The sequence below is a fragment of the Meriones unguiculatus genome, chromosome 8 (assembly GCF_030254825.1).
Source record: "Meriones unguiculatus strain TT.TT164.6M chromosome 8, Bangor_MerUng_6.1, whole genome shotgun sequence".
NCBI lineage: Eukaryota > Metazoa > Chordata > Mammalia > Rodentia > Muridae > Meriones > Meriones unguiculatus.
Window position 1 is genome coordinate 13,396,366 of NC_083356.1, and position 136,057 is coordinate 13,532,422.

At 49.6% G+C, this 136,057-nt stretch overlaps 3 protein-coding genes and 2 long non-coding RNA genes across 8 annotated transcripts; 2 read left to right on the forward strand and 3 right to left on the reverse strand.

Annotated features, from left to right (window-relative positions):
* Positions 1 to 471: 471 nt before the first annotated feature.
* On the forward strand, positions 472 to 22,098 carry Mlc1 (modulator of VRAC current 1). 3 transcript variants are annotated; one of them, XM_021638958.2, is made up of 12 exons: positions 501 to 658; positions 1,170 to 1,388; positions 2,379 to 2,468; positions 4,790 to 4,843; positions 5,165 to 5,266; positions 11,041 to 11,145; positions 11,501 to 11,572; positions 12,023 to 12,139; positions 15,406 to 15,462; positions 16,053 to 16,175; positions 19,652 to 19,813; positions 20,962 to 22,098. In XM_021638958.2, exons 2-12 carry the CDS (start codon positions 1,194 to 1,196, stop codon positions 21,034 to 21,036), a joined length of 1,152 nt encoding a protein of 383 aa, XP_021494633.1. In that variant the 5' UTR covers positions 501 to 658; positions 1,170 to 1,193; the 3' UTR covers positions 21,037 to 22,098. The 3 variants fall into 3 exon arrangements, with proteins under 3 accessions (XP_060244837.1, XP_021494633.1, XP_060244838.1); XM_060388855.1 differs by having other exon boundaries at positions 576 to 658; positions 1,175 to 1,388; XM_060388854.1 differs by lacking the exons at positions 15,406 to 15,462; positions 16,053 to 16,175; positions 19,652 to 19,813; positions 20,962 to 22,098 and adding exons at positions 12,728 to 12,751; positions 12,843 to 13,110 and having other exon boundaries at positions 472 to 658.
* A 107-nt stretch (positions 22,099 to 22,205) lies between these two features.
* Positions 22,206 to 80,719, forward strand: Ttll8 (tubulin tyrosine ligase like 8). Of its 2 annotated transcripts, XM_021638922.2 has the most exons (14): positions 22,206 to 23,487; positions 24,085 to 24,180; positions 37,500 to 37,591; positions 39,875 to 39,998; positions 40,543 to 40,616; positions 41,581 to 41,709; positions 41,974 to 42,088; positions 42,751 to 42,879; positions 45,983 to 46,163; positions 50,856 to 51,004; positions 53,446 to 53,689; positions 54,946 to 55,381; positions 56,076 to 56,294; positions 79,680 to 80,719. In XM_021638922.2, the coding sequence occupies exons 1-14, from the start codon at positions 23,088 to 23,090 to the stop codon at positions 79,824 to 79,826; spliced, it is 2,535 nt and encodes an 844-aa protein (XP_021494597.2). In that variant the 5' UTR covers positions 22,206 to 23,087; the 3' UTR covers positions 79,827 to 80,719. The 2 variants fall into 2 exon arrangements, with proteins under 2 accessions (XP_021494597.2, XP_060244836.1); XM_060388853.1 differs by lacking the exons at positions 22,206 to 23,487; positions 24,085 to 24,180; positions 37,500 to 37,591; positions 79,680 to 80,719 and having other exon boundaries at positions 39,949 to 39,998; positions 41,586 to 41,709; positions 56,076 to 59,295.
* LOC132655773 (uncharacterized) lies at positions 75,300 to 82,316 on the reverse strand. The gene is made up of 6 exons (XR_009593600.1): positions 82,054 to 82,316; positions 81,543 to 81,655; positions 79,685 to 79,775; positions 78,456 to 78,565; positions 78,255 to 78,348; positions 75,300 to 77,104 (listed from the first exon to the last, which is right to left on the reverse strand). It is a non-coding gene; the product is annotated as an uncharacterized LOC132655773 (long non-coding RNA).
* An 8,296-nt stretch (positions 82,317 to 90,612) lies between these two features.
* Positions 90,613 to 101,357, reverse strand: LOC132655774 (uncharacterized). Its single transcript, XR_009593601.1, has 4 exons — positions 100,897 to 101,357; positions 97,787 to 97,900; positions 92,113 to 92,160; positions 90,613 to 91,381 (listed from the first exon to the last, which is right to left on the reverse strand). It is a non-coding gene; the product is annotated as an uncharacterized LOC132655774 (long non-coding RNA).
* Positions 101,358 to 103,478: 2,121 nt separating this feature from the next.
* On the reverse strand, positions 103,479 to 107,028 carry Pim3 (Pim-3 proto-oncogene, serine/threonine kinase). Its single transcript, XM_021638981.2, has 6 exons — positions 106,471 to 107,028; positions 106,274 to 106,383; positions 106,131 to 106,181; positions 105,685 to 106,054; positions 104,737 to 104,913; positions 103,479 to 104,639 (listed from the first exon to the last, which is right to left on the reverse strand). The coding sequence occupies exons 1-6, from the start codon at positions 106,553 to 106,555 to the stop codon at positions 104,452 to 104,454; spliced, it is 981 nt and encodes a 326-aa protein (XP_021494656.1). The 5' UTR covers positions 106,556 to 107,028; the 3' UTR covers positions 103,479 to 104,451.
* Between the last annotated feature and the right edge of the window lie 29,029 nt (positions 107,029 to 136,057).

A 136,057-nucleotide genomic window follows, 5' to 3' on the forward strand; every position in this document is an offset into this window, starting at 1 on the left:
TGGGCCTTTTGCAACGTGCACAAAGAAATTGTTGCTGTAATTGCCAGGGCGCCAATGTCTTCAGGCAAATGAAGCACATTTATGTCCCTTTTCTCTGCCTAGTGAGCAGAAATAAAGAGTTCAGCGGGACTGTTCTTGCCAATCCTTGGGGCTGCCATGGGAACCTGTGGTGGAATTTCCAGCAGTTCAGGGGCCAGCCTTGCCAAATCGAGAACATAAAGGTTTATACGGCCTGATGAAGGAGAGTCCCATCGTGTGATAATGGGAGACAAAGAAAGACTGCTTCAAAAGATGTAGACCTTGGAGCAGTTTTCTGTTCCAGGCCCAAGGCTGGTCAGGATCTGAACCCAGGGCCGGGCTCTGTTCTCAGCAGTACTTTCTTCTCTTTCCAAGACACCCACCTGGCTAGTGTGCAGTGAATGGGACCACAGGCACTCCCTTTCCTCCTTGTATTGGGAAAGCTCCAAGCCAACCGTTATGCAACCAAGGCGATCATTTCTAGGATCCACTCCCTTCATCTCATTGAAATTCAGGAAGTTATGTGCCTGCCCCTGGCTGAAGTGCAGTTTGGCTGAGCTTTTGTTCCACTTATGAATAGTTCTTGCTGGAAGTCCATCACCCAGAGGCCAGCTCTCCCAACAGCCGGACAACAGCGGAGGTAAGCATGAAAACATTAAACTGCAAAGTAGGTGCGTCTCTTGTAATCTCGTTACCACTTTTGTTGAATGGGTGGAGTCCCCTTCTGTTTGAGACTCAAAGTTGCTGGTGGAGGTTGAAACGTACTATAGCTGAAGACTCAGATGAAGTCTAAATGCGCTGAATCCAGATGGGTTTGGGGTGGTTTTATTTACTTTGAGAATTAAACACTTACTCCTTTTTAAATTCATGGCCCTAGAGTATGTGCATATGACTTGTTTGAGAAAGTGTCTGCTTAAACCAGACACGACAGTGTTTACCCATGCAGAAGTTTAAGGACAGCCAGGACCACGCAGTGATATTTTGTTTCAAAACAAAAATTTCAAAAGCAATTTCTTGAAAAAGGACTTACTGCGGATCAGAGGGTTTTCCGGCTGTCAAAGCCCATGATGATGTCATTGCATAGGAGGGAATGGTGGTCCAAGTCCAACCGTCCGTCTGTGAGCCTCAGCTTGGCTGTATTTCACCCTCAGGATAGCAGGCCTGTTTCCATCGCCATGACACGGGAGGGGCAGTTCAGGGAGGAGCTGGGCTATGACCGGATGCCCACGCTGGAAAGGGGTCGGCAGGATGCAGGACGGCAGGACACAGGCAGCTACACGCCTGACTCAAAGCCCAAGGACCTGCAGCTGCCCAAGAGCTTGCGGCCATGCTTCAGCTACAAGACATGGGTATTCTCCGTGTTGATGGGGGTAAGTACCTTAATACCATTTCAGAGGTCAGCCAATGCCTTGTTCCTTCGGTGCCCGTCATGTCCTAGGGCGTGGAGAGCCCCATAGTCTGGGAATGACTGTGCCCCAGGTAGGTCAGGCAGGAATAGCTCCCATGTTGGTGGGATACCTCTTGAGTGCTGACATGTTTTTGTTTTGTTTTCCTTTTATGTACATGAATGGTCTGTGAAGGCTGGTGGCCATGTCATGCTTCAGGGTGGCTCTGTAGAGTGAATGACAAGAGTTGTGGCCACGCCTAGTGTCAGGACCATGGAGCAGGGAGGGCGACAGAAGCCATAGGAATATGGGAGCTTTGGGGACCATGGAAAGGGCTAAGCTGGGTGTAGCTAGGGAGCAGATTCATGCTAGCCCAGGGTGGGACAGTGCCATATGGACCTCCAGGACACTTGTACATAGTCTTACATAGAACCGGGATGCTTAAAGCATCATTTGGTGCTGAGTGTGCACAGTAGCTGAGGACCAAGTTGCTGCATGCGTTTCTCCATGGCAGGAGCTGGGTTTTGTGCAGCCCCAGTCTGAGAATGTTCAGACACGGACCTCTTCCTTTCCACATCTCCAGACCTTTTCCAGATCCATTTTGGATCAGTTTCCACAGAGGCAGGAGGTCTGGCACTTTTTTTTTTTTTTACAGGCTCTGAGCTTGGACCTGGGGTAGGACCCTGAATCCCCTGATACTACTTCCCCCCCACACACACACACTCCAAAAGTGTGGTAGTTTCTGTTCTGGCACCAGAGGTGGGAAAGGGAAGGTCCATTGCTTGGGTTGTGCTGGTCCTGCCAAGAAGAGCTGCAATCGCACAGGACCCACACACAGGCAAAATAAGTAACGGGGAAACTACTGGTTAGTATGGGAAACATTACATTGCAGTCAAAGGCTGGGTGTTGCCTTCTCAAGTGTCTTATCCTCAGACAGAGCCGGTTATAACCTGAATCTATGTCTCTGTTTTGCAGAGCTGCCTTCTTGTGACCTCTGGGTTTTCGCTCTACTTGGGGAACGTGTTCCCTTCCGAGATGGATTATTTGCGCTGTGCAGCAGGCTCTGTAAGCACACACCTCAACAGCACCCCAATTCTCCCATTGTGAGCTCAAGCTTCTGTGATCTGGGGTTTACAGGTGTCTGTTAACTACTCACAGCACTGGTTTCAACAGTGTTGAAATTTACCAGGTCTGACTCGTGTGTGGGAAACAGCACTTTTGAGCCCGGTATGTTGAGTCTTTGTGCTCTGTCTTGGCTGCCATGAAGCACTCTGCCCTTGGTAGTCAGGCGACCCCTGCATCTCTCAAACCTTGATATCCTGGAATCTCATCCATTGCCAAAGAAAACTGTCCTCATGGGAGGGAAGAAGAGATGGTCACTAAAGTGTTTGGGCTCTGTGGCTCCTGCCTTCCCAATGACTGGCCAGCTCAAGCACAAAGCACTCTGTGTCATGTGTAGTAGCTAGGCTATAGGGACCTCCTCAAGACCACCCAATGGCCCTTTGAGGTTCTGGATCCCCAGGTTCACTTCCTATGCCTTTCCCTATTCATCTGGAGACTGTCTACCACAAGCCAAGGTTCCCGAGAGTCTTTTCTTCCCCAACCCCCTGCCAGGATCCCCTACCCCTCCCACAGGACAGCACTTTTATCAGTGGCCAGAGTTGTCTTAAAAGACAGAGGACACAGGGGGCTAGAGAGATGTCTCAGCAGTTAAGAGCACTTTCTGCTCTTGAAGAATCCAGGGCTTAGCTCCCAGCACCCATGATGGCTCACAGTCATCTGTAATTCCCATTCTAGGGGACCCAGTGCCCTTTGCTGACCTCTGTGAGCATCATACACACACGTGGTACACAAATACACATGCAGGCAGAACACTCATACACATAATATACTGTCAATAGGACCTTTTAAAAAAGAAGAAAACACAAAGGACACCAGTTTCTTTTAGCCCCATCCCCCAGCCATGTACACATGCTACCGTGAACTTCTCTGCTCCTTTAGAATAATGCTCTTTGAAAGAATGGGAACCCCTCCATGCCACTTCCTGCCTGGATGTGTCTACTGTGTCCTCATCATAGTCATTCTGACCCAGATTTCTCCAGAGTGGCAATGACCCTTCAGTCCTAAAGGTAGGGAACACTCATTCCCGCCTTGTTCCACCCCTGGCAGCTGTCTTCCCAGGTGCTAGTGTTTGGCCTTTGGGGCACCTGGGTAGTTCCCAAGGCCTACCTCGGGCTTCAACACAGGTTCATCTTGCCTCCCACACCTACTATATGTCCTATATAGACAATTCCACTGGTCTTTGTTCCATGAGCCCACTATCTTTTTAGGTCCCACCTGCTGTTCTTCTAGGGGACTGTGGTCCCATTGCCCACAGGATTGACACCATTTAGCCAACCAACCCCAGGCCGACCGACCTCCAGCTCCCCTGACACCCTCATTACCCTCTTCCCCTAGTCTTTGCTCTCCCCCAGCTTTGGAGTCACAGAAGAGTCAGACATGGCTTGGATGACAACCAGTGAGCTAGAGGGACCCCTAAGTACAAGGGGACACTTCTGTTTTGGCCACACAGATACTTTTTCTTTCTATTCTCATCCAAATAAATACTGTTTTCTTTTTTTTTATTTATTTTTCTTCTTTTTTAATTTCTTTTTCTTCTTCATTTTTTGTTTTTGTTTTATTTTTTTATTTTTTTTGAGACAGAGTTTCTTTGTGTAGCCTTGGCTGATCTGGACTTACTTTGTAGACCAGGCTGGCCTCAAACTCACACCAATCCACCTGCCTCTACCTCTTTGAGTCCCGGGATTAAAAGCATGTGCCACCATGCCCAGCTAAACTATAGTATGAAAAATATAACATTTTAATACATTTTTGAGACTTTCATACATACATACAATGTATTTGGACCATATACTCTCCTCACCCCTTCCCTTAGCCTCTCAGATCTACCTCTGACCTTCCTACTCTCCTCTCATAACTTCACTTCTTTTTAATAACACACTGAGTCCAAATTGGCCTGAGTCAACCTGCCAAGGAGCCACATCATAAAAGAACACTGACTTTCCCTCTCCCAGCAGCCATCAGCCATCAATAGCTTCTGAGCTATGGATGGGGACTGGTGAGCCCCTTTCTCCTAAATACTGTTCTTAAATTTAAATTAAGTTAACTTTGAAATATCAAAGGACTTTCAGGGTAACACATTAAGCATTGTAGAGGCTTAAACATTGTCACATGACTGTTTTATGTCACGCTGGAGTTTGTAAAACCCAAGGTCTTCAGATCAGTAGGCAAGAGCTCTGGGCTACCCCTGGCCTGCAATGCACAGCTGAAGGGATGACAAGACTCAGGAGAACTCTTGGCTCACCCGGGTTCCTGTTTCTTTTCAGTGCATCCCCTCAGCAATTGTGAGCTTCGCTGTTGGAAGGAGAAACGTCAGTGCGGTAAGTTAAGCCTTCAGAGAGGCCTCTGTAGACCTGGTGACCCCATAGTACTGAGCTGGGGAAAACGATGCTGTCTTTAGCTTTAAATTATTTGTTTTGTTTTATGTGCATTGATGTTTTGACTGCATGTATGTCTGTGTGAGGGTGTTGGGTTCCTGGACAGAAATTAAAGACAGCTGTGAGCTGCCATGTGGGTGCTAGGAATTGAACCCCAGTCCTCTAGAAGTTGGTGCTCATAACCACTGAGCCATCTCTCCAGCCCTTTCTTTAGTTTTTTGTTTTTTTTTTTAAGAGGAAAATGCCTCCTGCTTTGTTTTTCAGATTCCCAACTTTCAGATACTGTTTGTTTCCACATTCGCTGTTACCACTACCTGTTTAATCTGGTTTGGATGTAAACTGATCCTGAATCCATCAGCAATAAACGTGAGTCACTGGAAGGGGATGTGGGTCAGGATGGCTTTCCTGTTTCTACCTGAGTCCTGTGTTCCCACTGAGCAGCGGTCAACCCTGGTTAGAGTCACAGAAAATGCATTACCCTTATTGATGAATGTTGAGGATTTTGCCCATGCTTCTGAAGGAGAGAATCGTCTCCACTGAATTCTGAATCTATTCCATTGGACAAATCTATTTATAGATGGCATATTAGTGTCTATTTTCCAACAGTGACAGACCTGGGATACAGCTCAGGGACACAGCACATGCTTCTAGCATATGCAATGCTCTGGATTTTAGCCTATTACTACATATGTTTAAAAAACAACAACAACAACATAATAGCAACATAATACTGTATTTCATCAACTTTATGATGCTGTTGTCTGTAAGGCATTCTATCATTTTATGTGTTACTGAGAAAAGTGGAGGAAATTACTTAAATTGTTATACTCAATGAGAAAAAATTCTCACCAGAAATAAGCATACCTTATCCAGTCTTGTGAGAACAAGAATTCAAGGAACATCCAGGCTTTTATGTGCAGATGGACCCTGGGATTATTGTGTGCATATGGTAAGTTGCTGGATATGAAAAATAAATATAAGACTTTAAGCCCACGACAAAACTTGAAAATATCCTCTAAACACAGATGCTTTATAGAACTAAATGTGTAGAGCTAGGTATAATTAGCACAAGCCTGTTATCCCAACACTTAGGCGATAGAGGGAAGAAGATCAGGAGTTCAAGGTCAACCTTGGCTATCTAGTTAAATTTGAGAACAGTCTGGGGTATATGAGACCATGTCTCAAGAAACAAACAAAACAAAGTTCCTACTGAACAAAACAAAACATATAAAGTTACTGGGAATATGTCTATGAAGAGATTGAAACTATGACGCGTATCTTTTTCAAATTATTTTATGTGTATGGTGTTTACCTGCATTTATGTCTGTGCACTATTGTGTGTGCCTGGTGCCAGTGAAGGCCAGGAGAGGGTGAATGACACATATCTTAAAAAAGACATCCATAATGAATAGAGCGTAAGACCATGAGGCAATGCAGGTCCCAGTGAGAGGCTCCTCCTGCAGGCCTGCAAAGGGCTTGGTTCAGGGGAGCACAAAGAAGAAGGATCCCTCAAGGACAGGTGGGGACATGTCCTCCTGCAGCCAGAAGTACTAGAACGCAATCCTAATAAAAGGGCAGGCTGGGCCTGAGGTTACAGGAACCGTCATAGATCCAGTCAGCCCAGAGCCACATCGTATTGGGGACTTCCGGCTCTGACCTGCTACAGCAAGTGCGGAGTCATCCACTAACCTGCCACAGAGATGAAGACCTGAGCCCTGGGGTTGCAGCCAGGAGGAACTGCTGTTTCACAAGCACAGGGACACCCCGAGAAGAGGAGTAGTAGATGCAAAAGTGACAGAGAATGCCTTCAACACACTAGGATCCCTAAGAGAAATTGGTGCCCGGGGAGGAGGAAGCCACGGAGCAAGGCAGCTCAGCGCATGCCCGGAGAGACTGGGATGACAGCCACAGGCCCTTTGTTAAACTATTTGGAACCGGTGTGGATCTTCCCAAGATGGAGACACTGCCTTACCTCAAAGGCAAACCTTGGAGAAACACTGGCACACCTGTGGCTAAGAAGCACGCCTGAGGGGCTGGAGCGATGGCTGCGCTTCCAAGATCCTGGGCTCAACTCCCAGCACCCGCATGCACAGCTCACAATTGTTTATAACTGTAGGCCCACGGGATCTGATGCCCCCTCCTTGGGAGTGCAGACAAAATACCCACACACATAAAGTGAACAAATAAATCTTTAGCGTGCGCATGAAAGGTCAGAGCCATAGCATTTACAGACCAGAGAAACAAGCCCAGTCTGGTGAACCAATGAGTTCATTGGTGTTACTTATGGGAGTGGGGGTGGGGTTGTGTGTGACCTCATATAATCTTGGGGCTGAGAAGGCTCAGAGGGAATGTTGATAAGGCAGATCTCATGAGGGTCTCCTGCGTGTCTGCATCAAGGTGGTGATGCTCATGTGCAACCCTAGGGAAAACAGCTACACTTTAACCTGCTTTGGGATGGTGAGGTAGCTTGTTCCTGGTCTCTCTGCATTATATGAAATACTCACTTTGAGGCCATGCCTATCCCTTGGACTATTCCCATTTGACAAAGCAACAGCCTTGACCCGAGTTACTCCATTTTGAGCAGAAGTGCCAGGAAAGAATGGTTCAGTCTACATCTTGTTTACACAAATTTAAAAAAAAACACACACACACAAACTGCCATTTGCCAAGATGTACAAATTGTTGAATGAATGTTTGAGCTGGTAAATGACACCTCTAATAGATGAAAAACACCAGGCACGTGAGCTTTTCAGTCACACCAGATGGGACCTCTCGCTGGGACTATGAAAGGAGGACCCCAAGACCACAGTACGGCAGGCACCCTGACCAGTCCCTTAATCCAGACTCATTCACAAAAACTGCCACAGAGAAGAACTCCTGCCACATCCCTCTACTCCAGCCTCTGCCAGCCTTTTCTGCTAATCACACCAGCCGACTCCAAACTGACCCTTGAAATGGCCCGACACCCAGACCTGCCTTTGACATCTTTTTGCCTGAATAGCCCTGCAGTTGGTAAGATTTCTTATACAGTTCCTTATAGACTTCTTACGCCTGTGCCAACTCTGCCTCTGACTTCAGGAATCCCAGTTTCTCTAGCTTCACCTACCGCTGTGTCTGGCAGCGCACTTGGTTCCAGCTTTTACCTCAGCTCCGGTGTCGTCTGTCTTCCGTTCTGATGAAAAATTCTCATTTCTATTGCTATTCGGTTCTCCTTGCCCCCGAAGATCCCCCCGTTACTTTGTGCTGCTCAGTCTGTGCTGGGTGCATGTGTGTGGCGGGGTAACCTGTATGTCTACCAGCACTCTGTAGCCTGGCCCCAGGGATGACTGGACCTTAGAGACAGGCTGAAATACTTTTCTTTGGCTCTGTCCTCATTGGTCTGGCTAAGGCTGTTATACAAAGCAGGTGGCCTCCAGTTGCAGCCTGTCTGCTTAGAGGTCTCTGGAGAGGCTACACTCCTTGAGACAGTCTACTTTTGACCATCACAGGCTCCTCTTGTCCAAGAATACACTTTTGTGAATTATCTGTCACTTAATTGCCGCTCTCTTCTGAGTGTCCCAACTGTTTATTGTCAGAATCCCAATGAAGCAGGCACAGGGATTTATTTTTTAAAATATCATCCACAAATTGTTGATGTCTGATATCACTGTTATGACATGAATAACATAGTCTGAGTGCATTGATTCTTTGGCATTTACCAAGGCTCGCTGTGTGACAAAATTGTGTGTGTGTGTGTGTGTGTGTGTGTGTATGTGTCCCATGGTAATTTTCAAAGAATGAATGATCTGTTTTATTTACATAGACAATTGTGTTTGCTTTTAAATGTTAGCTTTATTACTGTCTAGGGATGATGAAGACAGAAGATCAAGAGACAGCTGCTATTGAAAAGACAGTTATTGCTCACAGATTTCAGAGAGGGGAACATCCCAGCAACAAAGCCACCAGGGGAGGACAAGGGCAATGTGCAAACAGAGATAGCAAGGGGGGACAGGCAAGCACCTCCACTGTGGCCGCCACGGGAGAGACAGGCAGCCACGGGAGAGACAGGCAACCCTCCCGCTTGAATAGCAGCCAAAGGCGGGAACCTTGGGGTTCTCCCTAGTTGCCTGGATTCTGTCCTGGATCCAGGCAGATAGACAGAGACCCAGTTAGAGGTATATGGGGTTAGAGGGGTTGTATGCAGTGTTATTTGCCAACTCTAGTCATTGGGCATCCCTAGGAAGATCAGGGCTATCTAGGGTCAGCATGGCCACCTGCCAAGCGTCAGAACATCACACACACACAAATGAAGTATGTGGTTACTGTAGCACATTTCTGAGTGTTAAGAGAGTTCCTGTGTGTGTGTGGGGCGTGCGTGTGTTGCTTGTTTTGTTTTTGGTAAGACAGGGTTTCACTATGTAGCCCTGGTTGACCTGGAACTTGATATGTAGCCAAGGCTAGCTTTGAATGCACAGAGCTCTGCCTGCCTCTGTCTCCTGAGTGCCGGAATTAGGTGTATATCACCATGCCCTGCTGGATAAGAGTTTTTAATGTGTCTGTGCTTTTGATCAGGCAGCTTCTGAGAAAAGTAGGTTAAATTCTTTATCTGTAGTTGTTGGTTTACCTATTTCTTCAAGCAAGCCTGTCATTACTTTGTATACTTTGATACGTTTGTATATGTTTTGTATATATCGTATAGACTTTGTATATATGGTTCTGTTAGTCAAATATTACTGTTTAGTCTTCCCCTTACAAATTTGTTTTTAAAACGACCCTTACAATCCCCACAACTCTGGAGGTTGAGACAAGAGGACTGTAAGTTCGAGATTTGCCTGGGCTAGTGAATTCAAGCCCAACCTGGACAACTTAGTAAGACTGCTTCAAAAGAGGGCTGTGGGCATAGCTCGGTGGTAGAGTACTTATTGAACATGCAGGGGACCTCAAGTCCGGTCCCTGGTACTACACAGTGAGTGTGTCTGCATCAGTTACATTTTCATTTATTCATTTCTCATGGCCAAGGAGCAAATTCCACGCCTTGTACATGCTAGGTTTGTGCTCTGCAAGTGTGAACATTTATGTAACCACTGACATAGCAGGCATCAGGGTGGTTCTGTCACCCTCCCAGCCTTGTGTTTGCGGTTTCTGAGGATGACTCATGGAGGTGAACATGCTATGAACACTGTGTTCATGTTTTGCATGTGCTTGGTTTGCGGAGGGAGACACAGCTCAAAGGCTTCATTTAAGATGCAGTTTTGCTCCAAAAGGAATAAAAAGTAGTTTATCATGAGGAAAATAGAAGTGACCAGAACCGGGGAACGCAAACTCAGGTTACCCTGAGTGGTGTGTTCCACAGCAGAAGAGGTTATATGAACCTTTGTAGACCAGGATAAAGGAAAGTCCTAAGTAGATGCATTTACCAGATACACCGGTGTGGGCATCAGGTAGGCAGGCAAGCGATGGACGAGTGAGAAAGTCACTTTTATACCTTGCAGATGTCATAACATATTTGCCTTTATGGTATTGGAAACTAGAGGTATTTTAAGTACACATTCCAAATGATCTCTCCAGGCGTCACAAATGATCACTCTAGGAGTTAGGCCAGATAGAAATGTTGATAGTGAGTGGCTGTTTGGGGGCTAAAGACAGGCTCAGATGATTTGGGCTCTTTTTCTGGCTCATTCCAGTTCTCCACAATCATAAAGGTCTAGTTATTCAGTCAGTCTCCCCAGCTCATGTACTGAGATAAAAGCAAGCCCCCCCCCAGGGCCAGTGGTATGGCTTAACAGATACAGGTGCTTGCAGCCAACACTGACGGCCTGAGTTCAAGCCCCAGGACCCACAGGTGGAAGACGATAACCAGCTCCTGCAAGTTGCCCTCTGACCTCCACATGCATGCTATGACTGATACTACCCCCATCTCCAATGAATAAATTTAATTAAGAAATTTAAACATCAAAAAGTTTAACAGTGTACACAGATAGAGAGAGACAAAGAGAGAACAACCAAACTAAAAACAAGACCAAACAAGAGAGAGGCAGTATGTTGCCCAGAGCTTACTTGGGCTTGTGACAAGGAGAGCAGAGCTGGATTGGCCAGCTGAAGGTAGATGGTAGCTTTCTGGGTGAAAGGGCGAGTGTGGCAGAGGCACGTTTCCTTTGCAGATTAATTTCAACCTCATCCTGCTTCTGCTGTTGGAGCTCCTCATGGCAGCCACAGTGATCATCTCAGCACGGTCCAGTGAGGAGCCCTGCAAGAAGAAGAAGAAGGTGTGTCTCCCACAACTCCCTCCTCAGGTCCCCCGAGCTGGGCCTGGCTGTGGAAGGCCATTAGTGGGAGTTACCGGTATGGGTTGAGGGGCTGCTGGCAAGCCTAGGGAGGTGATGGTTCCCATCCGGCACTATCCTCAGGAGTGTCAGAAGACCAATTCTGCTAAAAATGTTGGAAAGCTCCAGTGGCCCTGACTGGACATGTCCACCTGTGGGGAAATGCCTGTACTCGAATTGTTCCTCCAGGCTGAAGAGCTGTGGTACTGAGGCCTTTAGAAGTACAACTCCTGCCCATGGCAACCAGCCCAGTATTCTATGGCTCCACAAGGATTTCCTTTTTTTTTTTTTTCCCTAGGGTTCTATCCCGGATGGCACTAACATTCTGGATGAAGTGACTTTTCCTGCTCGGGTCCTAAAATCCTACTCTGTAAGAAACGCCTCCCTCTTCGTTCTCCTATTTCGTTTTGACACAGGGTCTGGCTATGTAGCCCAGGTTTGCACTGAACTGCAAATCCTCCCGGCTCAGCCTCCCACGCGCTGGGTTGCAGGGAGGGCACCCACGTCACTGTATTGCGCTGGTGCTGCCAATGTGTGGGACAATTCCATTCTCATCCCACTCGGGCAGGCCCAGTCCTTCCATGAACCTCACTGTGGGTCTAGTGAGGCTCCCACCGCCATCTGCCTTCTTGGCCTCACCTAGTGATTGATTTCTCCATGGTCAACTTGAACAGACCAAAGAAAGGCACCTACTGAGTGGATGGCCTGCCTTGGGGAGGGCTGTATCTATTCTGGGACTCCAGTGTATCTTCCCTCACTGTGGGAGCAGACCAATGGTGTGGTGGCCTAGCAAGGTGACAGTGTCATTTCCCTTCCCTAGGTGGTAGAAGTGATCGCTGGTGTCTCCGCTGTCCTTGGTGGGGTGATTGCTCTAAATGTAGACGAAGCTGTCTCGGGCCCACATCTCTCAGTGACGTTCTTTTGGATTTTAGTGGCTGTGAGTACTTCCTGGATGGTCACCTTGTCTGTGTCTAGCCAGCAAGACAGGTCACAGCTACAGTTTTGAGCTCCCCCTGCCCCTTAGATGCTACGTGGCTGTTTTGTTTGTTTGTGTTTGTTTTCAGCACAATGTTGGAACACATTCAGACAAGAAACCACAGGAGAGCCCCTCCCCCAAGGAATCTGGAAACTGAAGATTAAATATATTTGTATGAAATCTTATCTTAATTGCTAGTATTATATTACATTCATTCTAAGCAACCCAATTATTTTACATTAAATGCTGCTATGATAAACATTTAGCACAGCTTTAACGCGCAGGATATGTGTGACACTTGGTCACTCGTTTAGACATGATCCTTTGCCATTTTAAAGCATCACAAGTTCACCCATGTGATTTAGTACTGCTCAGTGTCTTAGTGAGTTCATCCTTCGGTTGGCTGCTTGCCTTCTGCTCCAGTTTGCTTTCTATTGCTGTGATCAAACAATATAACCAAAAGCACCTTGAGAAAGAGAGGGCTTATTGGTGTACTTAAAAAAACTTATTTACATTTTTTTATATCTTTCTCTCCCTGCTTCACCCCAGTCCCTTCCAACACCCCAACACCAGGTAGGAGAGAAAAAAGGTTAGTGGGAGAGGGGGCACGGTTCTCTTAGCTGTTTAGGGTTGTTCGTTGGAGCCAGTCCAATCTTCGTTTCAGGAGCTCTCCAATTTCTTGTCTCACTGCACCAACAGCAACCAGGAGCTGCAGAGGAAGCAGCAGCCTTATTCCTTCTCAGAGACCCCTCAGCACTCTCTGGCCTCTGGCCTTATTCCCTCTCCAGAGTCCTCAGATTTAAACGATCTGCAGCTGTCAAAGAGCGCCTCTCAGAGCCCACGTGAGGCAAATCGTTTGCTGCTGTGAACAATCTGAATCAGTCCCCCACCCCACACCTGGGATTTAAAAAATAAACATGTTTATACCCACAGCAAGGGTTTATTTGGCTTACCTTTCTGTGTCACAGTCCATCATTGAGGGAATTAAAGGCAGGAACTTCAAGTAGGAACCAGGAGGCAGGAACTGACGCAGAGGCCCTGGAGAGGTGCTGCTTACCGACTCATATCCCATGGCTTGCTCAGCCTGCTTTCTTTTACAGCCCACAACCACCAGTCCAAGGGTAGCATCATGACGTCCTGGGCCCTCCTACATGAACTATTCATCAAGAAAATACCTCCTGGTTTGTCTACATGCCAATACTATGGAGAAATTTTCTCAGCTGAAGTTTCTTCTCAGAAGACCCGAGCTTGTGTCAAGCTGACCAGAGATCTAAACAGCACCCACCTTAATCTTTTTGTTCAGCCACATGGGGCAAACACCCACCGAGGCTGTGGTTCATTTCCCTGCCAGGGGCCCACGGCACCTGTGATCACCTTAGTGAGCTTCATTCTTAGGTATTTGTTCCTTCTAGGAGAGCCCAGAGACAGGTGACACCCGAGGAACACAGCTGTTCCCCTGGAAGAGACAGGAGTGGGCCACTACAGAGGCAGAACTCTCTAACAGGCTCAGGGTGTGACCTGAGTTTGATAGCCTCAGAGAGAAAAAAACTAAGGAACAGTCTCATCCTGTGGTCTGCAGTGCAAAGATGGATATAGCATTGTATGCTGAGCTTCTTGGGGACTGAAACCAAGTAGAAACAGAAGACACGTGCTTTCTTCCCGTCCCTATTTCCAGAGTTAATCCAATGAACATAACCACCCCTACCTCTTCCTCCAGGGCCTAGCTGCTAAACTTCTCCTTTGCCCTACCTGGCAAGATACCCTTGGGGCCTACCCAGTGATGACCCTTTCTCCTGAGCAGCCATCCCTCTATGGAACATGATGCCATTCCCAAGGACATAAACAGCTTGGAAACAAGTATAGAGACCCAAGGAGAAGGGGCTAGGATATGAAGGGAGGGAGAATTCCTGGGGTGGTAGGGAGCCAGTGCCATTTATCTGAGTATTGGCCAGAGGATGGTCAGAGAGACCAAAGCTATAGACTCCTAAAAGCCAGACAAGGGTCTAGGGATGAAACTGAAGTCTGTTCTTGGGGTCCACATAGGCTAAATACCTGCTGGCTTGTTGGGGCCACTCCAGTTGCCTCTCAGCTGGTTATTTGATGTCCGCTGTCCTCACGTCTGCACTTGCTTCTGCAGTAGCCAGAGGGCACTTCTGGAAAGATCAGTTTTGGAATAGACTCCTGTGTTGACATTTCAGGTTGCTTCAGGCTCTGCCCATACAAATGCACCTCTGCAGCTTCTCCTTCATCCCAGGCCCTTTTCACATGCAGCCACCTCAGTCTCCCTTGTCAGGCCTGCTCCCGTCTTCACTCATATTCTCACTAGGGCCCTTGACAAGTGCAGGCCCCATCTTGGTGTTAGGTAGGGCCAGGTCTCCTGGGCCAGTGCTGATGTCATACGGCATGGGCACTTCCTTTGTATTTGTTCATACGGATAAGAACTTTCAGGCTGGGAGGCAGGTCAGGGACTCCTCAGGCTGTTTAGGGTCTTTGGAACCCATGGAGCAATGGCCCAGAAAGATGACCAAAGCTAAGCTCTTTGGCATCTCCACTGTCCTTGTTTGCCCTCTCATATGGAATTAGGAACAGACATGGTATCCAAAGCTTTCAGGGGTCCTGTCTCTTCCCCAGCCCAAGATTGGCAGACCTTGCTCTCTCATCTCAAAGAGGTACCAGCCTAACCCTAGCAACTCAGGGTTCATGTCTCAGGAAAGTCGATGAAGATGCTGGAGGTCAAGGGACATCCCTATGAATAGAGATTAGCAAGGAGGCATAAAGAAACCCCAGTTTGGGTCTCAGATCATGAAGCAGAGATTTCTCTTCATATTGCCCTTGGGACAACTAAACGGGTATCGCAGATAGATCCACATTTGACTGTGTCGCCCTATGTACCAAAGCACAGTCAAGTGACCTGGCAGAAAGCAGAGAGCAGGGAGCAAAGACATGACCGATGGCAGCAATGTCATTCCAAGAGGACATGGAGACTTGGACTGTCACTCTGCCACTCTTGCAGCCTTTTTACAAAAAACATAAATGTTTAAACACATAGTCAAGGAACAAGCGGCTACCAAACCTGTGAAAAGGTCATGAGCCACTTGTATATCTTGAGGCAGCCCTGGCTTCCCTTCTACTACCTAGAAGTGTGAAAGCTTGGCCAGGGCAGGAGTACAAGGTTAGGATTTGGCTTCTTGAACATCTGCCTCCAAGTTTTTCTCTTCTCTTCCCAGTGTTTTCCAAGTGCCATTGCCAGCCATGTGACAGCCGAGTGTCCCAGCAAGTGTCTGGTAGGTGAGATCCGGCCCTTCCATTGTGTCATGGGTCACACCTCGGGTGTAGCTTAACAGGGGCTGAGAAGGAGAGGCCAACAGGGGAACAGGCCAACAGTGGGAAGGGCCAGAGCATGCCCCACTGCCCAGGAGAGGATCCACAACTGTCCTGCCTCTGAAAACAAGCAGTGAGCAGGTTTGGAAGCCCCAGATTCCTGTAGTTAAGCAAGGAACAAAGGAAGAGCCCAGTCCTTTAGCTCCATCCCACCTCTTACGGGGCTGGTTAGCTGTTAGCAACTGTTGGTCTTTGGGTTGGGCCTAACTGTTCTGCAAATGAGTTGTCTGTGCTGGGTTGAATGACCCTGGCACAGGGGGGAGATCAGAAGAACAGATCTTAGAAGAGTAGGAGAAGTGAATAGTACATAAGAGCTGACTTTTTTTTTTTTTACATCAGATTAGAGGGTTGCATATGAAATTCAAAACTCACACGTTACACCTGGCACTGAGTGAATGAGCAGAGTTTATCTGAGGTGGTCCTCCCTCACAAACTCCCAGGCAGGGCCCTGCTGGCCATACCTACTATCTGACCTCATCTGCTTCCTTGCCAGGTGGAGGTGCTGCTCGCCATCAGCAGCCTGACGTCCCCACTGCTATTCACCGCCTCTGGGTATTTGTCCTTCAGTGTCATGAGAATCGTGGAGATTTTCAAGGATTACCCACCAGCCATCAAAGTATGTATCCGTTCTGTTTTGAGACTCTTTAGAAACGGAGCCACTCACTGATAGGATCCTGAGGAGATGGCCAGGGGCACCTGCTGTATTCCTGGCAGTGGCCAGAACACGTGGGCCCCCATCTGAACAAAGCAGCTTCGCCCAGGTTGCCCTGGGTGGGCTGGAGCTCGTGTGCGGAGTGAGGTGGATCTGATTGGCTTTCCCCATGTTGGCTCTGTCCCCATTGGCTGCGAGGCATCTCTCTTCTGGTTTCTGTTCATTGCCTCCATTCTCCTTGCTTATTTTCTTTTCTACTTGTCTTAGCTCAGCCCTGTAATGCCCCTCTTCCACTTCCTTCAGAAGGAAGGAAGTGGTTTTCCTCTATCTTCTGAGCACCCATGTGCCTCTCAGGTCCAGCCATCACATTACCAGAGAACCATTGGAGTCTCAGCCTTGCATTAAGTTCACGGGTAGCTCTGAGGACTGGACGTGTGCTGACTTAGTGTCTGTCACATTGGATATCACCCAAGGGGACTCCCCTGGGGCCTCTCAGCTCACATCGGGACTTCCTTCAGGACCGAACACATGCCACTGGATTCACATCTAGGATGCTTAGCAGTTGTTTCCAGGATAAGTGATTTCCCTCCACGAATGTATTATGAGGAACCTGGTGTGGGATTGAAAGGGCAGTGCAGCTACACCAAGATGCTGCCATTGCATTCACACGTACTTTGAGAGATGGTGGCATACATGTCACGCTCATTTGGAAAGAGTATCAAACTCTGATTCCTCAACCCTTCACCCTTTCACAGTTAGATGGTTCTAGATTAGGAAGAGTCCTCTACAAATTAAAGTCCCATTGTCAAGTCTAAGATGGTCAGCATTATTGCCTGTCATTGTTTAATATTCAGCCCATAAAGATTGTCATGGCTGTTTTAGAGCAGGCTGTCTTGCGCTTTGGTCTGTTTAGTTCAGGGAAACCTTATCCCCTGTCTGGAGTGTGGCCCCATCTATGTGTCTGTTCCTAATGGTCCCCCAAGGAGCATTAAGGGCCCTGGCAAGGTGTACATCACTGTGGTGTCAGCCTCTGGCTCTGTCCCCAGCACCTCTCCTCTGAGCTGATGCTAACAGCTGATCTTTTCCTGGGGCATGAAGAAAAGGTGAGGACCAGGTTTCTCATGCCTCTGCTAATCCTGAGCGGGCGTATTGCAAGCTTCCGTTTTGGTTGAATACCACCGAGGACTCTCAAGGCCTCTGGTATTTTTAGAGCATTGTTGGCATTCTTCTTTCTATGCTGAACTTGAACCAGATTCTCGTAGAGGGCACCTGCCAGGTGAGTGCTCCTGTGACAATCTATCATCAGTCTTTCCAGGTGGGCACTGAAGACAGCCTTGGCTCATCTTTTATGACCTTAACCCAGATAAGAGCAGGGCACAGAGTTCAGAATCTGTCTCTTCTGCTCTCCCCTTCTGGTAACTTCTGAGCCCCTTCAGTGAACAGAGCTGGAAAGCACTGTATGTTTATAGATATGCATTTGTATTGTTTCCAATTCGAGTTGAACATTCTCAGGCTTCCCTGGCACCCCTTAAGTTCTTTTAATATTTTTCATCTCTTTGCTCCTACTCCAAACACAATATCTCCTTTCTACCTAATTTTGTCTTATAGTAGATACATAAAATGACCCACAATTACAAAAGCAACATTGCTAACAATAGCACACCTATCGAGCTAGTCTTTATGTGTGTGTGTTTAACATTAATCCCGCTAAAGAGTGGCCCTCATATACTGTGTGACAAAAATCCCTTTTCTGTGTATGATTTTGCTGTTGATTTGGTAAGTGGTTAAGTCCAGTGAATTCTGGATGCAGTCAACATTAGGGCTTGTTTCATTTTACATCTTGATGATATTTTAGAATATAATATAGTTACATTGTTCAAAAGACAAAGCTGTACAAAAGGTAAGCTCAGAGGGGCAGGGGTGCCAGCTTGCACACTCGCTAGCTATCACATCGCTGTAACCTTCTCTCTTCCCTACAAAGAAGGTTGGGCATTCTAATCTATTCTGTGTTGGGGGTCATTTTTTAGCCCAATAATTTAGCCTGGTGTTTTGCAAACACCCAGAGGGATCAGAACTCCTCTGCACTCTTCCATTATTGTGCTCAAGTGTCACCCCACTGACCTGAGGTGTCCCTGGCGACGGGAAGTGGGCAGTTTCCAGCCATCTGCTGTTATGAATAGCTCCTGGTGACCAGCCTTTATGCACGTTTCATATCAAGTTGAGGATGAACACCTGGGAGAGAGACTATGCAGAGAACAGATGTATCTGGATCCTTAAGTCTTCACCAGAAAGGCTGGAAATGGCAAAACCGTGGACCGAATTTGATCTTCCTCAAGCCGCTTCATTGTTGAAGCCCCGTGTATGCACACATCCATGTTTCCCTCAGTCCCTTGACACACTTTCACACAGGCCTTGCTCCTGCTTGCAGGTCCTCTCCTCAGATCCCACTGGCTGCTCCAGCCTGTCAACATGGACTGTGTCACCATGGACTGCCTTGTGCTGGTGGTAGAGGCTGAACACCTGCCTCCTTCCCTTCTGACAGAATGAGGCATCTACGTACAGAAGCGCCTCTCTATGGGACACACATAGCTTCTGCTCTGATGCATGAATTTCATATCTGTAGTCCTGCCTCCATATCCATGACATTAACACTACACACACACACGTATTCAAAATTTTTGAAGCAGGGTCTTGTTGTATAGTCCAGGCTAGCCTTGAACTTGAGATCCTCCTGTCTGGGCCTCCTGAGCGCTGGGATCATGGGTCTACATCACTATGCCAATCACCTCGATGGCCTTTATGTGTTAACATCTAGTTGCCCTGTATTTCTGTGGGCTGATGCTGAAAGGCATCCATCTATCTGGTTGCCTTGTGGGTATTTCTGAAACACTCCTTGATGTATGAAGTGCAGTCCATTGCCGCTGGCCCCTGGGATGTCAGGACAAGAACTTTTGCCCTGTCTTCTTACCCTCCCTTGTTGCCTCTTCCTCACCAGCATCTGTGCTCAGATTGCTTTGCTGGTAGGTCTGGGCTCATGACTTTTCCTTCAGCCAAGGGCCCTTGGGAGCCAATTGTACCCATTTCAGGACTGTTTCCTGCAGATACATAACAGAAAATGTTGGTCTTTCCTGCTCCCCTGCACACCCTCAGCACGAGCCCCAGGAGTCTTGCATGCTCTTTCTCCTCCTCACATTTGTTGGATTGAAGGGGTAGAAGAAACCTAACCTGGGTCTTCTTATGCTTATTTGTCACGTTCAAGCTACCAGAATCAGTTGAACTGGAGCGTTATAGGATTCAGACTACTGAACCAAGAAAACCTGATTGAATTTCTAGGGCTTGGCGGTCAAGGGGGTTTTCTGGCTCCGTGGAAGCCTTAGGCGAGGGAAGAATTTGCAGGACTCTGCCTGTGGGCCTGCTCACATCTTGGTCTTTCCTCATAGTCCTATGATGTGCTCCTGCTGCTGCTCCTGCTGCTGCTGCTGCTTCAGGGGGGCCTCAACACTGGCACAGCCATCCAGTGTGTGAGCTTCAAGGTCAGCGCCCGGCTGCAGGCCGCATCCTGGGACACCCAGACCTGTCCACAGGAGCGCCCAGCAGGGGAGGTGAGTGGCCTTCCTTCCTAGGATGCCCCACTCCTCAGAGGGCCCTTGTGAGGTAGTGGACCCCTCCACAGATGTACTTCAATATTTGTTGTGTGTGTTTTGTGGGTGTTTTTCTTTATTTGCAGGTTTTTTTTTTAATTAGAAAAAGTCCAATTTATTGCCAAAATGAAATTTTACACCTACTCTAAATCAATGATTATTTCAAAAACTCATCCTTAACAAAAGTCAAAAATTTTTTTCTGAAAAAAAAAAAAGGGAAAGTCTTGGTAAATTAACATTTAAATTTATTTGCAGTTTTAAAAGTAAAGTGTGGACTAGGCTATTCTTTAAAGGACTAAATGAGTACAAACCCATTCATGAAAAATACCATGCCATAAGGTTTTCAGTTCCACTTTCAGAGATACAGAGAAAGCCTTTCAGAGAGTCCCACAGAAGATGTCGTGCTCTGTAGGGAGCCCCCTGCCTTGCATGTGGGGCTCCCTGTAACTAGACATTCCTGTTCTACAACCCATGGCCAGTCCACGGTTTCCTGCATGGTCCTCTCCCTGCCTGCCCCATCCTAAGTTCTGATACCTCCACAACTGAGGCTGGGCCTGATAACTTCTCTCTGAGCCATCTGTCCCTGCAGCGTCTTCCAGGACAAACTTGCCCATTGCCATCAAGGAGGTGACCCAGTTGTTTTGTGCCCAAGGTGATGTCCAGGCCCTATCTCTGTCCTGGGCTAAATGAAATCTACGTGGCTCTGTGTCCTGACCAGAAAGCCACAGAGTCAGATAAATAAAGCTGTTCTTACCAGATATTGGATACCAGAACTGTCCATCTTAGGAGCTCAGAGCTAAGTGTGCAAGTAGCACTTACTCTACCTCATATCTGGAGGTGTGTGTCTGTCTGTTGTCCACTTCCTTTGCTGCCAGTTGCACACCCATCTTAAAGCCTGCCCCATTCCACACCTACAGACACTGTGGGGAGGGATGTGGGGATTGCTAAGATGGTTTGTCCCAATTCTAGTGTCCTCTCCCCTCCATCCCTTCACGTGTAAAGAAGCTTCCATACAAGAGCACATCAGCTGGTGCACGGACTCCGCTGAATCCGCCTTCCATCCAGGTGTGACCCCGAAGAGGTGACACTGTCCTTGTCTTTTATCACAGGTGGCCCGAAGCCCCCTCAAGGAGTTTGACAAAGAGAAAGCCTGGAGAGCTGTGGTGGTGCAAATGGCCCAGTGACTACAGGACAAAGAAACCGAGTCGTGGTGTCTACCTGGCCCCCAGCGTGTCCAACAGTGTAGACTCTAACTGTCATGCAGCTACCGCTTTCTAACATACTCTTTTCCTCCCATGAGGGCAGCCCAGGCTGCAAGGTGGCTTTTCATTTCCTGTACTAGTTTAACTTTGAAACAGGCAAATATCGACTGTTACATCCTGTCAGGTGGATCAGTTCTGTAGTTCTCAGGTGACCCTGATGGCCTGGATAATCCTTGTTTTCCAGCCCTTATCACTTCCTGATTTGATCCTCATTCGTGAAACTGGGAGTCATTTTAGGAATTCCTTTCTGGCTTATGATTTCACTGCATCTGTACATCACAGCAATTTTGTTCCTCCTGTGGGAGGTGAGCCCCAGTGCTCAGGAAAACAGTGTTCCTTTACTGAACTGGGGTGCCAATGGGTTCTCCTTCAGGGAGGTTAATGGAAAGAACAGAGGTACATTTTGTGCCCCAAAAGAACTGCCATGGCAGAGAGATATTGAAAAATCCTTCAAGGCTTCTCACTTTTAGATGTGTGAGACTCTACCAGGACTCGTGAAGACCGCAGTCATTATTTGGAGCCAAACAGAGGTGTACCAGTAAGGGTACCCAGAAGGTAGGAGCTACCAAGCAGTGTAGTTCCGCCTCCAGCGTTGGGGAGTTCCTGTCCTGTCTTCATCTTCTGCAGCTCTAGAGGGCTGGACCTGCCTCAGATAAGTACCACGAGAGGTCAAATTCTTGCCTGCTAACGTGCAGAGCTCTATGGGCTCTGGGCCTACCGCAGCTCTGCCCCATGCTGTTGGGTGGGGAGAGAGCCATGGGCACACCGGGCAGGCAAGGCATCTACTGGGAGACCAGAGACTTGAACTTTCAGGACCAGAATGAGGCGGTAAAAGGATGGCTGTGGGCTTGGGCTTTCTAATTACAGAGAGAGAGAGAGAAAAAAAAAAACTCGTATAAACAGGGTCTAAAAAATTGTCTCTTGTACACTTTTGTTTGGTATAGATTAATATGCTTGAGAAATAAATCCTAACATGCAAATGTGGTCATAGCCTGTTAAATGCTTCTGGGGGGAAAAAAGTGTGTGTGGGGGGGGGAGGGTGAAAGATAGAACCTTAGAGTGGAAAGCCATTTTTAAAAATTTATTCTTTGATTTGTATCATCCCTGAAAGTGGTGAGTAATGACTACATCACCAGTCAGGGAAAAGACTCCTTCAACACCTGCAGAGCAAAACCTGTGAAATAAAGACGCCTCTAAATCGGCGCTTCTCAGCCTTCCTAATGCCGCGACCCTCTAACACAGTTCCTCACGCTGTGGTAACCACCAACCATAAAATTATTTCATTGCTACTTCACAACTGCGGTTTTGCTACTGTTAAAAATCATAATGTACATCTCTGACATGCAGGCTATAGGATACACGACGCCCTCGTATGGGGTCGCGGCTCACAGCTTGAGAACCGCTGCCTCAGAGCACCTTAGGGTGCCCTGAGGTCTGGGCTTTGAACCAGGCATGATTCTGACAGGTGATGGATCCTCAACACAGTCCGAGGTGCCACACTGGGACCGGGACAAACACAGGAATTAACCTGGTAAGGCCTAGGTGACGAGCTACACTGGCTATAGGGATTGAACAGCCTGGGAACAGCAAGGGGACAGACAGCACAGGTTCTCCACTGGTGAACCGAGGTACCAAGGCCACTCTATGTTCCTCTGGGCAGAGGACTTACTCTGGCCACCCTGATCTCAGTAGCCGCTCAGCTGGCAAGAGGACTCATGGGGAGAACACCGCCCTGGAAGGGCCCAGGGATTCCATCCCCGCCTCAGGCCTAGGTGAAGGCATCCTGGGGACCGCAGGGGAGCCGGAAGGGAGGAAGTAGAGGGTGGGGCAGGGTGTGACCCCTGGTCTTTGTGACTTGGTGTAGTCTGAGTGCCAGGGTTGTCTGTGTGACCCTGACAGGTGCGTGGGAGATGTGGAGCAGGAGCGCAAGACCCCGGTGGGGGTCGCAGACATTTAAGGACTAACCCTGACGCATGGCCCGTGAGGTCCGGGGCCTTAGTCCCCGCCCTCGTCCCCGCCCAGGCCCTGGCTTCTTCTTGGATCGCAGCACCGGACTGGATCCAGAACTCAAGCTCAGTGTGAGTGTCAACAACTGCATCCGGACTGATCCGGTATCTCGAGTGACCTCTGTGCGCCGTCGCCGACACCGAATTTCTCTTCCGCGCAGCCCTCAGCTGCCCCCGCCTACGCGTCCAAGAAGCCCTACACCGCGAGCCGGGCGCCGCTCAGCAAGCCGCAAGCCGGGCCACCAGCGCCAGGGGTCTGCACAATGCGCCGCGCAGGCAGTGCCCGTTGCCAAGGGCGACTGCAAGACGCTCAGCCGCTCAACTCGCTGCAAGAGCGCAGCCCCGCGCGCTTCTGGGCGGATCCCAGGTGAGCGCGGTCGGTGGGCAGACAACGACGGACTTGTACTTGCTATGGACCAGGTCCCGCCCCCTCGCCCTGCCCCCTGCGCTCCGAACCCGCCCCACCCCCCTCCGAATGGAACCCCAGTCCTCGCTCCTTTAGAACCACAGAACTTTCCCAGCCTTACCCTCTCCACTTCCCCCCGTCCACTTTCACCCCACCCTGCCTGTTCAACCATCTTCCCCTCACCTTCCCACCTCCCTTCAAACTCCGTAGTTGCCTCCCCTTCCTGACCCTAAACTTGTGCCCCAATTTGTGACCTGTCTCCCTGCTTGACCTCCCTTTCTTGGCTCCACACCCGTATTCTGCTCTTGACTGGTTCCCCCTAACTCTGCCCCGAATCTGTCTCTTCAACCCCAGCCTTATTTCCTTACCTGTGAGCTGTCCCCCTACTCTAACTTAGCCTTCTCACCCAGACCTGTCCCCTTCCCATCTCACTTCTCACTTCCAGATCATGACGTGTCCCCTTAACCCAGACCTCCCTTCCAGACCTGCCTCCCAAACCCCGGGTCTCTGAACCCTTGCTCCAATGGGTATGTCTGACTTCGCCGCTCTTCTCGGCAGGGTCTGGGTGTGAGATACGTGAAGGGAGCATGGAGAACGGCGAGAGGAAGAAGCTGTCTTCCACTTCGTCCGATGGAGATAACAAAGAAGAAAATAGTCTGTACCTTTGTGTTCCGCCTTTGCCTTACTCGAAGGACCAGGCATGGGGGTTGGCGGTAGTGGAAGGAGGTCCATATTCTGCTGCCTCTTGGGCGCCTGAGGCTCCCGGGGATTGTGTTGGTCCTGACAGACTGTTCTGGTAGTACAGTGAAAAAGTCCTTTATTCTAGTGGGTTCCTGCACTTGCCCTTCAGATATGGTTCACACTCATCGACTAAAACCTAAATATCTATAAGTAAAATCACATGTCATAGATGGGTGCACATTTAGTTTTAGAAGATAAAGTTCAGGCTTACCGGCCAAGGCCCTCCCCATCTGCCACCCGGCTGGCATTGGCCTTGCAGCTTTGGACTATTCTGGTGGGTGCTACTAGTATCATTCTGCAGCCTTTATTTGCATTTCTCTTACATCCATGATGGTGGAATGTCTACTCTAGATCTAGGCCATTATTAATAGTGAGTCTAAGTAGTTTGCAGGTATTTCTTGTACATTCTGATCAATGTATCCGATCAATGTGTTGCAAATACTCATGAGCATCTGTGGCTGGGCCATCACAGTCTTAATGATTGCTTCCATAATCTTAACTTCTAAAGTTTTGATTGGTTGCTTGGTTTTGTTTTTCTTTATGTATCATCTATCTATCTACCTACCTACCTATCTGTCTATCATCTATTTGTTTTTTCAAGACAGGGTTTCTCTATAGAGGTCTGGCTGTCTTGCAACATGCTCTGTAGACCAGCCTGGCCCCAAACTCAGGGAGCCACTGCCTCTACCTCCCAAGTGCTAGGATTAAAGGTGTGTGCCACGACCACCTGGCTGGCCCCTTTTCTTTTTGGAGACAAGATCTCACCATGTAGAGTGTACTGGCTATCCTGGAATTTATTATGTAGACCAGGCTGATCTAGAACTCACAAATATCCAACCAACCTCTGTCTCCCCAATGCTAGGATTAAAGGTATGCACTATATATTCTGGCTGGCCTGGAACTCATTATGTAGACCAGACTGGCTTTGAACTCATATAGATCCACCTGCCTCTGCCTCTCAAGTGCTGGGATTAAAGAATGCATTATAACGCCCAGCCATGACTTTCTGGTTTTAGTGAGACCTACTTGTTGATTTTTTTTTTCATATATAATGAGAGCCCTTGTATCTTAATGAGCCTACCCACTTTCTTCCAGAAGATAAACCCTTTTGTTTTTCTTTTCTTTTCCAAGCTTTGCCGTTCCACTTTTTACATTTCGGGTCTGCCACCTAGTGGGATTGAAGCTAGGACTGAGAAAGACATGGTACTCTCATCCCAAATTTGAGTATTCAGTGACTCAGCTTCTGAATGGCAGTGTCTCTTGGGGTCAAAGAGACGAAGGTGATCTTTGGGGCTATCCCTTCCGCTGTCCTAGTCCTTCTGCTCAATCTTTTCCTCTGCCAGTGTTTTCACTGCAGATACTTTATAATAAAGTACTCTGAGCTTGTCTTTCAAGGTTGCTTAGGTTGTCTTGGACTTTTAAACTACTGGGTAAATTTTAGGACAAGATTACCTTATATACATACACATAGCCTTCTGGGGCTGTAGTTGTTATGTTGAATTTATGGGTCAGTTTGGGGGTGAATTAACATCTTAATATTAAATGTTTGAAACTGGAACATCCAGTTATCTAATTCTTCTCGGCAGTGGCTTATAGATTTTGTTGTGCCGATGTACAGTAATTCTTTTGCTGGATTTACTCCTATATACTTGGTGTTTTTAAGTGCTGCTATAGATGACATTTTAATTTCACTTGTGTGTTGTGTGTCTGCCTCTCGCGTACTGGGACTAAAGGCATGTGCTACAAGAAGGATATCTGTGAATTCAAGTCCAACCTGGTCTACGGAGGGAGTTTTAGGACAGCCAAGAGCTGCACAGAAAAACTTTGTCTCAGGAAAAAAAGTTTTTAAATGTGTGTGTGTGCGTGTGTGTGTGTGTGTGTGTGTGTGTGTGTGTACACAGAAGGCAGAAGAAGGCTTCCGATCCCTCGGAGCTCAGATTACAGGCATTTGTGAGATGCCTTATAACATGGGCACTGGGATATGAACTCTGGTCCTCATGACTGAGCAGCAAACACTCTGAGCCACCTCTCCAGCCTATTGGTAAACAATTACCAACTATTATGGGATGTTTCCTTCTGCATCTGTTAGATCATAGTGTTAATTTTATATATTAATATGGTGGATAGTGCTAAGAGCTTTTCAAACACTAAACCAACTTTGCATTCTTGGAATAAACTCCATTTGGTACTGTTCTGGTTTTTCTTTCTTCCTGTCACTGGATTTAATTTACAAATGTATTAGTTAGGGCTTGTGCCTGTTATTATGAGAGAGATCAGTGTGAAGTATTCTGTCCTTGTAATGTCCTTGCCAGGTTTTGGTGTTAAACATATAGCTTCATGGTTTATATAATTTTTTTAATATTTGGGTAGACTAACTTATGCTGTCTACACCTTGAGTTTTTATTTGGAATAATATTTAATTTTGGAATTAATATCTTGAATGTAAATAAGATGATCTGGATTTTCTATTTCTTTTATGTTAGTTTTTAATATGTATTTTAAAGAAAATGTCCATTTCATATGAGTGTGGGCATGTAGATGCTAATAAAGTCTTATTAATATCTTAATATTCAGTCATTGGCAATGCCTCCTTTTTCATTCTTGATGTTGCTAATTTATGTTTTATGTATCTCTTCTTAATCTGCCTAAATAAAAATTCATCATTTTAAAATTTCCTTTTCTTTTTCTTTCTTTCTTCATTCCTTTCCTTTTTATTCTCCTCAGCATTGGGCTCTAACTCAGAGCAAGTGTCTGATGACTGAGCTACAGCCCCAGTGCCCCCCAAAATATTCCATATATCCAACTCTTGCTTGTGTTAATTTTTTCTAGAATATTTTTCACTTGATTAATTTTGCTCTTAACCTATTATTTCCTTTCCTCCAGCTGCCTTGCGTGGAATTGTCTTCTTTCTACCCTCTTGGGCTGGCATAAAGATAACTTTCAAATGTTTCCTTTTCTGAAATGTGCACAGATTTTCCTCTTATTACTATATTAACTGCATTGTTATGCTTTGATATATCATATTTTATTATAACTTAGTTCATGCTATTTCCAAATTTACATTTGATTTGTCCTGAACGTGCTACTAATTCTGGCGCATTTAGAGGGTCCATATCCCCCACTGCTAGGAGTTTTGGCTAAGATCATCCTCATAGATGCCTGGGAGTTTCCATTGTCCTAGGTTTCTAGCTCATCACAGAGGTGCACCCCAATTCTCTCCAAGTACTAGCTCCGTAAGTCTTCCCCCTGCTTGATTCCTCTTGTTCCCACCCAGCCTCCTCGCCTGTCCATTCCCTCCACCCCTCATCTACCCATAAGGTCTATTCACCCGTCCTCCATTGAACCCTCTTTGTTAGCTTTTTTTGCATCTGTGGTTATCCTTTCCTTTATGACTAATATCCACGTATCACATACTATATAATAAGTACATACCATGTTTGTTTTTCTGGGCCTGTTATCTCACTCAGGATGATCTTTTCTAGTCCCACCTATTTGCCTGCAAATTTCTTGATGTCCTTATTTTTAACACCTGAGTAATACTCTGTTGTGTAAATGTACCACATGTTCTTTCATCCATTCTTCAGTTGAGGGACATCTGGGTTGTTTCCACTTTCTGGCTATTACAAATAGGGCTGCTATGAACATAGTTGAGCAAGTGTCCTGTGGTATGGTGAAGCATCCTTTGGGTATATGCTTAAGAATGGCATAGCTGGGTCTTGAGGTAGATCCAATTTTCTGAGAAACCTCTATATTGATTTCCAAAGTGGTCACATAAGTTTGCACTCCCACCAGCAATGGAGGAGTGTTCCCCTTGTTCCACATCCCTTGCCAGCATGAACTATCACTTAAGTTTTTTATCTTAGCCATTCTGACAGGTGTAAGATGGAATCTCAAATCGTTTTGTATTTTCCTGAGGGCTAAAAATGTTGAACATATCTTTAAGTGCTTCTTGGCCATTAGAGATTCTTCTATCAAAAATTCCCTCTTTAGCTTGTACCCCATTTTTTAATTGGATTATATTTATTCTGGCTATTAGCCGTCTATCGGATGTAGAGTTGATGAAGATCTTTTCCCATTCTGTAGGCTGTTGTTTTGTTCTGTTGACAGTGTCCTTTGCTTTACAGATGATTTTCCACCTCATGAGGTCTCATTTATTAATTGTAGATCTTAGCGCCTGAGCTGCTGGTGTTCTGTTCAGGAAGTTGTCTCCTGTGTCAATATGTTCAAGTCTATTCTCTGTTTTCTCTTCTGTCAGGTTTAATGTCTCTGGTTTTACTTTGAGGTCTTTGCTCCACTTCAACAGCTGATAAACATCTTCAATGAAGCGACTGGATACAAAATTAACTAAAAATAATCCTATATACTAATAGTAAACAGTCTGGGAAGGAAATCAAGGAAACAACACCCTTCACAATAGCCACAAATAATATAAAATATCTTGGTGTAACTAACCAAACAAATGAATGACCTGTATGGCAAGAACTTCAAGTCTTTGGAGAAAGAAATTAAAGAAAATATCAGAAAATAGATTTCCCATGCTAACGAATCAGTAAGATTAACAATAAAAATGAACATCTTACTAAAAGCAACCTAAAGATTCAACGTAATTCCCATAAAATTCCAACACAATTCTTTATAGAACTTGAAAGAACAATACTCAACTTTTTATGGAAAAACAAAACAACAACAAAAAACAGGATAGCTAAAACAATCCTTTACAATAAAATATCTTCTGGAGGTATCACCATCCCTGATTTAAAGCTATACTACAGAGCAATAGTAATAAAAACTATATGGTATTGCATAAAAACAGAAAACATCTTTAACAAATAGAGCTGGTCTAACTGGATTTCTGCATGTAGAAGAATGCAAATGACCCTGAACAAAACTTAAGAAACCAGATTCTAAAATATAATATATGTATAAATATATTATAAATTTATTACAATTTATTCACTTTGTATCCCAGCTGTGTATCCCTTGTCTCCTCCCAATCCCACCTTCCTCCCTCTTCTCCTCCTCTGCCCCTCCCCTAGTCCACTGATAGGGGAAGACCTCCTCCCCTTCTATCTGACACTAGCATATCAGGTCTCATCAGGACTGGCTGCATTGTTTTCCTCTGTGGCCTGGCAAGGCTGCTCCTCCCCCTCCCCAAGGGGAGGTTATCAGAGAGCCTGCCACTGAGTTCATGCCAGAGACAGCCCCTGTTCCCCTTATTAGGGAACCCACTTGGAGGCTGAGTCTGTGGGCTACGTCTGAGCAGGGGTTTTAGGTTGTTCCCATGCATGGTCATGGTCCGTGGTTGGGGTATCAGTCTCTGCAGGGACCCCAGGGCCAAGTTTTTTGGCTCTGTTGGCTCCTGTCCCCTCCAGGTCTTTCTGTCTTCCCCTTCTTTCATACAGTTCCATGCATTCTGCCCAAAGTTTGGCTATGAGTCTCAGCCTCTGCTTCTTTACCTCCATCAGTAGAGTCTTTCGGAAGCTGTCTGTGTAGGCTCCTCTCCTGTTCCCTGTCTTCTTCTGCTTCTGATGTTTATTGCGTTTGCCTTTTTGAATGAGGACTGAGCATCTTCCCTAGGGTTTTCCTTGTTGTTTAGCTTCTTTAGAAGGTTTATTATATATTAGAATGGCTACTCCAGCTTGTTTTCTGGGTCCAAAGAAACAAGATTCTTAATTTAAAATATTTTTAGTTAGCTGAGTTAGGTGTTGGCAGCACATGCTTTAATCTCAGCTCTTGGGAGGCAGAGGCAAAAATACCTCTGTGAGTTTAAGGTTAGTCTGGTCTACATAGTGAGTTCCACTATGCAGAGAAATCTAGTCTCCAACAAACTAGAGGCAGGAGCTGAAGCAGAGACCGTGGAGAGAGTCTGCTTACTGACTTGCTTTCCATGGCATGGTTAGCTTGCTTTCTTATACAGCCCAGGACCACCTAACCAGGGTTGGTGGTGTAAATAGGCTATTAATACCTAGTATTTATTGATAAGTAATTCAGTGGTTATTATTTAACCTGCTATTGCAGAAATAAAAGACACAAACACCTGTTAGATTTTTAATAAGCCTTAATGCACTTGGGGCTGGAAAGACCTTAAACCCCTAAGCTACCTTGTTATCTCCCAGCCACACATCCTATCCAAAATTCCCTTAAACATCTGTACATGCTCCATTTGGGCTGCTTCTTTCCATCATGCCAACGCTCAGAGCAAGCTCCTCCCAGGCACATGCTTCTTGTTCATGCTAACCCATGGTGACCTGATCCTGTCTCCTTTCTTCCTTCTCTCCTGCAACTCTGTTCAATGATCCTCTGCCCTTCCAATCCCACCAACCTTGGCTCCACCTACCTCTCTTTTGCCCAGCCCTCCTTAAGAGAATGTGACCTCATTCTCTTATGTTGTTTCTTGCTGATTTGGGGACATAGAATGCCTTTTGATGGGCCCAAAGGAAATTGGAAAAACAAGTAAGCTAGTAATATTTGTTGTGCAGTCTCTAAATGTTGAGAAATTGTAGGCTTAATCGAAGTCCTGTTTGGAATAGTCTGAAAGGCTGGACCAGTTGGGATCAACAGCTTTATTTGAAGCCATTCTGGAAGCAAGCTTTGCCAGAGCAGCAACTGAAGCGGTCTGAGGCATTAGGATGCTGGAATATCTGGTGTCATTGGCTCAGCATCCTCCTGAGTGAATATTGCCAGGTCTGACCCAGCTTTACTGGTGTTTGGTTCTTTTGCTCTAAAAACATATAGTTTCTCACAAGTAATATACAGTTCTAAAATTATATCTGTATTGTTGATGGTTATACTAGTTACTATTGACATATCTTTTTAGTTAGGCAGCAGTTATTCCTAAACCGGCTGTATACCCAAATCACCACACAGAGTCTGGGATTTATTTAATTAACCTAGAGCACAATGCTGGACAATGATTACTCCATCCTAAACCTCCAAACTTGCATAGTTTCCTATCATTTAGATTTTACCCATCATACTTGCTTTTAGTCATATCTAAGGTCCGGTCCATCTCTCCATGTGGTTCCAAGACCTCTCCCCCAGATTCTTCTCCTCTTCCCATTCGCCTCCTTCTCCTCCCCTCTCTGGACCAGGATGTCCCACCCTATCCTCTCCATTGCTCAGCATTGTGGCTGGTTGTTTTAATTGACAATGTAGAGAACAAATGGTGGCATGTTTACATAAACTTGAGACAATTCACAATTCAATGTCTGGATTGAAACCAGATAGTGGGGTAGAGGGAATCAGCATTTGAATGAACAAGGGTAAATTGTATACATTCCAAAAGAACATTATACCAACAATGTATGATATGCAGGATGCACGATTAAGGATGGTTTTCTTCTGCCCTTTGTTTAAGCATGTCTTTCTTATAAGCTAGTTTGGATCGTGATCAAATTGTAAGATAATTTTTATTTATGCCGTATAAAGGATGGCATGATGAATCCTGAGAAATTTGTAGCCAAGGATTTAATGGTCCTGTATACTTGAAATTCTGACTGTTTTTTTTTAAAGATTTATTTATTTTACAAATGAGTGCTCTATTTGCATGACAGAAGAGTGCACCAGAACTTTTTATAGATGGTTGTAAGCCACCATATGGTTGCTGGGAATTGAACTCAGGACCTCTGGAAGAACAGACAGTCCTCTTAACCTCTGAGCCAGCTCTTCAGCCCCTGTCCCAGTCAGTTTTACAGATGTTCCAATATGGAGGCATCGGGGATCAGCATATATAATACCTGTTTAGACTTTTTGATTTTTCTTTTCTTTCTGTCAATAGCCAAGATCTTCAGGAGGGCTCCCTCTGTCAAATCTGATCCTTATCACTTTGGATAAAAATCCAAAGCCTCTTCTTTTTTCCTGTTAATACAAACAGAAAGCCTCTCTCCCAAAATAACATAGCCTCTGTCCTCCAGTTTGAAGTCATCATAAGTATAAATTGGATTTAATTTAGCAGCCCAATTTTTGTCTAGGTCTGCTATATTTTGACTTCCCTCAAAGGGGATGAGTACTATTACTATTGGATATGTAAACATTTTTATAAATTAGAATAAGATTGTATGGAGTTTAAATATACTCTTACAGAGATATAATCATTAATTTTACTGAGACAGGTTTTTCTGTGTAGCCTGGGCTGTCCTAGATTTGTTTTGTAGATTAGGCTGGCCTCGAGCTCACAACCTATAGTCTGGGTCTCCCAAGTACTCGGATCCAAGTCATGTATTTGATCAATTAGATTATTTTAATTAAATTGCAAAATTAATTAATTCACAGTACTCTGAGTTTATGTTCTCCTGTGAGATCCCCAAACCTAAGGAGACTGTTTGACTACTCAGAGCATAAATTATTTATTTTGTTATCTACCAATAATTGTCAGAGGCATGCAGACTGTTCCCCCTGCCCTTTCCATCCCACCGCTGTCTGTCCTGAGTGGGGATTGGTGGAGGTTAACCTTTTAGCTGCCATTGTGGGTCTTTATATTTTAAAAGACAGTGACTTTCTGACCTACCTCGGTTCTTCACAGCTTGAGGCTTAACTGTGGGGTGTCAGGAGCCAGTCTCATCCACACCAGCTCACACTGCTGCTCTGTGAGAATCAAGCCCAAGGGCAGTAGCCGCGGCTTCTGTGAGGCCGTGGAGGCATGTGTGCCAAGCTAGTATGCATACATGCATTCCAAAGTGCACAAGGTTTGGGGGAAAAATACCATTCATAAGGAACTGTGGGCCTCCCTCCCCCCATTTTAGCAACAGTACTTTCAAAGGAGGCCTGTGTCTGTCTCAGCAGCCACCAATAGTTAGGTGGGTCCCAAGAATTGTCTAAGAACAGAGAGCAAAGGGCTAACGCAGGGGAGCCGGGAGCCATCAAGACTGTGACTCTTTATTCCCCTCACCAAACAATACTGAAATATAATTTTTAAGGGTGTGGATAGAATGAAATACGGTTGGGCGCCATTTGTTGTAGATTTACCATTAGTATTGATTTCATATGATTATTAAATGCACCTGAAACCTCTCTCTCCCATGATCCTTCTGCCCTTCCAAGCCAGCAGACCTTAGCCATGTCTACCCCTCTTCTGCCTAGCCTAGGTATAGGCAGTTTTATTGGCCAATTAGGGATAATTTGGGAGGCAAGGTATCACTTGGTGTACTTGACCCTAGGGTTAAGTTTATTGATCCTGTGTACAGAAAGCTCTTGGATTAAAGGTGTACGCTAGGGTTAGGAGAACCACACCATCATCACCTGTTTACAGAATGTTCTTGGATTAAAGGCTCAACCACACCAAACAAGAAACAGGGTTTTACAGTTCACCATTCTGGGGTTCACCATGGGATCAAATATCCTGCAACAGCTGGTTTTCAGAGGACCCAAGTTCTATACCTAGCACCTCCCTAGCAGCTAACAACCATTTTTAATTCCAGTTTCAGGGAAGCCATACTCTGGCCTCTGTTGCCACTGCAAACATACACACTCCATGATGTATACAGATGTACACAAAAACAAAACATTTGTGCACCTAATTTTTTTAAAAGCACTTAAAAGAAAATGCTCCCACAGACTTGACTCCAGGCCAATCTGATGAAATGGAGGTTCGCTCTTCCTTGATAGAGCTTCTCTGTGTAGTGCTGTTTTTCCTGTTTTATCTAAATTTTGAGTTTATTGCGGTGAAGTCCGTAGTCACCTCTGTCAGTAGGGAAACACAGCCCTCACCTCAGAGGGACAAGAGATGGTTTATTCTGGAGCCAAATGTGAGTGACCATGGATTGAGATACACATTTACGTTAACTCACATTCCATGTTCCGCTTGTGGAAACAGTTGCATGAAATATTACTAGTTACAAAACAAAGTTAAAAACTGAGGTGTTTGGAAAATACATTGGCTGGGCCATGGGTAGGCAGGTGACAGCAAAACAGGGAAAACTCTGCTACAGGTTTCAAATGACACCTGATGATATTTTTAGATTTAGATTGTTGGAGGCTAGTGGTCTGCTAAGAACACATTTTAAAGTTTTGATTATCTCAAGGATGTTGGGTCAGACACATGTGAGCAACAAATGGCATTCATAGAAGTAAAAAGTAGCCCCAAAATAATTAGGTTTCGGTCTGTAACGTTTTAACTCTCCGAATCTCTAGTCATTTGGCCTTGTGGAGTCTTTAAGACAGATACAGTTTCTCTCTTTCCTCTGCCTTCTGGGAACTTTAGTTCACGCCTCTCAGTTTTTAAATCCTGGAACTCCTGTAGCCAAGGAAGCATTTCAACTTCATATTTTCCAGCAGTTCCAACTCCCAAGTATGTTGAGACTGGTATGTGACACCGCTCCCAGCTTTGAATCAATGTAGCCTTTTCTCTTTTTGTTTTTTCAAGACAGGTTTCTCTGTGTAGTCCTGGCTGTCCTGAAACTCACTTTGCAGACTAGGTTGGTCTCAAACTCAGAGATCTGCCTGCCTCTGTCTCCTGAGTACTGGAATTAAAAGTGTGTGCCACCATGCCTGGATCAGTCTTTATTATTTTCTGATAGGTGTTTTTATAACTGGGAATTTCTTTATAGACACAGCTTTAACTATATCACACCAAATTTGAAATTTGTTGTTTTAGATGTCTTTGGTTAAACAGATAAGGAACTTTACATCTTGGATTTTTTTTCTGACCCATAGATTATTTAAATGAACATTTGCTAATCTGTACATATTCGGCCTTTAATGACTGTTCTAGAACAATAATGAATGTATCGGCATTGAGCAAAGTGTGAGGTTCTGCTGGTCATGTCTGTTCCCACTGGCCTTTGTGTTCATTCCATCCATTACTGAAAGCCAAGCCCTAACTCTGTGACTACAGACTTTTAATGATTTCTCCTTGTTTGATAACCGCTGCTCCGTGCATTTCGAGCCATTATTATTATTATTATTATTATTATTATTATTATTATTATTCAATCATCCCTACTGACTTGCTTTTCTTGCACCCCTTCCTGTGCGCTCCTGTGCCCTATTCTGGTCTCCATCTTCGTAGAGGACTTTTGCCACCTCTGGCTAGGGCTTCTCTAAATGGAGCCCATCACTCTACACCTTTCCATGTCCAAGTGGTGCATTTGTAAATATGGTTCCCAGTCTATGGTTTGCGTTTTCGTTTTCTCAATAAAATAGAAAAATTTAAATGCTGTGCATGCTGTGTACATTTTTGTACACATGTGTGTGCACGAATATACATACGAAGGCCGGAGGTCACCCTTGGGTATCATTCCTCAGGAGCCATCCACCTTGTTTTGAGACAGGGTCTCTCCCCGGGGTTTGGGGCTTACTGATGGGCCAGACAGGCTGGCCAGCAAGCCCCAGGGGGTCCACTTGTCTCTACCTTCCCAGACCTGGAATTACAAATGCACAGGCACTAAGCATGGTTTTATATGCCAGTGCTGGTATGTGTTCTCATGCTTGGAAGGAAAGCACTCATCTTAGGGTTTCAGTTTCTGTGAAGAGACATCATGACCACAGCAACTCTTCTAAAGGAAAGCATTAGGCCTGGCTTATAGTTCAGAGCTTTAGTCCATTGTCATTGTGGAGGGAAGCATGGCAGTGTGTAGGCGGACATGGTGCTGGAGAGGTAGCTGAGAGTTCTCCATCTGGATTGGCAAGCAGCAGGAAAAGAGTGAGACCTCCAAGCCCACCTCTGGTTACACACTTCCTCCAACAAAGCCACACTGACTCCAGCAAGGCCGCATCTCCCGACAGTGCCACTCCCTGTGAGCCGATGGGGACCATTTTCATCCAAACCACCACACACTTTACCCAACTGAGCTATAGCTCCAGCCCCAATGCATCTGAATTTTGACAGTTGCAAATTTGTCAGTGTCAACTTTTTACTTTGTGTGTGTGCCATCTCAGAATTTGTGCCAAGGTGAAGTCAAGATGTTTTCCTCCTGTGTGTTCTTCTAGAAGCTTTGTGTGGCTTTTACATCCTTCAGAATAAATTGTAAGCGTCTTGTCATTTAGGATCTAGCCCTTTCTACCTGGATGTGCAATGCTTATGCCCCTGAGTTCTCTTTGTGCTTTACTTTAAGTCTGTGTATCTGGTGCCTGTGGATTTAGGGTGAAGAGAGCCACTGGGGAAGCAGGTGGGCAGGGTTGGATTGATGCTTCAATCAAATAGCATCAATGGGGATCAAAGTAGCCTGGGTAGATCTGTGTAGCACTCGTTCTTCAAACTCTACTTTTGGGGGAGTATTCAGCGTCATGCAAGCTGCTACATGCCCCACACGAGACAATCAACAGCTGTGGACAAACTACAGCCCAGCTAAAATCCCACGCTTGGGATTAAAACAAAAACATAACTGAGTTTACAAAGAAACCAAAACTTCCATTACAGATCTGTATGTTTCAGGGAAGCAGTCGCTGTGAAGACTCCACGTTAGGGCCTGGAGAGAGAAGGGGAAGCTGTGAGGGATGTGAGGAGGGGAATGCTGGTCAGCTAAAGGCCCATGCTGCCTGGAGAAAAGACTCAGTGTATACTACAGGCATGGCCTGTGAGAACCCAGCAGATATTGGGGGGCAAGGGATAGGGAGACATGGGACACTCAGTGTGCCTATGGAAATGACTGGCATCGAAAGATTGCCGAGAGAAGCTGGTGTCAGGGAGGGCATCCAGAGGAGAGGAGACCCTGGGGAACATCCTCCAGGCAGGAGAGAAGATGGCCACTGAATACATGCCGTGGACTCGGGTGGAGATAATGGGGATCTGAACATTCTCTCACCACACATTAGAGACATAGGGAGAGAATCAAGACTCTCCAATGCAGGCCAGACACGCAACCTTTCGATACACCTACCTCTGCCTCCCACGTGCTGGGACTATGGGATCAAGACTACCCAGTGCAGAGGCAGGTGCATCTCTGTGAGTTCAAGGCTAGCTTGGTCTACATAGTGAGTTCCAGGATGGCCGGTGCTATGTAGAGAGACCCTGTCTCAAAAAACAAACAAACAAACAAACAAACAAACAAACACTACCCAATGCCAGAGTGGCTTGGGGCAGGCAGGGAGAACAAGAGCATTTGTGGAGTGAGGTGTTGAAGACTGGAGAAAAGAAACAAGAGAAAAGAAGGCCGAGAACTACAGGGGTTGGGGAGCTGAGTGGGCAGAGGCAGGTGGTGATGAGGCCTCCAGATGTGTCTGCTGTCAGGGTTGGGGTGACTGTTCTGAGCCACTTGCCCTTTCCTTTGCCTTGATGTCTGTTTCTCTTTTTGCAGAATTAAAACAAGGAATTCCCCAAGATTTGTCTTCTTCCCCCAAATTAGACAGATACAAAATAGCAAGACAATTAACAGAAAAAGCCATCAAGGTAAATGTGTTTTGGGACACATGGGTGGGGGTGCTATTTGTTTTTAATGGGAAATTATTTTGTAATTTCATTTGGGTATTGGCCTGACTGGATGACTTCCTCTCGTGTGGATATGATGCCAGTGTCGCTTTTGACTTTGTCTCCTGTATATGTGCCCTGTGAACTTTGTTGGTGGTGGACATTCAGATGACTTCAGAAGACATATCTTCTGTGGCTCAAATATCTCCTGTGGGTACCAGAACTTAGCTCCAGGCATCTTCTGAGTATTCTCCTGGGTAGGGTCAGATCTTCCACTGGGTCAAGGTTAGGATCTCTGTTGCCTTGCAACACAAATGTATCTATAGAAAACAGCACTACTGTGTCTCTGTGTTGGGAACTGGGCTCAGTTCATCTCTGTTCACATCTCTTTGGTGGGATCTGGGCTTAGTTCATGTTTCTATCTTGGGTCTCTGTGATGAGGTCTGAGTTCAGATTATCTGTGTGTCTCAGTGACAGAGTCTGGGCTATAGTGGTGGCTTGGTTTGCTGAGGAAGATCTCACTCATGTCTGGTGTCAGGCTAGCTGTGCTCATTCCCAAGTGCCCCTGTTTCCAGCTGTTCAGGAGTCAGAGGAGTCCCTCCCATGTGGTGTCTCTACAGCCATTAGTGGGGGTATTCTGAGCTCCAAGACTCTGTCATGGATGCCCTGATGAGGTTAGGCCCCTTAGGAGACAGATTGACTGTTTATTTATCAGAGTCTACTGATTTCTGGCCTCAGTGACATCTCCTTCCCACCACCCCCTTTGTCACATTTGCGGGATGATGACAGTGGTTGTGGTAGGATGTCCTGTCGCTTTGCTGGTTAGAGTCCAGCGAGGGTGACCCGTCAGGTCTGTATGTCTGCAGCAGGACTCCAATGGCTCTGAGCCACTCCTCCGACCTGGCCCCCCGCTTACCCTGCCCATCCCTGATCCTGCTAGTGACTAAGTATAAGTCACGTCATTGCCTTCACCTAGCGGGTGGCTTGGGGTGCCCACATGTATATCAGCTTCCCTCCCACCCACCTACCCCTGTGGCTACATGAAACACTTGAAGCGTCACGCTTCATTAAGAAAAGTTTGGTGTCCACCCAGTTTTAAAGGCTGAAAGCCAAAGCTTGAGCGGCCCTGGCTGTTTGGCTGTGTCGCACAGTGGCAGATGGTACTGTGGGCATGCGTGTGGGAGGGAAAATAGACCTGACGGAGGAGACCAGAGGGAGACAGGGTCCTGGCTTGCTGTCTCGTAACTGCTCACCATGTGAGAGCTAGCTCACACGTACCCTTCCTAGGGCATGTCCCCGCTCCACACCCGTGCTGGTGACCCTGCCACAAGCATATGAGGCCATTGGAGACATGTAATGCTCCAGTCCTATAAATGACCATTCCTTCCCTGAACTTTGCCTCGGCTGGGAAGGCTGAGGTGGTATAGTTTCCTTCTCCCACCGGCTGCCACCTGCCTGCTCATCCACACACACAGCTAACCATCTCCAAGTGATGACTCAGGATTCCAGCAGCAGCTGGGCTAGCCCTGCCCCTTTCCTCTGTTCCCCATTAACTTGAAGAAGAAAGGGTTTATTTTATGTTACAGGCTTGCAGTCCCCCATCTAGGTCAGTCAAGGCAGGGACTTGAGGACAGAGGCTTATTCCTCACTGGCTTGCTCCTATAGTTGGCTCAGCCTGCTTTCTTATGCAACTCAGGATAGCCTGGCCCAGGGGTGGCACTGCCCATAAGGCTGGACCCTTCCACATCTATTGTCAATCAAGGAAATGCCCCCATGGGCTTGCCCACAGGCCAATCTGATGGGGGTATTTTCAAAATTGAGGTTCCTGTTCACAAATGACTCTAGCTTGTGTCAAGTTGACATAAAACTAGCAGAGACACTCACTGGCCACACTGGGAATGTGTTATTCTCTAGAGCCACAGGCATCGCATAGCTGTGTGTCCCACCTATATTCTAAGTCCAGAAATCCTGAGTGGGGGCCACTGTGACAGCTGCCCAGGAAGTTCCGGCTTTCTAGGTCGTGTTGTGTCTGAGTGTGTGAATGGGTTTGTGACTGCCTCTGTAATCCCAACGATGAACATACACAGCACCGCAACTGTGGGGATTATGTCATTGAGACACATGTGAGCCCTCACACACACACCCTTCTACAAGCTGAAGACAGGTGTTGTTGTCCCACGGTGCAGCCTGGCCCATCCTGCTTCGGAAACTCACCTCAACCCCCTTTGCTGCTGAGTCGTTCAGTTAAAACACTGCTGTTTTCAGGAAAAGAAGATTTTCTCCATCTATGGACACTACCCTGTCATCCGGGACACACTTCGAAGAAAGGGCTGGGTGGAGAAGAAGTTCCATTTCCTGCCCAAAATTCTTCAGAGTGCTGAAGGCGAAGGTAAAGGTCACAGGGGCAGAGTATCAGGATCACCTTGTCTCACAGAGGATTTTTGGTGTATGGCCAAAATGTCAGCCATCCTAGGCATGGTGACTCTACATGCCCACTGGCATCTACCTGCAAATATCCACCACCCTCCCCACCTTCCACCTTCCAGGCAGCCATACTCCCACCATGGTACCACTCACTTTTTGGTATCCCTATGTCCACACCCAGCCCTAGCCATTCTTCCTCCAGCTCCATCCTCCATTCCTTCAGGCTTGTCCTCCCTAGACTCATGCCCCAGCCTCTACTGTCTCCCACCTTGAGGGTCATCTGTCCTTCAGCACCCCCTCAGCCCTGGCCTAGCACAGCCCACGTGGAATGTTGCACGGGAGGTTGGGGAGCGTGGGCACATGTGGCTCCCAGCCATAGCCCTCAGAGAATACCTGCTGCCCCAGGGGAAGCCTCACTTGGCGCTTTTATTAGACTCCAACCCTACAAGGAGTCTGATGAGGGACCTGGATGCAGTGGCGGCAATGTCTTTCTCATATTTTCTTTGCAGATAATAAAAGTGCTGAGACCAAAGAAAACCAAGAATTACCCTTGGAGAAAATAGATGACATCCACGATGTGATGGTAGGCCCTGTGGCCTGGTGTTAGGGTATACCAGGGCCTTTCTAAGGCAGAGCACACGGGACAGAAGTGAGACTCCTGTATGGGAGCATGGGCCTTGGGGCAGCTGGCTTCCCTGTATGCTTCTAGCTCCTGCATCCCATACTGACTAGCTCAGATAAAGGCTTATGTGATGGTGGGCCAGGACGGGCTGAGTGGTGGGGTCGGAGGCCCATGCATTACAGGATGGAGGCAGGAGACTGGCCAGTGACCAGATGGGGTCCCCAGTAATGCAGCAGTTGTACTCCCCAGTCATCACTAGCCTGGCTCTTCCAAAACCCTCCTGTCTTCTATACAGAAGGTGAGGAGAAAGGTTAGTCCCAGGGTGGAAGTTTTGCCCTACATACAGTTTAAAAGATCAGATATACAGAATGCCTGTGTGTGAATCACATCATAAATCAGTGCAAATAAATAAATAAAATGGAAAGAGAATTAGGAGCAGGTGGTCTTAAGAGACATTAGGTTAATGGGGTTAATTCCATTTTTATAGCCAGCTATGTACTTAGTCTAGTTTACTCTTCTGTGAGTACCAGTGGGGAAAAGCTGCCTCCTACGGGTTCTGGGAGAAAGTATCCTCTGGACCACACTCCTGGGTCTCAGAACACCACAGTCATCTCCAGTCAGCAGCTAGCCCATCTCTAAGTCCCACATAGATACCGGGGGGGGGGGGGGTGGATTTCAAATTCACCTTCAGCCCCAAGTTGAGGAAAGCAGCTGGCTTCTGGGCAGCAGACACCCCGTGTGATTGGGGTTGTCCCCATTCCACCATATGCAGCCGTCAGGAGTCACGTATCCTCAGCTAAGATGGAACGTTTGGCAGCACAGTCTAGCTTCCGTCCCACCCCCAACTCTCAGCTGTGTCCCAGCATCTCAAAGGAGCAGAGCCTTCCCTGAATGCTGGATGTTGATAGACGGCTCTTCTTGCCAGTCCAGGTTGGTAAAGAACGAGATGCCATACCTCCTCTGGACTATCAAGAGAGACGTTGTGGACTATCACAGCCTGTCCTACGACCAGATGCTCAACCACTATGGAAAGACAGCTTCATTCACAACCAAGGTGGGTGGGAGGGCCTGGGGCCCAGGCTGAGTGGGTGGGCCATCTACACCCAGGAGAACCAGTGGGCCGGGTTGGGATATGGGACACCCACCACCTCCTGTCGCAGCATGCCTACCTACACTCCTGCTCTTCCCACTCTGTCTCTGGGTGCTGTCAGAGCCATGGAAAGCCCTCTTTCTCAGGGGACATGGGCCAAGTCAAACATGGGTCCCCAGTGAGCTTCACTTTGTGTGAGGTCCCTAATGCACTGCTCTCTCTCTTGAGATTGGACTGTGTCTAAACATGAGGAGTCTGCCTTGGTACGTCCAGGCCAACCCCAACACCTTCTTCCCACGTTGCTATGGCCTCTGCACCGAAAGTGAGAAGCAGGAATTTTTGGGTGAGTGACCAGTGGCCTTCCAGGGCACCACACTTTCCTGGGGCCAGGACTACCATCTTTGGTCCATTTAGTAAGGGCCAGCCAAGAAACTTCCACAGGCATTGTTGGTGGTGTGGGAGGAGACACCTGAGTCTGACAGAGGTTGTAGAGCTAAGTATTCAGAGCTTGCCTCTGAGGGGACACAGGAAGCCCCCAGCAGCCCTGGCTCAGAGCAGCACCACCTACTTCCAATCTCTTCGTGGATACCTTGCTGCTCAGAACCTGGGCTCACCTTGAGCCTAGCTCTGCCAGAATGCACAGCTACACTGTTGTGTGTTTGGTGAGTGCAAGCAAGACCCTTCAGTAGAGGACAGCTCTATTCTAGATGGTCCAGGGTGTCCAGAGAGACCCTTTAGAGTCCTCAGAGGGTCCTGGCACTGTAGCAAGGGGACTACTGGGAATATCCCTCAGGTCTCTGAGGGGTTATGGGGTAGTGACAACAGAGAACAGAGGAGAAGGGGAGAGAATGGTGGCTGGACAGAGGAGGTGTCGGGACTGGGTGTGGACAGGTGGGTGAGCAACTGGGTGTGCTGGTTGAGGGTGGCAGGGAGGCCCACGTGGCATGCTCCGCTGTCTCTCTGCTCTGGGTGGGCAGCGGGAGCGAGGCCTCGGTGTCCTTCCAGATGATTTTCGGCGCACAGTGGCTTCCAGCATCCTCAAGTGGGTAGTCAACCACCAGAATAACTGCAACAAAACCAAGGGCAAGACTAAGAAGGAGGAGGCCAAGAATGACGACCCCAACACCAAGAAAGGTACGCACCTGCGGGGCAGGTCCACTGTGCCTAGGGGGTGTGGAGTCTCTGGTCAACTGTAAAGGTCTTTAGCTGGTGAGGTGAGGTCTCTATGGGTGATGGACAGGTTTGGTGGTCAAAATAGGCATGGGAAAGTAGCATCAATGCTTCGGGTTTCTCTCTAATTCCCACAGCCTATCTTCTGTTTTGACTGTAGTAGGCTGAGACCTCAATCATCCTATTTGTGCACCAGGCACCCTTATTCTGTGATCACACTAATTCCTGTCCCCCCAGGTGTAGTGTCTAGCCAGTGGTCACTGCTGTGACCTTCCATATGGCCCCCGGAAAAGGACCACAGTAGTGGCGGTTCCCTGTGGTGTGAGCACACAGAAGTCACCTGGGTTTACGGGTTTTGTTGTTGTCTGCTTTAATAATCCACCTCAGTTCCTATGCACCCCACTGTCAATGTCCCTACTCCAGAGGTACATTTGTCAAAACTGTTGGAGAGTAAACTTTGGTGTGTTAAAACTTCTAAAGGATGTGTTTGAAAAGTAGCTTGTGAGTAAGGCAGCTCCAAGATGTGAGTAGAGGCTTTTGTGGGGTGGATGGGAGTTGGTTACAGCTGAACTGTCTAGGTGGGGACAGTCAAGCCATGTAACTAAAGGCCCCTGGCTGTGTATGCTTGGCTGAGATAATTCCTGCAACCCCTGGTCCTTTTTCTTGTTTCCACAGTTCTTGCTTTTTCAGGATGTCTACGTTGGAGACCTCACAGCATGCAGCCTGTTCATACTGATGAACTTAGCAACAGGCTTTGAGGTTTCCTCCGTGCTGGCTGCCTGATGGTTAGGGCTGGGTAGTTCACTGTCCCTCTGCGCTGAGTTCCTCCTACGTCTGTAGGAGTGTCACACTGTTGTTTTAATTTGTAACTCACTAGTGACATGAAATCAAACAGCTGTATATCTTCTCTTGTGATATGTCTGTTTTTGTTTTTGTTTTTTTTTTTAAATTAGGTTGCTCCATTTTCTTACTAAGTTTCAAGAGTTCCCTGTATACTTTGGGTGGTGTTTCATATCAGAAATGTGCAGATACTGTCTCCCAGTCTTGGGCTTGTTTGCTCATTCCATTGAAGATGGCTCTCACACAGAAGATAGTTTTACTTTTAGAAGGTCATGAAGTTAGCTTGCCAGCAGTTTCTTATTTAATCTACTCTTAAATCTGTGCAGGTCACTTGTTGTATGAACCCTGAGTCTTGTTGTGAGATCCTGGTTGGCCCTTCAGCCATAAAAATGAAGACACCAAGACTTTTTAATATTTCAAAGCTTAGACCTTAGTTGGGCCGACTCTCAACTAGCTCATCTAAGTTAACCCAACCACCTAGCCCCATTCAGCGACATGGCTAGCTACACCTCCAAGCCTGTAGTCACTTCCACCTCCTCTCCCATCTCCTGGTGAGAAGGGCTTTCCTCTTTCTTCTTCCTGGGTTCCTTTCTCCCTCTCAGGAAGTCCCGCCTTCCACTTCTCTTTCTGCCCAACTGTAGGCTGTCAGCAACTTTTATTATCCAATCAGGGATAATTTGGGAGTCAAGGTTTACACAATGCCATTTTGGATACATGAGAATTTGCTCATAGGACAATAGGGCTCTTGGGGACATAAGCAATTAACATTTGAGCACATAGTAGTTCCAGATCAAGCCATTGGTTTTGGAGGTGACTGTTGACACAGTTGGATTGATGACCACTACCATGGTTGTTACTGTTTTCTCTGCATTTGTGGCTCTCTCTCCATTGTTTTATTCTCTCCTTTTCCACCTTTTGTAGCATGGTCTTCAGAGTTCATGACCACAGCCAGGTTTTTCTACTGCCATTCATCCCATGAAGGTTTCTACTCCAGTGAGTCATGAGTCTTCATATTGTCTCTCTCTCCAATTTTGGGGAGATCGATTTTGTCTTTGACCTCACTTCTTTGGAAGATCAGGAGTTGTTTGCCTAGATCAACTTTTTTGCTTAAGAGTTTTCACATGTGGAAGCCAGAAGTGCCACATTTATTTTTAAATGATTTCTGTCCTGTGAATTTCAAATGCCCATTATACTCTCTGCAACTGCCACATAAATTTAGCACTCTTGCTTTGCAGCATGCTCCATTATGAGCCTGTGCCCATCACACCACTCCTTAGTGCCATGCCACACTGACACTGTGCCTGAAAACCCCAGCTGTCCGATGCCTGTGTTGCAGCCATGCCAGCTCCCTGGAAAACCCAGAGCTAGAGAGGGAGGAGTCTCAGCCTATTGACCATACTCTTGAGGCCACTTGAAGTTCACATTCAGTCTGTATTTTCTGAGGCTCAACAGCGGTCCTGAATCATGGGGTTGAGAAGGGATGAGACACTAAATAAGGAAGGGTTCAGGTGCCAGGACCTACTAATGGCCCCTGTGTGGTCCAAGAATCTTTATAGCAATAAGAATTTGCAATCATAGCCACTCAAAGTGCTCACAGATTTAAGAACAACACAGGTTTGGTCACAGAGCATGTGAACAGAAAGTGTGCTTTTTATGACAATTCAAAAATACTATTGTTAAAATAACTTTTATTCATCTGATATAATGGTCATCTTGGAGGCCTTCTGCCCCCCTTCTGCTAACTTAGACCTAGTCGTAGAAGCTTCTAGCCTCCATATAAATTCCACAAAATGAACTGCCAGGAACTCAGCTCCATTGCACTGCCTTTCAACTCACTCTCAGCTGAACTGCCTGAACAGAACTGACTAGAACTCAGAGATCAGTGTGCCCCTGTCTTCTAAATCCTGAGATTAAAGGCGTGTCTGTATTCCAGCTGGATCACACATACCTAGAAGGTCTTTGGATGTGATCCCTTGCCAGAGCAGCTACGTTCTGAATTAAAATTATTTGATAGACTATCTCCTCTCGGTCATGACAGCCGTTTCCAGTTTCAGAGTCTGAGCTCCTGATGGCAGCACCAGTGCTGAACAGTGGGGGTTAAGACTTATAAAGGGGAGGAATTACCTCCTAGGGGAAAGTGTAGCACTGGGGGAGAGACGGGAAGAGCGGAAGGCAGTCTCTGTGCCCTTGGTGGCGATCGCGCTCAGTGCATGTGCTTGTGTTCTAGATCCTGATGCCTGTGAGTCCCAAGGCCTCTCGGGACAGCTTATCGATACAGCATGCAAGGTATGCCAGACCTACCTGGGGCAACTAGAGCATGAAGACATCGATGTATCGGAGACCAGCACTGAGGCCTTGTCTGACGAAGAATGGAATGAACTGATCCAGCAGTACTACTTACTGGTTCAGTAAGATGTCACCCCACTGCCTGGGCCCCAGAAGTATCACTGCGCACACACACTGGGATGCATGTCTGGGTGTTGGGCCACCTACTTGGGTGCTGAGGGCACTTGCTTTGAAGTTGGGGTGTCTGTCAGGTGTCTGAGCATTTGTCTGGGTATTAAGTTGCTTATCTAACTTTTCTGAAGCACCTGTCTGAGGTTGGGATGTCTCCTGAGTCTTGGGGTATCTTCTGATGTTAGAGCACCTGCCTTGGGTAATCATGAGTGCCTATTGGCTATTGGGGTACACTTCTGTTATTTGTCGAAAAGATGACACCTCCTATGGGTGTCTTTTGGGGATACCATCTCACTTTGTACCTTCCCAACTCTTTTCATGCCTAATCTCATTCAGACCCACAATAGCCCTGGTCAGTTTGCACAGCTCAGGGCCTGAAAGGCTCTGGGTAATGAGTGAGGGTGGGCAGAGGCACTTCCAGGCTGGTCACCCCTCATTGCCTAGGCCCACGTGCTACTGCTGCTTCCCTGCTTACCCCTGGCCTCCCACCAGCAAGAAAAGAGGGGTTGAAAGCTACCCAGGCACCCTAGGGGGACAAACTCAGGGAGGCAATGCTTGTTTCAAGAGCCTGTGGTGGCCCCCACATGCCATCCTGGGTGTTTCCACTCTCTGGCCCTTCCTTCCCTTGCTTTGATTATCATTTTCCTTGTCTTCTCTTCCTCCTCCTCCTCCTCTCCCATTTCCCCTTCTTTTCTGTTGAATTATACCTGTAATCCCAGCACTCAGGAGGCTGAGGCAGGAAGATCATGAACCCAAGCCAGACTGGGCTATGCACTGAGTCTGAGGCTAGCGTGGGGTATGTAGCAAGACTCTGTTTACTTTATAAGCTTCCCTTAAAAATTACAATATAGGTGGTGTTTTGTTTTTTTGTGTTTTGTTTTGTTTTTTTTGAGACAGGGTCTAGCATGAGTCACTGTACCCAGAACCTCCTTTATGTTTTAGTACTCATCTTTAACTAGAACTTTCACCACTTCCCAAATAAATCATGATCGCATGACTTGGCTTGCCTCTTCCCATTTCCTGACACTCTCGTCATTCGTTTCTGTCTTATCTCCGTTTTATTTTTGTGGATGTGTGTTTGTGCCTGAATGAGTGTGCACACAGCTGCCCACAGGTGATTGTGAACCACCTGGTGTGGGCGCTGAAAACTGAACCCGGGTCTTCTGCAAAAGCAGTAAGTGCTCTTAACCTCTGAGCCGTCTCTCCAAACCCTCAACCTTTGTTTTAAAAGGCGCATGATCATGTTTGCTGTTGGTTTAGACAGTCAGTTGCTATAAACAGTCCCCCTTTTTGTGTACAGCAGCCAATGTTTTTGTTCAGAGGGAAGAAAAACTCTCTTAATATATTTTCTAGTAATGGTCCGCTGATAGAAAACTTTCTCCATTTTTTTTTTTCAGTCTCCAAAAGCCTAAAACTTTCATTTTTGAAAGATGTTTTCTCCAGGATAGAATTCTCAGTTTGCAAAGATATGTTGGAATATTATTCGATTGTCTTCTAGATCATGCTATTTTGTTTAAATTTTTTCTGCTAGTGTTTTGGCTCTTCTGGAGGGAGGTAGTATCTTTTTCTCTGGATGCCTTAAGACTTTGTATTTCAATTTTAGCAACTTAGTTGTTATGTTTCTAGGAATGCTTGCCTTTGTGTTTATCCTTGTTTGAGTTTGGGTGACATCGTTTAGTTATGAGTTGACATTTTTTTTCTCCCAAATTTGGACTCTGATCATTATTTTTACATGAGTTGCTTCTGCTTCCTTTTCTCCTTTCTCTTTCTGGGACGCTGGGCACATGTGTGTAATGCTGGGTCTTGTGTCTCTCTTTCCCGGTCTTTTCCTTCCTGGCTCTCATGAGAGTCCTTCTGATAGAGTTGTCTGTCCCTGGCTGTGTGCTGTGTTCCACTGTTGTAACACTAGTCACTGCTTTAGTCACTGCATATTCATGACTTGCTCCATCAGAGGAGGAGCTTACTTTATTCACTTTCATTTTCAGGAATTGTTCTCATACTCCCCTGTAAGAACTGTTCTAAATGTAGTTCCTAATGAAGTTGGTTATATCTTCGTATTTATTAGCCACCAATGTGGGACATTATTAGCCATAATTAACAGGTGATGAAAATGCTTTGCACTGGCTTAAGAGCTGCGTTTCTCATAAAGCAAAAGGGGACAAAAATAGAAGCCACAAACTAGAGACAGATAGATCCACTGTCCACATGTCCAACAAAGGTTCAAATGTAGAAGCTGCAGAGTTAGCTACAGTCACTTAGGGGAAAGATGAACCAAATGAAATGCTCAGTTTGTAGAATGCATCTCTATCGCTTGAAGCCCTGAGTTCCACCTCCAGCACCACATAAACTGGACATGGTGGCCCGTGTCTGTGACCCCAAGCACTCAGGGTGCAGCAGGAGGATCAGAAGTTCAAGGTCATCTTCAGGTGCACAGCAAGTTCAAAGCTATCCTGGGCTTACATGAGACTGTCTCAAGGAGGGAAAAAAGTAATAGACACTTCATGGAATGTGAAACAGCTGTCTAATCAGACTAGACCCAGTGAACCCTAGGCGCTGGCTCTTGTAATCCCAGGAGGATCTTGTACCTCTGCGTACCGGTCCCCATGCAGGTTCAAGAAAGGCAGAGCCCGAAAGCAAGAATCATAACTCGCTACCATCGACAGGAACGTAACACCAGAGAACTTTCTGATCAGCCCAGGCTGTGTGTCTCTTGAGCTGGAGGTAATGACCCAAGAGTCCAAGCGAGCAAAAAGCAATCAAACTCCACCTTTCCCATTAGGGTTTTCTATACTCAGCCCCATTTTCTTACACCTTTACCAGCTAGAACCCCCGGGCCTCACCACTAGGTGGCAGCATTGGGCTCCGGTGTGGTGTGGAGTGACCTGTCAGGTGAGCAGGCTCTGTAGCACCGGGCTGTGCGCGGTAGCCCTGGGACCCGTTCGGTTCGATGCTTGTTGAGACTGGCAGGCTCCCACTTGGGTGTTTGTGTGGCAGGACCCAGAAGGCCAAGAGGCTACGCTTCCTGGGGCCCGCAGGCACCCTGTCTGTTCTTCGATAAGCATGGATATGTCTAGAATGGGGCACCTGTTGACGCGAGCCAGGCTCCTGCCCTGTTCCCAGAAATCTCGTGGCTTTGACAGCTTCCATCTTCTCTGTATGTGGCAGATATAAGGTGATGCGCGCAACCCGGCGTGGTGATACACAAGTCCAGCGCTGGCTCGACTTCAGGGGTGACTTCCGGGGTCCAGGCTCCAGGGTCAGCAAAACACTTGACCTTCTGAGCCATAGTGGTGAAAGCATTCGTGCCACCAGGCACTTGTTGATAACAACATCCCATTGAACTAGTCTGGCCTGTTTCCATGGACCCAATGTGGTAACGGGGACACTAGAGGAGGGGGGATCTGTACCTCTTTGCACCACATACTGCTTATGGCAGAGCTGTCCTATCATTGTGGAGTCGAATGACATGTAACATCTGCAGAGGAAGCTCACACCCAGTAGACCACGGGAGCAGGCTCTGCTTGGTATCTGGCCAGCAAGGGGCAAGATCACTGCATCACCTGCCGACCTGTTTCCTGCAACTGGGGGTGGGACCTGACCCTGGCAGGACTCTTGCTCCCTTGAAACTCTAACCCATGTAGCCAGGGAGTGCCTTTGTTTGCTTTCTCCTAAATGCTGCCATGTTTTCCCAGCACATGGACAGAACGCACATGTGTCCTGTCTCCAAACCCTTGCTCCCGCCTCAAGGGCTGCAGCCAGAATTTTGGCTCAGCAGCAGCCACAGGGAAGTACACAGGGAGCCTGCGTTGAGCATCCCCTGTTTTACCGGGTCAGCCTACCTACGGAGGGTCCCACAGAACCTGAGAAGGACTGTAGGTACTGTGGTGGGTATCTCTCTCCCAGGTGCCCTCAAATTCTGAAGTGTAAGTGTTCCCTCAAATTCTGAAAGCTGCTCAGACATCCTTACCAATCCCAGCCCTTATTTCCTGAGATTAGGATGGATTTCTAAGTCAGGCCCTTTTCTACAAGTCTGAACTCACCACAAGGACATGGGGTCAGGTTGACCGTCATAGTCGCAGGACAATAAGCTGGCTGCTACTGTGGGAGAGGTAGATCTGCATTGTAGTTTGGCCTCCTTTAGAAGGAACTTTCTGGCAACAATAGTGCAGGCAGTATCTTGGCTCAGGGACCCATCCATCTCTGGTTTTCTTTTTGTACAGGATTGGTGTCTTTGTCCATACAGACAATCCATGTGTCCAGGTTCTTGTCTGTTTCTTTGTTTTCTTTTTTTTCTTTCTTTCTTTTGACAGAGTCTATCTATTATGAAACTTGGCTGTCCTTGAACTTGCTACGTTAAACCTAGAACTCAGGAAACTCCTCCTGTGTCTGCCTCCTGAGTGTTGGGGTTAGAGGCATGCACCACCATGCCCAACTAGGGTCCTTAACTTCTTGACACACCCTGTCAGGGTACAACCTCTAAAGGCTATGACCCCACCCCCACCCCCAGGCATATGCCTCTGCTGCCTGTAACTCTTTCTTTCTAGACAGCCATTAGCCTGTCGTAAGCAGAGACACCTAGCAGTCACTGGGGCTGAAAGCTGTTTCTCAGAGCCTCATGCCCTTTCTGGATCTTGCTTTTTCAGTGGCAATGCTTTCATCATTGACTCGAGAAGTTACTTTTCGCAGTGCCAGACTCTGCTGAGTAAGATCAGCTCTGTGAACCCCCAGACAGAGATTGACGGGATACGGAACATCTGGATCATAAAGCCTGCAGCCAAGTCCCGGGGTCGAGGTGAGTTCACCGGGCAGAGGCACAACCTTGACAGCCACCTGCTCTGTGATGGAAGGAGATTCAAGAAGTGCCGCCAAGGTCAGACAGGGGTGCCCAGGCTGGGCTAGAGGAGAAGGTATAATATCATAGTGCCCTACTGGAGTTTGCTCATTTATCTCAGTTTTTCTCATTCGTATCTATCCATTAGTTAAGCAACCCCAGAGTGCTGAGGGGTTTTGTTTGTTTATTTGTTTGTTTGTTTGTTTGTTTTTTGTGATACCTTGATCTTAGCAACAGGCTTATTCTGGCCACTAAAAAGGTTGTGGAGGAACTTCATCTCAAACCCATGTACTTCCTATCCCCTGGCTCCCGTGTAAAATTCACCTGCTAGCACCCTCAGAGGCAAATTCTAAACACCTAAATTTGCCTGTGGGTTATTCACCTGTTCACACTGTGTGTGTGTGTGTGTGTGTGTGTGTGTGTGTGTGTGTGCATGTACACATACTCGTGTGTGTATGTTCATGTGTGTAGTAGTGTGTGCGTTTACATATGTGTATGCACATATGTGTACGCACATGTGTGGTGATGTGTGCACATATGCACATGTGCAATTTCCTAATCTTATTAGTGTTTCAGTGGTCTCAGTTTTCCTGTGAGAAATTTCCTCTTGTCTCTGCTTTCAATGCTAAGTTTATTTATTTCTAGGCTTTCCTGTGAAATAATAAGATCTTTAAGGCTATCAAATTTCCTCTGTCTGTGACATTAGCTGCATCCTCTTGTCTATGTTACAGAATGTTCTATTTTTCTGTAGTATTTAAACAGACTTTCTTTTTTTGTTTGTTTTGTTTTTCAATACAGGGTTTCTCTGTGTAGCCTTGGCTGTCCTGGAGCTCTTTGTAGACCAGGCTGATCTCAAACACACGTAGATCCACCTGCCTCTGCCTCCTGAGTGCTTAAATTTAATTTAAAGGTGTGCATCACTACTCCCAGCCTTTAAACAGATATTTTAGTTTGTATGTCCTGTTGGTCTTTTGACTTATTCTGAGGTTTTTTAATTCACAGGTTATTAATGTGATTTTTAAATATTTTTTTAGATTTATTTTATGCATATGAGTATTTTTTTCTTGCATGTATATATGTGAATCACATGTGTGCCTGGTGCCTGTGGAGGCCAGAAGAAGGTGTCAGAACCCTTGGAGTGACCGTAAGCCCCATGCGGGTAATTGAAATGGAATCCAGATCCCCTTAAGAGCCACAAGTACTCTTAATCGCTGAGACATCTCTCCAGCGATTGTGATATATGTGGTCTTTAAAATATTTTATTAATGTGTGTATTTTATCACATCCAGTCCTAGAGGCCTTTGATCCTGAATTCTTCTCTTTCCTGGGTGTGTGTGGTCAGTTCCTTTCTGGCATCCTGCAGGTGGTCAGGGCTTCCTCCATCCGTTTTCCTATGACGCTGCAGCCTTGATTTGCAGCATGTGCTGTATCCCTTCTCGGGCTCCATGCTAAGCCTACTCCCCTTCTTAAGAAGTCTGTCTCCTCTCACCCATCAGCTCATACCTTCTCCCCACTGAAGACGCCATCCCTAGGGTGGATTATTCAGGTGTGCTGGTCTCAACAAGTGCCCTTTTTCTGCTGGTCGCTGCTTACACCCTTGTCTGCTGCTGGTATTCCAAGATGAGTTGTAGCAGTTTGTTTCATTTTAGGCAAGGCCTCAACTTGCTGTGACCAAATAAATGGATGCCATGTGCTTTGTGAGAACTTACCTCATGCCCGCAGGACCCTGGGGATGGCAGTCCCTCTACCAGATGGTGCTGGGTAACAGCCCCTCAAATCTCAGCAGAAACTTGTGTTCTTTGACCTGGGCAGACTGCGAGGGTGCTCTGCCTATCCTGTGGCCTCAGTCTCATCCCACATTGTCATGGCAGAGAAGAGTGAGCTTTTCAGGCTCTGTCACTGGCATTAAACCCTACATAGCTCGCAATGAGGCATATCACTCCCTCTTGCGTGCCTCTCAAGTCGTGCAACTTTGGGGCCAGGGGTGAGAAATTGTAGTATTCCACAATGAGTAAAGGAAAGCCAGTGGGGAGAAATCAAATGCCTCCTACCGATCCCGTGGGGCTGATCACTCCTTTAGTATTAGCCCTCACTGGTCCCCAAGGGTCCTGCTCTGAGAACACATCAAACCCCAAAGCGTACTCTTGAATGGCCCCTCTGCTCTGTTTCTGTCTTGATGGCCATATGCTCGCTTGAGTGTGGGGTTGGCCCCATGGTGGGAGGGCTGGAAAAGTGGCCAGTACCAACTGTAGCTTTGTCCCCTGAGTGCACATCTGCCCTGCCCAACCAGTCCCGCAGACTGCCGGTGCTGGACCCAAGCCAGGGTGGGTGTTGGGGCCTCTGATGACTGCCGGGGGCGCTGTGCTGCACTGGGTCAAGGTTACTGCTTCTTGTTCTTGGAGATATTGTGTGCATGGACCGTGTGGAGAACATCCTGGAGCTGGTGGCCACAGACAACCAGACGGTGAAGGACAACAAGTGGGTGGTCCAGAAGTACATCGAGACTCCGCTGCTCATCTATGACACCAAGTTTGACATCAGACAGTGGTTCCTCGTCACAGACTGGAATCCCCTAACCATCTGGTTTTACAAGGAGAGCTACCTCCGGTTCTCCACACAGCGCTTCTCCCTGGACAAGCTGGACAGGTCAGCAGGGGGAACTCCATAGTCCTTAAGCACCTGGCAGGAGGCCCTTGGGTATGTGCAGATGAGAAGCCCTGGCTGTTTGCCCCCCTTGAATCCTCAAGGCTGCTCAGCACTGCCAAAGCATCATGGCATCAGGGCAACCAGGCTTAGATACTCAGGGGTTCCTGGAGTACCTGAGGAACAAACCGTATTCCAGTGAGGATAGGATGGTGAGAACCTACCTGAATCCTCAGGGATGAGCCAGGGCTTCCTCTCTGTGGGTTAGTGATTGTCACTTGGCAGGCAGTGCCAGGGACCTGGATGCCCTAGGGGACTTTGAAAGGGAGAGTCAGCTGAAATCCTGAGAGGCTAAGGGTTGCTCAATAGAAACTTTGCAGGTGAACTCTGCCCCCAGCACACCTGGAGCCACACCTGTTAGGTCACACCTGGAATGGGACTGTGCATAGCCGCAGTCAACCACCCCTATCTGTGTGTTGCTCTGGACAGGGAGTCTATAGCAGCATCTAGAAACTCAGTGAAAAATGGAGCCCTGGAGCTGCATGCAGCCTCTTCACATGGGCTCAGCTGAGTCATCAAGTTCCATGAACTCCTTGCCTGTCAATATCATATACCCTCCTTCAGCTTAGGCTGATGGGAGGGAGAGTCCCAGAAATAGTGTCTGAATGGGCATAGCCCAGCTGTACGAACAGAAAGTTAAGTAAGTGCTTTGAAAACTTCCATATGGCCGTATCTTTTAAATGTTCACCTTTCTTACATGTATGTGGCTGTGGGGCAGGCCCCATTCTGGGACTGGATGGAAATCCCCAGTGCGGGATGCCTGCCCCATAACTGAGGTTCAAATGAGAATGTCCTTGGCTCCAATATCTTAAGAGTTAAAAGTGCTGTTTGGTTTACGTCTGTGTAGAACCAGGCAGGAGTATAAAACTAATTCACTGGAAACTTTAGGTAGGTGACTCATGTGCTCCTAAGGAGTTGTGCATGTGAGGAAACTGAGGCATGGGCAAGATTTCTTTTTCCTAGTGGTTGGTTCTGCATTGGCGGGCCTCTGCTATGTCCTGGTACAATCTGTGCCATTCCCCCAGGCTGGTTGAGGGGTGCATGCTGCTACAGGGGAGCAAAACAATCCAACACACCAACCCAGGCCTCCTGCAGCCACCCTGCACCAAGCATGGGTGACTTCAGGGCAAGCTGGGAAGACTGCACTGGCTCCACGTGGTGGATTGCGTACAGCAATCTCACAAGGACATTGCCCACAGCGCCATCCACCTGTGTAACAACTCCATCCAGAAGCGCCTCAAGAATGACAAAGATCGCAGCCCACTGCTACCCGGCCATAACATGTGGACCAGCACCCGCTTCCAGGAGTACCTGCAGAAGAGGGGCCGAGGGGGAACGTGGGGCAGCATCATCTACCCGTCCATGAAAAGAGCCGTCACCAACGCTATGAAGATGGCCCAGGACCACGTAGAGGCTCGGAAAAATAGCTTCGAGCTCTACGGGGCTGACTTCATCCTGGGGCGGGACTTCAAACCCTGGCTCATTGAGATCAACTCCAGCCCTACCATGCACCCCTCCACTCCGGTCACGGCCCAGCTCTGTGCCCAGGTGCAGGAGGATACCATCAAGGTTGTGGTGGACCGCAAAATGGACCGCAACTGTGACGTCGGCAACTTTGAGCTTCTGTGGAGGCAGGTGAGGAGAGCAGTTACCCTGCCCCGGCTGCTAGTGTCTGTCCACGAGGTGGGTGGGCTTGGTCTCCTGTGCGACAGCCACCTCTTTTCCAGTCACTGGGGGGACACTAATCCTGTTTGTTTGACCCTGACTGTGTGCAGAACTATCAGGAGCCTATGTCTGCCTGATCTGCCCCAAACTCAGCCTCTTGTGCAAAAGCTTTAATTAAGACATGGAGCCTGGACAGCCCTGTTACTTGGGCCCTGTGGCTTTCACAATAGTCTTCCTACCTGTCCTTTCTCCATATCCCAACTTTATGTATAATGGCAGAGGCCCTTGCCTGAATAGATGGGAAGGTTCCACAGTCCCTGGGCCTTTCTAGACTGTTTCTTTCTAGATCTGTGTATCCTCTTTCTAAAATCTCTCTAGCATCCTCCCATAAGGTATCATCCATCAGGCTAGGCCACAAGGCTGAGGCTTTTGCCTTTGGGCTCCTGCCTGCCTTGTGTGTTTTCCCCCAGGACCTGGAGAAGGATTTTTTTTTTTCCTCTTTTTCTTTCTTTCTCTGCCTAAAAGAAGGGCCCAGTGGGCACCTGAGCCTTTAAGAAGCACAGCCAAAGCTTTGGAGGCCCAGCAGGTGGCTTGGCGCAGGAGCAGCTGGGTGACTCTGGGCTGCAGGCAGGGCCAGCTCCTGACCTACTGCCTCTTCTCACAGCCTGCCGTGGAGCTGCCGCCCTACAGCGGGTCTGACCTCTGTGTGGAAGGAATCAGTATGAAGAAAGCCAAGAAGCAAATGCCGCCCATTACCAGCGTCAGCTTCTCAGAAACTGTCTCAGAATCTCCCCTCAAAGCGCGCAGTCCCCGGACCCTGCCCGATTCAGCAGTCGGGCCGAGAATAGCCGTGCGGCAGGACTGGAAACGAGAAGAAGCAAAGGTACTTTCAAGCACCTGGTCTGTGCCCGTACTGGCTGCCGGGCCCAGGAGTCAAGCAAAGCCCACCTTTGCACTCCCGGTCAGTAACTACCAACGTGTAGACAGTAAGGCCCTTAAAAGCACATTTACCAGAACCCAATCCACCAAACCCTTGGATCTAAGCTTAGGAGGCCTACAGTGCCCCGCCCTGGTGCTACAGAACATGAAAAACATGGCAGGACACCTGTCTCCACCTCTCAAAGCACCAGGTAACCACAGGGAGACTGTGCCCTTTTGTCCCATCGTATTTGGCGAATTATGGCTCCATCCCAATCCTCGGAGAAGACCTTCGAGCTGCGTTCTCCAGAACAGGGTACAGGGCTGGATCAGGAGTGTCCCCTGAGAGAGGGCCTCCAGCCTGAACTCATGAGTAAAGGGGGTGGGGCGGGGGCACCCTGGCAGGAGCCAGGCACTATGATCTGCGGTATAATGCTATCCAAGGTGAACATAGAGGGGTCCTGATGCAATGGTCCCGGTGGGTTTTCCTCGGTAGTACCTGCTTCCTCTAAGGGGGAGCAGAGATCCAGGGATGGGTTGTAGTGTTCCAACAGCATCAAGTGGAAGAGGGTGGGGTAGCTGAGCTGTGTCTACACCCAGGATTTCCACGTCACCCATTACCTGGCATCAGATCAGGGAGTGTCAGGCCGGGCCCCCACATTTCTCTGTGTACTTGTCCCTCATACTGTATCCTGTATACTGGTCTAGTTAGTCTCTCCTTCTTACTGCCTCCCATCTACCTGGTCCTGTCCATAGATCTCCTTGCCTGCTTGCTATCAGGATGGGAAGGTCTGGAGCAGGGGGATCTCACTGCCACCGTTGCAATGGTACCCTAATGCCAAAGGTAGCGTGTGATGTGTGGCAGGTGCTTGGCACTTGCTGAACACAGGTGTGTGTTGCCTGTAGGGGCTTTGGGTGGGAGGAGCGTCTAGGCCAACTCTTACGTCTATGCCTTAGCCATCCTGTTTGGGTGTCTCCGGGAACCCTGGGGCTACACACCTACAGACCTCTTCCTGTGGAGAAATGTCAACAGAAACAACAGCTCTAGCTAACAAGTTGTAATAGTGTCTGCACCAGTTAGCCACACACTGGGAGCTAAAAAGGGAAATTTACCTCTGACCGCTAGGTCAGTATGGCCATACTTCTCAAGACCCTAGAGAGGGTCTCCCCTCCTACAGTTTCTGCTGTCCACCAGTGACCTCTGGCGACTGGTGACCACATCACTCCTGTGTCAATCTTCACACAGGCATATGCCTTCCAGGAGTCTGCTCAAAGTTTCCTTCCATAAGGATAGCAATCACTGGGTTAGGCTCCCACCCACACCTCATTCAGTGATTACATCAATATGACCTCATTCAGTGATTACATCAGCAAAAAGTCTATTTCCAGAAAAGAAAGGTTCCAGGTGGACATAAATTTGGAGAGATCCTTCACCCCATCTCGCCCCACGGGAGGGGTAGATTTGCTGATTCACACTGTGGGCGGCACCCCACAGGCAGCTGTCACTGCCGCTCTTGCCTCTTGTAAATTGTTTGCAGGCTTCTTGCACGTTTCCTCTTGATAGTGAAATGAAAAGCAGCTATTTGTCATCTATTTAGCAACCCATTTTGCTTTCTTCTGGAAACTTCTGGCTTGCATCTTTGGTCTACTGTGCAAAGGATCTTGGGTACCACTTTCTCTTATTTGTCATAGTTTCTGATACAGACACCCCTTTTCCATTGCTGTTTGTTGCACCTTATTTCCTACAGTGTGACTTGTCTGTTTCACTTTTTATGTAAACCATCTTCACTTTAATCAGTATATCTAAATTTGGTGATTTGTTTGTTCGTTGATGAAGGACTCAAGATCATAGTAATAACACCCCTGGGGTTTCTGTTAGAAACTCCATCTCCTGGAATTGGATCATCACTAGCCTAAGGCAAGGGCAAATAGATTCCCAACAGACCCCTCTGGCAGATCCTCCCCACTCCTGTGGTTACCTTTACCACATGGTCTATGTCCACGTATACAGGTCTGTCCTTGTGAGCCACTCTGGCTCACTGATCTACTTGTCTGTCTCAGGTCAAAGCCACAGCCTTCTCATGCTGTAGCCTTGTTGCTTTATGCAAATCACTCCATCTCGTTTCCTCGGAAATGGCTGAGCCGTCCTTTCATGTACGTTTCAATGACTGGCACATTCATAGACATTGCAGAATCAGATAATCAATATCAAGCAAACATCAACGGTAAAAAAAACGATTAGAATTTTTGGAGGGCATTAGGTTGGACTTGTGTATCAGTATGTACACATACATGTTTGTATGTACAGGGTAGAGCTGGCTTCTTACCACATTGAGCCTCACGACACATGAGTGTAGAATGTCTATGTATGTACTTGTCCTTTACTCTTTCTTTAAATGCCGATACCTTTTGAAAATATTAAAAGATGAGCATTTTACATATTTGTTTTATGTGTATGAGCGTTTTGCTTATATGTACGTATGTGCAGCGTGTGTGTGCAAGGCACCTGTGAAAGTCAGAAGACGTTGTCGGATCCCCTGCAACTAGAGTTATGGATGGTCATGAACTACCATATGAATGCTGGGGATAGAACCTGGGTCCTTTGCAAGAACAAGTATGCTTAACTGGTGAGCCATCTCTCCAGCCCTTAATCTCCTAAAGCTTTTAAATGACAGTTATTTATGGTGTGTGTGTGTGTGTGTGTGTGTGTGTGTGTGTGTGTATGAAGGTCAAAGGACAACTTATGGGAGTCATTCTCTCTTGAGTGAATCAAACTCAATTCATTAGGCTTAATGGCAAGTGCCTTTACCCACTAAGACACCTCTCTGTACCCTACACTATAATTTTCTTTGTTCTTTTTTGGTAGATTTCTTCCTCTGTATATTTTCTTTGTAAATGGTGTCTTCTGATAGAATTTTATTGTATCTGCAAGTTATGCCCATGGTGTAGAACTATTGTAGTAGACTTTTAAAATTATCATCTGAATAAATTTTGTCAATTTTATTAATTTATTTAAAGATTCATTGGATTTTTGTTGTGAACGTGCTATGTGAGAAACACAGACCAACACAGTTGTCAGAATTTGCTGAATAACAAACAATTAGAGCATGGCTGTTTCATTGACTGTAACATGCCAGATACTTTCGCTTTCCTTGATAACCCTAATCAAGACAAACTTGTTCTTTTTTGTCCAATCTTAACTGCTGATGTTATTTCTTCTATTATGCATTACACAGCACACAGTAAATTAATCTCTGTGTGTGTGCGTGTATGTGAGAAGAGAGAGACAGAATGTCTGGAAAGGGTTCAGAGACACAGTTTTCCAAAGCCTGAAAGCAGAGGGGCATAAGCAAGGCAAAGAGAGTCTGTGTTGATATGAAAAGGAACCAGACAAAGCTGGAGGAGAAGCCGGAGTCTGGATACGGGGTGAGAGTTGAGATGCAGGACTGAGTCCAGCTGTAGAGGTGAAAGGGCAAAACTAGATCCAAACAGGAAAACTGGAAGATGAGCGGACGTTGGGCTGAGTAGGTCATGTCAGTAGTGGGGACAGAGCTAGGCTGAAGCCCCCCGAGATGGCTTTATCGGGTTGTAAGCATGGGTGGTACTGGACAGATGCTGTGGTTCGTATGTCCACTCGGGCTCAAAGTCATCCTCCACCCTCAAAATGGAATCAAAAGCCGATTGTGAAATGGAGTCTCTCAGAGTAAGACACAGCCTGAAATACCAGTTTTCTACAATATAGAGCAGGGCACAGCCTAATCAAAATAATTTTGTAAATAATTTAATTAGATCATTTAATAAATTTTATTTTTTCTTGAAATGATTATCATTCATTTTAAAAATTATTTTATTGCCCTGCCCAGGACTTTTGTTGTTGTTGTTGTCCACCTATTCGTTGATCTCAGGCACACAGAAACCAATTAATCATAATTCTTATTCTTGCACACCTTCTTGTATTTAGCCTCTTTTTTAAATAATTAATTGCTTGCTTGCTTGATTTTTTTTTTTCAAGACAGAGTTTCTCCGGATAGGCTTGCTGTCCTGGAACTCACTCTATAGACCAGGCTGGCCTTCAACCCACGGAGATCCACCTGCTTCTGCCTCCGAGTGCTGGGATTAAAGGTGTGGGCCACCAACCGCCAGGCTGGGCTCTATTTGAAAGTCGTGGTTTGGGGTGGACCTCACACATGCAAGGTGTTCTAGTTTGCCTCTCTGTCTCTGAGATAAAACAAAAGCAACCTGGGGAAGGAAAGGGGTTATTTGGCTTACAGGTTCCAGTCCATTATCAAGGGAAGCAGGAACTCAAGGCGGGAGCCTGGAGGCAGGAACTGAAGCAGAGGCCATGGATTCCTGCTTACTGGCTTGCCCTTCTTGGCGTGCTCAGCTATTTTTCTTATACAGCCCAGACCCACCTGCCCGGAGCTGGCACTGCCTGAAGAGGGCTGGAGCCTTACTACACGAGTTAGCAATTAGAAAAATGCATCCCCTATACACATGCCCACAGGCCAATCTCCACTTAGGATCTCTCTTTCCAGGTGTGTTAACTGATGCTCACTGTGAACCCAAGGCAAGCATGCTACCACGGAGCTATACCCTCAGCCATGGAGTTTTTATAGCTGTAAATGGTGAACTCCACCTCCTCTTGCCCTCCCATTTCCTGCCCCCGTATTCCTCAAGCTCGAATTTGTGCGTGCGTTCATGCTTTTGTGTGTGTGTGTGTGTGTGTGTGTGTGTGTGTAGCTGAGTTTTGTTTGAGAGAGGGGCATGCATGCCATGACAGTCAGAGAACAATTTGTAGGAAACATTTCTCTCTCTCCACTGTATGTATCCTGGGAACCCACATCAGGTTATCAGACTCAGCAGCAGCAAGTTCTTTGTGAATACTCGAAATGCTAGTTTGTGGGGATAATAAAACAAAACAGAAGGAAAGCAAAACAACAAAGAAAACCAACAGCTGTTTTCTATAGTGCTTAAAATAATGCACACTTCTCACCAAGAATTCATAGAAAGGTGGTGGTGAACATCTTTAATCCCAGCAGCAGAGGCAGGAGGATCTCTGTGACTTCAAAGCCAGCCTGGTCTACATAGCAAGTTCCAGGACAGCTAGAGCTACATAGTGAGGCCCTGTCTCAACAAACAAACAAACAAAAAACAGGGTATATGAAAGCTTATGACCTTATCGATTCACCAACTATTGCTTGTCACGTGGATTTAAGAAAATGTGGGCTTGTGAATGAATTTCACTGACCTATGGTGCCACATATCTCTTGCTCTCCTGCAAAATGTCACTGCAGAGATGCTTTGCATGTATTCCTATGCAGTGGTTTGTACTTATAGCACATACTGTGGATATCTTGATTCTTCTGCTTCTACTTTCCCAAGTGCTAGGATTACTACCTGTGCCATCATGCCCAATTCTCTATAGTGCATAGAGAGCACTTAGACCTTCATGAATGTTAGTCAAGCAAGCTACCAATTGAGCTACCCTAAGACTCCTAAAGAATGTCTCTTGGTAAACAAAGGTTATTAAGGATTTGTTTGGTTTTTTTTTTTTTGCTTGTTTGTTTTTGGTTTTGTTTGTTTATTTGTTGACAGGGTTTCTCTGTGTAGCCCTGGCTGTCCTGGGACTTGCTCTGTAGACCAGGCTAGCTTCAAACTCAGAGATTCACCTGCCTCTGCCTCCCAAGTGCTGGGATAAAGTCACATGCTACCAGCACCCAGCAAGCTGTTAATTTTTATACAAACACATCAACAATCTTTATTTTTATCTTTTTTAAAACATTTTTTCCTTGTCCCTGAGTTAAAAATAGTATTTTCTTACAGCAAGTATGAGAGTCCTCTGAAGGGAGCTAAAGAGATTAAGAGCACTTGTTACCCTTGCAGAAAACCCAAGTTCAGTTCCTAGCATCCATATCATTGGCCAGCTCCTAACAGTCTGTAACTCAAGGTCCAGGAAATCTGACGCCCTCTTCTGGCCTTGACAGGCACTTGTGCTCACTTGCTCACAGAGACACACAGGCACACTGACACACCAAACAAGCAAATAAATGTAAAATAAACCATCTTTAAAAAGAGTACATCCTGGTACATCTGGAGGTGGGTTTTTTTTGCATAAGGTGTGAGGCAAGGTTTACTTTTTATTTTTGCCTTGCCCTTGGGTTGATGGTCTACCTCTGGTCTGTTCCATTTTGTATACCCATGCACTAGGGCCATCTTTATTGTCTCCGCTTTATGCTGGTAGGGAGAGGTCTTTCTCTCTCTCTCTCTTTCTGGTTTTTCAAGACAGGGTTTCTCTGTGTAGTCTTGTCTTCCCTGGATTTGTTTTGTAGACCAGGCTGGCCTCGAACTCACAGAGATCCAACTGCCTCTGCCTCCCTGAGTGCTGGGATCACCCACAGATATGCGCCACCACACCAGGCTTCTAACTAGCTCCTTTATAACTGCCATATGGGCTTACCAAGTTTCACAGAAAGCCATATTGAGATGTCAACTGGGATTTCACTGTTTATATAGACCATTTTATAAATTTTTGAAATGTTTGTTCTGTCCATGCACATTATTATTATTATTATATACTTCTTCATTTGAGTTTTTTTATTCTTATTTATTTTTAAGACAGGGTCTTTCTATGTAGTCATGGCTGTCCCGGAGCTGGCTACATAGAACACACTGACCTTGAACTCATAGAGGCCCTCCTGCCTCTGCTGCCTGAGTGCTGGGATTAAAGGTATGAATCCTAACCCTTTTAACTCCTGGCCCCAGACTGTATTTTTTAAACAGCTTTTGTATCCACATAGTTATTACAAGGCTTTTCTCCTCTTAAATGGATGGATGCCATCATTTAATGTTTGTGTATGTTAAAGCAATTAATAATCTAGGGGAAAAAAACAAATTTGGTTTGATATTGGGTAGACATGTGGTTGGATTTGCCTTATTGCCTGTAGCTAGAAGCTTGTTCTTAACTACAGTTTGTTTATTCGTATCATTGTTAGTTGTTTCTACTTCAGATATTTGCAAATAGAGCTGCTCTGTGGATTCTTCTCTAGCAATGGGAATAGCATTGATGGGCTGTGCCCATCAGCGGTTAGTTCATCATGGTGCGATGTGTCCCATTTAGTCACATATGCTTCACAAGGGAGGTTCTCACTCTATTTTAGTTCTATTCAAAGTGCTGGCAGAGTCCCATTGTAGCTTCAATTTGCATTTCTCTGATGCTAATGAAGTTGAGTATTTCATAGCCCGTTTGAACATACTTTTGTAACGTGTTACTTTTTTAATGTTTGAAAATGTATTAATTTTGTTTTTATGTGTGTGTATATTTTGCCTGCATGAATGTCTGTACACAACACGCATGCCTGGTGCCTGCAGAGGCTCCTTACAGGCAGTTGTGAATCACAGGGCTTCTGGGAATTGAACTCAGGCTCTCTGGAAGAGCAGCCAATGCTCTTTCTTGCTGAGCCATCTCTCTAGCCCACCCCCATTGTTTTGGTTTGTTTGTTTGTTTGTTTGTTTGTTTGTTTGTTTGTTGAGAATGGGTCTCCCTTTGTAGCCCTGGCTAACCTGGAAGTTGCTAAATAGACCAGCTTGCTTTTCTGTCACCTAGAGCTGAATGCCTCTGTCTCCCAAGCACTTGGATTAAAGGTGTAGACCATCACACCTGGCTTTAAAAGTACAACTTTTTTTTTCTGAACACGTGTCCTGCTAACCCCCTCTTGCTGGTTTTTAGGAGTTCTTTACTTATTCTGGAAACAGGTTGTTTGGTGGCGGTACCTCCTATGATTTACTTTTTGCTGTTTTAATGTTCTGAGCCCCCACTTCCATCTTCTGTGTGTAGTGTATATGTATATGTTCTCTATGTACATGGACATATGTGCATGTTGGGTGTGTATGATGTAGAAGCCATAGGTTGACCTTGGATGTCTTCCTCTAGCCCTAGTGTATATGTATATGTTCTCTACGTACATGGACATATATGTGCATGTTGGGTATGTATGATGTAGGGGCCATAGGTTGACCTTGGATGTCTTCCTCTAGCCCTATCTTGAGACCAGGTATCTCCTTGAACACAGCACTCACTGATTGGCTAGACTGGACGGTCAAGAAGCACTGGAGAGCTGTCGATCTTTCCCTACCCAATTCCCAACCCCACTTTAAGGCTGTTGGCACATGCTACCATACCTGGATTTTTACCCAGCTTGGGGTCTGGTGGATGAAGATGTTGTCCATGAGATCTGAATTCAGGTCCTCACCCTCATCACCAGACACTTTACCGATGGAGTCATCTCCCGGCCTTAATGTTCCAGAGCACAGAAAATATTCATTTCTATACATTTCAATATCTACTTTTCTTATGACTACAATTTTTTCACTTTGAAAATGTTCATGTAATTCAAAGTTGTGAAGCCTTTCTGTTTTCTTCTTTAAATAGTTACATTGTTGCATTTTTCACACTTAGATCTGTGAAAAATGATTCTATTCTATATTCCGAGTGTCTGAGCGTAGAGTGCAATGTGGGGGTGAACATCCATTACTTATAATCCAGATCTAGTCTATGTAGATATCCACCTAATCCAGAGATGGGCTGCAGTGTGCGCTGTTTGTGTCAGTGCTCCGGGCTGCAATAAAGCCAGTAGCTGTGTGTAAAGGATTATGACTCCATAATGGGAGTCTGCTTTTCCATCTATTTTATTAGCCAGGTTTCTTTGGCGACTGTTTCTTACAGGCCAGTTGTGCCTCGTCTGGTCCTCTCCGAGAAGACTAAACTGGGTTCCAGGTGCAGGCTTGGCCCAGCTACTCTTGTCTTGAGTCTTTCTCCTAGACCCAGTGGCCCCAGGGCCATGCCACCACTTCTGCCATTTCTCCTGGTCGGCACTGCATGTTCAGGAAAAAGATGCTACCCACTCCCAGCTTCCACGTGAGGGGACTGAGCGTGAGATAAACAAAGGCCGGTGGAGCTGGATGTTTGGGGCAGGAGCCCAGGCTTCACACTCCAGGACCAAGCCAACCAGTCAGGGCAAACAGGTGGCTCCGTGGTTCCTGTACACGTTAGGAGATCACCTGGAGGAGGTGGGTGAGATGGCACCAAGCCTCTGAGGAACTCGTCCCAGCACCAAACAATGCTGGGAACCTTGAGTACCCTTGAAGACCTCAACTTCTGACCAATTCAGACTAGCTACGTGTTTTCAGGTGGTCTGTGATCTAAGAATGTCTCTTATGTTTTTTAAAGGGTTGGCAGCAAAACAAAACAAAATGTGTAACCGAGTCCACCCTGTGTCCCCCCCTCCCCCCGCAAGCCTAAACTAGCTGCCACCATTCTGGATTCGGACACTTGCTATGGTGAGCAGAGCTGGAGGCAACCCAGGTCAGTCTCAGCTCAGAGGTCCGTACAGAAGCCGCAGCTCCACAGCCAGAGGGCCTCCTGACCAGAGAGTGTCCACAGTGGAGCATCTCCCAGTCACCCTGAGAGGAGCCTGACCCCTGCGCTTGTTGGCAGAGCGCCACAGAGGTTGGGATAACATCAGGGCGCTGTGGCCTCCCTCTGGGCAAGGAATGCAGCCGGAGGCTTGCCTCCGTGGGCCACTGTTGTCTTCTGCAACAGAGACCTCTACTGAGTGCCAGGCTGTGCTGGGGGGGTGATCATCCTGTCTGAGCCAGGGACAGTCTGGTAGTGTGGTGACCCCTGAGTTGGCAGCCTTCTGAAAGGCAGGTTAGTGCCAACTGGGCCCAGCAGAGAGCCTGTCTCACCTTGAGCTTCCACCTGAGGTACCCAGACCGACATGAGTTGCCAAGATCTGTTTCCATCAGCCATAACCCCTCCAAACAGCAGTCTTCTTCGGGATGGTAAAGATGTAGCAATGGTCATGTGATCGTGTTTAGAATTCCCAGAGCTACTGGGACCACCGCACAGTCACTGCCAATAGCCAGTCCTGAGGTGGGACACTCAACTGATTAGATCCCAGACAAAGGTACTTTGAACCTGTGCTCTGGCAGGGAGTGTAGATAGTTTCTCTCAAAAGGGTGACTGTCCCAGAAGCTCATGTTCTTGACTGTGCTCGCCTGTTGGCAGCACGGCCTACTGGCCCTCAGCAGAGCTGACCCCAAAGCGGAGAAATTGTAGCAAGCCCAGTTGTAGATGAGGCTGGAAATCCAGCCTCCAACAGGTTGGTGGTTGCTTTAGTAGGTAGCGTGACCACCTGAAGGACTCAGCCCCGGAGCCTTGGAGTCTAACCAGTGTGTGGTTTCTCCTGCTGAGCCAGATGACAAGGAAACAAAATTGAGGGACAGTCTTTGGGTCCCAGAGTCCTCTCTCTGGAAGTAGCAACCCTAAATGTGAGACTGACGCCTGGGACCAGGGACTTCCAGTGAGGAAGTCCTGCCTGCACCCTCATGGGTAAGATGCAGCAGAGCCAGGCCTCTCAGCTCTGGGCCCAGAAGCCCCTGGACCTGCCCAACACCAGTCACTCAGCTCTGTGCTGCAGTTCTGCAGTTCTGACCTCTCACTGCCTCAGTGGGTGTGGCAGGGCACATGCCCAACAGAACTCTGAATCCAATGCTCCCAGCTCCAACAACCTACCAGCTCCAACACTAGTACCGGTGTTAATCCATGCAAAGCTCAGATCCAATCAGCAAGTCTTTGCTCCTATAATCATTTGTCTCGGCCTCTGGCTTATTTGGCCCAAGCCCAGACCTTGCCATAGCCATAGCCATAGCCATAGCCTGTCATCCAGAGTAGAGTAACATCATCCCTCAGAAAAGGACTGAGCCACAGACTAGGCCTGTCCACTGCCTGTTCATCCTACCTAAGGCTGCATAGTTCTAAACACAGGGTCACTTCTGCTGGCTAGAACACTGGGGGAGTTCTCTCACTAAAGGACCAGTGGTAAGAATCCCCTGGGGTCCTTCAGTCCCACAGCAGCAGGACTGGCATTTGCTTTTCCCATTTATATTTCCCAGCTGGCAGATGCCAACAGAAGACAAGGCCTCTGGGCCAAGAGGAAGGATTTTTGTGAGTCAGCGTAGCTCATGGGTAGCTTGGCATATGGGTCTGTGTCAGCCCTAGGGACAGGGATCACTAGTTTTTAGTAGCAGTGGCCTACTTCTTGTCCCAAGGGAAGATATTGCCTCCTTTGAAATTGCTTAAAACCAACAGGATGCTGGGAAATGGCAAAGAGAAGAACAGCCAGTCTGACATTTGGGATACCCATAGGAAGGTTTTTTCATCTAGGAGTGCATAGTACTCCAAAAACAGTCTCTCCTTGCCTATACAGGTTATCTGCATGAATACACATCATGAACACTGCCTACACTATCCCCCAACACACACATCATTTTGTCTTTTCCTGGACTGAGGCAAGTCCCCTTCGTGGGTTTTAGTTTTGCTATGCAGGTCATTTGGTTTGCTGCAGCTTTTGCCTACTCCCTTTGCCTCTTGTAGTGCCATGCCCCACAATGTTTGCCTCATTCTTCTGAAGCCTCAGCTGGAAGTCCAACTCACGGAGCTCTCTAGGCCCCTCCGAGCCTTCTTAAATGAGCACAGTTAGCCAGTTGAACAGCACCACAGTTTCACTGCTCAGCCATATTTGCCACCCCTGGACACTGTCATCGCCCAGATGTTTCTCTTGGGCCAAGGATGATTTCTGCTTGCTTGGAAGCCTTGTGCCCATAGAAGCTAATGTTCAAGCAGTGACTTCCCAGCCAAGACTGCAAAGGCCTTCAGACACATGCTCACTTTCAAGTCACACCACAATAAGGCCAGTCACGAGGCTCCGCAGGAGCGCCTTCAGTCTCCAGGGCTCCATGTCCAGCTCTTAGGAGGCTGTTTCGGCTGAGAGTAACACTGCCTGTCAGTCCTCCATGCTTGTCTTCACCAGGTACCAGACAGAGAGCTGGTCTGCCCAACTCTCTTATGGGTGGGACTGGTTTTCTTAACTTCTTCTCCAAATGTGTCAGTCAAGTTCACAGCATCCTGCCTCAAGCCCTTGTGGTCAGTACCGGGGCTCTACAGACCTTGTCAGGTCCCCCTCTTCCCTAGAGTTGGGGTTTCCTCACCACCTGTCATTCCGAAGCCAGTATACATCTAGGGATCAATTTTACATGTGAGTGAAGGTTTCAGCATCCTACATAATCCCTCTTCTTTGGAAGGGTGCCAATCAGGCATGTTTGTCCCTTAAGAATCCACCAAGCCAGTATCTTTAGACCCTTACAACAAAGTGCCCTGGGAGACAGTCACCTGGCTTTTCCCACCAGTGGGTGAGGAGTTGCATCCCACCAGCAGTTGCTCCTGATCCTTTGTGTTTCCAGATGCAACTCACAGTTGGCTTTTGGGGTTGAAACAACACACCATTGCGGTTTTAACTCCCATTCTTTTGAGCCTGCAGATCACCTTGAGATGGATGCATTGTTCTACTGCATTTAATCAGGTCTTGATCTCTGCCCCCCAGTAATGTGCTGTGTTTTCAAAAGCAGAGGCCAAGCATACCTTTCATGAGATCTTTTCTGAGGCAGCTGGTGATTTTTAATGCCTAGGAAATGGCTCTCTTTTTATAGTGCATTATGGAACAAAGTTCACGTGGTGAGAGCAGATCTCTATAGAGCTTGATAGGCTCTTTCACAGCGTGCCTCCTTGGCCAGGATCAACCTAAGTAGCATTTCTTTCCTATTCTTCATGTCTGGGAGATGGCTACCATTTGGCATAAGTCACCATAGATAGTTTTTGATTGCCCCTCACCTCTAAAGAAAGAAGTCACACAGCCAAGCTCGGCTGTGTCTGGCCTCAAGCTGATGTGTAGCAGGATAGCTCCTGTCTGGGTCACATGCTCCTCTTCACAGCCGAGCAGACGTTGTTTCAGTGACTAGGTTTGTAGTTTTTCTAGCCTGCCAATGGTGGAAGCTCTGGCCATCCCTCTAGGACTTCTCACGTGACCTATACAGACACTCCTTAGTCAGGTACTTGAGATCACAAGCAAGGCTCGTATTTTGTAGAAACCCAGTTTCCACAAAGTGGCTGCAACATTGCGCCTGCAGCCCTGAGCATTGCGGGACATGATGGGTTTTGCCCTTTGATAGCTATGTGTTGGTGTGTCATTGTGGCTGTATTTTGTGTTTCCTGATGTGTCTGTGAATTTATATCCCCACTATCAAACTCCTGAGATAAACAGCTTAAAGGAAAGTGCTGCTGAGTTTAGTTCAGGGCTTCACAGGCCATCATGGCAGAGATACTATGCATGGAGCAGAACCGCTAACACGATAGTCGACGGAAACAGAATAATCCATAACAGGGAGGGCAGGGGCAAACTGTAGCCCTTGAGGACAAGCTTCCATTGACCTACATTCTCCAGCCAAGCTCCACTTTCCATAGTTCCACTTCCCAATTTAATCTTCTTAACTTTAACCCTAGGCCGTGATACATCTCGTTGGTAAACCTTGCACAAGTTCCCTAGCTCTGCAGAAACCAGGAGCATGGTGGCACATGCCTCTATTCCTAGCACTGGAGTTTGAGGCTAGCCTGGAGTGCGTGAGATCTTACCTCAAAAAGGGGTTGACTCCAGGAATGAGTGAGTCATTTATCAGACCTGAGTCCTCATGACTTGTCTCTGGTGATAGCATCCCAGACACATCAAAGTCTGCTTCACCCCTGACAGCTCTTAATCCTAGCAAGTTGACAGTCAAGATAACCTCACCCTGGGTGAGGAACCATGCTCAGTGCCCCTTTCCCTGTGAAATGTTTCACTGTGTCTTCTCTCCATTTTTTTTTAATTTATTTACTTTATGTATATGAGTGTTGTATCTGCATTTACACCTGCCAGAAGAGGGAATCAGTTCACATTATAGATGGTTGTGAGCCACCATGTGGTTGCTGGGAATTGAACTCATGACCTTTGGAAGGGCAGACAGTGCTCTTAACCACTGAGCCATCTCTCCAGCCCCGCCTTCTCTCCATTCTTAAGTTACATTGTGGTTTTTGGCTTTTACCTTTATAGCGGTTTTTATACATTCCGTGTACTTTCTTGGCAGATGAGTCTGCTGGCAACTATCTTCCTAGTTTGTGGCTCACCTTTTCCCCTTCCTTCCTTCCTTCCTTCCTTCCTTCCTTCCTTCCTTCCTTCGTTTTTGGAGACCTAAGATGGGATCCAGGCAAATTCCTCTACCACAGATCCACTCCCCAGACCTTTGTGAAACACCCATTTGTTTGCCAGCTTCTCCCAGTGCCTTGATGTCCCTTCTAAAACAACTCTGCCTGCCCCGTAGACATGAGGACTCTCCCGTGCTTCTTCCTTGAAGCCTCTGGCATTGGCTTGCACACTGTTGCTTGTGGGGACATTGGGAGTGAGTGTGTGCAGGTCAGGGCTTGGACTCATATTTGTTCTCACGTGTCCATCCAGCACTCCCACACAGCCAGAGCCTTCCTCCAGTGGGCTGCGGCATCTCTGTCAAGAGCAGATCCTCTGCAGGGGTGGAGGTGCATATCTGTATTGCTGGCACCCGGGAAGTAAAAGGAAGAGGACTGCCAAGTGTTTCAGGCTGGCAGGGTTACAGAGGCCCTGCCTTGAGGAAAAGAAAAAAGAGTGGGTGGGCAAGGAGATGGTTCAGTGGGTCAAGTATTTGTTGTATGAGCATGAGGACATCATGCCACTTCCTCATGGTGCCCATGATGCCCAGCATTGGGTAAAAGCCAGGTGCAGTGGTGCAACATGCCTGTAACCATGAGGGCAGCAAATACAGGAGGATCCCTGGAGCTCTCTGGCCAGATGGTCTAGGAGAAATGGTGAGCCCCAGGTTCAGTCTCAAAAAAAAAAAAAAAAAAAAAAAAGATGGCACAGTAGAGAAAGAAACCCAACATCAACCTCTGTCCTGTGCACATACCCACATGGACACCTGTGTCACACACACATACACTCATACACATGAACACAAATACATATTACATACACACACACATACACTCATACACACACATGAACACACAACATATACAAACACAGACACAAATTCACATGCATACACACACGCAAACAAAGTAGACTCTTTAACTGGGCATGAATAGTGTATGTCTTTAATCCCAGCACCTGGGAAACTGAGAAAGAGGATTGCTGAGAGTTTGAGGCCAGGCTGAAATACAAAAGTGAACCCTGTCTCAAAAGAGAGAAGAAAAAAAAAGCCAAACTCTTGAACCAGTCCCGAATTTTGTCTCTTCTGCTCCTCAGCCCGCTTTCCAGTTTTTTGGGTTGTTGTTTTTTTGTTTTTTTTTTTTTTTTTTTTTTGTTACTTTTTACTATTAATTACACTTTATTCATTTTGCCCGCTTTCCAGTTTTGTGCCGATTCCACATTGCCTTAATTGCTGTCTTTTTAAAACAGATCTTGAAATGTGATCACTGTGTACGTTTCCCTACTTTGTTCCTTCCTTCTTCGATGAGTTTTGAGTTTTCATGTAAAGTTTGCAACCGGCCTGTCAGTTTCAGAAGGACCTTGGGATTTTTCCTGAGATTGTGTCAAATCCATAGACCCGTTGAGGAAGAACTGACCCCCATCATGGAAACGTCCGCTCTGTCTTGAGCTGTATCACAGCATCACTTGGTTTCCTTATATATGCAATATTCGGAGTTTAGGCATTTTTTTTCATTAAATATGTTCTTAGGTATTCAATGTAGATTGCTTCCTTTCTAAAAATAAATTTTGATGCTCAAAAGAATGATATTTGGAATTTCATTTTCCGGTTGTTTGTGGCTGTAACATAGTTAGTGCAGTTAGTTGGCTGCGTACGTTGGCACCGTGGTCCCCACGTACTGGCGAGTCCACGTCCTCGCGCTGGTACTTTCTAAATGTCTTTGCATTTCTAACTGCCGTGTTGCCTGCAGCTTGTCCTTTCTTGGTGCCCTCATGCCTCTGTGCATTACTGCAGCATCGTAAGAGTGGGCAGAGCCCCGCTATGTGCCAACCTGAGTAACAAGCGCGACTGTACAGAGATGATGAGACTTCCTGGAATGAGCACGGCAGAGAAAACATGCAGGCTGTGATAAAGCGTCACCAGGGAGGTCAGGGGAGACGGAGTTCCAAAGGAAAAGTGGGAAGTTATTTCAGGGCCAGTGATGGGTGCTGTCGGTTGAGAGGCTGGACAGCCGTGACATTGGCTGAACAAGGTCCCAGCAGTCTTCTGAGATGCCACTGTGTACGAGAACCCTCCTTCACAGCACCCCAGCTTGCTTGCTTGCTCCTTTTCTCCCTTCCTTATTGTAGTCCATTTTGACTCTGACAACTTTCACATGTAGTAATGGCTGTGGGGCACACGGGGTTGTTTCCTTTTATATGTCATTTGCCGAGAGCTGGCCTTTGGCTTTCGCTACGAGCATGTCTGAGTTTAGCCTCCTCTAATATTACTGTGTTTTCCACCCCATACCCCTTCTTGACCAGCTCACCCTGCCTAATTTAATTGTATCTGGAAAAAAAAAAAGTATCTTGGGTTATTTTTATCAATTCAAGTATTTCTGACTTTCATATAGTGGTTTCTTTGGTCTTGCTGTGACAAAAAAAAAAAAAAAACTGATCAAAAGCAAGTTCAGGGTGGAAAAGGGTTTATTTGGCTCACACTTCCAGGCCATAGTTCATCACTGAAGGAAATCAGGACAGAGACTCAAGCAGGAACGTGATGCGAAAACCATGGAGGAATACTGCTTGCTTTCTCACTCTGGCTCATAATTAACTAGCTTTCTTGTATGGACCAGGACCACTTGCCCAGGGAACAGTACGGCCAGCAGTGGGCTGCCCACCCCTGCATCAACTAGTAATCAAGACCATCTTCCTCAGACACACCCACAGGCAGACCTGATCTGCCCTCAATTGAGTTTCTCCCCACAAATGACTCGAGGCCGTCAAGCTGGCTAAGCTAACTATCTTCTGAACATGCACTAGCGTGGGGCTTCACTTCCTTTAGCTTGCTTGCTATTTGGCTGGTCAGAAACCAGTTGCCTGTGTGACTTCAAGATATGACCTTTGGTCTGAATTGCTTCATTTGACTTTTGTAAATATCCCATTTAGAGAAAATAACACGAAAGTCTGTGATGGCTGAGTGTCAGAAGTGGGGTCAGATTTGTCTATTGTATTTCAGGATTTTGGACTTTTTTTTGTCACCTCGCTCTGTCAATTACTAAGCATGGACTGCATCTCTGCGGACATGCCAGTTTCTTCCGACAAGCCTGTTTAGTCCCTCTTTATATTTGCTAGTTGTTTACTTACTTTGATTAGAATTTGTGTTTCTCTTTCATCATTCTCTAATCTCAACCATCCTAATGCTATGACCCATCAAGACAGTTCCTCATGTAATGATGACCCTCCCAATCATAAGATTATTTCACTGGAGCTAGGCAGTGCTGGCATACACCTTTAATCCCATGTTTGGGAGGCAGAGGCAGGCAGATGTCTGAATTCGAGGCCAGCCTGATCTACGTAGTCAGTTCCAGGACATCTAAGGGTATACAAAGAAACCCTGTCTTGGAAAAAAAAAAAAAAAAAGTTCCGTTGCTACTTCATAACTGTAATTTTGCTACTGTTATGGAACATAATGTAAAATCTGATATGTAGGATATCTGATATACAAGAACCACTACCTTAGACATTCCTCTGTGTAAAATAAATTCAAACTTTACAGTGTATTTCAATTTGTGCACTCAACACTTACATTCCATACATATAGCTGAGCTCTGTGGGAAGCCAATGCTGATGAACAGAGAGCTTGAATATAGTGTAGCCTCAAACCACACATGCTAACTTCTCCACAGGTCAGGGCCAGACAGGCCACCTGGCCATTGCTGCTGCTGAGCCTCCTGAGGTAGGCCATGAAAGTATAGAAATACCTGGGCACTGTGGCCTATTGGGACACCAACCCACAGCAACCACCATAGCAGTTGTTCCCATGTCCATCCTGAACCTGTGTCAGAGGAGAGCACACGCATGGCCAGGAGCCAGGCGGCAGGCCACCGGAGCCACTAGGGCAGGATGACCACAACACCCACCACTGATTTTACTTGTTTCCCCTCACCTTCCTGTCCTTGGTTCCTGTCTTTCTCTGATGTTTACTTTTTTTTTTTCTTTTTAAAAATAGGATCTCATGAACTAAACAAGGACCACCCTAGGGAAGAGGCTTAATCCTCGTTCAGAAGGGGAAACAGGATAGACATCGGAAGTAGGAAAAGACAGGGAACAGGACAGGAAGCTTCCACGGGGGACCTCCGAGAAATTCTTACCCTCCAGGGTATCAAAGCAGATACTGAGACTCAAAGCCAAACTTTGGGCAGAGTGCAGGGAGTCTTATGGAAGAAGGGGGAAAGACCTAGAGGGGACAGCGTTAGAGTTAGGGTCTCCACAAGGAAACTAACAGAGCAAAAAAAAACCTCTTGGCCCAAGGGGTCCTGCAGAGGCTGATGAAGCAACCAAGGACTATGTATGGAGAAGACCTAGACCCCTGCTCAATGTAGCCCATGGGCAGCTCAGTCTCCATGTGGGTTCCCTAGTAAAGAGAGCAGGGGCTATCTCTGACATGAACTCAGTGGCCAACTCTTTGATCACTTTCCCCTAGCCTAACTAGGCCACAGAAAAAGAGGATCCAGACAGTTCTGGTGAGACCTGATAAGCTAGGGGAGGAGAACCTCCTTTATCAGTGGACTAAGGGAGGGACATGGAGTGGGGAAGAGGGAGGAGGATGGGACAGGGAGCAGAGAGGGAGGGGGCTACAGCAGGGATACAAAGTGAATAAATTGTAATTAATAATAAATTAATTAAAAAATAATAAAGAAAAATGTAAAACAGAAACAAAATAAAATGTGATCCACATCTGGCAAAAAAAAAAAAACTTCTGCTTAATTGTCAATATAGCCTTAGGATTAGTATTATGAGTATATAATACTCATATAACTAATATATAATAATATAACTAAATTGTACATTAATCTGTCATGAACTCATGAATGAAATACAGATGATATTTGTCTTGTTTATTAATTAGAAATAAATGATGGGCATAATCATTAAAAAAAAAAACAACGAGCTCTTATACAGCCTGGACTGGACTCAAACTCTCTAGATAGCAGACGGTAACCTTTGAGGTTCTGATCCCTCTGTCTTCTGGTGTGCTAGGACTGCAGGCATGCACAGCCATGTCCAGTTTCTGCAGAGCTGAGGACTGAACCCAGAGCTTTGTACATGCCTGGCAAGCACTCTGTCACAGTTCCACACTCTTCCCTTTTTCTCTCCACTCAGTGTTCCTCCTCCTGGTTTAGAGGTCGTGTGGTCTTTCGCTGATGTTTTAGCGGTTCCTGAAAAATGCTACTTGCCAAATTCCAAAGCAGAGAAAGTTGTCCTTTTACCTCCTGCCCATGTAGCTTGATAGCCCTGAGGCTTATAAAAGTTCCCTGACAGAGTTCTTGCTCCTCCTGTTGTCAACTGACTAGCACTTATTGGGGGTGGAGGTGTATGCGAAGACTTGGAACCCACAACTTCATGCAAATTGCCGAGTTACAGCCCAGCCCTGCAATGCCTCTTAAGCCAGGGAGACAGAGCTGTCATTACCCAGTATGTTTCCAAACTTGTCTATGTCCTTCGTTCCTTCTGCCGGTTCCTGTGTCTCGGGCTTTCCGAGTACGGTGCTTCTATTTGGCTCAAGCAGAATCTCTCAGTGAGGTTCCGGCATAATCAGGTGACGGTCCAGGCTCCAGTTGCTTTTATCACACTTGTGCCACAAAGGCAACAGCACCCTGCTCTCAGCACATGCTCAGCATCCTGAACGGGCAGAGCTCTGCCTGCTCTCAGAAAACCGGTATTTTCAGGGTAGGCAGGATGGCTCTGTGGGCCAAGGTCCTGCCAGCTAGTTGTGAGGACCTGAGTTCAATCTCTAGAACTCACACAGTATTAGGAGAAAATGGGCTCCTCCAAGTTCTCCTCTGCCATCCACGCATGTACCACGACCCTTGTGCCCACATGTGCACACATGTGCACACACTCAATGAAAAAGTTTTAAAGTAAAAGCCAGCATCACCACCATCACCCCTTCCTACAGCGATGTTCGAGTCATCCGTTCATCCAGGGATGTGGCTTACTCATTCATCCTGGATCCTTCGGGCTTCTTTAAACTGTGCGCTGAGCCAGATTGTGGTGGAACATTCCTTAATCTTAGCACTCAGAGGCAGAAGCAGTGGGGCTTTGTGAGTCGAGGATCAGCCTGGTCTACATAATGAGTCCCAGGCCAGCCAGAGCTACAAAGTGAGACCCTTACTACAAAACAAAACAAAACAAAACAAAACAAAACAAAACAAAACAAAAAACACAACAATCTCCAATGCTGCACTGTCACCACTGGCCAATTAAAAATCTCTTTAACTCTTGCCTCCAACTCTGCTCTCTCTCCTTCACTTTGACCTCAGGCTAGCCTATGCTAAACCTTTCGCAGGCACACAGTCCCGTTCTCCATTGTTTGAGCCGGGTTTCTGTGTTGCTTTTTGAAGGGTTTCTTGCTTCACTTCCGCTCCTTCCAGCCCTGGCAATGCTATGAATTCTGCTATTCTAATATCCACTTTTTGGAAGTTGTGCCTTTGGGGGCTGGGGTGTCCCTTAGTTGGTAGTTCTTGCTTAGTATGCATACAGTGCTAGGCTCAATCGCCAGCAACAGATAAATGCCAGGAGATTGAGGCAGCAGGATTAAGCGTTTACAGTCACCTTTGGCTTTGTGGAAAACTCAAGGACAGCCTAAGATACAGGAAACGTAGTCTCAAAAGAGTAGTAGCAGGACCTGTATTTAAATAAAATTACTGGGTTGTAGTTTGGGTTGTAGCTATAGAGGACTTACCTCTGTGGCATGCATGAAATCCTGAGTTCCATGTCTGACCGCACATATGCATTCCAACATAGTCATTACATACATACCCCTACCTTGTGGTCATCTTTATAGTTTATTTTACTCTCTTACTCTTTCAACATCACATTGAGAATAATGGGGCCTATGTCCTGTGTCTAATTGTCTGGCGATTCTAATTGTTTTACCCTGTTTGCTCTTTCAGCAATGACTACCTGAACTTGCTCATATCTTAGTGTGAACGGTTTCTTTAACAAATCATTAGTAGAGATCATTTGCACTCCTTCCTGGATGCCATCCACCCTCCAAAGGACAGAGCCTTCCCGTCCCACCCCATCTTGGTCATGCTAGGGCTCAGCATTCAGGTCCACCAGCCAGATAAGACTTTGTCTTTGTCATGCAAATCCATGGGCAGGTTGCCTTGGCATTTTAAGGATCTCTCCTTCAGGATCTCTCCTCTCAGGATCAAGGGTCAGGGTGGGGCATGGCAGAGAAGGTTTAACCCTTAGTGGTCTCTGCTTTACTGGGGCAGAGGTCTCTTTACTCCTGAGGTTGCTCTTCTGTCCCCAGCACCCCAGGAGGCCCTGTGGCTAGGTTCCTTTGGCAAAGCCTCAGAACAGAGACCTTAGGGTCCCTCCAATCTTGCTCTTTCTGCCTGCACGACCTTCCCTGCTTTCAGCTCTGTTGGCTCTCTCTTTTGGCTTTCCAGTGATGCTTCTTTTATCTTCTGCCCACATTCATTTGGTCTGGACCCCAGTAGCCACTTCCATGGATGCCTCCCTAAGGCTCGTGGGCACGGTTTCATGGTATTATGGGAGTGGTCTCAGGAGCCTGCCTTCTTAAGTGTATCTTCCCCAGCCTCTACTGGGGTCCTGTCTGGTAGTGGTGTTCCCCTTCACCACTCCCCGGAAGGCCCAGGCCCCTTGGGTTGCTCAGGCCGATTTGCCTTGCCATAGCTCCTTAGCTTGGAGCTAGGAAGCCTACCCTAGTCTTGTTTCCTGACCCTCTCTGTCCAAGAGGACACACACCTTACAAACTACAAAGCTTCTGCCACTAAGATGCCACCCTTGGCCTTGTTCCTGGTTACCTTATAGCCTGGTATCCTCAAGTCAATGTCTTGGGCCCAGCACGTGGAGCAAGGTTGTCCAAGCCCACCCCAGCTCCATGGTAGGGCCAGGCAGCTGCAAAATAAGAAAAGTTGGTTACCGTTGCCTTCATCTGTCAGTCCCCTGCGCCCACCCGCCCCAACCCCATCTTGGTCATGCCAGGGCTCAGCATGCAGGTCCACCTATTGCAAGAAGGTCTGCGGTTGTGTCTCCTGGGGCAGATTGGACACTAGGTTCCCCCTAGGTACCATCTCCAGGAAGGCAGGAGTTAGGCAAAGATCTGGAAGAAAGGCTAGAAGGAAAAGGCCAGTTTCAGAACCTCTGGAAGGTAAGCCTCTTGCACTCAGCAAGCCCTAGATTCCGCCCTCTGGGACCCCACTGTCTTTAGGACCCTGGTGGTGGTGTCTAGCTCCCTACAATGAAGCACAGGGACACAGCCCACTCACTCCTTCTGGCGGGCATTGTCCATGCCTCAGCAGTGTGGGGGGAGGGGAGCAGGTATAAAGGGGCAAAATAGGGTCATCCCCAGCCCTTATAGTCTTCACTCCAGACATGACATCCCTACTCCTCGGCCCCTGTTTTTGTGTTGGGAAGTCTGGGTTCTCTGGAAGCTAGTTAAAGGCAGCAGGTGGCATCCATGACGTGAGAATGGTTGGGAGCCTGCCGCCACTGAGCTTCCACTGTGCGAGTAGAGAAGGTGGGAAGTAGGTGTGTCTTGTTACAGTCCGCCCTAGGAACGCGGTCTCAGGACCCAGTCGTCTGATGTTTGGGCTGGTCGGCATGGTTTCATGGTATTAGGAGAATGGTCTCAGGGTTCAATGAGTGTAGTTGGCGAAACGGTGGTCCTGAATGTCAGACTCACCAGGGCTGGAGGGACTGGCGCAGGAGGCATAGTGTCCCACCGTCAGCACTGGTCAGCGCGCGTGGGGGGGTGTGTGTGGAGAGGTAGGGATGTACTTCAGGCAGCCCACTGGTGGAGTCAGTGGCTGTAGCGGTGGATGTTGGGGCGCTGGGGAGGGGAGAGTAACAGGGGCTGTAGGGCCGATAGATGGGGTTGCGGAGTGCGGATGGCAGTGAGTTGCAGGACTGATGGCCAAGAAGCCCAGAGGCCTTGGGATTGTGCTTTGGAGGCGTGTCAGTGGGCGGAGCAGTATGTTGTAGGAGAGGAAATGAGGCGGTGGATGATGACAGAGCGGTAGGAACAGTGCGATGGGGGAGTGGGGCGCCGCAAGGGGCGCAGCAGTGGGAAGGGCACCGAGGGGCTGCTCCCCATCGGGCCAGCGGGGTGGGTCTCAGAGCCCCTTTCCTCGCAGGGCTTCCGTGGGACCTGCAAGCGCCGGGCCTAGTTTGCTGTGGCTTCCACCCGCCTCGCCCTGCAAGCCTCTCACTACGCCTTGATACCGCAGGGCACCTTGATACCGTGGGCAACCCCGCAGCTGGAGGAGAGCGAGGACCAGGATGACGACGAAGAAGGACCGACCTGCTCCCAGATCTTGACGTCTCTGCGGGAATGGACACTTAGACGAAGGACCTTGTATACAGAGCTATTTTAGAGAAATTGCGATTGCCACCATGGTATTTCTTGTGGAGCCTCACCCTCTCCTGTGCCTGTACCCTCGTTGCCCTGCTTAGCCCCTGGGCAGACATTCATAAGCCTGTTACTTCTAACCCCACGGTGACTCTAGCCAAGAAACAGGAGACACAGCGGCCCTGTCACCCAGGACCACCCTCCTGAGGGTCCCCCTTTGCTTCAGGGTGTCTCTCACTCGGGAGAGGCCCTCATAGGACACCCATCCATTTATTCAACAGGTCTGGCCGTGCTGGTCCCCAGGCTTTTCGCTCAAGTACGGGTGCTGGGTAAGGGGATATGAAGAGTGTGCCCACCTTCGCATAAATGCCTCAGACTCTTTCACAGTGCAGTTTTGGAGCCCTCTGGTGTTCAAGGAACCAGATAGTCCATGGACACCCATGCATGGGAAAGGCCCTAAATCCTCCCTGGACTCAGGCTCAGGTGCCCAGGCTGAGGGGTCTTGACATGGTGAACAGGGCCAGCTCTTGGGGACCTTGGAGGTCTGCTATTGTGTGAATGTGTACCCCAAAAGTTCATGTCCTGGACACTTGGTGGTCCTCTCTAGGACAGCAGTATTGACAAGGGAGACTTCTGCCAGGGCCCTTGTGAACAGATTAATCCTTCCATGAATTTATGATAGGCTGGCTTGAGTGTGGCCTTGCCATGAAGGCAAGCTCCCTCAGGTGCTCTTGCTCAGACTGTATGTGACACCTCCACATTTCGTGACACAGCACAAAGCCATCTGACACACCAACCCCCAGCACCTCCAACTTCCCAGCCTCCAGAACCATGAGCCAAATAAAACTGTGTTCTCTACAAATTTCCTGGTGTGTGATATTTAGTTTTGACAAGAGGAAATGAGCTAAGAAGGGGGGAGCATGTCACTTTGGCCTTAAGCTGGAGAGAGGGTGGCAAGGGACAGAGATGAGGTGTCCTTGTGGCCAACACTAGTCTCTCTAGTGCTCTCTCTCTCTCTCTCTCTCTGGCCTATCCTTGCCTTAAGGTCCCCTTAGAGTCACTTGCAGCCCCTTCTTCATGGCACTTGGATGATGTGTCACCTGGCTGATAAGCCTGGTCTGAGCTGGCCATACAGGGCACAGTTTTGACAAGAGTGGACCCCAGGGGTCCTTTCTCTTTACTCCTGTGGGAATCCCCTGGAGATCAGTATAAGGGCTCTGATGAAGCCTCAGATCACACTGCTGCAGCCTGCAGCCCAGGGGATAGCAAGGTCTTTCAGAGCTGGCCCTTCTGATTCCTTCAGTCACACCCACTGCAAAACCACATTTCCATAGGAGGCTCTCTCAGGGAAGGTGGCCTCAGGCAATCGGGGCTGCTCCTTCCTTGTTTTCTTGTCTCAAAGGCAGTGCAGTGTGGTTCTAGCAGTGACCACAGAAATTCCCACCCACCAAGTACCAGTCTGGTGCAGGTGATGAATGGCCTAGTCATTTGGAGCTGTGCCGGCTGGAGGACACAGGTGAGATCAAACAGTGGGTCCCAGCTGTGGCTTCTGCTTCTGCCCCACAAGCCTATGCATCCCACCACCACTCGGCATGCTTCTTTGGTTCCTTCCTATCACAGTCTTTGTTCTCCCCTGGTTTGTGGAGGAGTGCTACCTTCCACCCTTAGGATGCCCATTGAACAACCATCAAGTGCTGAGACACGGCCAGGCCCGGCATCCTGAGATTCCCCAGGCACTTACCTTTCTCCATGTCTCCTATGGCCCGCTCGCATGGTACAGAGGCCTCCAAGGGTCAAAAGAGTCCCTGTCCTGCCCAGAAAGAAGCTGGACATAGGGATTTGGGTTGACAGGGCCTTCAGGGGAAGAAATGTAACAACTTAGTACCTGCTACCCAGATCCAAGGATGGGGCAGAACTCTTTTCTTTTCTTGTATCTTGTTTGTTTGTTACAGGGTTTCTCTATGTGGCCTTGACTGTCCTGAAACTCCCTCTGTAGACCAGCCTCTGCCTCCCAAGTGCACCTGGCCAGACCTGACTCTTATTTTTCCATGTGACTTGGTAACTAGCAGAAACCCAGGGCCTCCATCTTCTAGGGCGAGTCCATTTTAGTCTACGATCTGTTCCTTGTTGACCAAGTAGGCCAGTGCCCAGCACAGGGTCCCCCTGGATGTCAGATTTTCTTCCTGCCTCTGTGGGTATTCCCCAGTCATGTGGGAGCTGGCCCAGCTAAAAAGGGGTTCCTGCAGACTCACCTTCTCGAAACGCCTCTCTGGGCCACCCTGTGAGCTGACAGCTTCACACTTCTGACATCAGTGTTATTTCCCCATGTTGTTATCCAAGCAGAACCACTGGAAAACACAGTCACTGGTTTCTTAGACTGTCGGATTACTCGGCCTCTCTTCTGGAAGGATGAGTTCCTAAGAGGGCAATCCGGGTCTCTGCAGATGTCTAGTCACACAGCTTGACCCCTTAACAGCACAAAACAAATGTTCAATTGATTTCCACTGGTGGATAAACCTGCATGTGAATCAGCTGGGAAGTGGGTGGGGTCAGGGGTGGAGTCGGAAGGGGGGAAGAGGGGGAGCTGATTGCTAGGAAGAGCAAGGCATGGAGGCCACATGGAGAGAAAAGAACTGAAGTCCTCAGGGATTGTCATTGAGGCTGGGGCCTTGGGATTGACTTTCCTAAAGCTAGGACCCCTAGATGTCAGGAAGAAATGGAGTTGGGGGGGAGGGGAGAGTCAGAGGAGGAGGAGGAGGATGGTGGGGGGAGAGGGTCTGTCACTCTGAGAAGCTAGGTAAAGGGCTGGTCCGGGGGTCGCAGAACTCTCTGCCTCTCAGAGGCTCACACCCTCTCAGCCTTTGCGTTGTTTTATTTTCACGGTGAGGATTCTAGTAAGGGATAATCCCATAGAACAGACATATTCACAATTTAGGTTCTTAAAAGCTACATGGAGCCGGGTGTGGTGGCACACGTCTGTAATCCCAGCACTCGGAGAGGCAGAGGCAGGTGGATCTCTGTGAGTTTGATGCCAGCCTGGTCTACAAATCGAGTCTAGGACAGCCAAGGCTACACAGAGAAACTCTGCCTCAAAAAACCAAACCAAAAAAAAAAAAAAAGAAAAAAAATTGTATGTATGCACTGTCTATATGGGCTTGTTCTCCTTTTACATCATTTGCATGGTACCAAACTGGCTTTTAAGTAAGGGCTCATGTAAACTAAAGTTGTAACACTGGCCCGGCTCTTGTTTGGCTCACAGTAAAAACTAAAGTTTTAAGCAAAAAAAAAAAAAAGTCCTAATTCCAGCTGTCCCACAGACCGAGTTAGCTTAGCCACACGTCTAGAACACCAACTAAATTAGTGACAAAAGGGGATGCTGGTAAATCAATGTGACCACCGTGGGAAACAAATAGAGGTGGCTAGTGGTCATAGATCTTTCACTGGAGGAAGTAACAGGAGCTCTTTAAATTTTAATTTTAAAATCTTTTTTTTTTTAAAGATAAGATATACATAATTATACGGTTGTGGTCAAGACAGTCTCTCTTTGATCCTCGTCTGGATTCTGGTTCTACAAGATGATCCCTATTACCTGAGGCAATAAATTAATTTTAAGAATTGACCACTCCTGGTTCAGGCACAGTTTTAGCATAATCCCTGATTCACCCTGAGATGCTTACTCCCTATCCAGGGATGTTTATCTCTGCGCTTTTAGGTATATTTTGTATGTATAAATGTTTTAAAGGATTTGTAAGGACATTTTTAGCTACTGCAGCTTTTAAAAACAAAACAGGTTTTCAAGGCAATTACTCATCTCTGCTTTTAGCCAGTTAATGTAAGATACAATGACAAATATTTTTAAACAGTTCTCTCTCTCTCGCTCTCTCTCTCTCTCTTGCTCTCTTGCTCTCTCTCTCTGATTGGGTTTCTCTGTGTAGCCTTGGCTGTCCTGGACTCACTTTGTAGACCAGGCTGGCCTCAAACACAGCCATCTGCCTGCCTCTACATGAAAAAAAAAAAACAGTCTCATCTTGATAAGCTATGGTCAGATGGCAGGGGAATAGAACTCTTTCTTTCAGTGGACTAGGGGAAGAGGGAGGGAGGGTGGAACCAGGAGGACATGAGGGATGGGGCTACAATCAGGATATAAAATGAATAAATTGTAAAAAAGAAAAAACTGTCTCATTTAAAAAACAAAACAACGAAAAACCTGACTGCCCTGGAACTTACTTTTAGACCAGGCTGGCCTCCAACTGCTTCTGTGTGGGATTAAAGGCACATACCACCACTGCCCAGCTATACAGATAATTTTAATGTGTGACATTATATATATATTTATATATTATTACCTATATATATTACATATAATATGTTAGATTATATATATTACCATGTATACTTGAGGCAATTACTCATCTTTTTTGCTTTTAGTTTTTTTAAAAAAAGAGTTTAGGTGAAGTGTTTGTTAAATAATTAACATACTTACTACAAAGATAAAAAGGACTAATAATGTTTTACCTAAGTTTATAACTGTTAGATATTTAAGATGCCATTCATATGTTTTCTGGGTTCTAGTTACCCCCTCTTGGATTTTCATTTAAAATTCTTATTAAAAATATTTTCTAAGTTTTAGAAAAATAATAACAATAATAATGATAAGAAAAATTATCAAATAAAGAAAAATATAAATAAATATATATTTTGGGGGGGCTAAAAAAAAGTTTGACAAAAAAATGCTTTGGATAAAATAGGATTTTGTTTGGTAAGACAAAGACTATTCCAAAATGTAAATGAATGGGAATAATGTTAGAAGATGATAATATAAGTTATTGATGTTTAATATCTTACTTTTAAATACTTTTATTATTTATGTCTGTGTACATGTGTATGTCTATGTATGAGGAGGTCAGAGAATGTCAGGTCCCCTGCAGCTGGAATTTCCGGCAGTTGCAAGCTGCCTGATGTGGGTGCTGAAAACCAAATTCATGTCCTATGCCAGAACACTATGCTCTCTCCAGCCCTAAGTATTTTATTCTTTTTAATTGTGTAAATGTACTGTCTGTCCGTAGAGGGAGTGAAGTGTGTGTTGTTGACGTGAACACAGCCATGGCAAGGACCAAGGCATCAATCAACCCACGGGAATTTAGCAAAGCCATTCACCATATGGGCCAGGCTCTGAACACAAAGCCTTCCTCTCCTGGTCCAAGTCTCAGTAATATGGACAGTTAATTAGTGTGTACAGAAATGAGTACCTGTGGCTTCCTCCTGGATGTTTACAGCCTGAGAGTACTCCTACAGACACCTCCTGCCAGCTAGCTGGCCCGGCTGTGCTACACACGGTACCCACACTGAGGACCCAGGTGGGAGCAGACGCTGCTCCACCATGACCCCAGCTTTCCTGTGCTTGTATACATCCTTTCTTCCTCCCCTCCCCACCCTTCCAGGACTCAAGCTGGGCAGGCCATAAGCTTGTGAATGCAGCACGAGGAGGCCAGACCCATCAAATCTCCCTGGATTGACAGATAGTTAGGAGATACCCACTATGGATGCTGGGAACCGAATTCAGGCCCCCTGGAAGAGTAGTTCAAGCTCTTAACCAATGAACGATCTCTTTTGCTCCAGGTTATTAAAATCTTTATGATCAAAATCATTAGCCCACAGGTTGAGAAGCCCTGGATTTAAAGCTAGCACCAATACCTTCTTCAGCTTCTTTGTGGCTTCTTATTTTCCAGTGTATAGAGAAGTTGGGTTCAACAGAAATGGGTGCTGAAGCCGTTGGCCCACTACAGTGAGGGCTCAACTCTGGGTCTCTAAAGACGGAGGTGTGTGGGAAGAGTTAGTGCCGTGGACAGATGAGCAGCCTCTGAGGAAGACTCTGGCCTGTGTGATGGTGGCATGGGGCAGTGTTCTTTATAATGGGCAGACAGACCTGCAGGCTAGCTCTGAGTGAGGGAATGCTCATGCCAGGAATCTAGGGAAGGGGTCTTGCTAATGTGTAAGTTAGTGGGTATAAAGTAAATGAGGAGAGGCATGTTTAGTTAAGGTGTGCCTGTTATAAAGGTGATCAAGGTGCCACCGAGCCCTGTAATCTTTCTTTGGGAGAGAATTTGAGCACCTGTCATTCTCCAGGAATCCAGGCACCTGAGGGGTCTTTTGGAGGTTCATAGGTTCACAGACAGGTACCCCTTTCCTTTACAGTGTTTGTGACACTAGAGGGAGAAAGGCTGCTTCTAGTGGACATGTTCTGATTAACCCCTAGCCCCAAAGCCTGACAGCTCTGATGACAGGTCTGTCGCAGTCCTTGTCCAAGGGCCTTCCTGTGTGAAAGTACCTGTGACTCTTAACAACCGTCTGCAATGGGACACAGGCTGGAGACACAGCTCCACACTGCCTCCTGTAGCACGCCAAGGGGATCTGTTCAGAGACTCCAGAGAAGCCAGGATTCCTGCTTCTTTTGATGATAAAGGGGATTATAGTGGCTTCAGAAATGCTGCGCACAGGATTAGAAAGTGGTAAGATAAAAACCATTAATCGAAACCACAGAGTTGCACAAGAAAGTTTAGCTATGTCTTTCACAGAGATTAAGGTTTCTTGTGAAATTCCCAGAAAACTGCAGGTTTACGTCTGGGAAAGACCAAAGGCTGCATGAGCTTAGGCCTCAGTGTGATTCACTGCTATGCCAGCATTCTTGTATGAAACATCTCTATATTAAAGAAATACTCTATCTTCACAGCAATTGTTCAGCCAGGCTCAGAGGTTCTTTTCGGGTATTGGTGCACGCCTCTAATCCCAGTCTAAGTTTGAGGTCAGCCTGGTCTACAAAGTAAGTTCCAGGGCAGCCAGGGCTACACAGAAAAACCCTTTCTCAAGAAAGAAAAGAAAAAAGGGAAAGGAAAGAAGGGAAAAAAGAAAGAAACAAAAAAAAGAGGAAAGGAGGAGGAAGAGAAAGAGGAGGAGGAGGAAGAAGAAGAAGAAGAAGAAGAAGAAGAAGAAGAAGAAGAAGAAGAAGAAGAGGAAGAAGGAAAAAAAAATAAAGACACTCCCAAGGATGGAAATGGGCTAGTGAGCTGAGAAAAGCCCCAAAGCAACCATCTGGCTGCGAGCCAGCCTCCATTTTGCAGGCTTTGTCTCAAGCGTACTCTCTGTTGGATAGATGATGCTAGGGTTAGAAAGGGCCTCCAGGCTTACCCTGCAAGTTGACTTTTTTCACATATTGATTTTGATATGGTTTTTTGTTGTGTTGTTTTGTTTGAGGAGGGAGGGGATGAGCCTTGAGACAAGGGCACCCTATGTAGCCTTGGCTGTCCTGGAACTCGGTATGTAAACCAGGCTAGTCTCTAACAGTGATCCTCCTGTCTCCGCCTCCCAAGGGTTAGAAGTAATGGCCGGTGCCACCCCACCCCCTCACCCCCCAAACTGATGTAGCATTTTTTGCCCTCTTCAAGTTCAGTGAGAGGAAGAGAGGCCAGGGGAGAGAGCCCCCCCCCGCCTTTGATCAGAACATCTGGGAGACGACATCTCAACCCACTCTCGGAACAAAGTTCCCAAAGTACAGTAAAGAAGGCCCAGGAATCAGGTCTTGGCACCATGGTTAGACCTGCTGGGCGAAAAACCCCGGTGAGAGCTCCTGGCCCGGAGCCTCCAGCCCAGGAAGCCCAGGTTGACCAGGCCTGAGAGCAGAGAGCCGAAAAGCAAGGAACAGTCAGGCTGTGTCCTGGTGCTGACCAGCTATATTGGCAGGCAAGTGGAGTGGAGACAGAGCCTGCCAAGTGTAGCTGTAAAGAGGCCGCCTGGGGAGAACTGGGGAGGACTGCGGAGGGTGGAAAAGGCACAGAAACTAGGGGCTTTTTCCGGGAGTCCCAGGCTGTAGGCTGGCAGAAGGCAAGGATCTGTCCAGTCTTCAGGGGGATAGAGGCACTGTGTCCCTGCGAGCCTGCCCCTACCCAGCTCACAGTCTCTTCCAGAGTCATCCTGCATCAATACAGCTTCCAATTAGAATTCTGGTTATTTTAATGGTGGTTTTAAATTGCTCCTTAAATTATGTTGAAAATTAATAGATTGGATTGCTTTTTATTATTATTTTTTTTCCTGAAGCTCCGCTTGACGCCGTTTAAACGTTGCTTTGAAGGCTGGGGAATGTCTTGTTTGGCAGGAAGCCCTGGGTGGTATACGCAGCAAGCAACCCCTTCTCCCCTCCCTTCCCCTCCCCTCCACGCTAATAAGTGATAGTAAGCTTATTGTTGGTGCGTTCCGTTTACTCCAAGAAGAGCTATGTCAGAATAAGACACGAAGGTCGTGGAGCACACGTGGGCGTAGAAGGCAGTGAGGACATGAGGTGGAGAGGCAAACCCACGGACTGATTGAGCCTAGGAGACAGCAGAGAGGTGGGAGCTGCTTTGCCGCTGCGGGTGGAGTCACGAGTGGGTACCGCCCCCTGGAGGATGCATGCAGGACCTAAGAACTGCCTTTGTCGAGAAAGAAGAGGTGACGCAGGGAGGGTGGAGGCCACGGCAGTGTGGGAGAGGGAAGGTAGGTGAGGTACTTCTTGCCTGGGGTGAGGTGAAACGACCTTAAAAGAAGGGCGTCTGGATGGGAGTGGGTTGAACCACCGCCTCCCAATGAAAACCATGGTTGGCGTCTTGGGCAGGTGCATCCTGGCTCCAGGCAGAAGGGCACCCTGGGGGAACCAGCCGGGAGCTGGCACAAACATGTCTCTGGCCCCGCCCCCTCCCAACTGGCGGTCTGCTTTCCACAGTGTCCCTGTCCCCGAGGGCCAAATGGAGCAGGTTCACAGTTCCCTTGGGGCGACGCAGCGGTGCACAGGTGGGGAGCAGCAGCAGCTGCAGGGCGGTCCCGCGACCTGAGACTCATCCCCGGGGCACACAGAGGAGGCGGCTGTCGCGGGGGGGGGGGGGGGGGGGAGCAGACAGGGCTTGGCTCCTCAAGCCTTTCTGGGTCAGGGGAAGGGGTCACATCTGCTATGGGGGAAGGACAAAGTCTCTCCTGGGCCTCAGGCTGCGCAGATAAGGGAGGCAGCCAGGAACACAACCTCGGGGCTGGGGCCAGGTGAAGGTGGGAGGGGAGCCTGATTTCTGCCTCAGGTTCCCAGGCCCTGAGCAGCTGATAACGTGCTGCAGTTTCTTTCATTACCAGCAAGGCCAACCAACCTACTGCCGACTCAGACACCTGGGAAGCTGCCTAATCACCTCTCTTGTTGACTGTTTACTCTGCTTGTCTTGACAGGTGACCCCACCTGTGTGACCATGTGGCGCCTTACAGGCCTCGGAGCTTGAGTTTCTTGGCTGCTCACATCTGGGTTCTCTGGCCTCCACACTGAAGGAGCTAGGTCTCTAGCATCTGCGGGTGTGCAAGCTACTGAAGTCTGCTCCCAACAAGCTCACCTTGCTCTTCCCATTGCTGTGAAAACCACCACTGCCTCACTGGTGTGCCCTTGCCTCACTGGTGTGAAAGACCTAACTACATTCCCTCGGGTCTGTCTGCAGGCCACCCATCCTGTTCACCTGTCACTTTTCCATCAGCATACAGTGGCATGAACAAGTGTGAGACCCACACCACGACCAAGGTGACTCTTAGATAAAAGAAAGCGTTTAGTTGGGGCTTACAGTTTCAGAGGCTCAGTCCATTATCCTCATGATGGGGAACACGGCGGCATTTCAGGCACGCGTGGGAGCTGGGAGTCCCATATCTAGAGTGGCAGGCAAGCAGGAAGAGAGAGACACGGCAAGACTTGGGAGTAAAGGTGCTCACCAACGTGCCCAGCTCCTCCTTCCGTCTCTATGTGGGTTTGGGGAATGGATCTCAAGACACCAGGCTTGCCAGGCAAGGGCCTTTATCCACTAAGCCATCTTGCTAACACATCCAGCAGGATTTGTGATATGGGAACCCCCTCCCCAAGGGGGTCTCAAACCACAGGCTGAGAACCACTGCTCCAACAAAAAAAAAAACAAAAACAAAAACAAAAACAAAACAAAACGACAACCACTTCTCCATTTGTGATGCATAAGGAGAAATGACAGGAGGAGAACAGGCAGCTTCCTGGACCAGAGCAATTCACAAAGATCAACTGTGTTATCTAGATGCTAGGGTCAAAAATGAAACTGAGAAAACAAGTCCGTTTTCAACAGCATCACAAACAATACAACACAGAGGAGAAAGTGTAACTACAGTAGAGCAAGGGTGGCACACTTAGACACTTAAAGCCCAGTGGCAAGACTGGGGAGGTAGCTCAATTGGTAGAGTGTGCTTGCCTAGCCTGTATCAGGAAGCCGTGGGCTTGTTCCCAGCACAGCCTAAAAACACACAGTGGTGCGCTTCTGCTATCCAGAGACGTAGAGGATCTGAAGCTCAAGGTCATCTTCAGGTATCAAGTTGGAGGCCAGCTTGGGCTACACCAAATGCTATTTACTAATAAACAAACAAATAAATAAATGCCACAAAGCATTTCCAGGAGATGTTAGAGCTCTAACTCAATGTAGAAACACTCCAAGTACAGAGACTGAAAGACTCAAAATGTGGACCGGCAGAAATTAATAACCTAAATCATAAAATTCATATGAAAATGCAAAAAGTGGGTCCAGTATATCCAAAAACTGTTCAACAAAGCAAACAAGTTGGAGGACAGGCACTCAAATTTCAAAACTTTCCATAAGGCTGTAGCAGTAAGGACTGTAATGGCATGAGGCTCAAACACTCTGATCCAGGAAGCATTTACAAAGGGGCCACTGATGTCTGACAAAGATGCCAAGCAGATCTCAGCCTGCTCTACAAAGCGAGTTCCAGGACAGCAAGGGATACACACAGAAACCCTGCTTTGAAGGGGGGCGGGGGAAATAAGAGGAATTTTAATCCAGCAATATGGCTAATTTGGCTGGAATACAAACACGGGTTGTAGAAGGTTTTCCTCTTAGCCGCAAGCTCCTGGAATAATGACTCATGAGCCTGTTAGGAATTATAAAAAAAGAGAGATGTAGAGGTTACAGAAGTTACACGCGGGTCCACAGATCACACCACGAGATTGGTTCCACGCGGGAGGTTTATTAGGTAGAGGGGGTTACAGAGAGGGAGGTAGATAGAGAGACAGAGAGAGAGAGAGAGAAGAAGGAAGGAGAAGGAGAGAAGATGCAGCGAGAAGGAGAGAGAGAAGAAGAGGGAGAAGCGAGAGAGAGAGCAAGGGCAGGGGCCCCAGTTCTTATAGCATGATCCAGAGCATGCGCAAGTGGTTCCAGGTGGTCAGCAGGTGGTCTGGGTGTCTTTCCAAATGCCTGATACCTGCCGGGTCTGCCAGGCCCCAGGGGCTGCCTGTAGAAATGCCTGCTTGCTGATCCCAACAGAGCCTCATTAAATATTATACCAATACCTAGTCAGTATAGCTAGACTCTTCTCTGACTGGCTCATAATTTAAAATAACCCATTATACAAAGACTTACGTTCTTCCATGTGGCTGGTTACCTGAGCTCAAGCACCATGTGTCCATCCTCCTCGCATCTTGGCCAGCTGAATCTCCCTTCTGTTCTATGAGCATCTCCTTTAAATTCCTGTCAGATCTCTCCATAATTGCTAGTCCTATAGGATTATTAATTATATCTGTAAAATTGCCTATATCAAAATGTCCAAAATACTGTTGTTATTCCAATGGATAAACATGCCGACAGCACCATCCACCCCAGTCTGCAAAGGAACCTCCCAGAGAGTCACCATCTCTAACAAATGTGTAGCCTTAGAATCACCCTCCCCAGAAATCAAGGCAAAAGCCCACTGAAATTCTAAATATGTATCAATAAGTAAAATCTGGATTTCTAGTTCAATATATTGTATCTCTAGGAGTTGCCATTCTAATCCTTGATAACTGTGGATTTCTTTCATCTGGAACTATCCTCTCTGATGTTATTGTAAGTTCCAGACTGGATTTCTCTGAAGGTTCCCTGTTGTGATTCAAAGAATTTTCCAATCTCTGTTCCATGGCCTCCAACCCAGCAATCCATTTCTCAGTCTCCTCCTTCTCCAAGTCTGTTTTAGTTGGATATTTCTTTAAATGGATATATATAGAACTATGCTTATTACTGAACAAACTGTTATTTGTATGTTGACAGTCAAAACAAACCTGTATGGGGTCCAAATGTCCTCCTCTACAGGGGTTTACATTTTTTTAAATATGGAAATATTTATCACTTAATATTTAAGTCTCTCTGTGGAGAGTTATTTTATCATTTAAACTATTTTTGACTGTCTATGTTCAGTTATTTATTTATTATTTATGTTTTAGCATCTACGTATGATCTTTAAACAATTTTTACCTGTTTAGAAGTTTGACTGAGTTTGGATTTCTTCTGTTTCTTTGGCTCCTGCAAATTTCAGGTAAAGAAAAGCTTAGGTCCAGGCATGGTGGTACGTGCCTTTAACCCCAGCACTCAGGAGACAGGGAATGCAGATCTCTGAGTTCTAGTCAGTTCTGTTCAGTCAGTTTGTGTCGGTGAGTGGAGAGGGAGTGAAGCAGACTTGAGTTTGTAGCAGTTCCGTTTGTGGAATTCGGAGGTGGCTTTACCAGGACAGCTTTACAGAAAGAGAGGTTTGAAGAGAGAACAAACTAGACACAGGTGAAGACAGAATGAACCAGAGAATGAGAAGAAGCCAGAGATTAGAACAGATTGCAAGAGTTAGAGGCCAAGCAGAGGAATTCAGTGAGAAAGTGGGAGAAGCCAGATTGGTTCATTCAGCTTGGGGAGAAGTTTGAGCCAGAACACCTGAGTTGAACCAGCCAGCCAGAGTTCAGAAAGAACAAGAAAGGGTAAGCTTCTTCAGCGGTTAAGTCTCAGAGGCTGAAAACATTCTAGGCCTAGATTAGAGGCTAGAAGCTTCCAGGACTAGACCTAGGTTAGCAGATAGAGGTAGTAAGCCTCCAAGGCAACAATTAAATCAGATGAATAAAAGTTACTTTTATAACATACTTTATGTTGACTTTTGGCTTCTACACATGCATGCATGTGTGACTTCATACGGTACACACACACTATACCATATACACATATATGCCACACACACACACACACACACACACACACCACTACACACACCAGACACAGGATCCAAGTAAAAACGTGAAACAGCTGTTCAGATACATAAGCGGAGAAGGGCATGGTGGTACATTTCTGAAATCCTCAGTGCTGACTCAGAAGGCTGAGGCAGGAAGATGAGAAATTTAAAGTTGTCCTTAGTTAAACCCTGAATTCAAGTCTGGTATGAGCTGCACAAAACCATGTCTCAAAACAATAGCAAGGATTTAAAAAAAGACACAAGTATCTCTACGCACAAAAAAGGGTGGTGATCTCACAGGCATTTGGCCATGAGGAATATTCAAATTGATACTCAGGAGATTACTCCAACCCACTAGGATGGTCCATCAAAAGGAGTATAGGAGCAAGTGCTGGCAGGATATGGGCACAACAGAGCCCTTATAGCTGACAGGAATGTAAAATAATGCGTAGCCAGTTTCTCCAGACGTTAATAAACTTGCCATGTAACTGGGCAATTTTTGCCTTTCGCCGTTGTTTCTTGCCTTTAGTATCTATCTACCTGAGAAGAATGCTGTGTCCACACAAAGACCAATGCACAAATATCTATCATAGCTGTGTTCATGACAGCCCAAGTGCAGAAACATCTGGAATATGCAACAGCTGATGAAGGGCCAATCAAAGGATGGTTTATCCCTTCAGGGGCACCTCCTTGTGAGGTACCACAAGGCAGGCAAAACTCAAAACAGCAGCCCCCGAGAACAGCTGGACCCTGAACTCAGTAAGTTGAGAGACTCCATTCAAATGAAAAGCCCAGAAAAAGCAGATCTATGAAGCGAACAAGTGTGCTGGTGGTTTGCCTGGGCTGACCGTGGGAAGAGGAAGTGACATCCGTTGGGCCTGAGCGCACGCTGAGGGGATAGAAATATTCTAAAACTGGAAGATGGTTTTGCAGGCATGCTAGATAAATTACTGAAAATCATAGAATTGTGGGCGGACTTCTGAAACTGCTTAAAGCCAGTGGATTTTTATAGAATGTAAATCACACCCTAACGAAGTTGCTTTAAAAATACCTTTTGCAGATCTTATTTGGTTTCTATTTAATTCGCTGAACTGTTTAAAGTGACTCAGAGTATTAGTTTAGAAAGAATTTGCTTTTTTAAAAAAGAAAAAAGTTAGCTAGCTGAAAGGAACAGAGCCTGCCCTGCCCCCCACCCCGGGGAGGGGAAGGAGGATGGCTGTCCTCCAACACGTCCTGAGCAGGCCTTAACAGCCTTGTGACCACTGCAACCGTGCTCATTCTGTGGCTGGGCAAAGCCCGTAGCCCTTGGCCTTCCGAACCACCTCCTGCCTCAGGCCCCCAAGCTGGAGCCTGGAGCTCTTTTTAACCTGGCTCTCTTTAAAGCTGCCTTTCCCGCGCATCTCGTGCTCCGCAAGGAAAAACCAAAGCACCTACAAGGGACAGAGTGACAGGATCCCTTGAGAAGCCTACAGAAGACTGGAGCTGAGGTCGCTTGTGGGTTGAGGGTAAAAAAACAAAACAAAACAAAACAAAACAACCTTCTGCCTACCCACAGTTCCTAGCCAGCAGGGGGCGCCGCGGCCAACAAGTCCGCGGTCTGTGTATGCGCCGTCCTGAGACTTGGGGTGGCTCCGTGGGAAGCAGGGTGGGCAAAGGCGCGAAGTGAGCTGGTGTCCTGACCACGTCCTAGTTCAGCCCTCTACTTTGCCTCAGACCGAGTCCCTGCACTCAGTGTTCTCACGGCTTCAGGCGTGAGACCACCTCACCTGGATGAAAGAAGATCAAAAGATCAACGCCACCCACCATCCAGGTACAGTATCTCCTGTGCCTGGCCAGCCTCAGGGTGGGGCAACCCGCAGACCCTGAAGGCAAAAGCTTTCAGCTCCTTTTTATCCATGAGGGCATCAGGTGCAAGAAAGGCTGGAGGTGAAAACCTGAACGGAGCCTGCAACCTGGAGTTTGCTGGCTGTCGTTATTGAGGAGCCAACCAACTAGGGCCAGGCTCGGTGTGTCCTGTACAGAAATTAGGACCTGTGGGTCCCTCATACCACGCCCACAGGTGTCCTGGTGCGACCAGGACAAAGGGTCACTTTTGTAGGTCCTCCTCCTTGGGGCGCATTCCTTCCTCAGGCCTCATAGCAGGCTCAGGGTGCTTGGCTAATCTGGCCAGCAGGGTCAGGTACCTGCCAAGGGAGGAGGCTGGGCTCAGCTGACCACCTAGTGAGGACAGAATGTCCCAAAGGTTGGAGGAAGGTAGAGGGGGAAGCAGGGGAAGGCCAGCGGACCAGAGCCGGAGTCCCCAGTCCCACCCAGGCCTAGAGGACTGCTGCCCCAGGAAAGGCAGAGTCCTCTGGCCCTAACCGGTCAGCACAGTCCGGGCCTGCTCCCTCCTGCTCCCACACATTTGTCCTCGGGTGCTTTCGGGAGGGGCCTCACGTGTGTGGGTATCGTGGGGCAGGATCTTTCCCAGTCTCTGCAGCCCGCTGGGTCAGAGTGACCTTCTAACTCCCAAACCATCTGAACCGAACCTCCTCCTCCCAGTCTTGGAGAACTATGACCACTCATCCCCTTCTCTCTTTGCCTGTGCCTGTCCCTGAGGCTGGCCCAGGTCAGTCCTGTCCTTTCCACCTGCCTATCTTCCTACCTTCCTTCTTTGACGGTCTGGCCTGGTGCCCACTCCAGTCCCATCTCCCAGGTTGACCCCAGTAATTGGTCTTTCTCTGTCTCCCAATCTCTCTGTCTCTCTCACTCACACACACCACCACCACCACCACCACCACCACCACCACCACCACAACCACACCCTCCTTGGGAAATATCCCCTAAATTTCCCTAACTTACTGTGGGTTCTCTGGAGGTAGGGCTACCAACTGTCCAGGTAGATGAAGTCCAGGAGGCAGGCCCCTGCGACATTCTTCAAACCTGCACCTCACGGGAAGAGGCTCAGTGGGTGAGAGAGCTTGCTGTCACATGTGATGACCTGAGTTGGAGCCCCAAGATCTTCTTCATGGTATCCAGAGACAACCAACATGTTGTCCTCTGACCCTCTGTATGTACACACACACACACACACACACACACACACACACACGTAAATGTAAGAAAATACACACTTTTATTTTAAAAATAAAATCTGCACTACAGACAGCCATCTGTGGCCCTACTGTCCATAAGGCCAGAGGTCCCACCCCACCAAGCAGCCTGGACAGGAGGACCAGGTGCACAGGACCTCCTGTGATAGCGGCCCCTCTGGGCCTGCCTGTCTTCCTCCTGGCTCCAGGTTGCTCCTCTGTGACCATCTTCTTCCTTTCCTTACCAGCTCCCTGACTAGTCCCTAAGGAACTGCCTCACAGGAGACTCCTCCACAAGCTACTTTGCCTTTGAGTGGGGGAGGGTGAGTCACTGTGGCAGCAGTGTCGTATGTGGGTGGGGGTGGGAAGAACACTCTAGTGTGGGCAGCAGGCTTCGCCTCGGCTAATTCTGCACAGATGGACACACACACCCCAATTCACATAGACGGCCATACTGGGGCGCGCACACACAAATATACTGAGGTACTCATGGAACCATACACACACAGACACTCACGGAGACACCCATTTTCAGAGACATATGGTCTCATGGGCACAAACACGTGCACACCCAAATACTCAGATAGGCATGCACTTGGCATTTCGCTCACCCAACTGACACACTCATTCTCAAATGCACACACTGTGCATGTACACATGACCTGGCCCATACAGAACACAGAATTACATGCATCCCTTTTGTGGGTGATAGATGCCGCTGGCCCTTTCACAGCAGGCTACTTCACCTTCTGGACTGGAGCAAGGCGGACACTGAGACCCAGGCGCTTTCAGGTCCAGGGTTTGTGCTTGAGGTAGGCACTGCAGGAGCCCTGATGTGTGTCCTCACTTGAGCTGTCTGTTCTTCTCCAATTAGATCTCTCAGCAGCAGGGCCCTGCTCAGCCTCTGCTGTGAGGTCAGCTTCCTGTCCTTGGACCCTTTCCTCAGCTCCCTGAGTAGAGCAGGCTAGTCTACTGGAGCATTAGACCAACCAGGAAAAGGATCCTAAGGTACGTGTGCTAGACTGGGACTTCATGGCCCTTTAGTACCTACCTGTCTTTTCCCTTCTCCCTCCTTAACACCTGAGCTATTCTTAGAGATTGTGTGTGTGTGTGTGTGTGAGAGAGAGAGAGAGAGAGAGAGAGAGAGTTAGTTTAGCAGACAAGGCTGGCCCTGAACTCACAGCAAACTCACACTCCGGCCTCCGCCTCCCATGCTAGGATTCCAGGCATGTATCATCACATAGAACTGGTCTATTGTGCCCACTGGTCTGCTGGTATCTAGATCTCAGCAGAGCTGCCTTGCATCTTCCAGGCCCCTGTCTGTCACCTATGAAAGTATGGCACCTATTTGTGTCTCAGTTGCTGTTTTTTTGGAGGGGTCAAGTACTAGAAGGGCTTGTTTCCCTCCCAAATGGAAAGGGGGAATGGATGGAGAGCAGACATGGGATGCAGGGAAGTGGATGGCGAGTGATGGTCAGTCAGTAGGTGGAACCCCCAGGGTGCCCTGCAAAGACCTGACTAGCAGTTGTTTAAATGGGCTGAGCACCACAGGACACCTCCAAGCCCTGGCCCTCTACATCACCCACCACAGGATGAGCAAAAGGCCCAGTGACAAAGACTTTGGGCAACATCCAGGGTCCAGGACCCTGTGGGTATCCTTGTTAGTTTTAATTGTCAGCTTGACATAGCTGAGAGTCATCTGAGGAAGCATCACTTGAGGGGTTGGCCAGTTCAGACTGGCCTGTGGTTATGTCTATGAGGAACAGTCTTGTTTGATGGTTGATGTGGGAGGGCTCAGCCCACTGTAGGCCGCACCATCCCTAGGGGAGGCAGATGTAGCTAGGCTGTAGACGAAAAGCTAGCTGACCTTGAGTCTCCGAGTAAGCTAGCAAGAACTAGCCAGCATGCAACAGACCTCCGTGGCTTCTGCTTTGAGTTCCTCCTGCAGCTCCTGCCCTGCCTTCCCTCCATAGATTGTGACCTGGAAGTGTAAGAAATAAAAGTTGCTTTTGGATAAGAATGTTTTAGAGGAAACTAGAACACTGGGTTCAAAGCAATTCCTACCAGGCCTGGTCTGTAGGTCCTAGGACCCAACACACCTGCCACTCTGAAAACTTGGAGCATCTTCCCAAGCCAGCCCAAAGCCTACAGTGAATGCTACAGACAACTGTTCTGCCTGATCTAGCCCAGGCCTTGTAGCCAGCACCTTCCTTCACCTGGCTCCTTGATTACTACTTGATTACTAGAGAGGCCAGTGAGGAGTATGGGGCATGGGTGGGGGGTGGGAAGTGGGGAGTCAACTGGCCACAATGATTAAAGGGGACACAGAGAAGCAGTAGCTCCTCTTAGGCAAACTTTGACAGCTGTTTTCTCTAGCCACATGCCTGTCTTTGAACCAGGGCCTCTGAATGAAGGCAAGCTTTCAGAGCTGCCTCAGTGGTGACCATAGGGTCTGTTGTAGCCTCCATCAAAGGTTGGGCCAAGGGTGTCCCTGTCTCCTCACTTCCCGTCCCTGACATCATGTTAATGGAGGACCTAGTGGGCGACTGGACTGGGCAGGGCTAGTGACTTTATGCTAGCATATTGGTCAGCAGGGGCCAGAGGCCAGGTCAGAGCCAGCTGGTATATTTGAGCCTTTTTCTGGGAAGGAGGGATCCAAACATACTGCCCTTGGGTTAGGCAGAGGCCCTGTGCTCAGGGTCCAGACCTGGGACTGCTTAGTTGTTCTGACCTTACATAGTTAAAACTTCCTGAAAGCCAGGCACTGTGGCACGTCTGTAATCCAGCCTTTGGGGAGGGAGGGGCAAGTGGATCTCTGTCAGTTTGAGATCTCTGTGGTCTACAAAGGTAATGCAGGACAGCCAAGGCTACACAGAGAAACCCTGTTTTGGAAAAAAAAAATCTTCTTGAGCCTCAGTTTCCCCACCTGGTTCATGCAGTGCTAGACGGAAGTGGCCCACTGCAGAAAAGGGGACCCATTTGGCTTATCCAGGAGGAAGCCTCTATTCTACCCTGGCTAACAGTAGGATCCTCCAATAACCGCCAAATAAACCCTTTTCTCACTTAAGTTGTATTTGGTTAGAGTGTTCTAACTCAGCAACAGAAATGGTCTGGTCTCTGGGTACTAGGATCTGATGTAGCTGCCACCCAGAGATGCTTTCCTGAAGGTGTATGGTCAGGAAGAGGGCAGTAGCCCCTGCCACAACCTGCCATGGGGCAACAGAAGTGGGTCAGTTGTGTAATCAAAGCTCAGAGTTTCACTAAGGCTGTCTGGCAGTCGTGTGTACCCACTCTAATAGAGGTTCTTGTAGAAAGAGCATCGGAGCTGCTGAGAAATCCAGGGCAGAGTTCAGGGATGAGCAAGGCCTCTGGTCTCCTATCTAAACCCTCTGTGCTCAGGAGCCAGGTCTGCTTCATACTACCCCTGGCACTCGCCCTGGACTTAGATCTGGCAACTTCTCTATACTGCCCTTCCCAAGCCCCTTCTGGGGCTGTGTCTAGACTCTGGCTACTCAATAGCACTCTGTGAAGAGCCCTCTTCTTCTGTCCAGCAAGGCCAGTAACCAACACCCTTTTCCTCAAATTCTCTCCTCCTGGGGCGCCAGGAGCGTACCACTGACAGGCCTAGGTAGCTTGCCAGATACTGAGGCTCTGGGGTCACTATAGACAGCAACTGCATCCTATGACTGCTGATCAAATGGTGAGTGACCAGATCCTCAACTCTTGCCTGCTCAGTCCTTGCTGCCTGCCTGGGGGTTCCCAGCCTCTGTCTCGGACAAACTTTTCCAGACCAGGTGTGAATGACACAGCTGTAATCCGGTGTGTCTCTCTAGAACCCCTTCTTTCCTGCTCAGGGCACTTGCAGGCTGAGGTCTGGGTTGATCAGGAGGAACAGGCAGGCTCTCAAAGCCTCCAGGGTTCACTTCCCTCTGCCACACAGCGTTGGTACCAAAGCCAGAGCAGGACTTTATTTCTGGAGTTGCCTTAGAGTCCATTCAGGTTCCAGCCTCCCTCTATGGGAAGTCATCCTAGCTTTGGGCCTAGCAGAAGGCAGAAGGGGCAGACCCACAAGGGATCAGGAAGAGAATTCTTCAGGCCAAACTTCACCTTCCTGGGGCACCATGGTCATTCTGTGAACTGGTTAGGGCCTAGTGATGTTCAAGCCAACCACCTTTCACAAGCTGCTAAGAATCACATAGGCTCAGCCTACAGAACCTGACAGGTCCTAAGGATGTCTTTTTTTGTTTGTTTCCAAGACAGGGTTTCTCTGTGCGTCTTGGCTGTCCTGAACTTGCTCTGTAGACCAGGCTGGCCTCGAACTGAGAGATCCACCTGCCTTTGCCTCCTGAATGCTGGGATTAAAGTTGTGCACCACCACTGCCACTAAAGACACTAAGGATGTCTTTAAGATAGTTGTGTTAGTTGAAAGTTTTAAGATATGTAGCTTTAAGAATCCAGCCCCAGCCAAGGCTACATAGAGAAACCCTGTTACAAAAACAAACAACAACAACAACAAAATAATCCAATCCCATAGATAATCATATGAGCCACCAGACAATGCTAGCTCAGAGCCTGGCAATTTTCCTAGGGGAAGAGAGGCAGGAGGTGGAGTGGAGAGGAAGAAAGCCAGGAAGCTGTAGCCTAGCAGGAGGCTTAGGGGGACATGTAAGGCAGTCAGCTCTGTTCCTGCTCCCATTGCCAACAATGCAGGAAAGATCAGGTCTAACCCTTAACTACAGTCCTGTGCTGGTCATGAGGAGATCACTGTACTAGGCCTTAGAGCCTGTAGATGAGTTCTGACTCAACAGGAGAGGATTCTATAAATAGCAGGAGCCTGAGTTGGCACTGACCTTCGTCCTCCACCGAGCCTCCTCCACTGAAGAAGAGTATGGCTGGGGAGGGTAGAGGCCTGCCTGCTAGCTCCAGATGACCACCTGATATGCCCTGCAGGTACAAGTGTAGTAGAAGCATACATACCATCTCTTGGCCCCAAGCAGAACAGGGGTTGTTGCTCTCTTGGAGGTTATCCAGGCTAAGTAGGAGGGGCCTCTGGGAAAAGGGGCTTGAACACGCACAGTCTGATTTCCAGGATCGTTGACATGAACTCTACTTTCTCCCCAGAGAGAAGCCAGACCTCACTCAGGGTCTCCATGGTCCAGAAAGCAGGGGCTCAAGTTCATTACAGCATTCAGGTCACAAAGGTCATGGTAGAGCCTAAGTATGGGAATGTGCTGGGGGCATCAGACAGAGAGCCCAGGGGTGGGCCGGGCTCTGAATCTTTCACTGTACCTTGTACCCCAAGTAGTCTATAGCAGCCAGAACTGCAGTAGGCCAGGCTTCCTGGACAGCAAGAGCAACAGTCTGGATCTGGAGTGTCTCCAAAGGCCCTTCTTTAAAGGCTTGGTCACTAGCCTTTAGTCCCACTGAGAGGTGATAGGGCTCCCAGGAGGTGGGGCTGTGTGAGGAAGTGAGATCACCAGGGACAGGCCCCTGAGGGGATTTTGTTGACTTCAGGCCCATCCTGTCTGTCTTGCTTCCTGGCTACCAGAGTAAACAGGAGCTACCTACTCCCCACCAATATGTACTGTGCCACCATGAACCCAAAAGTAGTGGGACAAATAATTAGTGATTACCAAAACCTCTGGCAGTCTGTACTGGAAGCCAAAACAAACCTTTCATCCTTTTGTTTATCAGGTATTTTGTCACTGTGATGGAAAGCTGACTAACATTCCTGGCATTCCAGCTCTGGAATTCTGGGAGTGAGCCCTGGAGACTTCTCAGAATTTCACTGTGGGTGTGGCCCCACGCCAGAAAAAGCCCTCAAGGCCCTGGACTCTGGGCCCCTTCTGGTTACTGTGTGGGGGTGCCTAGCCCCACAGGCAGGATAAAACAGACTCAGGGCTTACCAGGGCCCCCTTGGCCTGTCGTCTTTGTGCTGGAAAACCAGGACTTTGGCATCTCAGCCCAGAATCCTATGGACTGATACTGCCCTACTCCTCAGCAGCTCCCATAGCAAGGCAGTGGGGACTACAGTCCTAGTCGGCCGGCTACACAAGGTTCCTGCCCCTCTGGCCCTCAGTATCCCCAGGGGCCCCACACAGGCAAGTTCCAGCCTGACAGAGCTGAGGCTGGAATGACAATAGTGGCTAGCCTAGTAGTAGGTAGTCAGAAAGACTCCAGACTGAGCTGACAGGGTAGGGAAAAAGGCATTCCTGTGTCCCCCATCTCTACCCACTTGGTCACCTGTGCCCCCAGTTTCAGCATCTTTTGAACTTGCTAGTAGCCACTGTCTGTCCCCTGTGCCTGCTCCACCTCCATAGCATTTCTAGATAACCTGCTCCACGCTCTGTGGCTGCTGGTCTCTAAGGAGAACCTGGGGGTAGTGTTCCATGGATTTGCTGGCCTTGCTCCCCAGACCAGAGCTCAGATGTCCAGATTCAGACATTGGAACTCGGTGGAGGTCATGGATACATCGTAGTGGCATTGGGTATTTCAGGATTGCCATCTGCCTCTGCTCCCCAGCGTGGAGCCGGAAGACTCCTAGGACATGCTCTACCAGTGGTATTGGCATGTGCCAAGGTCAAAATGTTCTGCCGTGCACACCCACAAGGGGGCCTCCGTATGAAAGAGGTCTGCTCACCTCTAATCTCTGCAGTGCCCATCAGCACTGATGCTCCAGTGTGTGAGGGTTTCAGGTTTCCCTTCCTTAAAATGCCCTGGCTAAATGCAGAGGACCAATCTCCCTAGGGCTTAATTCAGGACCCCGCAGGATTCAGGGAGCCACGGTTGGTCAGGTGTGTGGACATATGGATAGACTGGACAGATGGGCCCAGTATCCTCAGGCAGCAAGTAGGAAAGCCAGTACCATAAGTGTAGACCTGCAGAGCCTGGAAGCTGTGGAGACACCAGCCTTCATTTGTGAGGTCGAGCTCAGTCCTTTGACCTCCAGAGTCAGACTACCAGCTTCATTTCTTCTGTTGCACTTTCCACAACTTCCTGCTTCTAGATCTCCTGGCCAGAGGCCTGTTATGCGCCTACCACCTGAAGCTCAACAGGTGGTAGGGCCACAAGGCACCCAGTAGCCTCACAAGGTTGGGCCCTGTCCACCACTGACCCACTTTCACACCTAGACACAGCTTATGGCTCCCTCCCACGTCACACCAGGGCTCAGTTGCTATGGACCAAACATCAGCACACCATCTTGCTTTAAGCCTTCCTACCTTTTCCCATACTGTCTGCTCTACCTCATCTACCCCCCCCACCTCCCTGGGAAATTTCTCTCTATGAATAGCCACCAGGCTTGGTGGGAGGCAGCATGGGAAACAGAGGGCACCCCTACCAGCCTTCTCTATTTCTGGTAGAAAAGAAGTGAAGAGGGACACTAGAAAACAGCCTCTGGCTAGCCACAGAGGATTGGGCTGGCCTCCTAAAAGCTTATCTCTAACCTCCCCCTCCCACACCACCCAGTTGACAGAGCTTCCATAGAAGGCTACTCGGTTCCCCCAATCCCTTTTCCGAGTCCCACCCTGGGTCCCAATCCAATAAACAGAAGATCTCCATTATATACCAAAACATTTAATTGAAATACCTGTATAAAAAATATTATCTCCAGACATCTCACACTTTTGAACTTAAACAACGCCCACCCCTGATGCCTACTCACACCAGGGTCACAGAAACACAGCTGCTAAAATAAATTAAGGGCTTGAGACTCTGTCCCCCACCCCAGCTTTCAGAGCCAGCAAGCAGACTGTACAAGGTCAATAATTTAAAACCCAACCCCCTCAGCGCAGAGTGCCCAGGGTGGCAGGGTCCCCCATTCCCCTTAAATTAGCCACTGTACAAGTTCTTCCTCCCACAGACACATGGGTTGGGGACCTACTCCAGGTGCAGGACTTAGGATGGGGTCTGGACTAAACAGTCACCCTTGACTTTCCTGTACACCCCAGGAGCCTGGAGGAGGTGGCTGCTTGGAGGAAGTAACCTCAGCAAATAAATTAAACAATAAATAGCCCCAGCAGGGCAGGGGCGCCCTCCAGGGTGGTCACACCATAAATAAGAGACCCTGGCACTGTCTTTAGTTGTGTGCCGGGGAGGCAGACAGGCCAGCAGTGGCCCAGCTGTTGCATTGCTTGTGCAGACATGCCCAGACGAACACCATGAGACTGGAGGGTGGGAGGTGGGCACCACAGGGCGCTCCATGTCAGACACAGTTGGTCAGGAAAGCTGCCTCCAAGATGGAGCAGCAGGGTAGGGGTCTCTGGTTCAAGTATCCACCCAGGGCAGACGGGACCTTGCATAGCCCGCAGCCATCTTTGGACAGAAGAGCTCAAGAAAACCCAGGCCCTGTGGAGCAGCGTTCAAAAAGGCACTCAAAGCAAAGGAAACAGGCCCGGTGCCAGGAGCAAAGGTCACCAGGGGTCAGAGGTCACTGCTTTTGCAGAAGACATCCCAGGCAGAAAATGTTCATTCTGGGAGAGGGCTGGCTAGGCTGAGCCCAGGCCCCCAGAGTGGAGTCCAGGCTCCTCCTCCTCATAAGCTCTCACTGCTGGAAGTGGTGCTCGCTCCGTCATCAGTGTCCAGGGCACAGAGCCGAAGGTCACAGTTCTCTGGAACGTTCCCCTCTGTCCCCAGCATCCATGGGTGGGCGGCAATTTGGTCCAGCGTCGGCCTCTCTGAGGGCCGCAGGGAGAGACACCACTCAATAAGCTGCTGGCACTCTGCAGAGAGACAACAGGGGTCAGAGTCCTGCTGCACTACGCAGCTCTCCTCCCAGCCCCGGGCTGTGTACACACACAACCCCCACACAACACACACCTGGAGAGACCCTCCTCCGGAAAAACAGCCTGCCCCGCAAGATCTCCTCATCCTGCTCGAAGGGAATGTCCCCGCACACCATGTCGTACAGCAGCACACCCAGGGACCACACAGTGGCAGAGCGCCCGTGATAGCGGTGATAGCGGATCCACTCTGGGGGGCTGTATACTCGGGTACCTGGGGGGAGAATCGGGATTAGGCACATACGCCAGGATATACAAGGGAAGCTTAGAGCCACGCTCACGAGGCAATGGGCCCTCATTAGCCCTCAGCCTGCCTCCACCGGGGCCTCAGAATCTTGCTTGTCATCACCCTGGAAAAACCCCAACACAGCAGCAGGCGGGGCGCAGGAAAGGAGGGACGTGGCGGGCAGGGGAGGGCCAGGAGTGAAGGGGAGGTGAAGGCCCACCCCTAACAGGCCCCACTGCAGAAGCGCGTCACATGAGCTCTGGCTCAGGTTTCACAACAAACAGATACAACGTAAGCTACAGGGAACCAGGCCGGGTATTCCGGCTCCTCCCGCCCCGGCTTGCCTGCTCAACTCTGCGTGGCCAGGGAAGGGGAGGAGAGGAGTTCGGGAAGAGGAGGGGCGGGAGAGATGGGAGGAGGGAGGAGAGGAGTGGGGGAGCCCCGGCTTCCCCGCGCTCCGCAATGCGGGGATTTCTACTGCGGCGCCCCCGCGCTCCGCACGCACGCTGGCACGCAAGGGAGGCCCGTGAGCGCCCTCCCCGGCACAGGGAGGGGCCAGGGCGGCCCAGGCGGCTGGCTGCGCCCTGCGTCATGCGCGCACCGCGGGTCTCCCCGGCTGCCGCCCACCGTCCCCAGACCCTGCGCCCTAACACCGAAGAGGACTACCCTGGTGTCCCCACCCACCCTCCCCCAACCCCCGCAAGCCCGGCGCGGCGCGTGGCCTCCAACAGTCGCCGGAACGCCGCACCACCTGCTCACCATCAAAGTCAGTGTAGACCGTGTCCTTGAGTAAGGCGCCCGAGCCGAAGTCGATGAGCTTCAGCTCCCCCGAGCGCAGGTCCACCAGCAGATTCTCGTCCTTGATGTCGCGGTGCACGACCCCACAATTGTGGCAGTGCCGCACGGCGGCGAGCACCTGCGCGAAGAAGCGGCGCGCTAGCGGCTCGTCCAGGGCGCCGCGTTCCGTGATGAAGTCGAAGAGGTCCTGTGCCGGCTCGGGCCGCTCCAACACCAGCAGGAAGCCGTCGGGCCGCTCGAACCAGTCCAGCAGGCGGATGACGCCGCGCGCGCCGCCCGCCGCGCCCACCTTGCGCAGCAGCACCACCTCCAGGGGCACGGCCACTCCGCCCTGGGGGACGAGGCGGTCAGCGGACAAAGCCAAGGCGGCCCGCGCCCGCCCGCCCGCCCCGAGCCCGCACACTCACCAGACTGCCCCACTCGGTCACCCGCTCCTTCACCACGTGCTTCACGGCCACCTGCGGGGAGGAGGGGGGCGACACGCGAGCGGTCAGCCGGGCGGCCGAGCGTGGCGGTCGACCACGCGGGTGCGCCCGGAGCCCAGACTCACCGGGAGTCCGTCGGCGATACGGCTGCCCGCATAGACCGTGCCGAAGCCGCCGCTGCCCAGCACGGCGCCCACCTGGTACACCTTCTCAAAGCTCTCCTTGTCCGCCTTGGCTGTGGGGGGACACGCAATCGTGTCGGTGATGGCCCAGACCCCCTCTGGCCGTCGCCCAGGCTCCCTCCCCCGGCCCGCGCACGTACCTGGCTGCAGGATCTTCACCGGGAGGTGGTCCACGCCGCCAGGCCCGCAGAGGTGCGCCAGGGAGCCAAACTTGGACAGCAGCATCGCGGGTGGCCTCGCGTGCGGTGCCGCCTCTGACCCGTCCGGCACGGACGCGGGAGGGCGGTCTTCCTGACCGCAGACAGCGCGGCGGATCCCGCGGCCCCGAGGCCGAGCGCTCAGCGGGGCGGCCGCGCGGCGCAGTTGCCCGGTGGCCGCGCGGAAGCGCGTAGACGGCAGCTGGCCGAGCGGCTCACACGCCCCGGCCGCCTCGCCCCGGGGTTTTGGACCGCGGAGACGCGTATCCCTCCGCGGAGGCGGGGCCGCTCGAGGCTCCGCCCCCTTCCGCCCGAGTCTCGCTTCGCAGGGTGGCTGTTGCGAGTCTCGCTAGGCGACGCTGGGAAAGCCGGACGCTCCCTGTCGGTTCGCCAAGGGCCCGTGGCGCGCGGGGACGGCGACCCGTCCGAACTAGCTTGCCGTAGTAGAGTCGCGGATGTGCACGGCGTACCGCGGCTTCCCACAGCGCGCTCACCGGCCCTGCGCACGCGCAGCTCCCGCGCGGGCGGCGGCCCCTAGGCCTCCGGCAGCGCGGGCGGGACCGCATCAGCCAATAAAATCCGAGGTTTTGAAAGGACACGGGGACTCAGCCAGTGGCGGCGCGGGGCGGGGCCTTCCGAGCCTCGCCCCCAGGCCGCGCCGAGGAAGGTCACTCTCCGGCTCTGCGAGTTACGCGTGTTGTTCCCTCGTTCTCCGTGGGCGTTCGTGGCGCGTGGAGTGCGAGGAGTCGGCTCCCCCCGATAGGCGGAAGTCAGGGAGGGCACTCGTGCGGCTCTGAGGCCTTCGATGACACCCGCGAGTGTGCGTCACCGGCTGCTCGCGCGCCACGGTGCGCACGTGGCTGGTTGAGGGAGAAAGCTCTGCCCTCAGACCTTAATGCCCAGCCCCAGCTCCCTGGAGCACACCTTGTGTGTTTGCCCATCAGCTGGGCCCAGTCAGATCTCATGCTCCTAGCTGGGTACCAAGGAGAGACTGCCTAACCCCTGCATCCTCTGCCCATCCCTCTCATTTACAACCCCTTGACAAAGTGTCCTTAAACTGCCTACAGTGGCTATCATGTCTGTAGTACGGTCCTGAGCAGCCCAGATAGTCTCGGCCTACGGCAGTTTCCCTATGACCTACACCGGGCGGTTGTGGCCCACACCCTTAATCCCAGCACTCGGGAGGCAGAGGCAGGGATATCTCTGAATTCAAGACCAACCTGGTCTACAGAGTAAGTACCAGGACAGCCAAGGCTACACAGAGAAACCCTGTCTCGAAAAACAACAATAACAAAAAGACATGGTGAACTTGGAACTCCATTATACTAGGTGGTGGTAGGTAGCACATGCCTTTAATCCTACCAGATCTGAGTTCGAAGGCCTGATCTACAGTGAGTTCCAGGACAGCCAGAGCTACACAGAGAAACTCAAAACAAAACAAAAAAACCTAATCAAAAAATTGGACTCTACTGTTGCAGCCCAGGACTTGGAGGTATGAGCTGTCATCTGGCCGACTTAGCTGGGAGAGAATGGGTTGAGAGGAGCAGGGAACTAAACATGTCCAGTTGCTCTCAGGGCTCTAAGCTGGAGGTCTATACCATTCAACATTCCTGGACTGCTACCACCCGCGGGATCTGGAGCCTGGCCTCTCATTCCTTCCCTTGTCATTGTCCTTCACCTCCTGCCGCCTTCCCTCTCTGGAACCCTTCTGAAGCTCCTGCTGCCTTGACCCCATCCAGGACCCACGTGCTTTCCTTTCCCCTTTCTGTCTGTGTGGCAAAATGGGCATGCTCACACGGTGCCCACTGGCTAGGTCTCAGGTTCTCGGAGCTCTTTCTGGCGTTTCTCCTGAAACGCTTTCCAGTCGCTAATTCTAGTCGCTAACCATGTCTGCCCAGAACAGAGCTCCCTGCTACACCTACCAGCGGGATTCACAGGGCACCTGCTCGGGTGTGTGTCTCTGTGTGGTGAGGTGTCGTCTGCCTGTGGGTGCTTTCAAAAGACCAGCTGAGAGTCCAGCAGGACCTGTCCTCCTGCAGGCCAAGACAGTTTGGTTTGTATTGAAGCCCAGATTTTGGGAGAGGGAGAGAGGAGTGTTTGAGAGCTGTCAAGGTCTAGGTCTACGTGGATAGTAAATTCAATGGTAAAGATTAGGGTTTCCCTGGTACCTGCCTAGTGACACCCACTTGACACGTGAACTTCTTTTGTTTTTGTTTTTTGTTTGTTTTGAGACAAGGTTTCTCTATCTATCCTTGTAGTGCAGGCTGGCCTTGAACTCACAGAGATCCACCTGCCTCTGCCTCCATGAGTGCTGGGATTACAGGCGTGGGCCACCACACCCAGCTTGTCTTTGTGTTTTTGAGACAGGGTTTCTATGTGTAGCCCTGGCCATCCTGAAACTCTCTTTGTAGACCAGGCTGGCCTCAAACTCACAGAGATCCACCTGTCTCTGCTCTCTCTGGGAGTGCTGGTGTTAAAGGCTTGTGCCACCACTGCCCAGACCAACTGGTTTTCTAAGCCAGTTCTCTCCAGATGCTGCTGGCCTTCGCCCTGGCTAGTTCCTCAGGAAGTCAGCCTAGGGAGACCAGGACCAGGGAGGATCATGTCATCCTTCCTCCCTAAACTTCTGAGGGGTGCTCCTTGAATCTCCCCACACTAACAACAATGAGGCTTGCTCCTCAATGGTGCTCAGTCACCCAAAGCTCCTCTCCCCTCACTTTGAAGGTAGGCTGAGACGCCTCCCAGTACTAGAGGGCTTGGGGAGGAGGAAGGGGTCCGTGGAACTTGAAAGAAGCCTCCTCCTCAGGTGGGGATTTCTCTTCATCATGTTGTAGGTCAATTACTCTATGGGCTTCTGTGTGTATTGAGAACCCCAAACCTGCTAAGCTCCATGGTGAGAATATACCTAGCTCCAGGATCAGAATAGACCCAGGAACCCGGGCCCAGGGAGAGGCTTGATGTGAACTGTTTTGGAGAGGCATTTAGAAATCCTTATGTCCCCAAATAATCCTGCCTCATCCTACTCCCTACCAGCAATGGACATGGCCCACCCTATTCTGAGGCTCTGATGGGCCCTGTCTGTGGAGCCTCTCATTCCTATTTGCATGAGAGTCTGGACTGAACCTGAGACTCAGGGTTTCTGGTCCTGTCCCTCCCCACCCCCATCCCCACCCCTATCCTCACCCCCATCCCCACCCCCATGGCTATTGGAAGTTGGACCTCAGGCCATCCTGGCTCCACAGGTTTCAACACCCCCAGCCAGTTCCTGTACTGGGTACCAGTTCCCCCGCCTGTTTTTTCCTGGTTCCTGGAAGGCCCATCCGGTAAGCCTTAAAAATAGCTCTGGGCCCCAACGGGTCAGTCGTTCCAAAGGCAGCGGAGCTGGAGTACTCCTATAGATGAGAAGGATCTCGCTGCAGATGCCTGAGCCCTGTTCCTTGCCCTTCCACCAGAGAGGGAAAGGGTGCCCTCAGATGGTGCCTTGGGTCCAGATCAGTGTGACACTGCAGAAGTGTCCATCAGCTGGCCTTCCTGTCTTACCCAGGTGTTACTCAAGGAGGGGGCTGGCGGAGCAGGATGGATTCCACCAGAGGTTCCGTACCTTCCGTCTCACTCAGCCACCCTGTCGTTGCCTGCATGCAGCCTTGGAAACAGCCATTCCTGTACTGCAGTGGGTACAGACAGAATGCACAGTCAGGCCCACCAGGTCACTCTGTCCTGCTGCTGGGAGGGGCTATGCTGTTGCTGTGGTGACAAGAGCCAGGCTGTCCTTCTTGGTAGAAAAGAAAAAGTGATGGACTGGAGGATGGTCAGGGCCTCAGTCTACACACACACACACACACACACACACACACGGTCATACATACTTACAAACCCAGTCACACACAAGCAATGGTCCTCAAAACAACATACACACCCAGGCACACAAAACCACACTTCAGATACTCCTCAGACCTTTGATATTACAGGGTAGGGCAGGGTAACACTCTCCCCAAGCTGCCCCACCCTGGTACCCTCAGGCTCCCTTGAGTCTTCACCTCCCTGCAGATCTCATCTACATCCAGTGTTCTCGCCAATGACAGAGCCTGTGTCCAACTTCCCCACAGATAGGCCCTGGGTCTTCTCAACCCCTGGCTGTCTTTGCTATCTCTCCAGCCTGAGAGTCTCCTCACTTGCCCTGTATTTACCACAGAGGCCCGTGGGACTATTCTACCTTACCTCCGTCCCATTAACCCCTTATCTCCTGTTCCCAGCCTCGACCCAGGCCAGGCCAAGTCCATGCCTCTTTGGCCATCAGAGTTAATCCTTTTGACAAGCAGTTCCTACTGGACCCTGAGCCCCTCCAACACACACCTGATTCCCACTGCAAGAGCTGATAACCCCAATGGAGCAGGCCCCTCCTCAGCCCCCATATCCCAGCCGGGCAGTATCCCGAATAGGCACACCTGGCTCCAGTCTCACACCCCTGGCCCTGGCCCCAGATCTAGGCCTGGTGTAGTGCCAGGCCAACCTCTCCCTGAGGCTGGCCCTGGCCAGCTGATTAGCCAACAGGCCCTGGCTGCCCACCCTGTCAGGCCTGTCCAGGGCCAGGCCCCCAGGCTGCCTAAAGGCAGAGTTCTCAGTTAAAGGCAGGCAAGGCCCTTTCCCCTCCTGCCTCCACACTCCTTGGCATACCTCTCCTGGATGGGGAGAGGAGCCAGAGGAGCCAGCCAGGATTTTGCAACATTTTGCCAAAGGCGTCCCTGGGTTGGGGAGGCCCAACAGGATCAGAAACATAACACCAGCCTTCATGAACTCTGGCCCAGCCACTGTGGCTGGCTCTTCCAACCTTGTCCCAGATGCTTAGAGACACAATCTCCCTGCCCAGGGGACCCTGGCCTGTCCGAAGCCCTCAGCTCAGGCCCATCTATTGTTGACAAACCCCTTGGCGTGGTTCTTGCTACCACGGAGGCGTATTTACTCACACTCTGCTATAGCCAGAGTACATACACAGGCATACCCAACTGGCCTCAGCCCCCTGGACTCAGCATTAAAAAAGACCCTGAAAAAACAAAGAAGATGCCTTGGGTACCTAGGCCTAAACCATGTCTTCATCTCTGAATGCTTTCTGTCCCCTACCCCCCCACGAAGTTCATACTCTCTCCTCTGGTAAGCCTTGAAGGTAATGATGAAGGTGGGTTTGGTGGCATCAGCTCACCCCATCCGGATCCACCTGCCTGGAGAACTTTGGCCACATTAACCCTGACAAAGTCAGTTTGAGCTGGGGGCCTTGGAACCATTGTAGCAGAGTGGTCTGGGCACGTCCGGGCAGACTAGGCTGGAGGTACTCCCTCTCACAAGGTCCTCGCCTGTGGTTAAACCTAGCTGCCTAGACCATCTGTACTGGACGAAATCTGCCCCCCCCCCCCACTAGCCTCAACCTCTTTCCAGCTCACCTCTGAGGACCACCTTCAGAATCCCAACCTATGTACCACAGCCCAGGTCCCACCCAGCCTTGCCTTGTCTTGCCACTGACTGACACACCCTTCAACTTTCAGGACCCCCTCCCCATATATAGAACGAGACTTTCGGTGACCAGCAAATACTGTCCACAGTATCCAGTGGATGCCTGGGGGGCACAAATCCTGGGATTTCATCAACAGAGTCTTGGAGCTTCCTACATGGGTTGGCTTATAGTGGTGGGACCTGTCATGCTTTCCAAAAGCCCTACGATACCAGGGATAACATCGGGCTAAGCCCAACTAGGTATGTAGGGTAGGGATAGAAGTAGCCACCGACACTCTCCTCCTCCTCCTATCTGATCCACACAGGTAGGCAAGTGCGCAGAACCCCCTAACTCCTAGTGGAAGACTCTTGTCCCCTAGGGATGCAGAGGGGTCAGGAGAAATGTCCATCTCCAGTATGATCATGATCTTGGTGGTCGGCACACATTTCCTGAGCACCTACTGCATGTCTCCCAGCTTGGCTCGCTCATATGCCCCAAGTCAGCTGAGGATGCTTTTGTCCTAGGCTCCTTCCTGCTCCCTCCAGCACGAGATCAAAGAGAACAGCGGTCTTTTCTGGGATGAAGATGTTGGGGTCCAGGACAAGCCTGTGGGCAGCAGCTGGCTCCGAGGAGCTCTCAGGAGTGTTTCTGCCAGGCATGACCTCTACCTGGGCTGGGAGAAAAACAAGACAGGATAGATGACTGCTCTGTCATGAGTCAACCCCTCTCCGACAGCCCTAGGCAGTACCCACACAGCATGGAGCTGGAAAGCCTGGGCACCCGGTCTCTGTGGACCACTTTTAATGGCTCAGGAATAGGGTCCCCCATAGCTGGGCCTGATGGGGAGCAGTCAGTGGCATGAGGAAGAAATATGGGCTCAAGTTCTGCTCGTAGAAAAAGAAGTAGAAAAGCAGCAGCGTGTGTGTCCTCACAGTGCTCAGTGCCTGCAGGTGGGCGTTGGTACACCCGATTGCCAGGAGCCTGCCCTCGCCGCCTTCTTCTTTCACACCTGCTGGATTGGACCCAGGCCTGCAGGCAGGGTCCAGATCCTGGAACCCACAGTATGGATACAGAGCCAGCCAGGCTGGGGCTGGGCTGCAGGACTAGTCCACAAAGCTGATGTTTCCCTCAGGCTGGATCCTATTGCCCTTTCCACCCCACCGTCAGTTGAAAGGACTCTGATCTGGCCCCTGGGTGTCCACTGAGGCAAGCCCTAACAGGCACCAGGAGCATTCAGGATGCAGCAGGAACAGAAGTGGGGGTGCCAGTGTCCACATCAGGAGGCCATGTCTACAGGATGATGAGCCTAAGCTGTGGCCCCTCTTCTGTAGTCCCTATGAGTCCTCCCAGGCCCTTCCTGCCTCCTCGGGCAGTTCTATATGAAGAGCCAGGAGGGCCAGGAGTGGCTAAAGCCGACAGGGCACAACTGCTGGAGCTCTGAGAGAGACAGTCTTGAGTCTACTCTGGAAGGAGAGTCCAGAGAGACCCAATGGGGCCAGAGAAAGACCTTGCCCTGTCCCTATCTCTGGGCAGGGCTTCACAAACCCTCTTGACCCCGGGGCTCTGAGGTGGCCTGGGCCGGGCATCCATTCAGAAATGGCTAGGCTTTGTTCCAACCACAAGACCACTTCCCTATTCCTAGGAAATGGCAGGGATGGCAGTGGGGGAAGGGGAATGCCCTGGTCTGTACAGAGGTTAAGTTGGCTTCTGCAAAGGGGACACCCCAACTCCTCACCCTGAATTCCCTGTGAGTGGTCTTGCTTCCCCCAAGAAAGTAGATTGAGCTGGGATATCCTGGAGCAAGTGGGGTGTCTAGTTCTCCAGAGCTAAGGCAGAGGAATCCAGTCTGGCCTGGAGGGCACCCCCAAATGCCCCAAAGGCTAGGCAGTTCAGATCAGAGCCCAAGAAGAAATGTACTTGGTGAACACACTGGGCTGTAGGTACTGAAGGCAGTCCCCCCATGTACTTTCACCGTTTGTGGGTTTTATGAATCTTCCATTTTTTGTTTTGTTTTGTTTTTCCTGAGCCCCCTCAAGCTAGATAGATCCACATATGACAACCACCTCAGGGGTACCAGCCCATGGTCACAGCCTTCTGGCTTTTAGCTCTGGCCCACCCCTCGGGAGGAAGATTAGAGAACCTCATCTAAGATTATCGAGAGCTGCTCATTGTCTGGGGGTTGGGGGGCAGAGGCCAGGGAGAGGCTGCTCTACCCACACCCCTAAACGCAGCAGCTGTGTCCTCTTGGGGTAAGGCCGGACGCCACTGTCACTCCCTAGGAGACACTCCCCACAGTGTTTGTTCAGGTCCCTGTCCCCTGGTCCTGTGCAAAGCTGTAGAGAAGAGCTGGCTCAAGGAGTGAGATAAGGTGGGATGGGCGCCGTGAGATAGAAAGCTGGGGTTGGAGGGTCCTGAGGCACAGCTCTGCTCCTTGCTCGCATCCTGACCCGCCCCTAGTAGCCAGAATGCACAAGTAACCCAGTGGCTGAGTCAGCACTCAGTATGGAAGGAATGAAAAGAATTCTACACTTTCACTCTTTGGCTGGGTTCCCACCCTGAGAACTTTCTCATCGCCCCCAACTCCACATCACCCCCGCCCCACCCAGCTTAGAAGACTTGGTAGCCTACAGGCCCCAGACCCTTTCCCCACCAGAACCCCCTCCAGCCCCCACCGCCTCTTCTGACCTTGGCGATAATTGAGCTCCCAATGTCTCCTTGGGGCTGTGGGTGCCAGGCTGTGGCCTGGCACTAGAAGACCTGCTGTCCACAGTCCATCTGCCTGTGTCAGCACTGCCCTCCCAGGCCTAGGCAGCCAACCTCACTGTCTACACAGGGCCTTTGCCTGGCTGCCTGGGCCTGAGCTGCAAAGCTGAGCTGTGTTGTGGGTACCTGGGAATCCATGCCCATTCTCTGGATCAGAGGCCCAGCGGTGCCAGCTGACCATACAGAGCTTTCCCATGCCTCCTGCCTCACACCTGACCGTCCTGCCCTCTGAACACACCTCCTTTTCTGAGTACATACTTCTGTCCCTGGACTAGAAAAAGGTCAGCCCCAGCCAGGCCTGCAGTCTAGTTGGGTGTGGGGTTGGGAGTGATGAAAGTTGGTGGGGATGGAGGCTGAAGTACAGGGAGGAAAGGGATGAACAGATGACCCACTAAGCCTTTCAGCCAACACCAAGTTAAAGCGCGAGTGTCACCCAAAAGTCTGTGGTCCAGTCCTTTTGAAAGATTTGGTGACAAGGTTATGGCTCTGAGTTACCCCAGCCAGGTTCAGGCCTGGGTTGTACCAGGAGGAAGGAGAAGAGACAAGCTCAGGGTTCCTCAGGTTCTATTGGGGCCAGGGGTATGAAATCTCTTGCCCATTGCCCTTTAAGTTTAGCCAGCCACTGTTGCTCACCCCAGGTCCCAACTTGGGCACAGGGATACCTCTACTAGGTAATGCTAGGGCAGTGGTCTAGTTGAGGGTAGGAGATGCCCTGCCCAGAGCAGGGGACCAGCTTTCTTACCCCTTGGGGAAAGAATTGACAGCCTAAGCAGGTAGCCCCAGGTCCACTATCCATTCCAAGGAGGAGACTAATGGACCGCAGGGAATACGGCTCCCTGACCTTCTCCTCTGTCTTTGCTCCCTGTAGGTCCCAGTCTCAGCCACACCCTTGCCTGGGTGTTCCCGGAGTGGCTTCAGCTTCCCTGGCGGCTGTGGGAGGAGAGCCGCTGACTCGCAGTTTCTGGGACGCAGTTTTGGGGTTTCGACCCGGCCCTGGTAATCCACCCAAGTGAACAAGCTGGCTGCTCTGGTGGTACCCTAGGCGGAGGCCTGCCCCACAGGCAGCAGCAGAAAGGTCATTCCCTTGGTGCCATCCAGCCTGCTGCATAGACTCTAGTTCTCAGCCAGCCCTCAGCTGATTCCCCTGCAGCCCTAGCCCAGAGGCTCCACTACTGCTCCACAAGCAAAGGTCCTCCTTAGCTTTCTCTCTCTGGAGGTTTCTGTGCGTGCAAGTCTCCTGCTCACAACCCTTCACCGAATCCCTGTTGCCTGGGGAGGAAAGGCAGAGGTTGGGCCTCAGTTTCCAGCAGTAGAATGGGTTTGCTGGGAGCTCCACCCACCTGGTAGGACTTTAAAAGAAACCTTCATCATCTATAAGCAGATCCTGACCTTCTCTGGTGTCTCAGCTCTTCCCAGCACCCAGAACTACCTTTCACCCCTAGGACCTAGCTTGATGTCTCTGCATGTCCTCAGGCCTTGGCCAGGCCTTTGTCTCCTCCAAGAGACCCTAAAGCCCAGCAAGGTGAGCTCCACCTGCTAGTGATAGCATGTATGACGGGTTAAAACGGTCTGGGGGTTACAGGAGTTGGCTCGGGCCTTGGTGGGGTCCTACCAGGCCTTGGTAGCCTGTCAAGGGAATAGGCTGACTGGCAGGAGAGGGGAAGGGACAGTAGCACCCATACATTCAGGACCTGCACACAGGTTGTTTTTCCCCGCCTTGACACCTTCTTCCTGATTATTGTTTATAGATGGGGAAACTGAGGCTTGAGTAAATAAAGTTGCTTGGCCTCACAATAGCCATAAGGGAGCCTGGGGGTGTACTTCACTGCATACTCTGGCTTAGTCCAAGGCCCACAGAGGCTGTGCTGCAAGAGCACGGGCCATGGCCCTCACAGTTCCCCCATGCCAGATGCTGCCGTTGATCAGGTAGGAGTGCCCCGAGGCTGGGGACAAGGACTGGTTGGGATGGTTGAGCTGGCTCTCGCAGGGGAAAGAGGACCTCAGCCAGGTCCCCTGGTTCTTGTGAAAATTTACATGGCTAGATACAGGTTCTCTGCAGAGGCGATTTAGTGACCAAGCGGGTATAGAGCCCTTTAGTGACAGCGGGCAAGGCCAGACTAAAGTCAACCTGCGCGCCGGGGGCAAAGGAATGAGGAGCAGGGCAGCTGTCAGAACAGCCCTGCTGCAGGTAGCTCAAGAGCTTAGAGTGTCTGCTGGCTGCTCAGGGCCTGAAGTTACGACGGGCACAGGCAGGGCTGGGGCTGGAGACTGAAGTCTTTCAACATCCAGGGACGCAGTCCAGGTTTGGCCTCCTGGTGAGGCTGCCTTTCCTCAGCTCTGCTGTGTCCTTTGTGCTTCTGACCTATGAAGATGGGTGGAGTGTGCATTTGGGTGCTGTCCAGCCCACCTAGTCCTCTCTCTCTCTCTATCTTCACCTTCAAGGCTCAACTGTACCTGCTCTGCCACTCCCAGCTGGGCCAACACCCCCAGCAGGTGGCCACCTGATGTAGGTAATGCCCATGACGCAGGCCAGGGCCTCTGTCCTGCCTACCTCCTGGCTGGGCCCCAGTGCACATGTCCACGTGAGCAAGCAAGCAAAAGTGCAAACACACACACACACACACACACACACACACACACACACACCAGTCAGACCGGTTCTGCACCATCAGCGTTTGGCCTCTGTAAAGTTCACATTGGTACAGGGCTCACACTGCAATCACACTGAGTCCCTATACTCACCACATCCCAGCCCCCAACACATGCCCCGGTGATGCCCAGCCTCAGTTTAGTTTTCTTGCTGTTGAGCCAGATAGTGCTGCTTAACCTAAGGATTTTGTGAGCCTTGGCATGAGGAAACACACTGCAGTTGAATACAGCATATCTCCAGCATGGAGTAGGGAGACACCCCACCAACACCACCACCACACACACACACACACACACGCACGCACGCACGCACTTCCCACAGTGTGGCTGAGCTGGCAGTGAAGCTAGGAAGTCCCACCTTCCCACCATCTCACAAACTACCTCCTCGTGAGGGGCCGTTGTGTTTGGAGTAGGCCGGAAGGGCAGCAGCCCCAGGTGACCCCTCAGCTAGCATCTGGCAGTTCATTCCTTAGCTCTGGGTTAGCCACTTGGAATGTTTGGTCACCAACCTAGTGTTTTCCCCCACTCCCACCCCCACCCCCAGACTAGATTCACAGCAGCCCTGCTTCTCTGTCCCTCAGGGCTGATATGATCACCGTCCCATCTGTCTCCGGGATCACCAAGTCACTCCGAGAGACTCTGGAGCTACAGAGCTGATGCATTTGTGCTGTGTGAGCCTGGGGTGAGCGCCTGGAAGTTCAAGGCTGGGAGGACTTGCTGCATGCGTCAGGACCTGTGTGGATTTGCGGCCACTGGACAGGAATGAGGATGGGAGGACAGTGGGCAGCACGGGAGGTGGGTGATGAGGAAAAGACATGAGGTATGGGGATGGGTGGGAGGCAAGGTTCATAGGGGGTCTCGGGACATTAAGTGTCAATAGAGACTTAGCACTGGAGAGACGACGTGGACCCACACTGAGGGGCGAGAGTGCTGCGGACAGTGGTGAGGGGGTCACAGGGCAGAGATGGAGGTGGGGCAGTGTGGATGAGCCAGTGGAGCAGGACTAGCCAGGATGGTTAGGGACACAATGGGCCCTTGTCCCATGCCGGGCTCCAGGCGCCCTGAGCAAATACACACCCTGTTCCCGCTGCACACTGTGTCCCCAACTGGCCGTGGCTTGGGGCCAGCAGGGAAAGTAGCCTGGCCAGGACACGTGCCGAGCTTGTCCCTGTGGCCTCCACAGAGTCCTCTAATAGCACCCAGGAGTCCCTCGTGCTGGATGCTCCACACAGACGCTCTCTGCTGCCTCACGGCACCCAGCCATTTCCGGAGCCCTAAGGAAGGGAGGCCTTGCACCTCCACTTTATCCTAGCTGTCCCCTCTGGCCCTGGGGACCCTGCTGGAGCCTTGTTCTTTCTCTCTCTGAATGCTGTGCTTGTGTCAGAGGCCAGACTTGTCAGGCCTGACTCCAGTCCTTGCGGAGGCCCCTCCTGGGCACTGGCCCTCTCTGGACAGTGACTGCTACAGCAACAGTCCTGCCAGACATCCTGCCCACACCCAAATCTCCCATGGCCTGGCCCAGATCTGCTCTATGACAGGGTGGCTGGGTCCCCAACATGCACTGGAAAGGGACCTGGCAAGGACTGGGAGTCAGGAAGGACAAGATGGAACCCTCCCACAGAGGCCTGTGCCAGGCATTAGGAGTGCCCCTTGCTGAGTTTCTAAATGGGGGCTGAAAGGGGTACAGTGCTGATGTGGCAAGTGGCAGGACTGTTTCCGGGTGCTGGAGCTAGAAGGTACGTTCCAGAATCCCCTATACTTCTTGTCACTTCTCTCACAGCAGTAGAAGCGACCTCCACACTGACAGACACCCCAAGACACATGCTGAGGGGCCTTTTGGGTCAGCATAGGCCTAGGAGCTACAAGGCACCCCCCAAGCATAGGGGGCCAGCTGTGGGAGTCCGGACACAGGGATGCTGCATGAGAGAAGGTCCATGTAGCCACATGTACTGGACAGCTCTGTGATTCGGGGTCCTAGAGCTGCTGTAGGGTAGGTGGGGGAGGGAGAGTATGTGGTGAGGTGAATATGTAGTTAAAAGTGCTTGCTGTGTAAGCATGGCGATCTAGTTTGGTAACTAAAGCCCACAATGGAAGGAGAAAACCATCTTCCAAAAGTTGTTCTCTAACTTCCACACATACGCCATGATATGTGTCGAATACACGTAACACACACACACACACACACACACACACACACACACGCACATGCACGCACATGCACACACATGCACACATGCACACATGCACACACACTACTAAATTAATTTAAAACAACAACAACAAAGAGGTTAAATGAGATGAGCTGGGCAGCTTCTCAAAGAGCCCGGTGCCTGGCCACCCCAGGATGCGTTTCTGGAAGGATGGACAGTTTAAAGCTTCTTGGGAGAGCATCCAGCACTTGCCCCTTCCCACACAGGGCACCTAGTTTCTTTTGAGGACACAACAGTGTGTGCTTGGTACTCTGCTGGGCCCACAGGACCTCAAGAGAGCCATCTGCTTGTCACCCAGTGAGTGTCCTAGTGCCCAGCCACCCTGGTCCTTACATGATACTTGGTTCAGAAGCTGAAGAGTGTCAGCACTAGGGCCCAAACTGGTCCTATATAGACAACCCAGTCGACTTGACCACCAAAGAGGGTGCCCCACTCCTGAAGGGTGAGTGGGAGGCCTAAGAGCTCTGCTCCCTCCCTCTTACTGTTAGCACACCATGTGCTCGTGCTGAGGGGTGGGATTGGTGGACTCTTGGTGTAGCAGGCCTGCACTCCACCTTGACCAAACAACAGTGACCTGGGAGAGGTTGGCAGGGTCGCAGGAGGCATGACAACAGGATTCCTAGGAAGTCTTTGTACACATTTATGTGGAAGTGAGGTGTATCGACAGGCCCACAGCACCTACCTGCATCTAGATCAGCCTGGATTTAGAGCCGAAATGAGCCTGGTCATTATCACCAAGTACCTCTGCCTGTCAGGCCTTACCCACATACTGCTGACCTCCAAACTTTCCACCCTGTCATTACGCATCTCCAGCTGAGGGTCAGCCATGTACCACAGTCAGGGTCTCGACTCTTCTGGGCTCCAGAGTGTCGCCTCACTTGCAGGTTACTTGAAAGGACCTGGTCCTGGCCCACTTTGAAGACAGGAGAGTCAACATCCCAGGCCCTGGGACATCACTGCAGAGATTCTTAGCTGGGAGTGGACTATAGAGTGGCAGGGAAGGACATGTCTTCTGATTGGGGCAGAACTCCTGGCAATAGTCCATCTTCTTTCCCATGGTCTTGGCCTTGAACTCACAGAGAGCCACATACACTTGCCTCCTGAGCACTGGGATTAAAGAGTTGTGCCATCATGCTTGGCCATGCCCTACCCTGTGGGCCTGGGACAAAGGGCGGGGGAGTAGACTCTGAGCAGGTCCTAGGCCTCCTCCTTCTGAGATGCAGAGGACAGGAGAGTGTGGACATTGGCCAACCTGAGGAGACTTTGGGCATCAGTCATGCTTGGAGACAGTGATCTGGAGAAATCCGCCTGCTTAGGGGTAACTGGTGAGGGCCAAGGTGAACCCAAGAAGATGTGTGGTAAATGAATCCCCGGGAGAGCTGGAACCCCCTGTCCTGGTGCCTGTTAGAAACCTTTGAGCTCCAAGTCCATGGCAACAGAGGTGGACAAAGATATCTTTAAGAATGTACACACTGGGGCTAGGGTGTTGCTAGGTGGCCGAGAGTTTGCTAGCACACACAAGGACATCGGTTCTAGTTGTAGCACCAAACAAACACATATGTTGTAATGCTTAAACTGTTCTGTGTCCCAGGTCATCAGGTAGAACTGGGGGCCTGAGATGCCTGCCCTACAGAACGGTAGGCGTTAAAGCATCCCTGGCTTTCTTCTGTGGTTCATGGCCTGTATCCACACACTCCTCAGGTCACCTGAGGCCACCCCTTCCTTGAGGGGCTGGGTTCAAGCCTGCAAAGGGCACCACAGGCAGCCCACCTCATCCCATTTCCCCTCACTCAGCCTCTAGCTTTACTTCCAAGCCCTATGTGGTCTAGTGAGCAATGGAAATTCACAGTCCCCAAATTCCATGTTCCTTGTTCAAGAATTAGGCAAAAGAGGTTCTGTAGGTCTTAAAATGCAAAGATTTTTCTTTTCAATAGTTTCAACTTGTGACAGTTTATGCCATATAACGTCATTCTAAATCGGCGGTTCTCAACCTTCGTAGTCCCGCGACCCTTTAACACAGCTCTTCGTGTTGTGGTGACGTCCACCATAACATTATTTTCATCGCTGCTTCCTAACTGTCATGTTGCTACTGTTGTGAATCATAATGCAAAATATATGATAAGCAGGACATCTGCTATGCAACCCCTGTGAAAGGGTGATTCAACCCCAGAAAGGGGTGGCGGCCCACAAGGTGAAGACCACCACTGAGATGAAGCTGGCCTTGAACTCACAAGAGGTCCTTACACTCACTGTGATCCCCCTGTCTTGGCCTCCTAAACTCTGGGATTAACAATGCATGTCACCACGCCTAATGCCTTCAACCTTAAAAATTTCGAGACAAGGTCTCACTAAGTTGCTGCCCCTGCCCCAGCCTCCTGAGGGAATGGCAGACTTTCAGTAGCTGTGCATGCGGGTTGCTGAGATCTTGCAGCTCCGTCTCTGTGTGTTTTGTCTTAACACACATGCGGGCTGCTGGAGGCTCTGCTTTTTCTGTCTTGACATGAGTAGCATAAAGGTTGCCTTTTAAACATCATTAATTCTACAGTCCATGTCACCAGACACATTCACAACGCAGCCATCACCGCCAGGAGCACTGAAGAACCTCAAATTCTGTGCCTACTACGTAACTCCTGGTCCCAACTCCAGCCTCTGTGAGTACCATCCTACTTTATGTTTCTATGCATATGACCGCTCCAGGGACCTCACTTGACTAAAACCCCACTATTCTCTTGCTTCCAGCTTCTCTGATCACGCCCAGATCCACGCACCATTTATCACAGACCTCTTCCTTCTCAAAGCTGAGTCATATTCAGCCCTGTGGGTGTGCCTTGCTTGGCTCATCCACCCATGTGCCCTGGACCCTGGGGCTACTTCCATGTCGTGACCGCAACAGATGGCACTGCCGTGTGCGAACCCAGCAGGGCAGCGAAAGGTCTGAGTATCCGTATATCTCTCCATATTATAGACCTAGAAGAGGAATGGCTGGGCCCCACACAGTACTGTGACCTGAATGTGTCCCTAACACTGGAATAGGGGAAGCTCAGTCCCCAACTGGGAGATGAAGCTTAAGGCATGGGCCCCAAGGATGGTTGGATGCCCTAATCATGGGGTTGGGTTTCTGGCAACTGGACTAATTTGGCTCCTCCTGCTTCTGCTCATTGGCTTCTGCCCCTTTCCTGGCCTTTTTTTTTACCCACTTCTCCTCTCCCCCCCCCTCTTATTTTGTCTCTTGGCTTCTTCTTCATTCTACCATACAATAACAGAAAGAAAGCCCTCACCAGATTCCCACACCTCCAGTCCAGACTCTCCCTGGCTTTTAGAGTTATGAGCCATTACACGGGGGGCCCATAGGCACCCGTGACTAGCCACCTGAATAATGGTGGCTGCCCCGTGCTTCATGCTCACCGTCACTTGCCATTCCCGTTTCCTCATAGCAGTCATCCCTGTGGGTACGACATAGCATCTGACTGTAGATTTAGAATGCAGCCCCCTAAGTCCTTCTAGACAGACACACCTTCCTGCCCGCACCCCAACTCAGACTGAGCTGATTCTCGTCTTGCATCTGGACGTGGCTGGAGAAACCCCACCCGCACCTTCTGTTCTGTTCTAGCCTTCCCTGCCCAAACTCTAGCATTCTACCCTGCCTGCCCCATCCTGCTTGAGCGTCCCCAGCAGGATCCCTCTCCAGGCTCTGCTTCCCCACCAGTGTTCCAAACCCACAATGTCTCCCATTCACAGGCCTCCATAGACAACCAGCTGTGGGACCCCAGGCAGAGCAGGCTCCCCCGAGAATGTGTGTCAGGCTAGCTCTCATATTGCCTCTGTGGCCAGCACACAGTTCCTGGCCCTGCCCTCCTGGCCCTCCTCCCTTGCTGGGTCCCCAGGCTAGGTCTCTATCCCATAGGAACCATCCGCCTTGTTTTTATAAGACAGGGTCTTTCACTGGGAAGGACTCAGGACCCGTTTAAGGTAGGCTGGGTGGCCCGTGAGCCCTAAGGACCCTCCTGTCTCTGCCTCCCCTGCTGGCATTAGAAGTATGCACCACCATGTTTTTTCAAACATGGGTGTTGGAAGGTTGAATTCAGATCCTCCTGCTTGCATACCAAGCATTTTACTACTGAGATACCTCCCAGGCCTCTCCCTGTTCCTTGTCATCCCCCCTCTTCTACCTCATCTATACAGTTAAGGTCAGTGTCCAGCCCTACTTCAACACCACACAAGTGACTTGCTTGACCCAACATTCACTCATAATCGCACAGTTTGTGTGGGTCTGAACCCCAGCTATGGTTGAGCTGCCTTCCTCCATCTTGAAGTGCCCACAAGGGCTGTGGTGGTCTGGAGGGTTACAGGACCCAGTATGGATTGGAAGGCAAATTGTCACAGCAGCTTTTGCCTCCAGGATCCTGGGACTCTGAGTGCCCGGTGGGCAGTGACACTTTTGAGTGGCTCATGAGTCCGTTTCCCAGGACAGCTCTGGGGGACTAGGCATTCTGCAACCTGCCTGCACACACACACCTTCTGTGTCCCTGTGGGGTACTGCTGGCTGTTGCTGTGAGGGCTGTGTGTCCTGGGCTCCTAGACGCTCACACGATAGAAGTCCCTGGGTCGAGGCCTAGTGTGCTGACAAGCCAGGACTCCTATATCCTCAGTTCTGTGAGGGGCTGCAATAGACTCCGGACGCTAGTGGGGAGAGTGAGGCAGAGCCTGGAGCATGGGACCAGAAAGCGTGGTAGGGGGAGGCTGAGGACCAAAGTGACTCATTCTCTCGCTCTCCCCTCCCCTCTCTCTCACACACACTGCCACCCTGCATGGGGCTCACTGTGGCCATGAACAGCTGCAGCTTTGTGTTTTCAGAAGCAGGAGGCGGTGGCCTCAGCCACTCCAGACACCCAGGCGCTGCCTGCAGCCCCAGAGTCAACGCGCTAGGCTTCCCCGGGGCCGTTTCTTGTTTCCCACACATGGCCTCTGCTGCCCGGGGGCTCCATGCAAGGGGCCTGGGGTTTGCAATGAGGAGCTGTGTATGTGTGGGGCACATTCATGTATGTGCAGCCATTCATTCACTCTCTCGGTCTCTCATTCACACTCATTCATTCACTCACTCTCATTCTCTCACACTCATTCATCATTTGTTTACTCATCATCCATTTGTTCATTCACTCACTCATTTATTCACTTACCCTCATTCACACACTCATAAACACATGCTTAACACATGTATTCGCTCTTTACTTCATTCATTCATTCATTCACTCACTCACTTGCTCACTCTTTCATTCATTCACTCATTCATCTTTCACTCGTTAACTAATCATTTACTATTCTCCCATTCATTTATTCACCACTCATCACTCACTCTACTCTCTCAGGAAGAGAGAAGTGAGTTCTCTCTTCCTGAGAGCTAACCATGAGTGAGTGTGTGTCCCCTTTCCTGCTGTTGTGATGGCCCAAATGACATTTCCAGAGTGGGCTCCAGGGTTCCCGATTGACAAACAGATGCCATAGAGGATGGCTCTGCCTTCCCTTCCTTTTCTCAAATACTGTAGCTTTGTTTACTGGCTTTTGCACTCTTTTCTGCATACAGATCCTTGGACTTTGGAAAGATCAGAAGGGATGGGCCCATGAGACCCCTGATGCCACACACCACCTGAGCACCTACTATATGTCTGGCCTAATGTGGCTAGTGAGTCTCCTTGACAAAAAAACGAGTGACACTAGCCTGAACAGGGCCTTGAATGATGGGGAGAAGGCTGTAGAACATTCAAAAACCACAGAGGACTAGACACGGAAACCATAACACAAGGCTGAGACCATGGAGGCTTGCATCTGGACCAGGGGAACAGGGCTGGACAAGAAACCTTGACCCAGGCAGCTGCAGTTTTCCTGCAGCCCCCAGCTCTCCCACCCCAAACAAAGGTGGTATTGCCTGAGCTGGCCTGTGCCAGGTGCTGTCAAGGTCAGTATGTCCAAGCTGTGTCCTTCACCCCCATCTGGCCTTTGCCTTGGACTCATCCTCTTCTTGTAGGCAGTCCCCACAGCTCCACTACTCTCGACCTTTAGCCTGAAGTAGCAGGTGGCTTCGGCCACCAGAAGGCTCCCTCCCTGATGGCCCAGAATTGAGGTGTGAAGTGAGAGTGTGGGGGCATCCAACCAGGCCTGGATGAACACCACCCCTGCCCCAGAGTAACACATCACCTCCTCACCAGTGATGTCGCCCAACCCTAACTAGACATGACACAAGAGGGGTGCAGAGGTGGCTGACAGAGTAAGGATGCCAGTGTGAGCAGAAGGGCCGCATCGGGGATCCTTTCTGGCCAGGTGGTCCAGCCATCCCATTGGCAGTAGGTTCACACAGCATTGCTGGCCCAGCTCCTGCAGTGCCAGGCACCACCCGGTGCCTCACAGTTGTCTGGGTAGGGCGACCCTGGCAGGGCAGCTGGGCTACAGAGCCCAGCTATCAGAGTCAGGGGGAGACCTGCAATGTCTTGCCTCCCTGGCACATAGCTAGGGTTAGGAGCAGATGGAGGAGGGACCACTGAGTGATGACAAATGACTTGTCTGTACTTCCGTGTTTGTGTGGATGTGTCTGTGTGCACACAAACAGGTCTGTGCTGTGTATGCGCAGAGGTGAAGATGCTAAACATGCCTGGGTTGATGTGCGGTGTTGGTACAGGGCCAACGTGGGAATGCCAGCTTGCTCAGGGCTGCAACGGGTTAACCACTGAACAGCAAGCAACATGTGAACTTTCACCCAATGTTGGTACAAGTAACAGGGAAACATGGCCTGAACCAGGACAGGACCTATCTGGCCTTCTGTGAGTGTGAGTGTGTGCGTGTGCATGTGGGAGTGTGTGTTCCTTAGGCTTTTGGCTGTTTTGGTCTCTTGGCTCCTGGATAGCTCACCTCTCCCTTCACTCTATTTTCCAGTCCTTCTTTGTGAGACTGCCCTAAGTTGGAGTATTACTCCTTGGTGTAGCTCATAGATTGCCCTTACGGGCACCCTTGGCTATGAGATCAAACAGGAACACACACACACACACACACACACACACACACACATTTCTCAGGCTTATGTCTGGTCTCTCAGTGGTCTTCCCTCAGGGATTGAAGGCCCATGGATGATGGCATTAAGAGGCTGGCTGCGCCTGTCAGGTTCAGAGCTGTGAGTAAGGTGGACAGCAGGGCTTCTGTGAGGTATCTGCCCCTCTGAAGGAGAGTCCTGTCTCCATGCTGGGAGCATTGGCAGACAGCTTTGCTTGAAAGCTGGAGGCCTGAGCTTCAGGCAGAGGGGTGGACCAAAAGGGGATAGACAAGAGAGCAGCTGATGACTGGCAGAAGCTATGAGAATTGGCGGAAGCTGGAGCAAGTGGCCTGCGAGTGGCCTGGCAGGTCCTGGAAATCCTGGCTTCCTGTTTTTCCAACAAAGGACCTCTGTCCCCCCCAGGAAGGCCACTGGCCGGAGGTAACTGACGGTCCTTTTCCGTAAACAGGGTTGTTTTCTTTTTTTCCTCTCTCCACAATACCAGCACCCCCAGCCCCCCCCCCCCCCCCCCAATGCCTGTCACCACCAGCCACCAGGCCCAAACAGTCCAAGAGGAGATATCTAGCAAGCAGTCTCCTAGGCCAAATCCCACCCTTTACCAGGGAACTAGGCAAGGGTTCATAGTTTGCCTGCCATGGCGAGGCCTTAGGAGGAGAGGAGGAACAGGAATTCAGAGGTATGTACTCTACAGGGCAGGTGGAGACTTGAACCAGTTTTGGGTAAGCCCAGATGGTTGAACCTATGCCGCTTAGGACTTGGTGGGACTCTGACCCTCATGGCCTGACTTAGCAGTTTCCAGAGCAGGAAGCCAGGCTTGGGTCCGTGTGGTGGGCAGTGCCCTGGGAAGGAGCAGCAGTCCAGGTCCCTCCTTCAGGCAGGGACCAGCTGTCAGTTGCTTCACAGTGGGGTCGAGAGCACCCCCACTAAGTCCCTGATGGAATAAACTTAGGGGCAAAGGCTCCAGGCCAGCTCCAGGCTCCAACATAGAGGTGAGGACAACACCCAGCCCCCTCCCCACCACGGCCAGGCTGTGGGTGGACCCTGAAGGGTGCAGGGAGAGAGTCTGGTCTTTCTGGAAGCCAGATGAGGTGGGGGTGCCCTCTCCATGTGCCTGGCCCTGGAGGAGCCAAGAGCAGGCAAGATGCCCAGTGGCCGATTCTGAGCTGCAGTGTGCAATGTGTGTGGGTGATTGTATGCATCCAGCGGCAGGCGCCTGAATGGGCCTGTGTGAGGGGCTGGGGGCTATTTATAGCGGCTCCTGCAGGGAGCGTGAACTATTAATAGTTAGGGCCAAGGGTGAGTGGAAAATGTGCCTGCCCCTGTGGACCAGGCGGTGGGGGCGGGGCCTTCTCTGCCGGAGACACCCGGGGCTGGTACTAGCCCCCACTCAAGCAGCCCAACAAGGGCCACTGTTATTTGGACAGCAGCTGAGCTAGGGATTCAGGGCTTACCTAGGGCTGCAGGCTAGAATGTCATCCCTTTCTCCTCCACCCTTCAACCGTGGGTTGCTGCTCTGGGGTAAGGGGGACCCAGGGAGGTAGAGAAAAGCTATGTCACAGAGATGTCACTCTCCTGCCCCCAACCCGTGTGGCAGGCTCCCTGCCACAGGCTGGACTTCTGGAAGCTCAAGCAGGTATCTTGGCAGTAAACAGGTGACCCTAAGAGGATGTCAGCAGCCCTGAACTGTAGGAGTGGCAGTCCTGGGCTGTCGGGGTTGGGTGGGGGTGGTAGCTTCCCTAGGCTTAGCCTCAGGCTCCATCCCTTTTTGAAACTTGAAGGAGAACAAGGGTGCAGAAAGACATTTAGATAAAAGAAGCCAGTAAGGCAAGATGGCTCGGTAGGTAAAGCACCTGGGTGAAGTCTGAAGAGCTGAGTTCAATCCTCAGGACCTACACGAGGGAAGGAGAGAACCAACTCCCCGACACGTGGTCCTCTGACTTCCACATACCCACCCCACCCCCACCAAATAAGTAAGAATAAAATAAAGAAGGAGGAGGAAGAGGAGAAGAAGCAGCAAATGGCAGAAAGACTGGTAACCCTTCCCTACTTGGGCCACAGCTAACAGAATAGAGGAAGAGCAAAGAAAAGCAGGGATCTAGGAAAGCGGGGGGGGGGGGGGGGGGGGGAAGGTGGATATGATGTTAACGGCCTATGAATGAAGGACTCTCCTGGCAGGAAGCCTTTGCGCCTTGGATCCGGCCCAGCACTTTAGCCCACTTCCACTTTCGGAAGTGCCTTTCTCATAATAAACTCTCTATCGCTATCCACGTGGTCCTGCTCCCAATGCTTTGTCCAGGGACACAAGGACCCGGGGAATCTCATCGGGTGCCCTCCGGGTTGCAGTCCAAACTCATTAACAGTACAACCGGTAAAAATATGGACTGGATCCCAAGGTCCTAGCAAGCCGCAGTGGGTGTGGTGCGACCCCGAACCCAGCAGTGCAGAGCGACCCCATTTCAAATGGAGGGCTCGCCACACTGTGTCTCAAAACGGCGGACCCACACACCCCAGCCTGAGCCTAGGCATACAAGAAAGGGCGTGCACGGTCTAGGGGTTCATCTTCTGCAGGAACCGTGGGTGCACAGTATGGCGAGGGGTGCCAGAGCCCGCCCACTGCCAGTTGTCGCCAAGTGCTTTCCAGGAAGGTCGTGGCCTTCGCCCTGAAAGAGCTGGTATGGAGCTGTTATTTGCTTCTGTGTTGGGGGCGGGGATTCCCGGTGCCTCTGCCTGAGCAGGGGAGGGGCAAGGGGCGGGACACGCGACTCTGAGATCCGCCCATCCCCTGAGCATCCCGCCCCTCCCCGTCACCCTTTACGGGAAACCCTCCAGGATTCCTCTCCTAGCTGCTCTGCTCCACACCCTTTCCAGGGCCCGAACCCGCTGTTAAGGGCAACGGACCTGGATCACTGGGGCTCCAAAAGGGCCTGGAGCGCTCTCGGGTTCATTGGCCCCTTGAGGGAGAGGGTCACTAAGGCCAGGCTGAGACACATCTCAAGGGGCGTGGCGAGCCTTGTCAGAAAGCCGGATGGGGTTGGTGGGTGAAGCTGGGTGCGGGGCCTTGGACAGAGGCAGGGAACCGGGCTTTTGGTTTGGGACAGCCGACCTGGCCCAGTCTAGTCATGTTGCCTGGGAACCTGTCTCCAAAGGAGCTGGCCTGGCGTCTGGAGCAGTCAGCCACAATGAGCTCTTTGAAAGAGAGAGAGAGAGAGAGAGACAGACAGAGAGAGAGACAGAGAGAGAGACAGAGAGAGAGACAGAGAGAGAGACAGAGAGGAGAGAAGGAGGGAGGGAGGGAGGGAGGGAGGGAGGGAGGGAGGGAGAGCAGAAGAAGGAAGAATCAAAGGAAGGATTGAGGGAGGGAGGGAAGAGGAGGGAGTGAGAGAGGGAGAGAGAGAGATTTTGAAGCTGGTCATTACCCTGCCCCCTCCTGAAGGTCAGTTCTGTCGCCTAGGGCTAATCAGGAGTGTGGCCAACTACCTGCTGTTCCCTGGGGATTTAACAACTTTAAAGGTTAACCTTGTCACAGGCCAGTGTCCCCAAATGACCTCACTATGACCACCCTGCCCCACTGGGCTAGACCACCGGTCCCAGATCTTCCTGTCTGTCTGCCTCCTTGGCCTCAAGATCAGTGGATGACAGTTCCGTGGAGCAGGGAGGGGGCAGAGGGAGGTGAGGGGAGGAGAGAGTGGCAGGCTCAGGGGTCTCCTAGGGCCAACCCTGGACCAGAACACCGCTGTGTTGTCTGTGTTGTTTAGGAAGGCACCCACAAGAGGGGCACTCAGCTTCTGCTGGAGGCTGGGGAGGGATGTCCTTGTGCTCATCTTGAGGGCTTGCTGGGGTAGTTTTCTGGCCTTCCTGAGAGCAGGTAGGCGTTGTCTGGTAAGGGCCAAGCTGTGCAGGACAAAGTGCCTGTTAGCGGTCAGGCACTGGTCATGGGATTCGGTTTAGGATTAAGTAGGCCTGGCTTGGTGAGAATAGGGGCCCAGCACTGGAGAAAATGGGGAGGCAGGAGCTACATCAGCCATTAGGAGCTCAACGGAAACCCTGGCAGATACAGACTTTCTGGAGAAAGCCACCTTCCCCAGGCTTTCCTTGTAAGGAGCCTATGTGCGTCACAGCTCCCTTGCCATAGCTCAGGACACCTCAAAGGGTTGTCGCAAGGGCTTCACGGCTGACCGCCCCCTTGGAGCTGGCTCTTACCAAACAGATAGGGGTTGCAGGGCCTGGGCTTCTGCCCAGCAGGTGTCCAGATGGTGGTGGTTTGAGAGTTGACAAGAAGGGACTGTTTGTTGGGCAGAATCCAAAACCATGTATAGGTCAGCTTTCTGTCACGGTTTTGGAAGTTTCAGTCTCTGTTGCTCGGCGTTGATGGAGGCAGAACAGCATGGTAGGAGTGGGAAGGTGTGCACAGTGCCTGAGTTCATAGCCAGGATGTGGATGAACAGAGGCAGCGGGCCAGAGTCAGGGTCCCACAAGACGCCCCCATCATCATCATCATCGGTTTATTTATTTATTTTTTATTTTTTTTGAGATAGGTGAAAGGTTCTTGGTGTGGCCCTGGCTGTCAAACTTACTTTGTAGACCAGGCTGGCCTCAGAACTCACAGAGATCCACCTGCCTCTGCCTTTCAAGTGCTGGGATTAAAGGCATGAGCCAGCACTGCCCAGCCCTTCCCCAACTTAAAAATTTTATTTTTTTATTTTATGTGTATGAGTATTTTGCCTGCAAGTGTGTATGTTTGTGTGCGCACCGCGTGCATGCCTGGTGCCAGATCTCTTTGAACTGGAGTTACAGGTGGTTGTGAACTGCCATGTGCACTCTAGGAATCTAACCTGGGTCCTCAGCAAGAGGAGAAAGTAGCCTCACCACTAAGCTATCTCTCCAGCCACCCTCGATCCCCTTTATCTTCTTTGCCGACAGGAGTCTGTTGACAGGGAGCACCACTGGACAACACCAGGGTCTTCATCAGCTGGCTGGCTAGCAGGCACACCGGCCGCAGTGCCCAGGCAGCAGCGGGAGGCTCTCCTTCAGCATATCCAGGCTGTCGGCTCTTTTCAAAAGGTCCAGAAGGGCATGCTGCCTGAACGCCGATGTGCTGCAGTCCACACACAGGCACCTAGAGATGGCCCCAGCAGAGCCAGGCTCAGGGGCAGGGCAGCCACAACAACAGCAGCAGACTTAGCAGCCATGGCAGGGACAAGGCCTTGGACATAGGGTGTGGGGGCATGGCCGAGGAGGGAGCCCGAGCTACAGGACTGACAGGTTGCAGAATGGCAACTCAGGAAGATAGCTATACAGTAAATTCCCTTTAAGAGCTCTTCACTAGTGGTCTGAAGGTTCCAAGTAGGACCCACTTCTTAAAGTCTTCCGGTCCTCCCAACAGCACTAAGCTGGGGACTAAAGCCCTCAACACACAGGCCTCTTGAGGGGACACTTGAGATGTACACTATAGGGGTTGGAGAGTTGGTTCTGTGGATAAGATCACTTACTGCGCTTACAAAGGACCCAGGTTCCGAGCTCACTGCCTACATGGTGGCTCACAACTGCCTGTAACTCTAGTTCACAAGTTTCAATACTTCATGGCACACACACACACACACACACACACACAACACACACCACACACACCAGCTGGGAAATACGCTGAGGAGCTGCCCACCTCTCTCCCCGACACTAAGCCCGTAGCTAGCATTAAGTTATAGTATATCTTGCCATGGACAAACTCACTTGAAAAAACCAAGAAGACTGTACCCCACCGGAACCTCAGGACCTACTGTGTGCTCCAGGCAAAAGCTGCCCTAGTGGGTGAGGGGATCTTAGTGGTCATGGAGCCCTTTCTTGAGGATATGGTGTGGATACAGTGTTGGGAGGCTCTCAGCAACACAGGAGACACAATACTTTTCTATGTTAGGACAGCCAAGGAGACAGACTACAAGGCTGCAGACACCGGAAGAGAAGCAGGCATCTTGCTCCCCCAGGGGGCTAGAGAACATACTATGTAGCCCACCCCAAGAAAAGAGAAGAAGCCATGGAGGAGTGCTGATGGAAGCTGTCACAGAGAGCTGTGACAATGACGTGAATGGTGCAGGCGGCTTGCTTTTGGCTGTCAGTAGTTGGAATGCGGCTGGCTGTTTGAGAAGCAGGTTGGCATGGGGCCAAAGGCCCAGCTAAGGTGAACAGAACACCATGTTCCTGGGGATAGATGGGCAGTCAACCAGAGAGCTTAGCCTGCAGGGCAGAAGAAAGCAAGGATGCATGACCGAAGGCCAGGACAGCCACTGGTAACGTTGTGACCCATTGCTCAGTTTCCAGATTCAAACCCCCCTCCCCCCAAGGAAGCTGGCTCCCTAACATTATTACAAGTCCCACCTAAAGGGCCGAGGACATTGACTTGGGGGACTGTACAGAGAGAGGGAGGCATTTAGCACGTAAAGAACCAGCCCTGTCCTGACACTGATGTCCTGAGGTGCCCTTCTGGCTACCCTAGTGTGGAACTGTAGCCACATCCCACCTGCCAATGGTGCGTCTGCACCCCTAGACACCCGGCAACACTTTCCCAGACCCAGAACAGAGCAGGGCACCAGCATGGATTCTGTCCTTGGTCACTCCAAGAAAGGCTGTCAGGGACACAATTTAAAGACCCAAAGGGACACAAGGGTGGTGCTTTCACAGCAGCTCCATTCATCCCACTAGTGCGTCTCCTACCGAGGCGCCTAGCAGGGGTGGTGGGGAGTAGATGTCGCAAGAGCTATCTGAGTAGGAGCCAGAGGTGGCATCTTTGCCACAGCAGGGCTCTCCGGCTCCAGGCTTGCATGGCCCTTGCAGGCACACATGCTTCACCACCTTGTTTAGCAGAGGATCCATACGCACTTGTGTTTGTGACATGTCATGGTTGTATGTACGTGCTTTTGCCCAAGGCTACAGTAACTCTGCTGTGATCAAGAGTGGCAAGGCCTGGTGGGCCCGGGAGGCTGGAGTAAGAGAACTCCAAAGCGGGTCTCTCAGCTGCAGCCTGTGCCCGCCTCTGGATGACACACACCTTGGGGAGTGTGGTGGGTGATCAAGTGGTGAGTCGGGGGTTCTACACTTGGGAAATCTTTAGCCCCATGCCAGGGACATGAAAGGGTAGTATTGACTAGAGAGCTCCCCCCCCCCCAGTGAGCCACATATAAGTGGCTTCCGCTGCCTTCCACAGACTGCCATCTGACTCCAGACTGAAAGGCTGGGTAGGAAATACAGGGTTCACGGCTGAGTGCCTGTGGTGGGCCTGTCACAGAAACTGTCAGGCTGCTGGGCCAGGCCGTTCACCCCCAGTGAGGGACTGTGTCTGCTGAGTTGGAGATAAAACAGCTGACCACAGACTATTCTGTGACCATGTTTTTAGACTCACCGCTAGCCCGATTCTTTCACGCCCTGTTATCAGGTCATCAAACCCAGGGACAGTGATCACCGCTGGGTGGTATGGTGCTTCTGGGATGGCAGGATACAGAGCTTGCCACATGCATGGACACTCACCAACCCACATGCCTTTGCTTGAGCCTGGACTCACACCATGGCCTGCTGGGAGCGTCTGTCACCGGCTATCATGGATCAGGGATGTCACCATGGTGTGTGGACACAAAGAGACCGTCAGCAATCGTGTGGCAGGTTAAGGAAAGAATTAGTGCTTTGTGGTGACTCTGGTCATTCGCTTGAACGGAGAAAGAAATGGACTCACAGACATGTGGTCTGTTTGGCTGGGTGGGTGCTGAGAGGAGAAAGATGGACATACCAGAGAGAAGGGGTCTGGTGTGGGACAGATGGAAGGACTAGGGTGTAGACACAGGGTCTGACAATGAAATCCCACCCAGCCTCCAAAGGATGAACCTGGAGATTATTCACCATGGAAGCACAGCCATGACTGTGAAGGTGGTGAAACTTAGCACGGAAGTAGGATTGTTGACAAATGCCAACCTTGGGTATGGCATGGTCATTCCCATCTTGAAATTGGAGCGGGTCTTGACTGTCTGCTTGAGACCCTCACAAGAGGAAGACTTTTAGCATTCCCTCATGGAGTGAGTTGTGGAAGGGTCTTCAGCTTTTTATTGAGATCTAGGCACTCCCTCCCTCCTGCCGTGGCTTCATGTGGTTTTTCAGTGGAATATTTAAAGACTATCTAGACTATATAGGAATATAAGACTATATAGGAGCTTAACGTCTAAGTAACAGGGAGGCTCCAGAAGATTCTATCTCTTTGGCTTTCAGGCTTCAGTCACCATGCTAAGGTGGGGGATTTGGGGTGATATAGCTGTCTTAGAGAGTCACCTATGCCTCTGTAATTATGTCCCTGTAATTAACTCTTTACCAATAAACTCATTGCTTGGCAAGCTGGGCTTGGATGGTATTGGCTTCTGCCAGGGCTGACCTTTTGGGGGTGAGGTTTATTCATGCGTCTCCAGGAATCAGCGACATGCAGCTAGCACAGAAGATGTTTTGGACAGTCGGGTAGACAGAATGACTTAGCTGGGTGACACCCGCCGCCCTGTCAGTGTCTGGGCTGTCACAACGAGCACACGGATGGAGGAAGGGCTGTGCTGGTTTAAGCAGAAGCTATGCCCTCGCTGGACAGCCAGGCTGCCCCAGTGTCCAGGGGTGCATCCGGGACACTGGCTGCTACCCTGTGGTGGCAGGAGGTTTATTCTCAGCCAGCAGCCCATGTGTGCAGTGTAGCTCTCCTCTCCCCAGAGATCTTGGCTGGGATTCAGGCTGCCCGGCCAGATGCTCCTGTCAGCATTTCTCCTCTGCTGTGGATGCCTGGAACCAGCCATTGTGTGATGTTGTGTGTGTGTGTGTGTGTGTGTGTGTGTGTGTGTGTGTGCGTGCAAGTGTGCACATGCTGTAGTGCTATGCACCCAGAGTATAGACAACAGCTCTGGACCCACCCACTCCAGGCAGTCACTTTTGTCACTCAGCTGGGACACAGTATCCAGACATTGTACCCAATTGCGCCACAGTGGCTGCATACTGATAACCACTGCCTTGAAGAATGGCTTATCCTCCAGCATTCCCAGAAGGCCACACTGAGCTATACTTTTCTACAAAGTCAGTCTTGGAAAGAACTACTAGCCGAGTCCATAAGTTTCCGCTATGCATGCTAAAGGCAGGAGAAGGTCATGCCCGGCAAGGCTCCAGACCTGGGTGTATGCTAAGACCCAAAGACCCTGCTGGATCCAGAAAGGGTGAGATCCTTTTGAGCCTACAGACATACATGTGCACATGTGTGTATGTGGCAGAGGTGATTGGGCCAGAAAGCCAGCACAGGCCCCAGCTCAATGCCCCGGAGACTGTTGGACAGGAGAGGGTGTCATGGTGGGTGCTCTGAGGGAAGACAGCTGTGAGCAGAAG

Excerpts from the sequence above, each read along its gene's own strand:
- Ttll8 (XM_021638922.2), top strand. The coding sequence starts at position 23,088 with ATGGCCCGTGAGGTCCGGGGCCTTAGTCCCCGCCCTCGTCCCCGCCCA. Across the intron at positions 41,710-41,973 it reads CAGCTTCATTCACAACCAAG|ATTGGACTGTGTCTAAACAT; the intron begins GTGGGTGGGAGG and ends CTCTCTCTTGAG. Across the intron at positions 55,382-56,075 it reads TTGAGCTTCTGTGGAGGCAG|CCTGCCGTGGAGCTGCCGCC; the intron begins GTGAGGAGAGCA and ends CTCTTCTCACAG.
- Mlc1 (XM_060388855.1), top strand. The coding sequence starts at position 591 with ATGAATAGTTCTTGCTGGAAGTCCATCACCCAGAGGCCAGCTCTCCCA. Across the intron at positions 11,573-12,022 it reads GGGTCCTAAAATCCTACTCT|GTGGTAGAAGTGATCGCTGG; the intron begins GTAAGAAACGCC and ends TCCCTTCCCTAG. Across the intron at positions 15,463-16,052 it reads AGTGTCCCAGCAAGTGTCTG|GTGGAGGTGCTGCTCGCCAT; the intron begins GTAGGTGAGATC and ends CTTCCTTGCCAG.
- Pim3 (XM_021638981.2), bottom strand. The coding sequence starts at position 106,555 with ATGCTGCTGTCCAAGTTTGGCTCCCTGGCGCACCTCTGCGGGCCTGGC. Across the intron at positions 106,055-106,130 it reads TGACCGAGTGGGGCAGTCTG|GGCGGAGTGGCCGTGCCCCT; the intron begins GTGAGTGTGCGG and ends CTCGTCCCCCAG. Across the intron at positions 104,914-105,684 it reads GGTCTACACTGACTTTGATG|GTACCCGAGTATACAGCCCC; the intron begins GTGAGCAGGTGG and ends TTCTCCCCCCAG.